This window comes from Eptatretus burgeri, chromosome 2 (assembly GCF_056783735.1).
Source record: "Eptatretus burgeri isolate ZD-2024b chromosome 2, Ebu_testis_v1, whole genome shotgun sequence".
NCBI lineage: Eukaryota > Metazoa > Chordata > Myxini > Myxiniformes > Myxinidae > Eptatretus > Eptatretus burgeri.
Genome location: NC_140962.1, coordinates 38813888 through 38933887, shown reverse-complemented (window position 1 = coordinate 38933887; position 120000 = coordinate 38813888). Strand labels below are relative to the sequence as shown.

The 120000-nt window shown below is 42.5% G+C and overlaps 2 protein-coding genes and 1 pseudogene across 9 annotated transcripts in view; 1 reads left to right on the top strand and 2 right to left on the bottom strand.

Moving 5' to 3' along the window:
- Positions 1–19614: 19614 nt before the first annotated feature.
- Positions 19615–92591, bottom strand: TMEM237 (transmembrane protein 237). 8 transcript variants are annotated; one of them, XM_085853262.1, is made up of 12 exons: positions 92296–92428; positions 92078–92109; positions 86849–86862; positions 80755–80817; positions 73687–73798; positions 71663–71802; positions 68312–68432; positions 47651–47842; positions 41047–41120; positions 36980–37088; positions 23810–23919; positions 19615–20445 (listed from the first exon to the last, which is right to left on the bottom strand). In XM_085853262.1, the coding sequence occupies exons 1-12, from the start codon at positions 92299–92301 to the stop codon at positions 20432–20434; spliced, it is 987 nt and encodes a 328-aa protein (XP_085709388.1). In that variant the 5' UTR covers positions 92302–92428; the 3' UTR covers positions 19615–20431. The 8 variants fall into 8 exon arrangements, with proteins under 8 accessions (XP_085709388.1, XP_085709379.1, XP_085709397.1 ...); XM_085853253.1 differs by lacking the exon at positions 86849–86862 and having other exon boundaries at positions 92296–92457; XM_085853271.1 differs by lacking the exon at positions 92078–92109 and having other exon boundaries at positions 92296–92456.
- LOC147031847 (uncharacterized) lies at positions 55525–63494 on the top strand (annotated as a pseudogene).
- A 6395-nt stretch (positions 92592–98986) lies between the features above and the next one.
- Positions 98987–120000, bottom strand: part of LOC147031845 (peroxisomal ATPase PEX1-like) — a 105733-nt gene continuing 84719 nt past the window's right edge. The window contains 10 exon segments of the mRNA XM_085853438.1: positions 98987–99228; positions 102829–102950; positions 103861–104025; positions 104831–105016; positions 105762–105865; positions 106466–106608; positions 106714–106778; positions 110075–110209; positions 110808–110974; positions 118603–118792. Coding sequence (XP_085709564.1) covers positions 99150–99228; positions 102829–102950; positions 103861–104025; positions 104831–105016; positions 105762–105865; positions 106466–106608; positions 106714–106778; positions 110075–110209; positions 110808–110974; positions 118603–118792 — 1356 coding nt within the window. The 3' untranslated portion in view covers positions 98987–99149.

Sequence of the window (120000 nt, the reverse complement as noted above, 5' to 3'; positions counted from 1 at the left end):
TGGGATTAAACACAGTCAGAAGTCCATAAACAATGTATATATTGTGATTATCTTCTAATTAATGAAAATAAAAAATATTTTAAAAAAACCACAACTTTCAAAATTACATCAAAAATGAATTACTTCACAAGATTAACAAGGGAAATGAATGTTAAGTACAAGGGTGAAAATACACCTTTTCTTACAAGAGAAGAGACCGAACAAATGATGGTAATGTTTCATGGATTGATGATTTATATTTTTAACAATTGTCATTTTCAGGGAAATATTGTCGTGGGCTGGGGTTCGGTGGCGATAAACGACGAGGTGGAGCAGTAGAGTAGTTTCCACCGAACACCCCGGAATTTAGGTCGTGACTCTCGGATAACTCCGAAAGGTCACGGGTCCCTTCGCGGAACGTGGTCGACAATATTTTGATGGCGTGGGGATCGAGGGCCGTTCGCAAAATGCAGAACGGGCCTTGCCCGCGTTATCGAAGTAGCTCCACTACTTGGCTCACTACTCATGTCTCCCGTCTGGATCGGTCTGAGTACCAATTCCATGCACGCACACCATGTTACTCACACCACTCGCAAAAAAAGGGGGGGTGTCTTACGCCACCCCAGCCACTCCTAATACCCCTTCTGGGTTTGGCTGCGGGGAAAGATATTGCACGGGGGTTTCGTCCTGGGCCATTGGTTCCTCTAAACCCACCTGCTCCAGCTCATTTTGGCCCACCATGGTGTATAGTCAGAATAATTTAAAATGCTCATAATTTGGAGGGAACGTGGGGGGGGGGATGGGTTTGCTCCGTACACCCCTGATCTGATTTCCGTGAATTTCTCTGGGTGCGGAGGGGTTCGATCCCACTATTGACACAAAACTGTCGTGGGCTGGGGTTCGGTGGCGATAAACGACCACCAGGTGGAGCAGTAGAATCGTTTCCACCGAATACCCCGGAATTTAGATCGTGACTCTCGGATAAGTCCGAAAGGTCACGGGTCCCTTAGCGGACCGTGGTCGCCAACATTGACAGCGTGTGGCAGGGTTAATTGCCTAATTTCAATGTTCCTAAGTACCCGCGTCATCCAACTACCGGGGAAAACCACACCCTCGACCGACTTTGTCCGAACCGAGTCGCTATAACTGACTCGGAACCGGCGTAACTGAGCGGAAGCTACCAAAGCCACGCCGGACCAAATAAACAATTTACGGCACGAACGGCTTTCCTACTTCTCAATATCACCATGCCAGGCCAATGAAAGAAAACGAGCTGGTACATTTAACAGGGGTTTATTTATAAGGGAGGGGGGAGGGGGGAGGGGACAGAGAGCAGAGTTAAACCAACTGGAAGCAATGCAGGTATGTACAAGGCACTTAAGCAATTCTACTTAACAGACTGGCGCCACACACACACACACACACACACACACACACACACACACACACACACACACACACACACACACACACACACACACACACACACACACACGGCCGGCCTTTATTGAGGCCTGCAGCTTGGAAGGAAAGGTGAGCCGAAGGCCAGGGTCTGGCATGCACCTGTCCGCCTTGTGCGGTGTAAGACGATCTGGTCGCATGGCAGGACTCGAACCCACAGCTTCATGCAGTGCCAAGCACCAGGGACCACGCTCTCCAACCAGCCACGCACCAATCAACGAAGACTAAGGAGAAGATCAGACAACGATGACCCAGGACCCGACAAACCGGCCAGTACCAAGACCCGTGACCCCCAAGACGACCAACCTCCCCAGCCTGGCGTTCCTTTATATCTTTCTTGTCCGGGGTGAGAAAATTGCCATCTGACACGTTCTCCACCCTCATTGGCCAGGGTGTCGTGGGAAAGTCGCTCTCTGTGGCCATCTCAACCCTCATTGGCCAGGGTGTTGTGGGAAAGTCGCCCTCTGTGGCCATCTCAATCCTCATTGGCCGGGGTGTCGTGAGAAAGTCGCCCTCTGTGCGTGATTGGACAAGGGGTGGAGTCGGAGCTGAGGCGATGAAAATCTCCACCCACGTAGGTGGTTGAGCACACGTGGGCAACGGCATCGGTGTGCGAAGTGAAGTGAAGGAGATTTGTTGGAAAAAAACTAACTATAAAGAAACTTCGCGGTGCACACATGTAATTCCCGTTAGACACAGGGAGGGGACCCAAACTATAAACACGTACTTATTGAGATAACTAAACTTGGGGACTGCTGTCTGTGTGCACAAGGCTTCCAAATTCGTAACAATATCAACACAAGATATTGTTGAAATAAAATAATGGATTATCTTGAAATTAAACCTGAACTTAGGATAAAACATGGAGTTTCTGAAAAAGCCAATAAAAAATTAAATAACCTGTTTTCCAAATATATAAATGAATGATTTTTTTTTTACCCATTTGGGAAAACAAGATAAAATTTAACAACCATAAAAATCTTCCAAATTCATTAAGATGTCTCAGTTGGCTCAAGTGGATGTGGAAAAAACCTGCCTGCTTTTAAAGATTCTCCTTACTCCCAACTTTTTAGATTATGACAAGTCTGAAGATGACGATGGTTCAAAAACGGTATTTGACAATGATGAGACAATGTGATAATGTTTGACCAAGTTATAAAAATGATCAACATAATGTGGTATGAGTGACAGGTTATTAGCTGCAAAATGTCGAAAACCCGGTTTCGTTCAATAACTTTCAAAATTTGACCTTTGCATAACCTTAAAAGGTCACAAAACAATGTTGTGGACATTAAAATAAGGAAACAGGATACGTGCTATAGCTTATTGGAGTTAGTTCGTCGAAGGTTGAAAACCCGGTTCGATCACCAAACCTTTGAAAATTTGACCTTTGTGAACTTTAAAGGTCAAAGATTATGACCTGTGGTGCAAAACTTCCTCTGGAACATTCCAGGAACAATATAACGTCATTTAGGCTATACGGCATTTCGCACTCCTCGGATTATCCATACTTTGATGAAATCAGCGTAAAAACAAACTTGAAGGGGACGCCATGGGCAAGGTGTTCGAGATAGAGCAAAATGGTTTCAAGACTTTAGGTGGGGAATGACCTCAAGATTATGCATAAAAAAGTCATCCCAGCTCTCAAAGTTTGGGCGGTCGTATGATTGTCAAAATTTTCTAAGTTCGTGACCTTGTGACAAAAATGAAAAATCGAGCTCCGTGGAGCTATTCAGGTGCCATTGGGCTAACCAAATACTGAAACCGCTGCCAGATTCGACAAACCCCTTGGAGAAGATGGATTTTTATGTCAAAATTCGCGACCTTGTGACCTTGACCTTGGGACGAAAATGAAAAAAAAAATCGAGCTCCGTGGGGCGATGCAGGTGCCATTGGGCTAACCAAATACCGAAACCCCTGTCAGATTCGACAAACCTCCTTGGAGAAGATGCAAATTGAAATTGGCTACCCCCCTAAAAACACTTTTTTGGGCGTGGCTCCACCCATAATGGGCACACCATGCCCATTCTCAGGAAAACACAACTCGATCATGATATAAACCTCCCACCAAAATTTTATCAGGATCGGATCAAAACCCACGGAGCTATTCTCGGGACAGACAGACAGACACATACAGACAGACAACAATAACGAATATCATGGTCACTTTTTTTTTGTGAAATTTTTTTTTAGTGAACCAATAATTTAATAATTTTCACAAAGTCAAGTTTTCAATCTGAGTATCAACTACTCAGATTGAAAACTATCAACTACTCAGATCAAAAAGAAGATATAATCGGTTCATTTAAACTTCAAAACGAACTCAATGATTACAACATTGAATATATAATACAACTATTTTGTGATGCACAGAAATATAAAAAGAAATCAAAACCTATAACTTGCATTCTTAGTGATAATACGGATGATATACCTTCACCCCAAGATTTGGATAAATCAAAAAAGAACCTCGTTATCTTTGATTGTGTTGATGAGAGAAACCAAACGGTAATGGACAGCTACTACACAAGAGGGAGACATTCTTCTTGTAATTGTATTTATATTAATCAACCATACTTTCAACTCCCTCGTCGCTCAAAAAGAAACAATGCTAATACTTTTGTTTTATTCAAGTTAAATTCAATAGATATAAGCAATTTTTGGAGAGACAATTGTTCTACGTAGTGTTGTAAAAAAGAATTTGGGGATGATGTGAAGCACATGACTGAAAAATATAAATACATTGTTGTGAAACAAGATGAGATACTGAGGGATAAATATTTTATTTTATAAACAGTCATACATAAATTATAGTTGTTATTATCAATCTTATGGGTAAATCTGCTTCTGGAAAAAAAACTTTCATCAAACAAGGTTCTTGAATAGTAAAAATGAAAATATTGTAAGTTTTTTTTTTTTTAAACACCATGTGATTCGTATTGTATTTACAACAACCAGAGCAATGCGACCAGAAGTAGAAGGTGAAGATTACAACTCCATTTCAGTCGAGGAACATATGCGATTGAGGAATGAAGATCAAATATTTGAGGAGATATCTATCTCTCTCTCTATCTCTCTATCTCTATCTCTCTCTCTCTATCTCTCTCTCTCCTGGTACAACAAAATATTCACGTTGCAAGAGTGAGTTAAAGAAACTAAAATCTGGTGGTCTTGGGATATTAGAAAGTAATCCAGAAGGAATGAGGCAAATTATGAAACATCTGAGTAGAAATGGAGTCAAGATTTTATCATTCGGTTTTGATGTTGAAGAAGAAACTCAACGCAAACGTATGAAAAGCAGATACATAAGTATTAGTGAAAAAGAAATTACAACTCGTATTAATGTGAATAAAGAATTTGATGAAATATTTAAAGAGAAGGATTTATTTGAAAGCATCTACTTTAATGATGAAGAAAAGGAAAATTTCCCTGTTGACCTTTGCAATTCAGTATATGATATTTTCCAATAGATAAATGGATGTGAAAGAAAAAGCAAGAAGATTTAAGGAACACCAAGAGTTGGTTTCAAAAGTTATAAAACAACAGGAAGACATAAAGAAGAAACACAGACAGAAACTAATGGGTAAAGAAGCATTTGAAAGAAAACAAGAAATTTTTGAAACCACTTTTAAAAACTTCCCAACAAAAAATTATAGATGCATCCACAGTTCCCACAATAGAATATACTCCGAAAAAATTCAAATGTTAAAAGATTTCAGTCAAATGACAGAGGAAGAATTAGAGAATAGAACAGAATTAGAATATGATGATGATGAAGGATTATTTCAACTAGAAGAGATGAATCAACCACCTGATTATATTGTGAAGGCTCTTCAAAACGAATATTCAGAGGATTTAAAAACCAAAGCAGGACTCATTCCAACAGAACAACCAGCAATATTCCATCTTGTTCAAGAAAAGGGATTGATATTTAATGATGAATTAAGGTTCTTGAGTTCTGCTCAACCCCCTGTTAAACTAACTCCAAGATTAATGTTTCTTCTAACAAAAGATGGAAGACAAGGTTCAACTGTGAGGGATGAATCAAAGTATTTTGACAAACCATTGGGCATGAAAAATAAGGATGACAGAGTATATATTGATTTGCTGGACTCTCTTAATTATAGGGTCAATATATCTGGTAAAAGTAGGAAGAATGAGAAGGAGAAACACATTAATCAGGCTTTAAGTAGGCTTGGTTCAGGTGTTAGTTTTCTTCCAAACGACCCATCACAACTAGCTAATAGACTTATTGCTGTAAGGTAGTAAGGCCTTAGTTATTTTATAACTTGGTTTACACAGTTCTTCAGCTAAAATGTAGGTTCGGTAGGTCGAAATATAAATATAAATATGATTTCAATTTTTAGAAATTATATATTTTTATGATTTTTTTTTTTGGATGTTCTATGGAAAAGACAAGGGTAGGTGGGGGGGGGGAAATAAATATAAATCCCAGACCAGGAGGATCTAAGAAAACATTGAAGATGGAAGACCATTCAAATGCAGGATGCCCATGTTCACTGTATCATCTGATGTGAAAAATAATAAAGAAGGATTAAAACTTGTTTTTACAATATAGTCTGGCATGTTTTCTTATAGAAACCTGTTGGATCATCAAATGGACACAATGCTGAGAAAATTACTGTCCAAGTCATAGATTTGTGCGTGCACACCAGTGCATAGTGCTGGATATGATTTTAAAAAGGTGTCTACTCAGAGTCAACACGCTCAAAACGGTCAATCAGAGCCATAACCAGCTCTTACTTTTCAGCGGGCATCTGATCGTACCATCTCCCCATCCCCATGAGCACATCAAAGGCTGATTTCTGGTCCGTTGAAGGCTGTATATCAGCATCTCGCAGGGAAACTTCGACGTACTTGGCACCGAAATCTTTCAATATGAACAACGGTGTACAACTTTTGACGGAAACAAAATCGGCATGATCAAGAGTAGCCTGCGAATCATCCCTCCTGCTGCACTGAACTGATGCAAAAGTTCAGTCAGAATATTCATCAAGATGTTGCGTGATTAAATCACCAATACAGTCACTCAAATTTATACCATTCACATACTTCTTAACAATCACTTTCGCCCCAGAAACCACAGTCAATCTGAACCACGCTGCCCACTGCTCAGACGCCATGACCGAAGACTACTGCGCAGTTTGGTTAAAGGGGACTCGGCATTTTGGTGCGCGTGCACAAAATTATATTTTGAAAATAAATGCCAACGTTTACATTTCGGGTTTTGAAACTTTTTCACCTTCGGTGGAAAATGTATAAGTTATAAAAGGCTAAAAATGTGTTTTATATTTATATTTCATTTCGGCAAATATACCGTCGGCGGATCTGTAAACCAAGTTATAAAATAACTAAGGCTGAAGAAGGTTGGAAATAACAATTGTTTTAATGAAGCATCAGCCATTTTAGACCAGTTGATGGACATGAAAATAATTACTAAATGTCAATACAAAGATATTTTATTCCATATTAAATAAGATGAAAACCACAATTCTTAGTTTTAATTTCACAAGCAACCTCACATTTTCATTTCCATACCCACTACAACTAGATGCAACAAAAGAATACGAGGCATCTTTATTGTCTATGGAGTCTTATAATACCTTGTTTAATATCACAGAGAAAAATGATGTTTTGTTATAATCTGGGAAGTGGATACAAAACGATAACAATTTCACCGGAGCATATGAGATTTCTCAAATATCTTCCGAAATTGCTCACCTTATGAAAGAACAGGGTGAAGAACCAAAAATATTGTTATAGATATTCAAAAACATACTTCAAAATCAACTATTAAACTTAAATCATAACTACAAGGTTGATTTCACAATTGATAGTTAATTTAGAGAGTTATTGGGTTTCTCCTCAAAAAAGATTGAAACTAATGGGACATTTTACAGTGATAATGTCATTCAAATATCCTCAGGCATAAATTCGGTATTAATTCAGATTTGATTGATGGTGCTTATAATGATGGAATAAGAACAAATACAATATTTTCATTCAGTGCATACTCAACCCCAATTGGTTATAAATTCAATATGGAACCAAAATATCTGGTTTATCTTCCTGTGTCTGGAAAAAACATATACAGAGTAAATTTTAGGATCACCGACCAAGATAATCACATGATTTCTTTTAATGGAGAAATTGTATCCATCAGAATTCACCTACTTGAAGTTTTCCAATAAATGAATACGATGGTTATTGTGAGGAAACATGAGTTGGGAAAATATAAAATAATAACAGGGGATGGGATGTTCCTTTCCCCATACTACCAGGGTGAAGGTATTTATCTTGGTACAGGATACTGCAAACCAAAAAGGCAACGGGGTGTAGGACATCAATTTAGAAATAAAGGAGATGGGACAATTCATACTCTAATGGGTATAGGTTCAACTATTCTTCAACATAAAGACCTAAAAGGTTCAACCAATTCTGCCGTGGGAAATGTAGCGAGTGCTATAAAGAGTATAGAAGATGCCCAAAAGGAATCCCATAAATTGCAAGCAATAAAAGAAATTAAGAAAGGCAAAACTCAGTTGTCTCCCCAAGAACGACAGAAAATAATTCAAATACTTGGGTCAGGGTTTCAAAAGTTTTAACATCTTTTTTCCGAAATAAATACAAGTATGGAAGCAATTGATAGTATCTATGATTTGGATGATACCATTGTGATCTCAAACTATACTAAAAAAAAGAAGACTACTTCAAGGTAAATGCCATAACTGGAACAGACTGGAATACAAATGGAACAAAAAGTTTTGAAATAAACTGGTCCAACACGTGGAACATGTCTTTCAATCCAGACAAATCTCACACTCTCACTATGTCTCTTCGAAAGGACCGTTTACAAAACCCCCCCATCCACTTTTCAACAATCCTCTGGAAGAAGTCTTTTCTTTCAAGCTTCTGGGTCTCACTATCTGCCATGACCTTTCCTGGGAAAGTCACATTTCCAACCTTGCCTCAAAAGCCAGTCACCGACTGGGAATCCTCCGTCGTGCAAAGTCCTTCCTCGGCCCTCTTGAGCTCCTGACCACTTACAAAGCTTTTGTCCGTAGCCTGATGGAGTACTGCTCTCCCCTCTGGGCTGGTGCTCCTGCCTCCCACCTTTCTCGACTTCACGCTGTCGAAACCAGGGCATTTAAGATCATTGGCATCTCCCGCAATGAAGCTGAGTCTTTGGGCCTCTCACTCAATCACCGCAGGTTAGTCGGTGGTCTTTCTGTCTTCTCCCGACTCCTCTCCAGCCTTGCCCCCCCTGCTCTCTCTGCGATTTGTCCCAACCACATTTCCACAGGGCGCTCAAGGTCCGCCAACAACCCCCTTCTGGTAAAACTACCAAAATCACGAATCACTGCTCATCTTCACTCTTTCATTCCTCTTTTTTCCCGCCTTTGGAATAAACTTCCTCACTCTATTCTTTCCCATTCTTCCCTCCAGGCTTTCAAAACAGCTGTTCACCACCTCCTCTTATCTTCCCCCATCCAAATCCTCGATCTTTTCTACCCCCGATAATCCACCCAAGCCCACAGTTCACCTGTGTCTGTTCCCCAATGTTTTGTCCCTTCCACTCCCGCCCCTCTTGTCTCATGCCTCCTTGCTGTGAGTTGTGTGTTCGCTCTCATACGAGCCTCGACCAAGGTATACAAAAAAAAAAAAAAAAAAAAAAAAAAAAAAAATCAACAAACTTATTTGGATCTCGCCAAAACTTTCTTGTTGTGTAAATTTACATTCACTAAGGCTGCGGATAACACAAACGCTACACTCGTAAATGATTTTTTTTCTGGAAAATGTTTGATAGTGTTCATTTGTATATTGGAACACAAGAAGTTGAAGCAGTTGATTATGTCTCTGCTACATGTGAAATTATGAAATTTACACCATATTCATTTCGTTATAGAATGGGAAATGGAGCTGTCGAAGGTTTTATTCCTGATATGGCAAAGGGAACAAACACAGACCCTGGATTTTGTCAAAGAAAAGAAATGTATAATGATGATACAAAAGCAGGAAATAGTTTTACTGTGGCAGTTCCTCTTAAAGGTATATTTGGATTTTGTGATCATGATAAAGTTCTGTATGGACTTAAAATTAGATTTCAACTGCAAAAGGAATGATGATGAAAATAGTTTGCTTTTTGGTGCTGCTCATGCTTTTGGTGCTCAGAATAAGTTTGTTATTGATGAAATTAGTTGGTATATTAGTGAATATACTCCTAATCTTAAAACAGAAGAGATATTGAATAGAAGACTTAACTCAAAGAAACCACTCAATGTATCATACCTTAAAAGAAGATGTCAACACGTTAAAGTTAAACTGAACCAAACCACTTACACGTGGAATTTGGGTCTTCTGGAAGGAAAGCCACGATACCTGTGGCTCATTTTTAAGAAGCCAGATGGAGATACTGCTATTGATAAGAATAATGAGTTGAGTGATGCTGAGGTGAAACAACTTTGCGTTTCTCCAGATGGAACATTTTATCCACGAGATAGATTGGAAATTGATTGGGAAAAAAATGATTATGCTGAAGCATACAAGTCTTACCAAAAGGTGTGTGAAAGCAATGGAAATAAAGAACCTATTTTGGATATGACAGCATTTAAAAGTCTGTATACAATTAATGCAATTGACCTGAGTGCTCAAAAGGAAACTATAAAGTCTAATCGAGTGGATACTTCCCTATTCATTGAAAGAGGAGAGAGTGAAGAAGTTGACACATATTGTTTGCTTTTGGAAGAAACAGAATTACAGATGAATACAGATAATGGTGTTATGATTAGTCTCACATAATTTTTTGATAAATAAATTGGTAAAAAGTGCCAACTTGGGTATATGTTAATCAAATCAATCTTAATAAACCGCTATCATCTTGCATTCAAAATCAAAAGCCTTGTATGATTAACGTTAATACAATTCAGAGGAAAGGAGCAGTAAGAATTGATGTTTTGCTCACAAGAGAACAGGTGAAAATTTTGAATGAAACTGGCTTACTGAAAATTAAAATGTCAAAACCAATGTTGAAGAAATATTCAATAAGAGAGACGAGTGGAGGATTTCTCCCATTTCTAATTCCTTTATTTGCTGGTTTCAGTGCGGCTGGAGCATTGACGGGTGGTATTTCAGCAGCGGTGAAAACTGTCAACGAAAGGAAAGCTCAACTCCAGGCTCAAAAAGAGTTGGAAAGACATAAAGAGTTGGAGAAACAAATTATTGAAAGTGGTGTAATTGTAGAGTTTGCTAGAAAACTTGAAAGCCTACCTAATAAAGCAAGATTGTTAGTTGGAGATATGCTTTCTTCCATCGCACAAGCAGGTATAAAATTAACTGAAAGGGGTAATGGATTACATCTTTCTCATAAATAAATTAGCATTGATGAGTGGTTTAAAGAATTTGGAAAGAATACATCAAATTTAGAACTTGTCAAATATTGTAAGAAATTAAAAATTCATAATGTGGTTATATGTATGAGAGATGAGTTAACAAACTTGTCTAAATATACAAAGAATATTATTATGAATTTAGAAGATAATAATGGAAACTGTTCTCATTGGGTTTGTATTTATAATAAGGTTAAATATTATTTTGATAGTTATGGTCTTCCAGCACCTGTTGAAGTCAGAAATTCTTACAGAATGGTGTTTATCAAACATTTCAAGTCCAATAATTAAATTCCAAGTGTTGTGGTCAATTATGTCTCTATGTGTTATTTCAACTCAACAAAAATAAAAACATTTATGATATTTTTATTCTAATATAAATGACATGTTGGAAAAGATGGTTCTTCCTTTGGTGTATCCCAAGAACTAGATATTGATTTATCAAATTATTACACAAATGCACAGACTGAACGACAGAAATATAGTATAGCAAAAAATATTAATATGAAAAATGCTTATAAATTAATAAATTATCCAAGTCCGACTGACACGAATGACTTATCACAATATATATCCTTACATAAAACGGCTGTGTATTCCAAAGCTACAGAAGTGTTGATTTTATCTCCGGGTCATACAGAATTCAAAGTTTCAATTAAAATATAAAATTTTATAAAGAAGAGCGTATTGTTTGTATGAGAATAGAACAATGGGGATATAATATGAATGATTTAGGGTATAATTGGTCACTTAAAATTAACCTAGAAGACCTGGAACAATTAAATCAGTCTCTTCAGGAAGAATATTATCCAATTGGTGCCGAGAATGAGTTTTGTGGAAGCACGATTTGCAAACACCAAATAAAAGAAATTAATAAGGGTAAAATCAATAATGGTTTTGCCTAGTTTATATCATGAAAACACAAAGAACAGGATTATATATAATAAGGAAGGGAATACAAACTCATTTAACAATGGGAAGATGGGGAGGTATTTCCTGTCATATTAATGTCATATATTTCTGATACATAAATGACAGCAAGAAGGCTTCAAGAAAATTATCATTTCTGTGTCCATGCATACCTTCAAGAAAAGGGTATTCGGTATTTTAATAAATATGTTCTACAACATAAGAATGAGGTATTTTCAATAAAAGATTGGCTTTATACTGATGTTAATAAACCAACAACTTTGGATTTAACTAAAATGCTAAATAATGAAAGAATTTTAAAGTTGAGAAAACACAAGGCTCTTTTAGAAATTTTATTGGTTTCCTGTTGTAAAAAAATTATTTTGGAGGCAGGAATATCAAGAAATCCAGATGAATATATGTGTCATATTCTATGGGGTGAAAGTAGTTCAAGGATAGCAAGGGATGAGGAAGGAGTTGAAGAAACTGAGACAAGAGAAGAGGAGAGGGAAAAGAGGAGGAAAGAGAGAGAATGAATAAATATGGAAACCAGTGAGATCATAAAAAGATCGAAGGTATTACAGAAAATAAATCGATCTCAACGCACTGAGGAGGAAAACAAAGAATTGACACGTCTATTAGAAATATATACGTCAAGAGTATTAACATCGAGTTCAACAAGAAGATATTAACGAGAAAGTGGAGCTAAAGAAGAGAAAAAAGGGAAATTATATTATTTATGATCTTGGTGTAATTGTCTTTGATTAAAGTTTTACATTTTTTTTCTTAAATGGAGGAGAGAGTGAATACATTTCTAAGGATTCTTCTTTTAAAAATTAAGATTCAAATGTACATGTTGGCAACTGAAAAGGTTTTCGCACTCGAGGAATTTTTCACATAAATAAATGAGTTATTGTCTCAAATGTAAAAAGAAAACCAAGATTAAAAAATATCTCGTATGTTAAAAGTAAAAATAATAGGGTTATACAAAAAGGCACATGTTCAGTGTGTGGCTCTAAAAAGAGTAAATTTGTCACCAAACACAAACGAGGGGGAGATATACAAAAGTTTTTTATGAGGAAGTAAATTTACAACAACTGGAATACCAGGGGAATTACATCTACCAGGGTATTCTTTCTGTGGTCCAGGAACAAACTTGGATAAAAGATTAGATGAGGCTGACAATCCTAAACCGTGGAGCAAACTTATCAAAAGGGTTGATGAAGTGTGCATGAGACACGATATTGGTTATGGAAATCACACGACACTGGAAGAAAAACACGAAGCGGATCGAGAAATGTTGTATAATTTATCTTTAATACAAAATCTAACCTTGAGAGAAAAACATAGGTTCATCGTGAAAATTATGATCAGTGTGAAATTGAAACTTGGGCTTGGAAATTCAAAAAACTTATAGGCTCTAATGATATCATTAAGATTGAAGAGCAATCAGCTGATGAATTACATAAACCAATAATCACAAAGTTTAATGGAAGGAAGATTTATTCAAAGGAAATTGATTATATCTGGTCCGCTGATTTGATTGAACTCAATCATGATAAGAGGTACAAGTCTGCTTTAACCGTTATTTATTCGAGGAGTAGATATGCATGGGTTGTCCCTTTGAAAAACAAGACAGGTAATACTCTTATGTGAGCCTTTCAACAGATATTTAATAAAAGCAAGAGAAAATCTTAAAAATTATGGACTGATGAGGGTACAGAGTTCTACAACAAAACATTTATGAATTTTCTTTAAAATAACAGTATTACATTATACAGCACCTTTAATGAAGGAAAAGCGGTTGTTATTGAGCGTTTCAATCGCACTTTAAAAGAGAGACTATATAAAAAAATTCACTCAACTCGGTTCTCAACTATGATTTTCTTTAATTCAGGACATTGTAGATAAGTACAATGATACGATTCATACCTCAACGAAGACTAAGCCATCAGAAACATTTACAAAATTAGGATATGAAAGAGATTAATGTCATAAAGCCTAAGTTCAAAGTTGGTGATATAGTAAAAATATACTGGTGGAAATCTCATTTTGAAAAAGGTTATACAAGCGATGGACAAATGAACTTTTCAAAATTGTTGATGAAATCGGTACAGTTCCTTGGACTTACAAATTATGTGATTTAGAGGGAGAAGAGATTTTAGGTTCATTTTATTCACAAGAATTACAAAAGACAAAGATAATAAATTGGGGAAAAAAATTCAAAAAATTGACTCCACCCCTTTTTGACTCCACCCCTTTTGACTCTACCCACACAAACCACACCCATACAAGCCACACCCACATCCATCATATCCACATGATTCGTTTATTAGTTCCCCACACACATGTTTATTTAATTAAATTGCTCCACCCCTTCTTTGTTTACACCCACACAAGCCCCACCCATTCATCCCACCTCTCCCCTTCCCCTTTGTGCGCCCCCACCTTTGACCCACCACACCCCCTCATCCCACCCCCCACCGTTTCCCACACACACGGGGTGGGATGAGGGTGAGTGGTGGGTCGTTGGGGGAGCGCACCTACCTCCCCCCAACCCTCCCCTTTATTCTCCTTTTGTAATTAAGAATTTAATAATTGTAAGCAAAGCATATATAATTACACAAGATTGAAAACATTGAACAAAATCTTCTTTCACAGTCTGATGGTTTGTGATTTTGAAACTCAATCACCATATTATATTCAAAACAGGGAAAAACCATTAGGGTATATAAAGATGATTATATAATGATATTAATAAAGTAATAAATAAAACATTTACCTCCAGAAGATTGAGTTTTGTGCCAGGTTCATCCAGACAGGCGCTTAAGCTGGAAAAAAAAAATTAAAAATGAGTCAACACTCCGTGGTTCAAAATGGAGGAGAGAGAGAGAGAGGAGAGAGAGCGACAGAGAGCGACAGAGAGCGACAGAGAGCGACAGAGAGCGACAGAGACAGAGACAGAGACAGAGACAGAGACAGAGACAGAGAGAGAATTTTTCAGACAGGTGAAAGGTCTTCCAACCACCGAGAGATGATTGAAGATGTATAAGGATTTCATTCATATTCTGCCATTCTTCATGATATTCGTTGGCTTCATTTTCAACATCGATTAATGATGTTATCGGGGACAACCTATCAGAAAATAAAATACAATAATTATTTGTCGTATTGTGATTTAATTCTGTATAAAACAACAAATAATGAATCGGTTTAAGGATCTCACCTCTCCTCTTGTGAAAAAGATTGATCTGCAAGGTCGGAGTACTCCTCTGAATACTCCATTCTCTGCATGAAACAAGCCAAAACTCACGTTTGGCAATAAATAGGACAAGTTGATGACATCACAGAAATGAGAAAACAATGGGTTTTTTCAGGTGTGTCCCTCAAAGGAAATGAGTCGCATTTTTGCTTCGGGTGAGGAGCTTGGTTCATACTTTCAAAATATCAACTTGGTTCAAAATAAATATCATACTTTCATGAAATCATAAATAATGTTAAATTTGGAAAGACTATGAAAAATATAAGGAATCGACAAAATGATATGTGGCTCAGGAGGTGGTCAAACAAGAGCATTAAGAGAAGTTTATCATTTCATCTCTGCTTAACAAAGATACTTAAACCAAGAACCAAGTTCCAAGTTATTCTTTGTGAATATACTCGATGGAAATGAATGTTATAAGAAAATTAAGTTATTCCCTAAAGTAGAACATGAACAAATATTTGTTGGTTGGCTCTGAGGATAATGAAAATATGAAAGGACTGTGATTATGTTGGGTGGAAGTGCTTTAATCAGTAAATCTCAATTTTTCATTTGCTTATATGGGAGGGAAGGGGATAGGTGGGGAGGAAGTGAGTCTCCCATTTTGAGCTTTTGGGGCTTGGTCGGATAGTTTTCCCCTTTTTCACATTTATTTGAATGGGCGTCCCAGAAGCAACATTTTACATCTACTAACACATGTCGTGTTGCTAATGCCAGCGCAGGTGGTCAATCCATCAGTGACAATCAACAACTTGTCCAACTTCAGGTAACATTATTGTGCAATGTGACTGAAGGACAGTCATGAGCTTTTATGAAAGCAGCAGATAATTAGTTGGTCCAAGACGCACGGTTCTGTGAAGGCCAGCCAGCACAGTCATCCAAGGGGGAGTACAAGGCAGCCATGTTCCTTAAAATGCACCAATGAAGGTTTGAAGTCCCTTCATAGTGGTCGGTGGATAGCAGGAGCTTAGAGTGGTGACTTGGTGAGGACTCTCACTCAAATGATTTGGAGACTGTACCCATCCTGGGATAGTGGATTCTTGGCAGCTGAGAATCCAAGATCACATTTATCCAGGATATGAAGCATCCTGTATCAAACTTTAATTAGTTCCTCAAGTGAATGTGCGTATCAGAACGAGTCGTCCACACTTTTGCTGAAAGAGCATTACTGACAGAGCCAGCCTCAAGAAAATCTCTGAGAACATGACACACCAGCTCCTCTCACGCAGTCTTGTAGTCTGGCATGCTTATGGCAGACCAGGCATAACACCTCGTTCATTCATCAGAGTTAAATCGAGCATGGGGACGAATGAAATACATGGCTCGTCACATGTCACCCGTCTCTCTACACCTCCATCTCGCAGGTTTATTTCATATCACAGAACAATCCCGTACCTTCCAGCAAATGCGGTTCTCGTCCGAACTGGAAGTTGTCTGAGAACGTTCCAGCATCTTCACAAATCTCATCAGGAAGTTTACAGTACAATACTGCCATCTAGTCGAATTAGCTCAAGATCAAGAAGTTGATATTACAATTTACTGATCCATGCTAAACAAAACATAACATGAAACCATCAATTTTACTCGTTTATTTTTGGCATTTTTTTGTATACCTTGTCGAGGCTCGTATGAGAGCTAACACACAACGCACAGCAAGGGGGCATGAGACAAGAGGGGCGGGAGTGGGAGGGACAAAACAGTGGGGAACAGACACATTAGGAGATCTGTGGAAGGGAGAGGAATGGGACGGGGAACATGGGGAAGAGAACATGGACATTACAGGGACTTTCAGGAAGGAAAGCAGGGGAATTTAAGGAAGTGGCCTTGGGTGGATTATCGGGGGTAGAAAAGATCGAGGATTTGGATGGGGAATGATAAGAGGTGGTGGTGAACAGCTGTTTTGAAAGCCTGGAGGGAAGAATGGGAAAGAATAGAGTGAGGGAGTTTATTCCAAAGGCGGGGAAAAAGAGGAATGAAAGAGTGAAGGTGAGCAGTGATTCGTGATTTTGGTAGTTTTACCAGAAGGGGGTTGTTGGCAGACCTTGAGCCCTGTGGAAATGTGGTGGGGACAAATTGCAGAGAGAGCAGGGGGGGGCAAGGCTGGAGAGGAGACGGAAGAAGACAGAAAGACCGCAGACCAACCTGCGGTGATCTGAGTAAGCATTTACTAATGCTTACTCAGATACATCTATGTTTTAATTGACAAATATGCCCCACCTTGAGAAAAATATATTATTGCAAATACATTGTTCTTAAAAAATTTTTTTAAAGTCAATTAAATTAGAGGGTGCATAATAAACCAAAAAGAAACAATCACAGTCGGCTCCCAGATTCTCGGATCTCTTAATGGCTTCAATACAGAACCAATAGATCTGTAGGAACATCACCCACCGCATTATCATCGCACTGTCAATCTTACACTTCTGAATGTACGACACGGGCTGATGATCAGTCTGTATGATGAACTCTTGTCCATAGATGTAGTTCTGGAATTTAACAGCAAACACAATAGGGAGACGTTCATGTTCTATTGCCGAGTAGTTCCTTTCTCAGGGCAGAAGTTTCTTGCTGGCATACATTACAGGAAAGACTCCATCCTCGTACTCCTGCAATAACGCTCCAATTCCAACATCAGATGCATCTGCTTGCACGACGAATGGTCTGGCAAAGTCAGACATCCATAGTACAGGGACCTTGCAAAGAAGGTTCTTGATCCTTTCAAATGCCCTCTGTTGGGGTGCCTCCCACGGAATGTGGTTGGACTGACCCTTTTTGTTGAGGGGCACAACTTCATCTGCATAGTTCGGTGTGAACCCCCAAAGCCCAGGAATGATCTAACCTGTCTTTTGGTTGTCCGTACTGGGGGATTTCTGACGCAGGTGAGTTTGTCTTCCTCCATCTGTACCTGACCCTTTCCCACTCGGTGTCTCACAAACTCCAGTGTGTGAAATCCATTGTAACACTTGGAAGGCCGAAGAGTCAAACCGCCTTCCCTGATCTGCTCAAAAAAGTTGCTGCAGTGTTTTGACATGGTCTTTCCCTATGACTGTGTGCGTCAGGATGTCATCCACGTCGTGGCCGATGTTACGTAACTTGTGCAGCATCTTCCTCATCATTCGATTGAAGGTTGCCGCTGAGTTTACAAAGCCAAATGGCATCTTCTTAAATTGGTAGCAGCCATTGCTGTCTTTTCATTTTAGACTTCCTCCATAGGAATCTGCCAGTAACTCTCGCTCAGGTTGATCTTGCTAAAATACTGATCTTGCTCCAGCCTTGCCTTGATAGCTTCAGGGTTCCCGATGGGTTCAGTGTCAAACTGTGATCAAGTTCAATGTCCAAAAGTCAATGCAGAAACGGTTGGATCCATCCTTCTTCTTCACAATCACCACCAGTGAGTTGTCAGCTGCTTTTGATGGTTTGATGATATCTGCTTCTAACATAGTTTCCACTACCTCCTTGATCACAGCTTGCAAAGCAGACAGCATTTTGTGCTGCTCAACTTTGGCTCATTCGTGGTGGTCTCAATCTTATCCTCCTCCAAGTTGGTAGTACCTGGAATTATGGTGAAGACGTCCGCAAACTCCTGGACTTCCTCCCTCTGCCTTGCTGACATCCTCACTGATGTTGACATCCTCGTGTGTCTCATCATCAGCCACGATCTCAATTCCAGCAAGTCTTCATTTGCCAAGACACATTCTTCATCACCATCTGGCTCTGGGTCGATGATCGCCATACCAGCCACATCTGGGTGCAACGTAATATTAGCTGCATTGTCAGCTCTCTCATGATGCAACTTCAAAAGGTTGGCATGGTAAATTTTGGTCTTGCCTTTGACACATCGTGTCGTCCATCTGGTTGACTACTTCCTGGACTTCATGTGGTCCTTGCCACTAGAGCGTCAGCTTGTTGTGCTCCATTGGTAGTAGCAATAATACTGTCTCCAGCGTTGAACTTTGTGTCTGTTTTTTTTTTATCATAGAAATGTTTTGACTGCTTTGTGCTGCGTGTGGACTCTCGTGCCAGTCGGCAAATGTCCTCCAGTCGATTACGCAAGTCAGACATATTGGTAGGTATTATGAACCTCTGACATGTTCTCTCCAGTCCACAGTTCCTTCAATAACTGTATGGGCCCTCTTACAGTTCATCCGGAGAGTAACTCAAATGGTGAGAACCCAGTACTTGCTCGAGGCACTTCTCTGTAAGCGAATAGCACCACCTGCAGGTACCTGTCCCAATCAATGAGGCTGATGCCCCGTTCAGTGCTATGAAGACTCGATGCAAGACGTTCTGACCTATTGTACTACAACCCTGAAGCAGCTCCTACGGTTTCCAGCAGTTAGCTTGTAGGGTCAGTTAGTTTGACTTGGTCGTTTCACGATCCTGTGTGTGCGCTCGCGCTGAGATGATCACATAGATTAACTCTCCAACTTGAATAGCAGGTTTGTCTCAATGCATACATTCATCAAGCATGACAAATTACCAAAGAACACAATTTTAGAGAAAAGTTGGTTTTGCTGGAGCAAACCTCCCTGCAGATGTGGAGGTGATTACAAAGCCCACAGTCCGACACTCAACAGAGCAGTCACGTGACCAATGCACAAGCTAAGTTTATGTTTTAATGGGGGGGGGGGGACATAGGGTAAATGTAAAGATACAATAACTTGTCCCTCATTCAAATTACAAGGTTTCATATCCAAGTCCAACATAAAAGGAAGGAGTTAAATCTGCAATGAACGAATGCTGTAACATCAATGATAAGTTTGCTGCTGTTCATGCTTCAGAAACTATCCATTGTTATTTATTTTCTAAATCCAAACATGAAAATTTCATATCCAAGTCCAACATTTCATATCCAAAAGGAAGGAGTTAAATCTTCAATGAACGAATGCTGCAACATCAATGATAAGTTTGCTGCTGTTCACTCTTCAGAAACTATCCATTGTTATTTATTATCTCAATTCAAACATGAAAATACCAGTAATGGACAAGTGGTAATCATCAACTTTTACTTTCACTTGATATTTATTTTTAAATAATAACAAACTACTGAAATAAAACCATAAGATGTACATTTTAATTGAGGATTACTGGTAATGGCCTTTTAATGTGAAAACAAGACTGTGTTCATGTAGAAATACAATAAAATTAATTAAGTAATTTTCAACTTGTACACAAATGTTGCTATTGCTTGGAGAAAATGTGATGGGGGAAGTCATTAGAGGTCAAAGTGCACCAGGCAAGAAGGTAGTGGTTGAAAACAAATTAACTAGAGTGCAATGTTGATTTGCCATGGCTGAATGTTATCACTGGCACAAGTACAAGAAAGTGTGAGTACAATGTTTGTGTGGCAGTTCCTAACCCCAGATCCTGGGGGAGCCTTTGCAGGGAGAATCCATCGATAACCTTCCTCAAATCAGAAAAGCGTCTCTGGAATGAAAGCAACAAGGTGTGGGGACAATTTGCACCATTTGTATGTCTAATATATAGATGACCCTGTACAACAGGAAGAGGTGTGTGTGTGTTGGGGGAGGGGGGGTTGGGGGAGCTGTTTTATATCCCATTTTATGATCTAACAGGATACCGAAAGCATGCTTGGCATATGTGGGTTACATCAAAAAAAAGGGGGGAGGGGGAGTAAGCTACCTGAAGAATACCAGGAAGGGAAATGAGTTTTGGAGGATATTATAGCAAAGGGAGTGAGTGGAAGGTGTGGAGGATGGTGAAAAATTCAAGCATCTTCACACAGTTAAATATACTAGACCTGCCCTGCAGGCAATCTTGTTCAAAGCGTGCAATACCTTTACGTGCATCCCTTTATTTACGCGGTGTACTGTATACACAACAGACCGCTGCCTCAATCGCTCACAAAAATAGAAACAAGAAAGAGGCATCGTGCAGAGCACGATACTTGCAAAATCCACCCCTCTCCAAAGTTGACAATCTTAATCAAAGCTCAGGTCAATCAGATGAAAACTTTATTTTTCAGATGGAAATTGATGATTTTAGAAGTTTGACCTTTTGACCTCAAAACAGTTGGTTTCCAAATTCAGTGCAATTGCTGCTTCATTTTCATGTTAATCGGATGAAAATTGATTGTTTTTCAGATTGAAATTGATGATTTTATAAGTTTGACCTTTTGTCCTCAGTTTTCCCAATGCAGTGATGGACTATGCAATTGCTGTTTAATTATCAAGTTAATAGGATGTAAATTGATTATTTTTCAATTGAAAATTGATTTTATATGTTTGCCCTTGAGTTGACCTTTGACCTTTTCATCTCAAATCGTTGGTTTCTCAATCCAGTGATGCAATATACAAATCCTGTTCAACTTTCAAGTCAATCGGATGAAAAATGATTTTAGAAATTTGACCTCAAGATGACCTTTGACCTCAGAATCAATATGCTTCTCAATTGAGACTACCTCTACATCTTGGTAAAGTTTCATGATGATCAGTTTAGAATTGTGACTTGTAGGCGAGTGACAGACAGAATAACAAAATCGACTGACCAATATACTTGAAAAAGCCTCGATTTTGCAAGTCATAACACAGCTTACATACATGAAGCAAAAAACATGCCCACCACTTAAATGTGTATCTGTAATAATGGATGTCAGTCAGTGTGTGTGTGTGTGTGTGTGTGTGTGTGTGTGTGTGTGTGTGTGTGTGTGTGTGTGTGTGTGTGTGTGTGTGTGTGTGTGTGTGTGTGTGTCCTCCAAAACCATGAAACCTGGCATGCATACCAAGGGAATTCCAAGGAAGTATGTGAATGAAAACGGTGTGTGGGTTAATTTAAACACCCCTTTCGAAGATAATCAAGGCTCATCCTTGTCCACCTCACTGTCCCTTGCTGGGGTCTTGATTCACCTTTATTATTATTTTGTTGGCCTGCTGAACAATGCCTTGAATTGGAACAGGCCACCGGTTTCTTAATGATAAAGTTTTGTTTTTCACTCATATTATCGAATACCTGATAATCATACCTATGAATTGTTGGATACATTGCAATGCTTCCAATAAACACCCAGAGATGCCAGCGTTCGTGGCTATATTTCATTTCTGCACATGCCATAACCTCAAGAATCTCTTAACCTGAGCCGAATTTCAAAATTTAAATTTATTTCTTCATTTCAGCAGCAGTTCCGAATGCTAAAAAATAAAATAAATAAATAAAAAGTGTTCACATGTCCAATTCAGACAACGCTCGACATTCCAGGCGTCTCTGGGTGCATGGTGTTTATATGACCTAACGGTGATCGCTAATCGCTTGCCAAGCCAGCTGTTCCTTATCAACCATTTTGTTGGAGTGCTTGCTTGAGTGCTGAAGCAACTTGGTGAGCACTCTACAATATTTGCACAGTCACTGAATGTAACAATAGACTTGAACAAAGTTTAGCGCCCATTCACCTGCATTTGGCCGTGTGGTGCTTCGGGCAGTAATTCGCTTGCTGAAAATGTGCAATTTTATTTTAAATCACCTTTCCCCTATCTTTCATTATACGACCCGTCACTTCGGCATAGGTAGATACATATAAAACAAAAATTAAACGTTTCATTTTTAAAACTTTCTTCAACAGTTTTGTTAGAGTGCTTGCTTGAGTGGTTAAGCCACTCAGGCGAGCTCTCTTCAAGCTTCAATGGCAATACCGTGGCTCGGTTCTCCGTGGGGACATTTCCAGAATTAGGAAGGCAAAATAAATTAGATGATTGCAATGAGTAAAAAAATGTTTTCAGTTGTTACAGAGCAATGAATCGCCAGCTTCATAGCAGGATAGCCGAGAGGTACGCACGCTCGCTCTAAGCTGCCAGCTTGGGTTCAAATCTCGACCCAGCTCTAAACTGTCATCCGGTGTTTCAGAGGCAGGGTGATGCATCAATGTGTGTGCCGTATCTTGGATGAACATTAAGCTGGACGTCGCATCTGCCAGACTCCCCCCCCCCTTTCTTCACATTCCCTTCCTTTCCCTTCTTCATGCTGCCTTCCCTCCTCTTCCCCTCATGTTTACCTCTTCCCAAATCCTTTTTCCTCTCCACCCCCCATGGACATCTTTGGGCGGTCTCCGCATGCTGTATTAATGTGCTGTTTTAATGTACCCCATTTCATTCAATCCTCGACTACTCCCCCCCCCCACCCTTTCTCCACAAGTCCCACTACCAAACGCAAGTTGAGAATCCCTCTCCTCACGTTTGCCTCCACCCAAACCCCCTTCCCCCTCTGCCGGAGTGTATAGGACCATTTGATGAGGTGTCACTCTCCCCACCCACCCCTTCCTCACCTCTTGCTCCCCTCCCTCCCCAAGCCCTCCATCTCCCATAATATTCTCGTCAGCAAAGCGACGGGTTGCATTTGCTTGTGTACAATACATTGTGGTAAAATAGCTCGGATAATTGGACTGGCCCACAGGCTGAAACCTGACACCTGAGGCCGAAGGAGGCCCATATGTCCTGTCGCCTTCACAAGGCCTATGATGCCTTTTGATATTTGATGATCCTTTTAAGTCGCTTAGGTTGTTTTACAATGAATGGAAAACATAAGGAGGGCATGGCGATTGTGAAGGTGACACTTCTGAAGAGGCTCACCAAAGCACCAAAACGAACGATTTTACTTCAGGTTACAATTGTGGGTGGCTTCAGGCCAGCTATCCAATCAATGGCTATCGAGTGGACATACATACATATGCTCCATTATATAGATGGTATATTATTATTCAGGTGTACTTACAATGTACTCATCGCCTGAATTACAATACAAGCAACTAGCTGTTACGTTTTTTTTAAAAAATGGAACATACCAAAAGTGCAGTCGGGGACAGGAGACCATGCAAGTTCTAGCCAGGCTAGAGCACACAAGATACAGATGGTGATGCGGGCTGCCAGCCAGGACTTCAACCATTCCATCTCCCTGAAAGCATGACATCATCACTGATCGAGAACAACAACACAGCAAATTGATCAACCCAATGAATCCTTGCAGCAACATAGACAAAGAGTGAATGCACATCAGCAATCTCACTTCTCTCAGAAATAGGTTTGTACCCCAAACTTGGTATTTCTTTGTAAAAAATTTTTTATAGACACTGTGGGTTACAATAAATACTCATATCCTCTCATCATCATTTATATGGTATCTGAGATCAAAGTATCAATAAAATAAAAAAACATGGTCTGCAAAAAGTGTCAAATTTTTGGCCCATGTCCAAGCAGATTAGAACAACTCTCCAAAGTACAGTGTGGAGAGACCCTGACTGTCACATCACATACTTTCCCTTTTATCGTAGGTTTCGTCATCTCTGCATCACTTGGTGTCATTTATCATTATTATTACTGGCAAAGTACTCGCCTGATGGGCGAACTTGTTCCAAGCAGGTAACACGTTCATCTGACACATACCTTTATTTGGGCGGTGTATCGGCAACTGACAGCTCTATACATGCAAAATAAATAAATAAAAACAACCACCCCATCCCCCAGGTTTCGTGCATGAAGCAAAAACATACCAACTGCTTACAATTCAAAACATCTCACGGGACAAGAATACTGTACTGTAAATGGTAGAGACTTGTAATACCGTCCCCCACCTGGAGGTGGCGCTACACAAAATGCATTGACATAGAAAATTTGCATCCCTCCAATCACACCCCCCCCTCCAAGCCCACATGCAACGATAAAAATCCCTATACATTAAATGGGGTCATGCCGTTCTTTTGTAGCAAGTCTGGATGTAATTGGCTCAGAATTGTAGGAGGAGTAGCGCAACAAACAAGCACCGTTCCACGAATTATAGTAAGGACAAGTCTGGAGACGGCGATGGTTCACGAGCAATGTACATGGTTCGCCTTTTTTATTTTTTGACCTTCGAGGGGACGCCACAGGCAAACTGGCGGGAATCGGGAAAAACGTAAATGATGAAAGTTGTAGTACTAGAAGAGCACTACAAATCGACCACGAATTGCGAAATCCGAAATGTAGTTCGCCTTTTTTATTTTTTTATGGCGGGAATCGGGAAAAACGTAAATGATGAAAGTTGTAGTACTCGAAGAGCACTACTTGCATACCAACTTTCATTCGAAACAGGCCACGGGCAAACTGGCGGGAATCGGGAAAAATGTAAATGATGAAAGTTGTAGTACTCGAAGAGCACTACTTGCATACCAACTTTCATTCGAAACAGGCCACGGGCAAACTGGCGGGAATCAGGAAAAATGTAAATGATGAAAGTTGTAGTACTCGAAGAGCACTACTTGCATACCAACTTTCATTCGAAACCGTTGAAAACCCGAGGAGCTCGATGCCCAATTTATTGATTTTTTTGACATTTTCTATATTCGTGACCTTGACCTTGGGACGAAAATGAAAAAAAAACAAAAAAAAAAACAAGCTCCGTGGGACGATGCAGGTGCCATTGGGCTAACCAAATACCGAAAACCCCTGCCAGATTCGACAAACCCCTCGGAGAAGATGTAACTTGAAACCGGCTACCCCTAAAAACACGTTTTTTGGGCGTGGCTCCGCCCATAATGGGCGCAGCAAGCCCATTCTCAGGAAAACACAACTAGATCATGATATAAACCTCCCACCCAAATTTTATCAGGATCGAATCAAAACCCACGGAGCTATGCTCGGGACAGACAGACAGACAGACAGACAGACAGAGACAGACACACCCAAAACGAATATAGTGGTCACTTACTGACTCGTGAACAAATTATCATCTTCATCATCATCAATCCATTGGGATAATACTGGGCATTTATTGTGAGAGCTTGTTGCCACGATTTTATGCTGCGATGCCTCATTCATCATACTTTGATGCACGACTATCTTTACATTGTGACGTAAGCACCAACGAGACTGCAAGACCTTTGTTTTGTCAAATTATACATGTCCTCGGCTGCAAAACCAAGGGCAACCTCGAAGGCCAGCAGAAATGCATGGAACCAGCCAATGAGAAAATTGATGAAACAAAAGTGATCGATGGCGATCAAAGTTCATGACTACAGCCTACTTTGACTCGGACGTTCACTAACAAAGGACAGTGATGAAGGTAATATGGAGGTGAAAGTAATATGGATAATAATTCTGAAATCTATCTATCCGGGTTCTTCCCAATATCTTTGTTCTTTGTTCATTTTATACTTTTTTTCTAATTGTACAATTCTCTTTATTCGTTCTAATTCTTGCTTTTTCTTCTCTTTCATTTCAATTACTCTATTTCTCTCTTTCATTATCTAACTCTCTAAGGAGAAGTGAATTCTTGCAGAAAGTTCTCTCACTTGGCTGTATGCCTGGTGTTGGCTTAATGGTTAGGGTGGCAGGCTTGGGATCCTCGGGGCCTGAGTTCAAATCCCGCTTTGCCATTTCATTAATACCAGGTGGGGTTGACTCTGCCTGTCATCCTTCTGAGGTCGGCAAAATGAGTACCAGCTTGCTGGGATGATTGAGCCATTCGAGTATCCTGCGTCAGAGTGGCGACCCATCCAGGATTGTGCCCAATAGCCAAGGAGACTGCTTCAGCAGCACCGATGCTCTGTACAGAGTATGGTCCCAATGGATTTGGATTGGCTGTGTCTGGATCAGTCGGGGACAGGAGACCATGCAAGGGTAGTGGAGGCTTGTGGAGTAGCAGCTTAAACCTGAATCCTATTCAGCTTCCCCCTGACGACTCCATCTTTGCTCTTTACTTCTTTGGGTTCCTTCTTGGTCTTCCGTTTGATTATGTTTTTACCATATCCTGATGCTGTGTGTACTGTGCTTCCCTGCTGATGGACCTCTGGCAGCTTGTACATGTTGCTGCGTTTGAGCCTGGGGAGTAGCTGCTGAAATATATGTTTGGATTTGAGATTCTGCAGCAGTAGAGCACTTCACTTCCCCTTGCTTACTTCTCGCAACTGTACAAGCCTCCACATTTGGAAATGGGGTTGGTTGTACAAAATTGCTGGAAATGCAATTCAAGCAATACTGAGTTAAAGAGTTGAAATCATAATTAGCCTTTCTACAATTGCCGCTCTCTTCTACTTCTGAATAGCGAATGTAAAAAATGCGGAAGGTTTCAAAAATCCAGTTTACCTTTCCATTGATAGCCGCAGAAACACCAAGACTCCTCATCATGCAAAGCACGATCCAGTGTACCATAATTAATAGGGTTTTCCTGTGTTTTAGCCCATTCTGTGTCTCATCCCAAATTTGTTTTGTCTCATCCCTTCCTGCCAAGCTGTGTTTTAGGTAATGACCATGATAGGCCACACGTGTTAGGGTTTCCCAAAGGTGATAGGGTGATAGGCCACATGTTAGCCATTCCCAAAGGCCATCATGTAACATGAAAAGTGCTTTGGTGGAAGAGTCGAGTTGTCCTTCAAACACCTTCTACCGAGAAAAGAGCAAAAAGTGTGTTTATATGCAGGAAACATTTCATTTTGACACATTGATTGGGAAACCCGTGAAAGATGATGGGGAAACATGTTTAACATGGCTTTTAGTGATCAGCTCTTCAACCATTTAAGTGAGCATCTACTTTATATTGTACACATCTCTGTTAGCTGGAAATGAACACAATGATAAATTCAGGAGCAGTTTATCCACTTCACCATGGTTAAATGTGGAAACACCAATTATAATCTGTCCACGTGCCATGAAAAACACACATTAGTGTCTCTTAAATCCTCACTCCCCATATTCCACTCTCAATTCCCATTCAAACCCAACCACCAGTCAGTGGCTCGGTTCAAGCAACGGCGAGTTTGAACCAGCTGTGAGAACCTGAAATGCAAATGAATGTTGAAATCTCCAGCCTGGGTCCCGATTCAGGTCAGGTCAGGTATGGGAGCATGTGCCAGAACAGCGCGTCGCTGCGTCCACTTTCCACCGGTACTCCAAGGGCCTCCGTCTGGCCATCCCCCAGGCAGATGCCAGGCCCATCCCCATCTCCTTGATATGCTGGTCAACCTGCTGCAACCATGAGGCACGTGGTCGGCCCATTGGCCTCCTCCACTCACGAGACTCCTCAAATCTCATCTGAGTCTCTCTCAGCAACCGCTAGTTGGACACAAAATCCGACCAGCGATAGCCAAGGATTCTCCGAAGAGACCTGGTACCAAAGGAATTAAGTCTCCGTCTCAGATCCTTGGTCAGAGTCCAAGTCTCGCAGCCATGAGATGTATGGTAAGGTTGTTGGAATGTATGGTAAGGGAAAAGTCAATTACTAATGACAACTTACAAAATAATACAACACCTGCTGGCCACCTAAAACTCACCCTCCATGGCTCAATAATGTTATAAAATACTTACATTTGTAATAGAATTCTTACGAAAACAATAAATGTCATTTTGCAAACTGTATTTATGAAAATCACCATTTTGAAAAAAACGACATTTGTGGTCAGGTGAACGTCGTGTAATCACAAAATCTTTATGGCAGAAGATACATTGAGCATATTGTTGCGGATCTAGTCTTTGTACCTGAGATCAAAGTGGAATCTCAGATAAAGAGATGACATTCTGTCGGTACCGTTTCGCAGCATCTCAAGGTATTCGCAGCATTCAATATTTGATCGATTGATTCACCGATTCTGATGTGCCATAACTCTGTTACAGAGCGTCAATGCTGCCAAAGCAGGTGATTGGCAAGGGTTATACTGGGTGGTTTGCCATTCCTTCCATCCAGAATCAACCCGGAGAAGATGCAAAACTCAAGGAATCCTTGCTCGCGCATCCTTTTATTAAGGAATTTTTATTGCCAGCAGTAGTTGGGGCAGAAATTTAGAATTTGTGCATGGTTCCGGTGATAGCTTGCCACCTCTTTGCAAAGGCCACCATGGAATCCTTAACAGCTACTAACTAATTTCGGCAAATAGGATGCCCAGTTTAACGTCCATCCGAGGGACACAGACGAATCACCCTGCCTGTGGATGACAGTTTATAGCTGGGTTGGGATTCAAACCCAGGCTAAACGGCTTCGAGGTGTGTATATCTCCAAGCCAATTTGCCAACACGATCAATTGACATATATATATATATATATACATATATATATATATATATATATATATATATATATATATATATATATATATATACATATATACATTGTTACGAATTCTGGCCCGCCCGACGTGCGATCGGCCGCGTAACTCTAATAGCAACCGCGTCGCCTGCCAGACGGACAATTCAGTCGTGACCCTCTCGGAACAACGCCAGGAGCTAGTCACGGGTGGGTCTTTCGACCTCACCACAATCGTGCCAATCGGCCACCCGCGCAGGATTGGGTTGTTCGCCAAACTCGACCTACCTAAATACCTGCGCGGGTAGTTAACTGGGCGATCGTACCTCGCCACAGGTCAGCCGAGGACACGAACCGCTTAAGCGGTCCGTTCCGTGCTTCAGTGATAACCGAGCGGTGTTATCGCTGACCTCGACGGACGTGATTATTTACCGGGTATTCAAACCCCTCCACTAATTATTCCACGAGGTAAGGTGGCACTTTCAACGAAGGAAAGGACGCAACGACGGGATACAGTTCAACACGCACGTTTATTACACCACACAAATATTTACAACAATCATGCGCGTGTGTACAGGCAAATAGAAGCAAAAGTAATACGACCGACTAAAGCAATGTACAAGCACTTAGTCAGTTTTACTTGTCGGACTGGCGCCACAAACACACATACAAAAGCCCAAAGAAAAGAAGAACCTCCCTTGTTGCGGCCGGTGAACCGTCTCCGGCACTCTCCGTGTCCGCTCTCACAGGTCCACCTCAGGCCACCTGCGGCGCCCTCCGTCCGAGTCTCCCACCAATAGGCCTCGCCGGGCCACGAGCGTGGGAACGAATGAGGAGGAAGAGAATGAGAGTTGGTTTGCGGATCAACCGCCATGAAGAGACAGCATACGGGAGGACCAAAGAGATATCCAAGAGGAAGGAACGCATTCACCAAGGGGCGAAGAAGAGAAGAGAAGAGAGGAGAAGAGGGCGCGCCCCGCCCGTGTCCGTCCTTTATGGAGCAGGGCTCCGCCCTTCGCTCCGCCCCTTTTCGGGCTCCACACCTCTTCTGGGAGCCTCCCAAAAAGGAGCGTTCCTCACCCCTGATCACGTCACACCACGCATCCACCAATCGGGAGCGAGCTGCCCCACCCCTCCCCTTCACACCAAGCGCGGGGAAAAATGGCGGGAAAAAACCCCACAGGCTTCACAAGTGGTTTTGTTCTGCCAATCCTTTTCGGACGGTTTCCGTGGTGCGGAAACCGTCTTACCGTGGTCCGCGGAGGATGGCGTTCGTAAGCGGGCATAGTGGCGAAGATGGTGGTGATTGTTGTGGGGGTGGTGTGAGCGTGGTGGGCGTTGTGGTGTAGTTGGTGGCAGTTGTTGTTTGCGTGGAGGTTTGTGGTAATGGTGGCTCAAAATAACGATAGATAAAGAAAAACGGCTCACTAAAGCGTCGCAGCCCGAATGAATCACACATATTCCCTCTAAACAACGGGTGTGGGCTAACTACACATGAACTTATCGATATATCTCACCTGAGGACCCTTTATGGTGTATTGCGAATTTCCACAGCCGTAACACAACCCCCTCCCTTTTTTAGACTCGTCCTGAGTCGTCGAATTTTCGTGTGCCATCATGTGTAGTTCTCCCCAAGTACGTTTTACCTTCGGATCTCTGAGTGCGACATTCAGTGTATTTGTGTCCCCAAAATAAATAACCTGAGGGCTGAGTAACTAACAAACCCACTCATTCAGACGACTTAAATAAAATTGCCGGCGCTAGACTGACATGCCGGGGGCGCACTCATTTGTACAGTACATCTTAACACCTTACAAATTTTACACTAAACCATGGCCCAGGATCAATGGACTCTGCAAGAAAAACAACAGTCACCAGCAGGGGGCCAGGCTGCTTAAGCACAGTCCAAGGCCTCCCCCTTTTTAAAATGAATGCAGTGAACAACAAACGGTGCACGGGCCGCCGGTGCAGTCCCGTGTTGTAGCTGCCAACAGGGCAGTCCTGGCAACTTTGCGCGTCGATCCTGGCGCACATGGAAATGAACAACAGGCGGGGGCAAATCAAAACAGAACGGGGGCTGGTAAACGTGGGCAGTAGGCATGGCATGGCAAAGGTGGTCAGGCAAACACAGCCTGCAGAACAAGGCTGCTGCAGGCAAACACAGCCAGCAGACGATCCGACCGGCACAGGCCTTGAAGTAACAGCCAGCCGATGACGTTGGCCAGCCTCTTGCCTTGAAATGGAGGTCAGTGGAGGGAGTGCGGTGGTGCTGGCCACTCGGAAGGCGGGCTCGGACCCACCTACCGTCTCCCTCCCAACCTATCGCCTTTGCCTGTCTCCCTCCCAACCTATCGCCTTTGCCTGTCTCTGTCCAAACCAATTTAGCCCCAATTAATTTTTTTTGTTTTATTTTCTTTTTATTTCCCCACTATAAATCGTCCCCTAACCCCCTTTATCATCTTTGTTCGGCTAACCTATCGTGTCACCTAGCCTACTCCCAACCTCTACGTTCCCTTCGTGGAGGGGAATAAAGGAGCGCAAGCGTCCTGTGCCGAGGCCCAACTCAAGCCTCAGGATGGCCTCCTTGGAGTTCAGCGATCTTTACCCAAAGTGGGTCCAGCGGCCCACCACAAGAGCGAAGGGATGGATGGTGCGGAGGGGTACACTTCCTAATCTACCCTATCCATTAACCTTTAAACTACCCCGGGGCTTTCAACAAGCGCCTCTCGCTTAAACTATTGGTTCAAACACCCCAGATTCCCGTCGCCTGTGTCGGTGTCCTCACAATTTCGTGCCATGACCCCCAATTTTCCTCCCGTGCCCTCGTACCGGTTTCGTGGCTGGGACGCGTGGCTCCCTTGGCAGGAACTACCCTCTGCCGATTCCCCAACGATGGCACCCCCAGGCACTACACTGTCTCCGAGCCTACCAGCTCCCTAAACACCGGGGAGTGCCCTCCATGGCGACTCCCCTGAAACGCTCACGTGGCAGGCTGGCTTCCCAGGCCCCTTTCCGATGCGGTCACCCGTGCCCACGACACTGCCCACGCGGCCAATGGCGCCCCGGGCCCCCGCATCATGCGGCGCACCCGTGCCCACTGCGCTATCCCGGCCCCCCATGGGCCCTTGGCCTAACATGGCCGACTAGCCCGGTGCACCCACTCAGCGATACTCACCTTTCACAGCCACGCTCCCAACCCGTCAACAGGGCTCCTGCACCCCTCCAAATGGGTATCGAGCCTACTTCCCCACCAACAGCGAAACGACCTCCATTTTCCAATTTGTCTAACCCAGCTAACTCACTCTACACTGACCCCGGGGTCCCTTTGGGCGGGAATCACTCCTCCCCCCAATCACTCATCGCACCATGCATTCCACAATCACTCCATACACACAGACCCACTGGCGTCACTCACTCAACATGTACCTTTTCCACTCTTCAACTCTCATCGCTGAACTCAGCCATCCTTCTCACTACATTCCCAAACGAACTCGTGCTCCCACGTCATCCCTTAAAATACAGCACGTTCCTTTTAACCTACGTAGCTAAGCTACGTCCCCACTACACATCCACAGTCTGTCAGTGTCCTCAAAATCCAAAAATCAATTTCCCATCCTAAATCTGGCTACAATCCCTCGAACTATTCCAATCCACGGGCTCCATGAGGACTTACCCCTGCCCCATGAAGCCGGTCTGGCTAAGCTAACCCTTCCCCCTAACTAGTTGTCATCCTGTGCCCAGGCTAGGGGGTCTTCCACCCCTTGCCTGGGAATCCTGTTCACCCGAAGCGAGACTTGCTTCTTTTTTTTTTTGTCATTGCGCAGCACCAGCTCGGCAACTCACAACCTGCGCTCTTTGCCCGTGACGTCATGCAGCTGCTCACGTACCTCGTCATTCCTGGACGGCACCATCCGGCAGGGATTCACCCTCCTGCTGGATTCCAACCCCACGTGCACCCATGAAGTCACCCTGCGCATTAAAAAAATAAAAAACAAGCCTCGCGTTTCGAGGGGTTCCCCACGCAAACACATGTGCTCTGCCCGTTAGAGCTTCACACACGCTCGCGTGGAGAAACCATCCGGTCCAAATCCGTTGTCCAGCCTAACCTTTGGCCGTCCGCAGGATCGACAACATCCACCGCTGGCGTTTCCGGACCGGGTTTCACTCCCGCAAGCGCGCACGTGGCGGTCTCATGCGAAGCACGGCCCGAACCTCGCACTTGCCACCATGCAAACCCGGCGCGGGCCCCAATGCAACTACGGCCGCTACTCGGCCTTTGTCCATCTGTCGCCGTCGTCTCCGTCGCACTCTCGCGTTCAAGCTCCATTCCACCCACGCACACCTGCGTGTTACGACGCTCACACACCATTCCATGACACTCACACTCAGAGACACAGCTGCGTGCTCCCACATGCCGACCGTCATCTCCCTTGCATACCGCTCTCTCACACACACGGTCTCTCTTGCACTTGGCCGTTCACGCACGCATGCCATTTCCCTCGCACACGTGGTTCCACTCACACACGGTGTGCTGGGAGGCACGCACTCCGGCACACTCGTGACCACACCACTCACACACGGGGGCGCACTCACACATCGGGACAACCACGCTGGGGATTCGCGCCACCACTAGGGGTCCCAGGGCCTCCATACCCCCCAAGCTCCTCATGCACCCGTCCGCAGCACTCGCCCCCTCAAACTCGCTTGACACGACCGAACCCACCTGGTCACGACTCGCTTCAAGGGAGAATAGCGTCTCCCTCTGTTCCCGAAGGAGGCTATCCAGCTGCTCGCACCAGGTCCCTAAACAGTCCGCCAGCTCCCCCTCATGGTCCTCCACTACCTTAATGTGTGTGTGCTCGTTTTTCACCCCGTCTTTATCGTGTAGTTTCTCCTCTATTTTTTCTATCTCCCGCGTCTCCATACATTTTCTCTCCTTTTTCCTTATTTGTTTCTTCCTGGTTCCATTTTCCTTCCCATTTGAGTCGTTCCTCCTCTCGGAGCCCCATTAGCCGTTCGTTATCCTTCCGGAGTTTTTCCATCTCCGTGGACGCCAATTTTGCTTTCTCCTTGAGTTCATTAATTTCAACCTCATTTTGTTTTTGTTTTCTATCCCACAGTCTCTCACGTTCTTTACTCTCCAATTTCATTGTTTCTTTCAATTGGCTCATCTCCTTTTGCTGTTTCGTTCGTTGTTCTTCCATTATCTCTGCGTACCTCAACCTTGCTTTCTCCTTAAGTCGTTCTTGTCCTTCTTTTTGTTTCATTCCTTGTTCTTTCATGATCTCCGCGTACTTCAACCTTGCTTTTTGTTTTAGTTGTTCTTTTCTTTCTTTCTTAATTCCTTTCACCTCGTGCCATATATCCCTCGTACATGTCTCCGTCACCCCAATTAATTTTTCCCTCTCAGTCACCGTCACTGTTGCTTCCTCCATCACCCTTACGCTTCTCGCCCAACACGTCCCCCGAATTACTTCGTCCTCACCCACCTCCATTGCGGGCCTGACAGCCGTTGCATTCCCCCTCAGCTCGTTCGCCCCAGCACGTGGCGCCGCCATTATGCCCGCGTTTCACTGCACACTATTGCCTTCATGCCCGCCTGCAGGCTTCGGCCCATTTGCTGCATCTCACCCCGCATTTCCTTCATTTCTTCTTTCATTCCGTTCTTCACCTGTTGAATATTCACATTCATGTGATTATTCATTCTGCACGCATTCGTTTTCATTTCGTTTGTGTTTGCATCCATTTTATTTTCCAATGCTTGTTGCATATTCGCCAACCAACCCATTAATAGCTGGCCCATGTTAGGTGGATCTGTGGCAGCCGCTTTGCCCTCATCAGGCGTGGATTCGCCGGGGGCTGGGGAGGGAATTTGACAGAGGTGGGGAGGGGGGGTCATACACCGCGGCGCTCTGCCGCTGCCGCGCCCATTTGGCTCTGGGTTCGATTGGGGGGGAAATTGTTCCTGCTCATTCAGCATTTCCTGCTCGGGGCTTTAGTCCTGGACCATGGATTTTACATTCAAACACATACCTAATACCCCCGGCTCCCGCTCGCCTTGAAATGCCATCTTATCCCGTATAAGAAATAAATTTGAATCGCTCGTGTTTTGTGGGAATCGGGGTCGCTCCACTCACCCCTGAACCGATTCCTGTGAATTTAATTGGAGACCGAGGTGGATTTGAATCGCACACTCCTGTACACCAGTGTTACAAATTTCGCCCACCGGAACGGACAATTCAGTCGTGACCCTCCTGGAACTACTGCCAGGAGCCAGTCACGGGTGGGGGTTTAACCTCACCACAACCCAGTCCGCGTTCTACCCGCGCGAAATAGGGTGACTCGCCGAATGTCGATATACCTAAGTACCCGCGCGGTAGCGTACCGAGGAGTTGTACCACGCCGCAGGTCGACTTCAGACACGAACCGCTGAAGTGGCTCGTTCCGTGCTGCAGGGATAACAGAGCGGATTTATCGTCGACCTCGACAGTTCAGATTATTTATTGGGCGTCTGCACCCACTACCAATCCCTTACGTGATGCAAGATGGAAATGTCAACCAGAGGAAAGGACGCAACGAAACGGGAAACAGTTTGACAAGCACTTTTAATTCACACACACACACAAGGCAAGCACGTATTTACAGCCATACAAAAGCAAAAGTAATACGACCGACTAAAGCAATGTACAAGCACTTAATCAGTTTTTCTTGTTGGACTGGCGCCACAAACACACATACAAAAGCCCAAAGAAAAGAAGAACCTCCCTTGTTGCGGCCGGTGAACCGTCTCCGGCACTCTCCGTGTCCGCTCTCGCAGGTCCACCTAAGGCCGCCTGCGGCGCCCTCCGTCCGCGTTTCCCACCAATAGGCCTCGCCGGGCCATGAGCGCGGGAACGAACGAGGAGGAAGGGAACGCAAGTTGGTTTGCGGATCAACCGTCACGAGGAGAGAGCATACGGGAGGACCAAAGAGATATCCAAGAGGAAGGAACGCATTCACCAAGGGGCGAAGAAGAGAAGAGAAGAGAAGAGAGAGGAGAAGAGGGCGCGCCCCGCCCGTGTCCGTCCTTTATGGAGCGGGGCTCTGTCCTCGCTACGCCAAGTTTCGGGCTCCACCCCCCCTTCTGGGAGCTTGCCAAAAAGGGGCGTTCCTCACCCCTGATCGCGTCACACTGCGCATCCACCAATCGGGAGCGAGCTGCCCCACCCCTCCCTTTCACACCAAGCATGGGGAAAAATGGCGGGAAGAAAACCCCACAGGCTTCACAAGTGGTTTTGTTCTGCCAATCCTTTTTGGACGGTTTCCGTGGTGCGGAAACCGTCTTACCGTGGTCCGCGGAGGATGGCGTTCGTAAGCGGGCGTAGTGGCGAAGATGGTGATGATTGTTGTGGGGGTGGTGTGAGCGTGGTGGGCGTTGTGGCGTAGTTGGTGGCGGTTGTTGTTTGCGTGGAGGTTTGTGGCAATGGTGGCTCAAAATAACGATAGATAAAGAAAAACGGCTCACTAAAGCGTCGCAGCCCGAATGAATCACACATATTCCCTCTAAACAACGGGTGTGGGCTAACTACACATGTACTTATCGATATATCAAACCTGAGGACCCTTTATGGTGTATTGCGAATTTCCACAGCCGTAACAATATATTTACTTAAATTTCCCTCATTTGCAGTATTATATGTGACAAAGCTGTCGAGGAAACAGGCATGCAAAATATGTAACAAATAAAGGGAAAGGCTTCTCTAAATGCTCAGAGCACTGTTACTTCATGAATTAGACAATCCGTGTGCGTGTGTGTATACACGCTGCACATGGACAATAGCACCTAAATGACAGATTGACACTTAGAAACTGGTCAATGGAGACAATGTTCTGGCAATAATCCCCACTATTACTCATCCTTTGACTGTTTTTCTGTGAAATAATTTTAGAAAGTGCTTTCTTGAGATTCCATGAGGAATTGACTTACGAGAGAGAATGTGATGGGTCGATTCCTTGTGAAGTGGAGATCAAATGCAGGGCAATCTTATCCGAAGTCATTGTAAGGCCAAGGGACACAATCAAAGCAGAGAGGTATGCTGTGGGTTATTGTAGAGAAATAACAGCTATTAGAATGACAACAAGACAGAATGCACCAGTTGGCAGCTCCACGAGTTAGGGAGGTGGACCAATTTCCTTGCGTAGTGAATGGTGGTGTTGTGGTGTTTTGACATCAAAGTAATCATCCCTGATACAGGATTGCAAATGCTTGTTCAGTCCAAGCTTTTGCAGTTCGTGATTTGGGAGGGGGCCGTGGGGAGATGGCAAGATTAACGCACACATACCTAGAAAGGTGACCATAAACTTAGGTGCCACACCAGCACTTACTGCAAGGGTTCTGACCAACAGGGGGTATCTGGCACACATCCACCCTGTTTAGGTATACATTACACAGTTAACGAGATTCCTGTGTTGTAACTGGGAAGAAAGATATCAAAATAAAATGAGAAACACAGCTCAGTTACTCCCTCAAACTCAACTCCAGGGGGAAATAATCTGTACTGATTTGCGAACGAACGTGGACACCGAGCTCAATGTGGGACTTGGCAGAGGCAGCGTGAGGGCCATGCAACCCTTACAATTGCATGGGGCCACCAGATAACATTGGGCCCCACACTACCGATCGTGGTTCACAATCTTTCGAAACGGGGCACTCGAGGGTGGGATCTCACTTTGCTGACAAAACGTATCAACTTGTGAGTGATGATAAACAGTGCAAAGGGAATGCTCCATCCCAAACAAAGAAAGCACTTTGATGTAATGATTCTATTTAAAAAGAAATGTTTTCCTTGATGTTTAACTGGATAGGACCATTACAAAATTAGGTTAGGTTAGTAGAGAAAGCAAGTGGAATAATATCTACGTTCAATGTACATAAATACAACAATAATCACAATAACATTTGTATAATTCCTAATGTTAATACATATCAATATTGTTTAGCAAATCCATACTACAATTGATTGTACGATCTCAACACAACCCCTCATTATTAAATGGACTAACCCAAACTTATGGCCATGGCGGAACGTTGCATTTTTTTTTAAATCAGAGCACCTTTCCCGAGGATGAAACAAAACGACCCCAGCGGTGTTAAAAAGCAAAAATATCTCAACACTGGCGAAAAGGGTGAAAAATCGCGCGAAATCAAGTTGGTTTTTGTTGCACAAGCGGCAGAACAAGAAAAGGGTCCTCGGTATCGTATATGTACTGAGGTGTGTTCAATACCAAAGAGCTTGCTATTGCTTGCCAAGCCAGCCATTCATCATCAATGATTTTGTTGCACTGTTTTACTTGAGTGCTTAACCCACTTGGTGAACACTCCACAAGAAACTTTTTAGCTCTTCCACAAGCCTCATCTATCGACAGACAAAAAAAAAAAAAATACAAAAAAATAGGGGCAATACCCCTGGGCACTCACCGAGTAGTGGCTGGATAAGAAAACCAGGGAACCATTGGTAGGCTTGGATGACCCACAAAATATTTAATGGAGAAGTAAGTAAATACCTATAGATTTTTTTTTTTTAATGCCGTGAACAAAATTTGGTACATCACATGTAATGAAGGTTGTGGTCAAGTTTCATCAAAATTGTGTGTGCAATTTGCTTGATTTCCGATCATCAATTTAGTTTCAGACCAGGTCACTCTACCCTTGATATGCTGCTTCTGCTCTCCCAACAATGGATGGAGGTACTCAATGCCAGACATGAAATCAGAGCCATATCCCTAGACATATCGCATGCTTTTGACACGGTCTGGCACCCTGCCCTGCTCACCAAACTCTCTTCTATTGGTGTCCAAGGCCATCTCCACTCATGGCTTGCAGACTTCCTCTCCTGTAACAGCCAACGTGTGGCCCTAAATTAAGTTCTTTCATCCCCTCTTCCTGTCCAGGCTGGAGTTCCTCAAGGCAGAGTTCTGGGCCCTGTTCTTTTCCTGGTTTTCATCAATGATCTCTCCGGAAAATCCTCTTGATCTCTTTGCTATTGACTCCACCCTCTGTTGTACCATCTGTCACCCCTCAGACCGGCAAGCAGCAGCTTCTTCGCTCACTGCAGATCTGGGTAAAATCACAAACTGGTCCAACACGTGGAACATGTCTTTCAACCTGACAAATCTCACACTCTCACTTTGTCTCTCCGAAAAGACTGTTTGGACCCCCCCCATGTACTTTCTCAATAATCCTCTGGATGAAGTCCTTTCATTCAAGCTTCTGGGTCTCACCATCTGCCATGATCTTTCCTGGGAAAGCCAAATTTCCAACCTGGCCTCCAAAGCAGATCATTGGCATCTCCCGTAATGAGGCTGTCTTTGGGCCTCTCACTCTCTCACCACAGGCAGGTCGGTGGTCTTTCTGTCTTCTCCCGTCTCCTCTCCGGTTTTGCCACCCCCCCCACCCCCCTGCTCTGTCTGCGATTTGTCCCCACCATATTTCCGTAGGGCGCTCAAGGTCCACCAACAACCCCCTTCTGGTAAAACTACCAAAATCATGAATCACTGCTCACCTTCACTCTTTCATAACTCTTTTTTTTCCCACCTTTGGAATAAGCTCCTCACTCTCTTCAATCCCATTCTTCCGTCTCAGCCTTCAAAACAGTTGTACACCACCACCTCTTCTCCCATCCAAAACCTATTTCTTTTCCACCCCATAAATCCATCCCAAACCCACCTTCTTCAAATTCCCTGCTTTCCTTCCTGAAAGTCCCTGTAATGTCCATCTTGTATTCCCCGTGTTGCGCACCCCATCCCTCTCCCTTCCACAGATCTAATGTCTCTATTCCCCACTGTTTTGTCCTTCCCACGCCCCTCTTGTCTCATGCCCCCCTTGCTGGGTGTTGTTAGCTCTCATATGAGCCTCGACAAGGTATACAAAAAATAAATTCTGATAAGAGAGCAAATACCTATTTTGGGGTGGAAAATTCCAATTCCAGAGAAGCTAAAAAATAAGAAAATAAAAACTTGGTAACTGAACACACCCCTGCAGCTGCTAGGGTGTGTTCCATTACCAATCGGCTTGTAGATTGCTCACCAAGTGGCTTAAGCACTCAAGTAAAGCAGTGCAACGAAACCATTGATGAGGAACGGCTGGCTTGGCAAGTGATAGCAAGCCGATTGGTAATGGAACACCTTAACATGGAATATTTTTTCCAAAGGGGGTGGGAGGAGGCAATAAAACATTGGAATTCCTCAGGATTTTTTGCAGTCGAGTCCAAAGCAACATCGGCTAAGCGAATGTGAAAAAAACAGTCCATTTTTTTGGCAAAAATAACACTGTCTGCTTTTTGGGCCTAAATATTTTTCTGCACAAACCACAAAAAAAAAAAATTTCATCCACCTCTGCTGTGGATCAATTCCTTTTCGCAGTGGCGTAGGCAGGCAATTTGCTGACAAAAAAGGTTTTAATTGATCTGGACGAGACTAACTGATGCAGTGTAACAGCTGACTGCTTTTATTTGCAATGGGCAGTTCTGTCTTTTGCAGATTCATGAGTTCAAAGCCAGAAGTACCTTTTTCATTCCCTATGTTCATGTGGCAATCTTTGATGGTTCTTTGATGGCCAGACAACTGCCAATGGCAAACCGATGTTTGGTTTCTTAGCTAAGATTTCGTTACATGCAACTACATTGATCATTATACAATACAACTTTAGCAAGGTTCTCATCGATATCTATTGCTGCTGGTTATTTGTTAAACAATTATTTCATTTGTCTGCGTGGTGTTGGCTTAATGGTTAGGGTGGTGGGCTGGGGATCCAAAGATCCAGAGTTCAAATCGGCTGTTGAATTAATACCAGGTGGGGTTGACACTGCCTGTCATCCTTCCGAGGTCGGCAAAATGAGCGCCAGCTTACTGGTATCCTGTGTCAGAGTGGCAACCCATCCAGGATTGTGCCCAATAGCCAAGGAGACTGCTTAAGCAGCACCAATGTTCTGCACAGAGTATGGTCCCAATGGATGGATTTAATTTATAACCATCTTTTCAAACGTTTACACTCACCTAAGGAGGCCCATGAGCTCGGGTCGAAGGTGAGCAGGTGACGGAGGAAAGGTAATGGACGAGCCAAGTTTGCCCTGCAAAAGCATTTAATTACATTGTTGCTACAAAATGAGTCTACTGATCTGATGGTTACATAGGTGCGTCACAAATGAAACACGATCTGGAACAGAGCCATCGGACATTTGTTAATTAATACAAAACATTTTACCCAAAATATGTCACAACACACATCACACAAGTGAGTCTTTCATTCTGTGCCTTCAGGAAGTATTCACACCCCTTGACTTTTTCACATTTTGTTGTGTTACAGCCTGAATTTAAAATGGATTGATATAAAAAAAATTGTCACCGATCTACAAAAAATACCCCATGACAAAGTGAAAACATGTTTTTTAGAATTTTTTACAAAGTAATTAAAAATGAAAATCTGAAATGTATTCAACCCCTTTACAAAAATTCCAGATGAATACTTGCATCAATAAGTATTCAACCCCTTTGCTATGACACTCCAAATTGAGCTCAGGTGCATCCAATTTCCTTTGATCATCCTTGAGATGTCTCTATTAGAGTCCAACTGTGGCCAATTCAATTGATTGGACATGATTTAGAAAGAAACACACCTTTCTATAGAAGGTCTCATGGTTGACAGTGCATGTGAGAGCAGAAACTCTACCATGAAGTCTAAGGAACTGTCCATAGAACTTCGAGATAGAATCGTGAGGAGGCAAAGATCTGGGGAAGGGTATAAAATAATTTCTAGAGTGTTGAAAGTTCCCAAGAGCACAGAGAGCTCCATCATTAGGAAATGGAAAGAATACGGAACTACCCAGACTCTTTCTTGAGCTGGCTGTCCGACCAAACTGAGCAATGGGGCAAGAACAATCTTGGTCAGGGAGGTGACCAAGAACCCAATAACCACTCTGACAGACTAGAGTTCCTTGGCTGAGATGTGAGAACCTGCTGGAAGGACAACAATCTCTGCAGCACTTCACAAAGCGAGGCTTTTGGGAGAGTGGCCAGACAGAAGCCACTCCTGCGAAAAAGGCACCTGACAGCACTCCTGGAGTTTGCAAAAAGGCACGTGAAAGACTGCGAGCATGGCGCAAAATATTCTGTGGCCTGATGAGACGAAAATTGAAATCCTTGGCCTGAAAGCAAAGTGGTACATCTGGCCCAGAATTACCTGTATTTCCTGGATTCTGTAGAATCTAAAGCTCTCAGCATTAATGGTATGTCTCCTTATGACAACAAAACACAAGGTATGTTCTTGCATCGCAGACAGGTTTATGACCATCGTTTTTTTTTTGCTTTTTTTAGCTACCTCTCCTTTTGTCCCCCCCCCACCCCCCCCCCCATGCGACCCTCCCAAAGCTCAAGGATGTATATGTTCTTCCAATAACCGCCGCCTGGTTAAGCTTCCAAAATTCACACTTTCCACCCACCTCCATTCCTACGGTCATTTCTTTCTCCCGTAAGTGAAACTGCCTTTCAAAGATAGATCAACCGCAATCTCCCCCTCCCCCCAACCCCCAGAACTTCGAGCAGGCAGTGCACCTTTGCATGTCACCACACCCACCTGCCTCCTCTGCATTACTACCCACAAATATTTTCTACCTCATTAACCCTACCCCACTCAATCCTCTTGCTTACAGGTGACTGTCTCATTGTCTCTTCCTCCTTCCTCCTCCCCATTTCCTGTTCATCAATTCTCTTGCTCTTTTTGTCAAAATGTTGACCCACGACTCCACTGTCAGTATGTTGCCTTTTTACCATCTATCACTTTGCTCTTCCATGAGCTCGATCTTCTCGAAGGGAAAATTGGAAATTGTTGAAATTAAAGTTTTTGACATGTGCACTGATTCACTGGGCAAGAGACACACTATCTAGTGTTTTTCAGGATGAAAGAACAATAGTTTTATCAAAGCACATCAGTCAACGTTAAGTCTATAAACCTGAAACACAAATAAAGTGTTCATTCTTCATTGGTTTCATAAAAGCTCAAAGGGCGGAGGAGCTCCTTGTGGCCATCCATATCTAGTGTCCAACTGTGTCTGCGGACGTCCTCCTGCAGTTGGGTAACTTTTTTATTAGGAGGTTGGTGGCAGGATTTGCACTCCGGCCAACGTGAAACCCTTCATTCAGCAAAACACAAAAACGCAAAAAAATCTGAAAACCCGCTCCGTGGGAGTACCTCCTGTGCAGCTTCCCTTTGCAGGGCAGCTCACCGGATGACGGGATTGGGGCAAAGCCTTCGGGACCCCCAATCTTTGATGATAGGAGGGAAACCACGGGGTAACATCCCTGGGTCAGATTGCGGGAGAGTGTGTCGGAGTGGTGCTGAGGTGTCGTCCACCAGACGGCGGTCTCCTTGGGTTAACCTGAGGCGGTCCCTTCGGGTGGGTGCCTGGAATGTCCTATCCCTAAGAGAGGATGATCACCTGTCTCTGTTATCATCTGAGCTCAAGCGTTTGGACATCGGGATTGCAGCTCTCTCTGAGGTTCGGAGACCGGATTGCGGCGAGATAATGGTGGGTGGTTACACCTACTATTGGTCTGGTCGCTCTGATGGTTACCATACCCAAGGAGTTGCTGAAGCTGTGTCCAATAAGCTGACCCCAATGATAATTGAGGTAACACCGGTCAACGAGCGTATTATGAGATTAAGGATTAGTCACTCCTTAGGTGTCATTTCCCTGGTCTCTGTTTATGCTCTGACTGAGGCGAGTGATCTCACCGTGAAAGATGCATTCTACGCCACGCTTGAGTCTGTGGTTGATCAGTGCCCCAGACGAGATACACTTCTAGTCTTGGGGGATTTCAATGCATCGACTGGAACTGATGGGAATGGTTATGAGATGTGTGTTGGTCCCCATGGGTCAGGAACTATGAACCAGAATAGCACTAAGTTCCTTGACTTTGCAAGAAGTCATGGACTTAGTGGGGCTGGTTCATGGTTTCGGCACCCACAAGCTCATCGCTGGACTTTGTATTCTAACGCTGGCGGTGCGCAAAGGAGATTGACCATGTTCCTCATTGATGGTCGCTTGAGGATGATCCAGAACTGCAGGGTCTACCGGAGTGCTCAGTTCCTCAATACTGACCATAGGCTTGTTGTAGCAACTCTAAAGCTGCACCTTAAATCCTGGAGAATGGTACCATCCCAGCCGAGGCTGGATGTTAGCTACTCTCTCATCCCTGAGCTTGCCAAGGAGTTTACGAACAGGCTGAGTGGACACTTGGGGGGGTCCTGAAGAGTTGTGGAGTGCCTTCAAGACCACCGTCCTTGATGTTGCTGGTGGATGTCTTGGAACTCACCGCAGGGCAAAGAAGAATTTTGTCTCTCAAGGGACACTGGATACCATTGACCAGAGTCACAGGGCCAGGCTGAATGGCAGAGCTGAGCTGTTCAGGGAGCTGAGGCGTAAAACTGTACGTGCACTGAGGGTGGACAAGGAGGCCTATGTGCGAAGAATCTGTGAGGGGGTAGAGCATCACCTGTGGACAGGTGATTCTCGTCCCGCTTGCAGGGGAATTCGCGCATTGCGTTCATCCAAGCCCATCCCTCGGAGCACTGCAGTTAGAGCAGAGAGTGGTAGGCTCTTGACAGAGGAGTCTGAAGTGAAGGCCCGCTGGGCCGGTTACTTTGAGCGGTTGTACCAGGCTGATCCCCCAGCTGTCGAGTTGGACGTCAAGGGTGTTACAATCCCTGTTGCTGACCCTCGAATCAACTGTGGTCCACCTTCGCTTGTGGAAACACGGGCTGTGGTGAACCGGTTGAAACGGGGCAAAGCTCCAGGGATCTGTGGCATCCATGCTGAACTTCTCAAGGCTGGTGGAAATGCTGCACTCGTGTCGTTGCATGCAATTTTGTGTTCTGCCTGGAACACAGGCATCATCCCAACTGATTGGAAGAGGGGCCTTCTTGTTCCTCTCTGGAAAGGGAAGGGTGATCGCCAAGACTGCAACAACTACCGAGGGGTGACGCTGCTCTCAGTGCCGGGCAAGGTCTTTGCTCGGATAATTCTTGATAGGGTTCGCCACCATCTGCTTGAGCACCAGCGTCCAGAGCAGTCAGGCTTTACACCAAAGAGGTCAACGATTGACCGTATCCTTGCTCTTCAGATCCTCACTGAACGCAGACGAGTTTCGGCAGGGACTGCTTGCAGCCTATGTTGATCTCTGTAAAGCGTTCAATTCAGTGAATCTGGATGCCCTCTGGAGGATTCTTGGTCTTCGTGGGGTGCCACCAAAACTGATCGATCTGATGTCTGAACTCTATTCTGGGACTGAGAGTGCTGTGAAGTGTGGTGGTACCATCTCTGACTTATTTCCAGTTGTTACTGGAGTTCGTCAGGGGTGTGTACTGGCCCCCACACTTTTCAGCACTTGTATGGACTGGATTTTAGGGAGGATGTGGGAGAGATCAAGCTGCGGTGCATCGTTTGGGAATGTCAAGATCTCGGACCTTGATTTTGCAGATGATGCAGTCATCTTTGTGGAGACTTGAGATATCCTTTTGCGGGCCCTCGAGGTGCTGAATGAGGAGTCGGAGCCACTGGGATTACGGGTTTCTTGGGTCAAAACTAAGATCCAGGCTTTCGGTGACATCTTGGATGCTGCTGTCCTGTCTGTATCTGTTTGTGCTGAGGATGTTGTGGTCGTGGAGAGATTCACTTACCTTGGCAGTGATATTCATGTCTCTGCTGGCTGTGAGTCAGAGGTCAATAGACGTCTGGGTCAGGCCTGGGGAATCATGGATTCACTGGATCATGGGGTGTGGCGCTGCCGGTACCTGTGCGGGAGGACGAAAGTCCAAGTCTTCAGGTCCTTGGTACTTCTAGTCTTGCTCTATGGATGCGAGACTTGGACTCTGACCAAGGATCTGAGACGGAGACTTAATTCCTTTGGTACCAGGTCTCTTCGGAGAATCCTTGGCTATCGCTGGTCGGATTTTGTGTCCAACGAGCGGTTGCTGAGAGAGACTCGGATGAGATTTGTTACCTGCATAGTCCGCGAGCGTCAGTTGAGGCTGTATGGACATGTGGCTCGTTTTCCTGACGCTGATCCTGCTCACCAGATTCTCTCAGCGGGGGAGTCTCGTGAGTGGAGGAGGCCAGTGGGCCGACCACGTGCCTCTTGGTTGCAGCAGGTTGACCATCATCTCAAGGAGATGGGGATGGGCCTGGCATTTGCCTGGGGGATGGCCAGACAGAGGCCCCTGGAGTACCGGCGGAAAGTGGACGCAGCGACGCGCTGTTCTGGCACATGCTCCCATACCTGACCTTCATAAAAGTTTGCCCAGTTGATTAGGCATATATAGCAAAGCAAACAGTACTGTTGGAATTTCTAAATCTGAAGCTGAAAACAGCCAAGCTAGTAAATACTCGTAAAATGGGTCACAGCTCATCTCAGTATGTAGCATTCTCCCCAATGAGCCATCTTGTCTGCGTTCAATCCAGGAAGCGGTTTGATGACTTATCACCATTCAGCTGTAATGTCAGGAACAGGCTAGATAGGTGGGGCTGCATCCGAGAGCAATGCTCTTTCAATTGGGAATGTAAGCCTGGCTGTCCCACATATATGTAAGGTTGTGGGCATTTAAATATCTCATTCCATCTTTTGAAAAAAAAGCAAGAGAAGATGTTTCAATACCCTGTCCAAATTCACTGTTCAAGGTTAATGTTGTCATGAGGCTTACTTGCAGCAGTTTGGGAGTCCACAAATGTGGATATGCAACAGGCATTACGGCCAAATTATCTCCTTTGTCGAAAATATAATTATAAGAGTAAATAACACGATAAGAAAGAAACGACCTATGCTAGAAAATAAACTTGAGCTCAGGAAACACGACAGTTTTATAAAAATAACTCGTGTAAAATCACATCAAAAATGACTGGTTGGAATTATTTTATTTGAAATGTTCAAGGAGATTGGAAGATATGATATTTGGTAGCAAGAAGAAAGAAAAAAAAACTATTTTAAAACGTATGTACAAATGTGATCTTATTTTCTTTATCTTCTGAGACGTTTAATTTCGACAGTACAGCCTCATTGACATGCCAAAGTCTGAAGCCTTGGCCTAGTGTCAGGTGTGCTTTTATCTTATTCATTTATGAGACATCCTATGGATGTAAATGAACACTCGTTTTACTCTGCGCGCATTACACATCACACCGCCCTTAATGCTCAGTTTGCGAGTCACCGTCTACAATTCTAATAGAAGAGACATAATTACTTTTTTATGAAAAATGTTTTTCGAGTTTTTTTTTTTTTTAAATCCTGAAAAACAGACCAGTGAACACACAGTCATGTTAAAAGATTGGCCATGAAAACCCTACTAAAATCAACCTTATGAAAGGGGACAGACAAATACACAGTGTATTATATATAGGTAGATGTATATTTTAATATCTAATACATAAATTCAAAAAAAAATTCAACACTATAATGTAAATACATACAATATGCTATACAATATATTTGATGAAGAACAGCTCTCTACAACACAAGTTATGTAGAAACAACAGAGCAGGAGATCTCTGAGTACAGCATGAGGAAGTAATGGTAGTAAGAGTACTTTACTCGTATTTTGGCTTGGCAGTACCTGTCAAATGCAGACACGGTGCACACAGCGAGGAGTATGGAGAACAAGGCTTGGCTTGGTGCAGCCAGTAGCTGGTACAGGGAATACAGGCGACCGAGGTTTGAGAGACGAGGCCCAGCCGTGACGCAAAGCAGCACCACATCCCACAATGCCACACCAGCAAGAAGGCCACCACAGAACAGGCCCAAAGAACTAACACACATCCGTGAATTTGTATAAGTACAACCAGTCAGATAAACAAATTATGTATACTCAGTTATTAATCAATTGGTGATGCCAGTTGTACCAGAAATTGAAAAAAAAAAGTTTTCTTTTGTCATTCACTGAGGTGAGGTCAATAGCTATCATTTGCATATCAGCAGTCAAGTTCCCACAGAGCCTATTGCTTTTCACATACACAACAATGTGTGAGGGAGAAAGTTAACAGTTTGAGATCTTCATTTGTCTTGCAATGCTGTAGTTTAATGTGGGGTTTGTTGCAACCCATTTGCAGTTCAGCCTTCAGTTATGGCACCCAACTCCGCGTGACAATCACTACCGTGAAAACTGCTTCATTTGACGCCAACATTTGGATTTCCATTGCCATTGTGATTCCCTGGTTTGTCTTATTTACTTCTTCAGAAGTAACTTTCTGCTAGAAGAGCTGCAAATATTGCTACGTATCATGCCGAATGAGTATTCATGATAGTTATGACCTCCATAGGGAGTTATCAAGAGGTAGAACAAGATCCTCCCAGGGCCCAAGGTATCAAGCTTCATTTTTTTGGTTTACATTTTGAAGACCAAGCTGCAATATTTAAAAGCTGAAGCACAGGAACATTTTCAGGTATTCCATATCATAGTATCTTTATTCCAAGAGCTCTTTTAAGGGTTGTCTATGCAGCTTGCATAGCTTCCCGTTGCAATATTTCCCAGTATCTAGCGACGGCAAAGTGACTTTCAGCCTACCCTGTACAACGATAATCAAGCTGCAGTTTCACTACCCTGTGATAGTTTCACCAAGTTAGTTATCACTTCCCTCGATAACTGTGAAGAAAAATTTACAGAGTCCGAGCTACAATGTTCACATTCCATGCTTATTTACTTACTGAAGGATTAATCCTGCATTCCTGGTATTGCTTAGATATTTAACAAGTTGATTTACAATTTAGTGGCTTGCCATATCATTTTTGAAAGCATTTAATAGTCACTGAAGTGTTGACTGGTATTACTTGTATAGAAACTAGAGAGCTCATAGAACACTACCCCACACAGTGTTGAAGTATATACTACAATATTAATAAAATAATGATTTTAAATGTCATAAAAACATTTTTTTTTAATCAAAAAAATCATGAAGTTAGCGCAATTGAAAGAGTCTTACACATCACCCATATACACCACCCTATTGAACATGTGCAAGAATGTACTGTACTGCAAAACCAGATGTTCCTGGAAGTATTTAAAAGACTATTTGTGTTCTACAGTGTTCAAGTATACAGTTCAAGTATACAGTTCAAATAAAAATAAAATAAAGATTGTAAAAGTCGTATAAATAAATAAATTCTGGGTTTTACCACCATTGACGCAATGTCTATTACACCACCCCACCAAACAAGTTACATTAGTTATTAACCTCCACCATCGAAGATCGGAGGTTACTGTTTTCACCCCTTTCTGTTTGTTTGTTTGTTGGATTCGCTATATACGAGATATCCCTTATTGTCGGGTTTTCCGGCTGTCTATCTGTGTGTGTATGTGTGTCTGCAACGCGAGGCTCCAAAGCACGAACCAGCGAACCAATTTCGATGAAACTTTGCCAACAGTTGCCATATGGTCTGGGAATGTGCGCATTTGAATTTCGTTGCCTAGCAACCATCCGTTGCTGTACAGCGGCCGAAAAACCGCGTACAGTATTTTCAATACTTGTGCTTCAGTTTTGAATGTAGAGAAACGAGACTTCGGAATTAAACACTTCGAGATATTTAGAAAATTTTACTTGAGCCGATTTTTGATTGAGGTTTTATTTTTCAAATGGTAGTCCTTCAAAAATCGGGTGTCTATTTGCCATCATTTAAGGTGTGTATACAGTGTTTGTAAGGAACTACACCGTCGTTCCACCTTCGATCTCTCTATCCAAAAGTTATTGACCAAAGTGAAAAGGATCCAAAATAAATGGAATCACCAGCATTTCTGTCTTTGTGGATTTCTAATAATATAATATGTTTATTTATTACTTGAAAACGATTCCACGACCCACACACCACCTTCAATTATTTATTTATTTACCAAAAACAATTCCACGACCCACACACCACCTTCAATTATTTATCGAAAACAATTCCACGATCCACACACCACCTTCAATTATTTATTTATTTACTGAAAACGATTCCACGACCCACTCACCACCTTGAATTATTTATTTATTTACGGAAAACAATTCCACGATCCACACACCACCTCCAATTATTTATCCATTCACCGAAAAAGATTCCACGACTCACACACCACCTTCAATTATTTATTTATTTACAGAAAACGATTCCACGATCCACACACCACCTTCAATTATTTATTTACCAAAAACATTTCCACGACCCACACACCACCTTCAATTATTTATTTATTTACCGAAAACAATTCCACAACCCACACACCACCTTCAATTATTTATCGAAAACAATTCCACGATCCACACACCACCTTCAATTATTTATTTATTTACTGAAAACGATTCCACGACCCACTCACCACCTTGAATTATTTATTTATTTATTTACGGAAAACAATTCCACGATCCACACACCACCTCCAATTATTTATCCATTTACCGAAAACGATTCCACGACCCACAAACCACCTTCAATTATTTATTTATTTACCGAAAACAATTCCACGATCCACACACCACCTTCAATTATTTATTTATTTACTGAAAACGATTCCATGATCCACACACCACCTCGAATTATTTATTTATTTACCGAAAACAATTCCACGATCCACACACCACCTTCAATTACTTATTTATTTAATGAAAACGATTCCACGATCCACACTCCACCTCCAATTATTTATTTATTTTCCGTAAACGATTCCACGATCCACACACCACCTTCAATTATTTATTTATTTACTGAAAACGATTTCACGATCCACACACCACCTTCAATTATTTATTTATTTACTGAAAACGATTCCACGATCCACACACCACCTCCAATTATTTATTTATTCACCGAAAACGATTCCACGACCCACACACCACCTTCAATTATTTATTTATTTACTTACCGAAAACAATTCCACGATCCACACACCACCTTCAATTATTTATTTGTTTACTGAAAACGATTCCACGATCCACACACCACCTCCAATTATTTATTTATTTACCAAAAACGATTCCACGATCCACACACCACCTTCAATTATTTATTTATTTACTGAAAACGATTCCACGATCCACACTCCACCTCCAATTATTTATTTATTTTCCGTAAACGATTCCACGATCCACACACCACCTTCAATTATTTATTTATTTACTGAAAACGATTTCACGATCCACACACCACCTTCAATTATTTATTTATTTACTGAAAACGATTCCACGATCCACACTCCACCTCCAATTATTTATTTCTTTCCCGTAAACGATTCCACGATCCACACACCACCTTCAATTATTTATTTATTTACCGAAAACGATTCCACGATCCACACACCACCTCCAATTATTTATTTATTTCCCGAAAACGATTCCCCACCCACACACCACCTCCAATTATTTATTATTTAAAGTGGGAGTGGTGTAGGAAAGTGGGCGTGGCTTATGAAAAATATTGTGTGGCTCAGGAGGTGTGGTCAAACAAGATCATTGAGAGAAGTTTATTGGGTTTTCCGTGTGTGTGTGTGTGTGTGTGTGTGTGTGTGTGTGTGTGTGTGTGTGTGTGTGTGTGTGTGTGTGTGTGTGTGTGTGTGTGTCTGCAACGCGAGGCTCCACAGCACAAACCAGCAAACCAATTATTTTTCAAATGGTCGTCCTTCAAAAATAGGGTGTCTATTTACCGTCATTTTTTATGAGGAGTGCCAGTTGGCAAAATACGCAATAGGAAAAATCTTGCCAGGCAGAGGAACAATTGTATGTGAACCAATATGTCTTGGCAATGAATCTTCGTCGGTGGATCGGTCAGAATGAAAAGCATCGTATCCAGCGCTTCAATCCTAGCGAATCCCCGTCGCCTACCGGCTTGTTTGTTTGTTTGTTTGTGAACAGTATTACGGAAAAACTCCTCGCCGAATTTCGACGAAACTTAGTGGGGGGATTAGGTATGGTCCAAGGATCATGCCATTAGATTTTGGACTTGGTCCAAAACCCAATATGGCCGCTATAGCGGCTATTTTGAAAAAATATTTGAATTTTTTTTTTTGCATTTCTACATGTTTTAAGTGATTTCCAACCCCCCCCCCCCCCGCAAAAAAAAATTGTTAGAGGAAAAAATATTTTTGCAACTTTTTTTTTTTTTCAACAAAATTTCGATTTTTATTTTTTTTGCATTTCTGCATGTTATAAGTGATTTCCAACAAAAAATCATGCCAAAATTATAATTGCGGCTAATTTTGGAACTTCAGGTGGATATACCCACGTAAAATCAATTTCTGTCTCAAGGAATCTAGTTATGACGAATGAATTGAGTATGTAAAAGTTGAAAGTAAAAGGGAAAGTTGCAAACTATAACTCTGTGAGCACTGTTGACGTCAAATTGAATGAATAGGATATCAGGTTCACTTGAAAGACACAGACAGACAGACATCAACCAATTGCTTAACCCTGCTTTTTGCTTCGCGTGAACGGGGTACAGTATATAAGACTCGTAAGAGTAAAGCATCACACAGTGATAGCGATTTAGAAAATGTGAGCAAAACGATCCAGATTTCTTGAATGGAGATTTTGCAATGGGGAGTTCCCTCCACCACAGAAGGTGAGAATTTATTTTTTAATATCGTTACATTTGAAAGGCGTGGGGGGGGGGGGTATGTATTCACAGGGTAGCTAAAATGCGTAGTTAGGAAGTACTGTTTGTTCGAGCCGGTAGCATCTCGATGTATTAAGTAAGGATGTAGATGTGCTAATTTGTCGAGTAAACGAGCATTTCTGAAAAAGGAGAAATGTGTAATCGTCAAGTAAATTGCGAGGAAAAGGGATTGGGGAAGTTGTCTTTCGTGTTTCCCTTTGATATAACAGTGACAGGCTATGGGAGAGTTGTGTGCAGTGTCCGGAGAGGGAGGGACAAGCCCACACAACTCCGTGAATAACAGAAAGGCTGAGAGATAACCAATGGGAGAGCCTGAAAGTTTCAAGAAAGCCAGAAAGGCTGAGAGATAGGCAATGGGGGAGCCTGGAGGCTAAGGAGAAGAAGAAGACGGGTTCCACGGGCAGCTGACTCAGACCAGAGGGACGTTCGATATTCGGTTGAGTTCTCGACCATTCCCATGTTAACCCTGTGCTCGGGAGCAGGAAGAAAGAAAGAAGAGAGAGAGGGAGAAAGTTGGTGGATTATTATTTGTCGGTTGTGGTTGGGAGTCGGAGGCATGGTTGGGAGTCGGAGGCGTGATTTTCTTTTGTCGAGGGAGTCGAGGCGTGGTTGGACGTCGAGGCGTGGTTGGACGGCGAGGCGTGGTTGGATGGGTGGAGCTACGTGCGACATCTTTGCTGTGTTAAAACAGCCAGTGGAGCATGAGCCGAGAGGGTCGATCTTGAGCTGGGTTCATCTGCCGCCGTCATCCTTCACCTACCTCCTCGACCAAACGGTGCCGGACACCAAACGGTGTCAGTCAAGACGGGAGAAAGAGAAAGGATTCGTGTGTGTGTGTGTGTGTGTGTATGTGTGTGTGCCATAGGAAGAGGGGTTTGTATTTGCTATACTTTATTTATCATTTATATTTATTTCGTCTGACCAATTTATCATGAACTGCTTCGTGGCTCCTTTGCTCCAGAGGAAGTCTCCCATCCCCCACGATCTCCTCCTCTTGCCGCGTTTTCCTTTCTTGTTCAGAAAAGTTATTGATTATTTGAAAAACAAATGCATCATCTTCCTCATCCTGTTTGCCATCAAGTAATTTGGACAGCTGGGATTGGCCTGGTAAGTAACGTCTTCAAAGGAGAATATAACCGTTCGGCATCTACAGGCAAGACCCGACGTTTACAGGGTCCCGTTTGTGGCCTCCGTGAACGCGACAATATTCAAGTGATTCTTCATCATTGAGAGATGGGGCCAAAAATGATATACAGTATTAATCTGTGAGCTGGATGTGCTAACTGTGCACCCCCCCCCGACTACAACCCCTCCCCCCTACTGCACCCCCACCCCCTCTGCACCCCCGACCCCCACTGCAGTATGAGATGGATATTTTTTTTTGTTCATTAAGATGTCCTTGTGGAGATAAAGGACATTGACAGGAAAAATATAGGGATGAACACATACATTAGACCGAATCTTGATAGGTACCCCGATGACGATTTTGCATGCTTTTCATGTCCTAAAATTTAGGGGTACGGTTGATTCAGCGGCTGCCACTTCCATTTCAATACACCAATCAACGAATGCTTCATATAATTTGAAAACGGATTGGATCGGCTCTCCATTGATATATCAATTATGTATTTATGATAAATATTTACTTTTGCAATGTATTTAAATCATAAATGACATCGGTCGTTTGACGGAAATCTCAATTTTATCCCTTCATCTACAAATGATAACACTCTAAATCCATTTTTCTATTTATGGTATTTGGATTTCCTATTATCCTTCTCCTGCATGAATGTCACCATATCATAACACATCTTGGTGGGTTTTGCATTTCTAAACATCATACAAGTTAGAATTGAGAAAATCCAAGATGGCTGCCATAAAATAGTGAAAAACTACTGATTCTCATATCTCCGTCATTTAACAACACATCAGTTTGAATTAAATGACATTTTACATGTTTTCAAACTCAATAAATCAATTACTGCTATCAGGTGTGGGAAAACCAATAAAAAGTAAGAACATTTGATTCATTTTCAGATCTCGTGACCCAATGATGTAATTAAGACCATGACTAAATATTTTTTGTCGATCGATTAACTTGTGGACCGAGTGGTTCTCAAGGACAATGTGAATGTTGTTGCTATTATGTTACATGTGATGTTACAACTGTTGTTATATCGTGTCATTTTAGATGTTGAGATGAAGTGAACCTATACACCATGAAGTAGGCTGAGACGAGACACAAACATGACGAAGTTGAAGTTGAAGTTCCAGAAGGACAAAGAGATACAACAGAATTTTGTATCATACACTATGCAATCTCACTCAAAACATTTCACGAAGCTCAGTGTAGAGACTTTGTAAACTGCAGGACGTTGCCCAAAGGAGACAAATACCCCCTGCTATTTCCCCATACTGAATGGCTGACATATGTGCGAAGATTCCACAGGTGCTTTCTCATCAGCATGGCTACAACCGGGATTATCAATATTTCATCTTGAATCTGAGTCGCTTGTGGAGCTGTCAAGATGAATCATCGACGAAACCAAGTACATCTCAACCATCTCGAAGATCATCTGCTGACAGTGACAAGGCCATATTCAAACCAGATTGCATCTTTTGTAACAAGATTGGAGGAAAGAAGGTGAAGGTTCATGGTAGTTTGGATGACTCAAGGTACCTGCAAGTTTGAGTTTGGTGGTAGCAAAAGCGTGATTCGATCAGCAGAAGCGAAGAGAGATTACAGCTTGTTGTGAAGAATTGGGGGCTTTGACCTCTTTGAATGTGAAGCTCAATATCATTGATGGTGTCGATCAAAATACACCTCAGAGTCATCCAGATGGAAAAGCGACAATGCAAACACCAAACATGGTGGAAGTTACCCACAGGAAAGCATTCACAATTGTGTGTGCGATCTTCGATGAACAAGTAGTCCACAAGAAAGGTGTTGTGAAGTTGGACTATTTGAGGCACATCTACATATCCATCCTAAAGAACACTCAGTTCACCATTCCAAATTACAAAGGGGAAAATTTGAAAGCCAAAATATCAGAGAGTTATGCCAATGAAATGTCATTTGTATTGCTGAACAACGCAAGTGGTCAGTTTGGAACTTACCCTGATATACAGTGCCGGGATGCTGCAGGTGATGGATGCCATGAGACTGTCATTATATGCTTGGTACAGCTGACAAGGCAAAGGAAGTGGCACTACCTATTGGAGAAGATTTACTTACTGCATTTCATAAATCTAAGCAACTTTGATGGCCACCTATTGCAAGACATATTGAGAGCTTAGAGGACATCATCCCACTTGGACTTGAGAAGTTTCTGACCTTCTTTACCACTGGAAAACATACTGATCATGCATCTGACAGTCATTCGTCTTGTTCAATTCACACGAGCCATGGAATTATGCTGCAAGAAACAGGATCTCTCTTAGAACAAGAGATCTCAGAAAGTCCACAAGTAGGCATTCTGGAACGTAACAGAGAATGGTCCTTGAATTTGCAGGATTCACCAAACCTTCCAGAGTTTGGAATGGCTACCAGAAACAAAGCCCAGCATACCATATCAGCAGATGGACATGCGTGGAGGGAGAAATGTGTGTGGACAAACAGAACTTACTCTTGGTTATTTTACAAATGCAGAGTGTCAATTCAGGTCAAGATGTTCCAGGATGGGCAGGCTTCATTTTCCGAAACTGGAGATAAACCAGGCAAGATAACAACAATCGATTTATTATCCAGTCATCAACTGTCCAATAACAGATTACAAAGCTGTACCGACACAGCTTTCTCAGATTCTCTGGAGAAGCTTCCAAAGAAGTAGGTCAAAAGTATGTCATAACTACTTTTGATCTTGGAGTTTGTATGAGGACATATCCACCAATTTGGAAGAACCCCAAAAAGTACAAAAATCACATCATCATGATCAGTGCCTTCCATGTGATATGTGCCCACTTCAAGATGATTGGGAAGAAAATGGGTGGAACTGGACTCTCCAATATACGAACAGAAGCAAGTCTCAAAACCTCTGGATCACTAAACGGTGTATTATCAGGAAAGCTTTACAGCCGAGCCATGACCTGTCATAAAACGTTGCTGGAAGCATTGGAAAGAATGTTGCTCCAAACATTTGTATTGACAACATAAGAGGACCAGCTCATGTTAAATTTACCAGCAGAGTAGAAGCTACTCCGAAAGGACTTCCACGATTCCCTTGGAAAACAAACTCTCAGTTCTGTATTGGAAGACAAATCCATAACCTCTGCCATACAGATATATTCCAAATTCAGGTGTGATGTTGCCGCAGGAAAGCTCGGGCAAACAGCAAAACTATGGCTGTCATATATGAACCACGTCTGGCTGGTACTTGATCTGGTTCGGGCAGTGAAAATGAAGTCAAGACTTCCCATTGTATAATCACTGCCTCTTTCTGATGGCGGTCCTGTTCGACAGCTTTGATGGACACAGTTATACACAATAGCTAAGCTTGTTCTCTGTATTGCAAGCAAATATTGAATATACTCATCCTGATGCAATTAAGCTGATGAAAGGAGGAGTGCTCAGCGTGACAAGATCACTTGTGCAAGGCAACCGATGTGCAGTGGCCAAAACCATTGAAGAAACGTTTATGAAACATGCCAAGTCTCACGGTGGAACAGGAAGATGTGGAGCCAGGCTGACTGGACTGCTCACTAACTTCAATGATTATAATTATCAGTGTTTGGTGAAAACGACACATGAGCATGCTCAGTTTGTTAACGCTACATTGTCCATGGCAGACATGTTGGCTGAATCACACGGGGGAAGGAAATAAAGATCTCAGGCCAGCCGCAATTCAAAAAAGTGAACAAATGGTCACCAGAACAATGGAGGCAGTGCACAGCTTTCTGTATCCATTTGATGTCCCAGACCAATCTAAGATAGATCATTTCTTCGAACCAGTGAAAAAATTGAAATTGAACACACTCGAGTGCATGAACAAGTCTGTCAAACTCAGCCAACACAAAACAAAGTCATTGCGAGCAATCAGCAAATAAAAGCAGCGTGGCCATTCAACTGTCGGTCAGGTCAGAGCCAAATGGTGCTATAGATGTCGAAGAATTCATGAAATACCCACTTACTCCAGTTCCATACAGCATCGGGACTGGGGATGGCTACCTCGTGAAAACAAACAAAGCAAAGGGTCTTCTATATATATTTTGAATGACATGGAAGATGCTCAACTCCCCCCGCCCCCCAAGATGAAACAACACTGGTTGTTCAGGATAGGCATGCATTGTTCCACACACTGCAGGAAATCCCAGGCAACTTCAAACAGATCACTCATAGGATTTTTGATGCTCTGCCAACGAAGCCAGACATCATATTCAGTACAGATACACTACACGCCCAAAAGTAAGTGGACACCTGCTCGACCAACATCTCATTCCAAAACAATGGGCATTAATATGGAGTTGGTCCCCCTTTGCAGCTAGAACAGCCTCCACTCTTCTGGGGCGGCTTTGCACGAGATGTTAGACCATTGCTGTGGGAATTTGCTTCCATTCAGCCACAAGAGCATTCATGAAGTCGGGCACTGATGTTGGGTGATTATGTCAGGCTCGCAGTGGGCATTCCAATTCATCGCAAAGGTGTTCGATGGGGTTGAGTTCAGGGCTCTGTGCGGTCCAGTCAAGTTCTTCCACACCGATCTCGACAAACCATTTCTGTATGGACCTCACTTTGTACACGGGGGCATTGTCATGCTGAAACAGGAAAGGCCTTCGCAAAACTGTTGCCACAACGTTGGAAGGACAGAATCATCTCGAATGTCTTTGTATGCTGTAGCGTTAAGATTTCCCTTCACTGGAACTCAGGGGCATCACCTGAATCATGAAAAACAGCCCCAGACCATTATTCAAACTCTACAGTTGGCACTATGCATTTGGGCAGGTGGCATTCTCCTCGCATCCGCCAAACCCAGATTCGTCCGTCAAACTGTCAGATGGTGAAGAACGTCATCACTCCAGGGATTCATCACTCCAGAGAATGTGTTTCCACTGCTCCAGAGTCCAATGGCGGTGAGTTTTACACCACTCCAGCCAACGCTTAGTATTGTGCATGGCGATCTTAGGCTTGTGTGCGGCTGCTTGGCCATGGAAACCCATTTCATGAAGCTCTCGACGAACAGTGCTTGTGCTGACATTGCTTCCAGAGTCAGTTTGGAACTCGGTAGTGAGTGCTGCAACAAACGACAGATGATTTTTCCATGCTGGGCGCTTCAGCACTCTGCGGTCCCATTCTGTGAGCTTGTGTGGCCTACCACTTTGTGGCTGAGCTGTTGCTCCTAGACATTTCCACTTCACAACGGGACTTACAGTTGATTGGGGCAGCTCTAGCAGGGCAAAAATTTGATGAACCGACTTGTTGGAAAGGTGGTGTCCTATGACGGTGCCACGTTGAACGTCACTGAGCTCTTCAGTATGGCCCATTCTACTGCCAATGTTTGTCTATGGAGATCGCACGGCTGTGTGCTTCATTTTATACACCCGTTAGCAATAGGTGTGGCTGAAATAGCTGAATCCACTTATTAGAAAGGGTGTCCACATACGTTTGGCTATGTAGTTTATGTACATGACTTAATCGTTGAAGGGAATGGAGCATGAAAGGCGTGGAAGTGGTGAAAAGTTGATCGTCATGGGGCCGATGACAAAGAAGCCTGTCAATTGGAGGATGTTTCTGATGAACAATGACAATAAATCACAGCTTAGTCAAGTGCTTTGTGATGTCTGGAGTGATAATGACTTTGCATCAAAGCTATCGCACAGAAAAGCGGTTGCTGTCGTTGAGAGGCATGCATATTTGCTGACAGCAGAGGATGGCAAGACATCACAAGTTGAAATACAGTCTCCACTCCACACAGGAAGACACGGATACACGCAACATTCTTTACTGTTTGTATGCCCAAGAGCTGGGATATGATGCTGTGAGAATCTGAAGCCCAGATCGTGATGTGTTCTTCATTGCTCTCTATCATACCTTACATGTTGACATAACTCTGCTGTTTGACACTGGCACAGGCAACCAAAAGAGATTGGTGAACATCACAGAACTGGCCCATGGTTATGGGCAAGAGTACTGTACTGCTCTGATGTGTCTGCATGCCTTCACACAATGTGACACCACCAGTGCATTCAAAGGCATTGTAAAAGTATGACCAATCAAGGTGCTCCAAAAGATGCCAGCATTCCAAACAATTCTAGCAAGCCTCGGAAACTCGTGAACAGTGTCAGGAAGAATACACCTGTGCCTTGTATGGCAAACCATGTTACAAGAGTCTTAATGACTTGCATTACTTGTTATTAAAGGAAAAGTGTGATGGACCCGATGGCATTGTCAACCTAGCCCGGACTATTGACCCAAGTCTGCTGCCACCCTGTACGAAAGTATTAACTCAACACATCAGATGATATAACTACCAGCTTGCCATCTGGAAGCCAGCCAAAATTGCCCAACCCAATATCCCGAATCCAACACAAGGTCATGGCTGGTGGATTAATGGCAGCAAACTTGAAGCCTTCTGGTTCGAAGGATAAATCCTACCACAAGGCAACGCTGAAATGGAACTCGACCGTGACAGACAGCAACAATTCAGATTCGAATGATGCACATGATGAGGCAATACCAGCAGATGACAGTTTCTCTCTGGATGACGTACATAGTGATGATGATGATTCGACAGCACGTTATGTCTCCGATGATGAGGCAACACAAGATGGCAGTTTCTTTTATGGATGACGTGATTTAATAATTTCTGTTGAACACCATATTGAACATTCTGTTGGAAATGTCTTTGAACATTAATTTCTAATTTGCAAAATACATATTTGTCATGTGTTATTGACCAAACAAAGATACAAGAAGGAATATTTGTGTTGAATTACCAGCATCATCAGACAAAATGTTAATGTTACACATCTATGAGCAATTTTCATTTCTGATGCTGTTTCAGCCATTTGTTTGCTATAAGGAACTGCCATCTTGCTTTGTTGGAGTTGCTTTTTATTGGTTTTCCCACACCTGATAGCGGTAATTGATTTCTTGAGTTTGAAGACATGTAAGATGTCATTTAATTCAAACTGAAGTGTTGTTAAATGACGGAGATATGAGAATCAGTAGTTTTTCACTATTTTATGGCAGCCATCTTGGATTTTCTCAATTCTAACTTGTATGATGTTTCGAAATGCAAAACCCACCAAGATGTGTTATGATATGGTGACATGCATGCAGTGGAAGGATAATCTAGGAAATCCAAATATCATAAATAGAAAAATGGACTTGGAGTGTTATCATTTGTTGATGAAGGGATAAAATTGAGATTTCCATCAAACGACCGATGTCATTTATAATTAAAATACATTGCAAAAGTAAATATTTATCATAAATGCATAATTGATATATCAATGGAGAGCCGATCCAATCGGTTTTCAAATGATATGAAACATTCGTTGATTGGTGTGTTGAAATGGAAGTGGCAGCCGGTGAATCAAGCGTACCCCTAAGTTTTAGGACGTGAAAAGCATGCAAAATCGTCATCGGGGTACCTATCGAGATTGGGTCTAACGTATGTGTTCATCCCTATATTTTTCCTGTTAACGTCTTTTATCTCCACAAGGACATCCTAATGAACAAAAAAAAAAAACCTATCTCATACTGTATTGGGAGGGGGGAGGTGCACGGTTAGCATATCCAACTCACAGACTGTATAGCATTGATATTTCAAAACGTTGTGGATGGATTAAAACAAAACTTGTTTCACTCCTGTTTGTTACTTGCAAAATTGAAGATTCGCAAGTATATTGGTTGGTCTGGTCTGGTATTGTCTGTTGGGTCGCCAAAATAGGTGACCCTTATCGTCAGTAATTCTGTCTGTTTGTTTGGATGTTTGTTCGTTTGTCATCAGCATAATTGGTAGTAAACGTCGGTGGATTTTAACCAAACTCTGGTGGTAGGTACGTACATCTTATGACCTAGTGCTTTGGAAATTGTGATGGTTGCTAGGGACACTTTGGTTCCCTAGCAACAACCGAAAAACCTTCAAAATCGGTACCGTTCACGCGAAATCAATTATCTCACGTAGGGTTATGAAATTTGGGACGAATAATCTACAGGTGATGCTCTATCAAATATATTCCGGTTTTTGTGATATATGGAATACTTTACCCGCAGCGCCCCCTATAATTAGGGTATGCACAAAAATTGGCGAAAATTGAAGGCCCCCTAGCGACCAGGTGAGCGCATCGATACGAATGAAACTTTGCAGGTTCATGGTACTCAATAAGTACTACAACTTTGTGTAAGGACATATTGACCGATTTCGCTTAGGTCAGGGGTCAAAGGGCAATTAGTGCAAAAATCGATAATATGCAAGAGCTGGAGGTGCCTTCGCGCCAAATGCTACTCCTCCTATGGTTATGGTCGGATTGTCATGAAAAGTCACACTAATCGTCTGGAATACATTGTGCACAAACGATCGAGCCGGATTTTCGATTTAGATCTTTGTTCACCCACAGCACCTGCTCGAACTTTGGGGACTTCAGATTTCAAACCGCATTTTCGGTACTTTTCATCCAAATGGATACCAGGTAGTTATCAGGAAATGGAACTGGATGAGATTTGATATGCATAATCTTAAGGTGATTCCCTGTCCGCTATATGACATCCATTTTGCTCTATATCTTATAGTTTCCATGCTCGGCGACCCATCGCCGCCTACCGGTTTGTCTGTTTATCTGTGTGTCAATCCACCTGCAGGACACATTTTAACTCCGATCTTCACAAAACTTCACCACCTGGTAGAGGTCATGACAACCTGGAAGCCTATTGCTTTTGAAGTCAATTGGTCAAAAGATCAAAGGTCACATAAATCGCCAATTTTGATCAGCTTCCCTTGATATCCATGTATACACCGACTATAAAATCGAAAAAGATGGGTTGACAGTAAACCCTCGTCGAGGTGAAGCCTTGGTCGACTTATGCGAGTATATCTATTAATTACATACTGCTTGAACGTGACTTGAACTGAAGTACGTCTATTAATAACTTACCATTGAACCTTGACTCGGTCTATTAATTACAGATTTTGGAACATACCTTTTAGACATGTAGACCTTGAGAGAGCCCCAAGACCTTTTAAACCCCTTTAGGCCATTTTAAGATCCTCAATACCCCCCTTCGACTCCTGAAGACCTTTACATCCTTCAGACCCCTTGAGCCTGAGATGTTCTCAACCCCTTAGACCCTTTAGACCTGTAACTGCTGTTGAAATATTACCTTTACACCTTTATCAAGTCAGAGAAGATCAAGTTGAAGTGTAGTATGAACATGACTTGCTCCTCCAATTCATGCCTGGAAGTATCTTCATCAGAAAAGAAGTGACTTTCAGCTTCCAGACGACATTCTTTGGCAATGGAAACACAACCAGTTCTATAAAAAGCCTGATATCCCACTGTACAAGAAGATAAGATCATGTGTGTTGGTGGATGTAAAGCCAGTGTCTGGCTGCGAACTGACTATATGCAACTACAAGATTCCCATTGGGCCAGATGAAAAGGGTTGCACTGAGGAATGTCTCAACAGGATGATCTTTGCCGAGTGCTTGGCAAGTATGTTCCCAGGTGTCGACTGCTACAGCAATCAGCACATCCAACAGCATGAGTGGGTGCAGTGTCTTGAGAGATTCCGATACGAACGCAGGGCAAAGGCTGGGAAATCCGCACCAAAGAGACACCGTGTGAGGGACAGTTCATCAGAGTACCTTGGGGGAGGTGGTCAGTGAGAATGAGTTCAGGAACCGTGTGATCGAGTAGTACCAGAATCACAACCACTACTGCCTAAACTTGGACAGTGGCATGGTCATTGACAGCTACTGCATGGGCAATGAGGCACAGTTTGTGAATCACCACTACCAGCCGAACTGCGAGATGCAAAAATGGTCAGTTAATGGCATGTACAGGATTGGGCTGTTTGCCTTGCAGGACATCCTGGCTGGTGTGGAGCTCACGTGCGACTATAACTTCCATGCCTTCAATGTGGAAAACAGCAAACTTGCCTCTGTGGGTCTGAAAACTGTCGTCGGATCATTGATGGCCGTAGTCAAGTCAAGGCCGCAGTGATTCTTCACCATGGAGAGATAGGGCCAAAAACTTTATATAGGACAACATCTAAAAAAGTTGTGGACGAATTCAGATGAAAATTGGTGGACATGTTGGGTGTGTGGCGAGGACCAATTGATTAGATTTTGGTAAAGATCTGAATCTGGATCTGGATACGAGTGTTATTTAATTTTTAAAGTGATTCTTCAGCATTGAGCGATTGGGCCAAAAACGAAATAATCCTGCATAGAATGAAATTTCAAAAATGAATTGGGCCCGATATGTTCTCGTGGATCGTGGAGGTAAGAGCTCTACTGAGTGCCCTTCTAGTTTGACTTTGTATCTGTTTATTATAAATACAAGTTTCAAAAATAGCACTGCAAAACGCGTAACCCCTCAGCCCCTTGACGCAAAGCAATTTCAAGATGGTGGCCATATTGAAAATCGCAGCACACCCATTTTCGAAAGGAACCTTCCTCGACTCAACCCCAACACACCCAGCAAAAATGGATTTCATCGGACAAGGCGTTCTCCTCAAAATTGACGGAAACCAATTTCAAGATGGCTGCCGTGGCGGCCATAGTGAAAATCGCAGCATGCCCATTTTGAAAAGGAACCTTCCTCTACTCAACCCCATTATACCTCGTTAGAATAAAATCAATGTGTGAAGCAGTTCTCAAGTTATTGTCCAGAAACCAAATTCAAGATGGCTGCTCTAGCCGCCATATTGGATATTGGATTGTGCTGAATATCGAAAGGAACCTTCCTCTAAACACCCCCATTATATCACACAAAAATGAAATCAATAATTTAAGCCGTTCTCAAGTTATTGTCTGGAAACCAAATTCAAGATGGCTGCCCCAGCCGCCATATTGGATATCGCATCGCACTGATTATTATCGAAAGGAACCTTCCTCTACCCAGCCCCAACACACTGCAAAAATGGATTTAATCGGACAAGACGCTCTCCTCGAAATCGACGGAAACCAATTTCAAGATGGCTGCCATGGAGGCCACATTGAAAATCGCAGCATGCCCATTTTCGAAAGGAACCTTCCTCTACTCAACCCCAACATACCCTGCAAAAATGGATTTAATCGGATAAGGCGTTCTCCTCGAAATTGACGGAAACCAAAAGTTGACAGACGCCCGGATGGACGCCCGCCGGACAACGCCTACGACGACAATACCCCGTAGCCAGTTCGGGCTGAGGGGTAAAAACGTAAAGCTGTTGATGTGGTAACTGTAACGTCACTCAGAAGTCACAGACCCCAACTAACAAAAATCCATTTGATTGGGAGCTGACCTGTACAATCATTCATACTGGAGAAGTGCAAACCTTGGAATGGAGTCGTTAGAGAACGAGCTGGGTACGGCACCAATAACAATATACGTACACTAAAAGACAAGGAAACCTCAAGGTGTATTCCCTGACAATATAAAAAAAATACATATATTGTTGTGGTTTTATAAGCTACATGTCGAAGTTGAAACACACACAGCTTGTAGCCTCTTAGAACAGTTATTTCCGTCATGTACGTTAAGAATCGTGCCTTCCCTGCAGGAGTTATTATGTAATTAAATACGTTGGTTTGGGTAGCTAGCGCCCCCTCTCAAGCCGTTGGGATAATAACATCAGTGCGTGATGACGTGTGCAATGACTGCCGTCATCATGTTGGGCATGCGTTGTTTTACTGCCATGGCTGCTCAGCATGTGTGAATAACACCAGCGTTCTGGAGGCTTCACCGAAGACATGGCTTTCGAAGTGCATGCCGAATTCCCATTTATTGTTGAAAGCCCCACAAAATCCTTGTTTGTCTGTTCATCTGTATGGACATCTAACCTGTACTGCAAGTTATTGCCATGTACCCCTGTACTGTATTTTGTTTCTCAAATCTGTTCATTCCCCTCCATCTGAACATGACCGGTGAACGGACAAGGACACGACACGACATGACATGACACAGCCAGGGAATGGGGCAATCATTGCAGGGAAGCTTTGTGCCGTCGACATTTTTGGACATGTGGGGCTCGTCCCGGGTGCATGGAGGTGGAAGGGATTTCCTCAAGTTGGGTGCGGAGCTCCGCTCCTGGCGACAGTAGGAAGGACAAACTGAGTGCACATCCAGGTGAGCAGCAGAATGGGCATCCCACTGGCTGGCATGGGGGCAGCTCGTAACATCTGACGTGGCCCAATCACTGGCCCCAGGCCACCTCAAAAGATCTGAAATGCGGCTCTTTGGCCATGCCTTCCCCAAGGGTGAAAAAGCTGTGCTCAACGCTCTGGTTCTATATCTATATTTCCATATCTGGCATATATATATATATATATATATATATATATATATATATATATATATATATATATATATATATATATATATATATACACACATATATATTGTTACGAATTTGGAATTCGATTGCACACAACATAGAGGTTCCTTTAGTCAGCTATGTCGATAAGTGCTTGTTCCCTAGATAGCTCACCTTCCATTGTTTAAATGTTTAGAAATCGATCAGATGCGCTGTGGATCGATTTAATAGTTAGGGAACGAAACAATGGAGACGTCCCTCCCCCTCTTCTGCGAAGAGGAAGAAGAGCCCTTCCGTCCCGTGATTCATGACATCAACAACTCCCTCCCACCCGTGGTTGAGCGGGGGATGGATCACGAGGGCATGAGTCACGCCGGGCATGGGGGAAGGGGGCGGAGAAGGATAAAGAGGAGATCCTTTCTTTTGTTCGAGTTCGGAATTGAGGGCTGTGTCGTTCAGCAGACCTTCAGGTCCTGTTTGGCTTGGGTTCGGGTTGAGGCTTTCGGAAGCTTTTTGCTTCTGCAGAGGAGTTGTTCAGTAGAGCTTCGGGTCCTGCTTGACTCGGTAGGCTTTTTGGATAGCTGCTTTGTTTTGGAAGAAAGTTGAGCCGGTTGCTCGGCACGAGCTGCGAATGGTGGCTTCTTCTTCTTCTTGGTTCGTGGAGCTCTTTGTTCTCCGTTTGGTTCCCGGCTTGGTGCGACTCATCGACCTCTTCTTGGAGGTGGTTCCTCGGGGAAGTGGCACATTGACGGGAAGGATCGGCGCCTCGTCTCACTCGCACGTGTTGAGAAGCGCGGGAGGATTCACTGGAGCTCGGGAAGGATCGCAGCTCACGGCGATTGGGTCCAGCTCGCTCTCGCTGGAGCCCGGGTCCGAACAACTTGAAGACCACACGAGGTGGAGAGGTTCGAGATAGGCTCTGGGTTTCAGCTCACCTGTCCTCCGAGCTGGAGCTCATTATTAAAGGCCTCAGCCACCATTTATTGGGTGTGTGGGTGCGTACGTGTGTCCGTGGGCCCGTTTAATAAGTAGAAAATTGTTAAGTGCTTTATGTGCTGTAAATGTTTGCATTGCATTTCGTATAGTCGGAATAGTTCTGCTCTTACGTGCTTCCCTAGTTCCCCATTATTATTAATAAATACCACAATTGTTAAATGTTTTCAGCTCGTCACGTCGATTCTTTCATTGACTGAGCATTTCATGTGTTGGGAGTTAGAAAGCCATTGGTTTGCCGTAAAAGGGGGACATTTGGACCAACGGTTCTCGGTGATTAAGCCGCTCGGAATCGCGCACGGGACAGGCTCGCCTCGGCGGTTTGTTCCGTACGAGTTCTGTCGAGGGTGGAATACCCTGTAGTTGGATCACGTGGGTATTTAGGTACATTGAAGATTGGCAATCGATCCTACCCCACGTGATCTGCCCATTGGCGCATTTCGGTTCTTGTACAAGGACCCGTTGACTCGGACTTATCCGGGCGGCGATCTATATTCCGGGCGATCGGTCGGGCCGACTCAACTTGCGGCTCCGTCAGAGCGGGCGGTTGGCAGATGACCCCGGCACCGTAACAATATATATATATCGAAACATGTGGAGTATGACAAGCACTCCCCTGATCTCCATTGGACATAATCCTACACCAAAGCATCACCTCCAACACAGAGACCTCGGCCTGGTGACTCTGTCAAACAGACAAAGATTACATGCCTGGTCAACATCAGTTAAACATACAACGGAGCCGTCTATCGGGATTTCAGGATAGGCCTCATGAGGACGAGATACCGATAAATATCTGACCAATGATGACCACAATCATCATTTATACATCAGACTCTGTCCAATGGGGATCGGGAGAGTGCTCGTCACACTCCACACGTTTCGATTTACCCGCCGATCACATCACGTGACTTCTGGTTGAAGGGTTTGCATTAGTGGGAAAAATCGTCTGGGCGGCAGATGAATGTATATACAGTTCACATATATATATATATATATATACACATATAGTCGAACGTCATGCTTGAATTGCAATTATCTTAGGTTTTGACATTTCTATTGAAACTCTGACGCCTCAATTGTTTCGTCTTCTCTGATTGGTTTTTTTAAACTCCCGCCTCAAATTCAAGTCCAGAAAAACAGGAAATCGAGTACCACATCATTAATACAAATGCATAACATAGAGATTACCAGAAGGCTTCCTGTGCCCGCCTGGCTACATCCTGTGTGGTACTCTGCATGACTTGCTCTTCCACCGGCTCGAGCCCCTTCTGGCAGTATTCCCAGGGCTTTTTAGACACACGAAACCCTCCTGCATTCCACAAAAGGTATGCCATTCAGTACCACACATACCCCATAAAACAAAAATTGAAAAGACAGACATTATGGAAGCTGGTGTTCTTCAAGGCAGCATCCTTCGATCAATGGTAATCAATGGCCACTGCATGGAATGTTCATACAAGTTTGCAGATTTTTGAGAAAGGGATGATGTTCCTTGCTTATCTCACACCTCCTTCAGCAATATCACCACCCTTCTTCCCCACCCCACAAAAGTTTCACAATTAACACATAATAAACTAGAAGGGCACTCGGTCGAGCGCATACCTCCGTCATGCAATGCCTGATCCATGAGAACATATCGGGCCCAATACATTTTTGAAATATCATGCTATACAGTACTAATATCGTTTTTGGCCCGATCTCTCAATGGTGAAGAATCACTTTAATGCTCAAATGAGCTAAGATCCTAGTCCTCTTAATGACGACGTCATAAAAACGAATACGACGTTATTGTGATGTATCAGGTTTGCGATAAATTATCTGTGCTCATACCCGGCTTGATCTCCGCAAACAAAATTCAAACAGCTTGCCGAGTTTAGGAGATAATGGTATAGGCGAGGAGATTTCCATTAGTGGCGATATTATGACATTAACTTTTTGTCTAGGAAGAATTTCCAAAATCGGAGATGGTTACTGCCTGCGCGTGGGCTTTCTGCATATACATGGCAAGTTTCACGAAGATCCGATGAAAACTCTGGGTTGTGAAACAAAAAGTCCAAAAATAGGAATGACGTCATAAAAATTGATATGACGTCATAGTGATGCATCATATGTGCGGTAATTCATCTCTGCTAATGCCCTATTCTATTCCCACAAACATAATTTAAAAAGCTTGCCTAGTTTCAGAAATAATTTGACATCATAACTTTTTTTCTAGGAGGAATTTTCAAAATCGGAGATGGTTACTGTCTGCACAGGGTATTTTTACATATACACGCCAAGTTTCAGGAAGTTAGAATGAAAACTGTAGGCTGTGAAACAAAAAAGTCCACAAGAACAACAACGTGAGTAAGACTTAGAGATCCTCCATGAGGATCTAAAAATTAAATAATTCTCGTATCCAGATCTTCACCAAAACTGAATCAATTCTTCCTTGTCACACACCGAACGTGTTCACCAAGTTTCATCCGAATCCGTACAAACTTTTTGAGATATCGTGCTCTATATCATTTTTGGCACTATCTCTCAATGGTGAAGAATCACTTTAAAAATTATAGTCGTCGGGTCCGGATCTTCACCAAAATCGAATCAGTTCGTCCTCGTCACCCCCCCCCCCCCAACCACCCCATGAGGGGACAATTTCATGTCTGCTATTTATCACCACAGGGGGTGTAGTAATATCATTATAAATGAACAGGATAGAACAAACATTTTAAATATATGTGGAAAAATTTCATTACAGGCCTCTCGTGCACAGGCCCTCGCTGCTCCTATGGTTGGCAGCGAGTGCCCCGGAAAGGGCAGCGTGTGTACGTGGGCCCATCTAATAAGTAGGAAATTGTTAAGTGCTTTGTGTGCTGTAAATGTTTGCATTGCATTTCGTAATGCCGCAATGGCATTTGGATGGATAACCATCTAGTGAGGGAAAGCAGAAGCAGCGGTGGGGGGAAACGAGAGTGGCATTTCTATATGTGGAGGAATTGCGTTGCTCAGCCAGTGGGTCGCCCAGATAGCTCAGATGGCAGAACACTGGTACGGTTTGCCAGATGACCTGGGTTCAATTTCCGGTCTGGGGCTGTAATTTTTCAAAATATATTAAAAAAATTAACACATTGAACATATTGTTCAGCAAACTAGATATACTTGTTGTTTTCTCAAACGTACAATAAATACCAGCTTTAAGCAACATACTGCTCTCGAAATCTCTCCAAATGACTATTTAGGTCCTGCCATGTTTTAGTATCATTTCAGGGTGAGAGCTACAATCAAGATCAATCTAATGGTATTCAATCGGAAGAATGAAACATATGATATTACCACTAAGATAATTATTTATATACCATCAGAAATGGTCAACTGATAATCATCAATATGAAAATTTATGTGGGTGGGGCAGGAGAGGAGGGGGAGGGGTTGGACATTTAATTAAATAAAAAACAGCTGCTTTGTCCTATTGTGAAAATCGAAAACAATGGAAAGACAAATTGGACTCGGGCAATTCAAAAAAGTGTTAATAGAGGAACTAGTATTTCACAATACTTACACTGCTTCTCAACATAATCATCAGCTTTAGAAACAGACTTCGACCAATCAACTAAGTCACGTCAGTTTTCGAATCAGGTCAGTCTTTTGGGACTGCCACTGGTAATATGTAACAGTGCTACCTGCTGCATGGCCGGGTTGTCAGTGACTAAACCGACACCCCTCACTGGCTTTGCTTCTGGGGAGGTTGACTGTGACACCTTGCCAGGATGAAAAACAACACCTGACAAAGGATGGATGAGCTCCCTTCGGGAGCCAATGGCCATCCAGTGTGAAGATGGTGTCTCCTAAAAACACCCAATGGGGGTAGGAAAAATTAATTTTTTTGCCTGGCCTAGTTACCCCATCCTGCACAGTGGTCCTGTGAAGAGGTTTCCTTGTTTCAGGATGAAGTGAAGGTTTTGATAGTTTTTCCTCTTCTATTTCGTTCTTAGCCCCTTATAAAGAGTGGCTTTATGCCTTGGTTGGGGCGATTACCATTAAAAAAACAAGAACCTGCATGCCTGTAGTGAAGACAAAGCTGTAATGTCACACCAATAACCTACACCAAGAATTTGTAATTGAGATTCTGGTTTGGCTTGATTATAAAAATTCACCCTTTGTGGTCAGGCAGTTCAGAAGTAGTGCACTCCCTGTTAAGCTATCTATTCTGGGTTTGATTCTCAACCCAACTTGAATTGATGGCATTTTGGTGTTTTACAAGCAGGGCGACTGCACCCTTGGATTGAACGTTAAGCTGGGGATCCCACGGTGTCTTTCCCAAGAATCGGTCAATGTGTGCCAGAACCCTGGTCAAGTTCCAAGTTCTTGCTATAACCAGATGTATGGATCAGTGAACAACCCCCACCCCTCTGAGGCACTCCCACATATCAAAGCACCAGAACCTTACCAGAATAGGAAATTTCATTGCACACAGCAGTCCAGCCACATCTCTTTTCTGCAGTTAAACAGTCCGGCTGACCTGGAATTATTATACACAGACAGGGACACACACCTCACCCTTGCTCTCCACAAAAAACACGCCACTGGGCTGGCTGCAGACCGGTGCTCGATTTTCAACGCCAGAGGCTTCAACCAAAGGTGGTGTAGATAAAACATCCTCCTCCTCCACCGATAGATCATCAGGAAGAGGTGAGTGTCTGGACCACAACACACATCTTACAGTGAGTGACAATAGCAATCAAAGAACAATGACACAACAAACACCAACTTATTGTAAATCAACAATTGGCAGAATCTGTTCCAAGTTTCTCTTAATCTCAATCAGCTAAATTTCCAAAAGCACTGAAACGCATACATATTTTGCATGACAAAGTTCAATATAATTATTTTGGTGTCTAAAGAAAAACATGTACAAATCAAAATTCACTGGTTGCAAAAGTATTCAAGCCACTTCGGTCAGTACTTTGTGGAAGAACCTTTTACAGCAAAGCCTGCTGTGAGTCTTTTTGGGGTCGGTCTCGACCAGCTTTGCACAGTGACATGGTGAAATCTTTGTCCATTCTTCACGTAAAAATCACTCAAGTTCTGTCAAGGTTGATGGGGATCATCGATGGACTGCGATCTTCAAGTCTCACAATAAATGTTCAATTGGGTTCAAGTCAGGACTTTCAGTGGGCCACACCACAACATATACTTTCTTCTTATTCAGCCACACCAGTGTAGCTTTAGTTTTGTGCTTCAGATCATTATCCTGCTGAAATGTGAATGTCCCACACAGTTTCAGATTCATGGCTGACTCGAGCAGGTTTTCATCAAGGATTCTCCTGTACTTTGCACCATCCATTGTCCCTTCTATCCTGCCAAGCTTGCCAGTCCTTGCTGATGAAAAGCAGCCCCATAACATGATGCTGACACCACCACCAGTACCACCACCATGTTTAACAGGTGGGATGGTGTTGAGTGGGTGTTGTGCATGCGGTGTTGGGTTTGCTCCATACTGTATGTAACACTTTTAATTTAGACCAAAAAGTTCAATTTTCATCTAATCTGACCACAAATCTATTCAACACATGCCTGCAGTATCATTAAGATGCTTTTTCACAAACTCCATACAAGCTTTCGGATGCATCTTTTTCAGTAATGGCTTCTTTCTTGCCACCTGTCCATTGAGGCCAGCTTTGTGAAGGGAACGGGATATTGTTGATTGATGAGCACTAACCCCCATCTTGGACATAAAGCCTTACAGATCTTTCAGTCGTTATTGGATTGACAGTGACATCACAAACTAGTTTCCTCCTTGCCCGGCTTCTGAGTTTGGATGAGTGATCTGATCAGGGTAGAATCTGGGTGGTATGATATGTCGTCCACTTCTTAATGATGTATTTCTCCATACTCAAAGAGATAACAAGTGACATTGAAATGTTCTTATAACCCTCTCCTGAACAGTGCTTCTCCAACACTTTGTCTGAATTCTTTGGAAAGCTCTTTGGTCTTCATGCTTGCCTTGTTGGTTGGCCAAGTGAGTTTCACCTTAAAACTCCGTCGATAAGTGTTGGAGCTTAATTTTTAAGTTAAACCACTGATTACATACTGGTTAAACCCATTACATGTATTTTGTAACCTTTCAAACAAATAATTTGCTCCTGAAGAGATTTAGGGTTAATTAGGCAATGGGTTTGAATACTTATTATACCGAGAATCACCTGATTCTCTCTGTGAATCTAACCGAGTCACATTTTAACTGAAATATTTTTAGCTCATCACTTAGGAGTAGTTTGTGGAGACTCCACATATTAAGTTTAATTTGAAAGCATCATGAAATAAGCTCAGATAGCATCAAAATGTGAAAACTTTTGGGGGGGGAGGGGTGGTGAATACTTTTGGAGGCCACTGTAATAGCAAGATCACTTCTCAACACAAGGAAATAGCATGAAAAACTGTTTACCTTTACTGAACTTCATGAAACTTCACAACATTCCACTTTGAACTACCATCTTCCGAATCACAAACTCATAGCACGCAACTCTTTGCCCTCCTGCTACGCTTTATCAGGCACAAAGAGATAATTGCTACCCTCATACTTGGGTTTGTTCTTCTTCTTCTGGGTGCGTTTTTTTCTGCTTGTGTGTTTGTCTGGCAAATAATCACCATCGTTGTCCAATTGTGCATCTGGCAACTCATCTGTACCTGACCCTGGCAAAGAGAACCATCAGACAAAGCAATGCATTAATAGTTGCTGCAGCCTACCCATCTTCTGTCCATGAGTCTCCTTCATAAAAAACCTATCTCTTTCATTCTTGAGAAAAATGCCAGGGGCATAGAAAAGGCCCCTTTATATGGTATGTGCAATGTGGCAAGCTATAGAAAAGAAGGGACATTACAAGGCTTGTAGAAAATGCCAAATTATAGAAAAGAAGGGACATTCAAAAAATCTGATGTGCATGCTGTACTACCCCTTGTGTTCTTCGGAGGAACCAAATAATGCTCTAGAAAAGTTCATATAAAGGGGTGCCCAACATATACAGGTTAAAGCCCGTCAGTACGTAAAGTTTCTTTGTGTACCTTGAAAACGAAAATACATAAGATAACCTGCATATGTGTGATCAATTTGTTAAAAAAAATTGGCGCCCCTTTCAAAAATTTCTAAAATTGTCAATTTTCATCCGACTGACTTGAAACTTGAACAGGATTTTTATATCAGCTCGCTGAATTCAACCACCAATTGTTTTTGAGGTCAGCATAGGCCAAAAGGTCAACATTGGCCAAATTTCTAAAATTGTCAATTTTCATCCGATTGACTTAAAATTTGAACAGGATTTTCATACGAGGTCACTGAATTTAACCACCAACTATTTTTGAGGTCAACATAGGCCAAAAGGTCAAAGGCCAAATTTCTAAAATTGTATCAGCTGTGGGCCTAGCCTTTGTCTAAATAGACATACCCTACAAGGCAGCATGGGGAATTGCGATCAGAGTTTCCTTCTCCGAGGTGGACTGCCTACCAAGGCAAAAGAGCTGCCCTAATAGGGTTAGTGAGTGCAAAAGCATGTCCTCACACCAGAAGACCATGCACACTACACCTCCACCTGCCCTAATAGGGTTAGTGAGTGCAAAAGCATGTCCACACACCAGAAGACGATGCACACTACACCTCGAGGGTACCAACTTACTCCAAGATCCGAGACATTTAGCCAGTGCCTTCAAGAGCATTGTTACCTTGGTGTACCACGAGGAGGTAGTCTGGAAGTCTTGGCGAGGGCAGAGGCTATGCACCAGAAGGAAGGACTTACAGACTCGGCTGGCCGCCTTTTCTCTGACAGAGCTATCCGGCTACCGTAGCTAAAAGCAAGGAATGATAAACCACAGCTCACCTTACCACAGCAAGAGATGCACACACCTGTCCTGTGGGAAACCACCCCAAATCTGATGATGATGATGATGATGATGATGATGATGATGATGATGATGATGATGAATCATGCTCTTCCACAAGCCGAGACCATTAAAAAAAATGCCCTGACATTCACGGATGCCAACATTCGCGACATTTTTCAGGAACGTATCCCCCACGAATGTCGGAGTCCGACAGTATATTGTCGTAGTAAACCTACGTAAATCAACAATTAGCATTTTGTTGTAACACACAAACCGCGCTGGCAATTTTACAGTCAACCTGAGGAATTGACACTATATTTCACTCAAGTAGGGTGCAGGTATTACCAGTTAGAATAAATCACCCAATAATACAATGGCAGTCATCAAACAAATTGATCAGTTTGTTAGATGACTGTCATTGAAATGGACAGTCGAAAAAAAAGTTAAAGCAAGTTTCTGCCAGGTGCCGACATAACAAGACACATGACAGCGAGTTGGATCATGTAGGTTGGGTTTCAATTTTGCAATAAATCATATCTCCATCAGTCAGACGGTTTGGATTAACAATAGAGGAAAGTGGGTGATCTAAGAATGATATGAACAAACATTAATCTTTATAAACAGCTATAGTCTGGGAACCAACTGCCATTTTTTTCCGTTAACCTTTCATTGTTGTATTAAGTTTTTTTTTACTGTTGATTTTGGTAGCCAAGGGTCTCTATTTTCAGAAACTGCTTGATGACATGTTGTCACCCTTGAGCAATTTGAGAAATTCAAGATGGCATCCAAGATGGCCACCATTACCTATAAATGACGATAACTCCCTAACTATTCACCCGAGGAAGGTGATTTTTGTCTCTATACCTAGGTTTTAGGGGTCAAGCCATCCATTAGAACTAAGTATTATGTTAATATCATATTGTAATCGACGGGCACTAATACTTCACTATTGCCTTTTCAGGTGCTGCCCGTATGACGAGTAAAAAATGAATGAAGGACAGTGCTTTTTCATGTCCAAATTTGGATGCGAGAATAAGACCGAACCGTTGAAAGACACTGGCCCTGTCAGAATTCAAAACTTTATCAAGCATAGCAAAATCTACGGGGACAGGTATCATGAACTTCTTTAAGAAAAAGTTAGTGAAAATCCTGAATGCACAGTTAAATGTCACAGAAACTGTGCTTCAACATACACTTCAAGCGTCCAGGTTGAAAGGCACAAAAGGAAGAATTCAGAAAGTGCTTCGTCTTACATTCCACCAAAGACCAGGAGACGTTCATCACTACCAGGATTTATCTTCAAAGAACATTGTTTGTTTTGTGGTGAAGCTTGTGCGTTTGAAAAAGATCCGAAAGACCCAAAACGTTGGCGACCAGCATATTCATGTCGGGAAATAGGTGGCGCAGGTGGCAAGAAGTCACTCAAGCAAACTATTCTTGAAGCCTGCAAACGGCGTCAAGATGTGTTATCAGACATTGTGCGGCAAAGGGTAGATCGCGCTTTAAGTGACCTTCACGCAGTTGATGCAAGGTATCATGTGGATTGCCGAAACAGCTTCTTGTCAGAAAAAAATGTGGCTTCAGCTGCAACCAAGTCTGATAGCCAAGTTAACATTGATCGTGCCTTTGAATCACTTGTTGTAATGATCAATGACTCGTCCGGCTTCCCGAATTCAGTTGAGTTGCATGAAGCATACAAAGAATTTGGGGGTGATAGGCTGACACGTCGTTTAATTGTCCCAAACCTATGCGAACGCTTCGGAGATGAGTTGGTGGTTTTAAAGTCTCCAGGGTTAGCAGACATTGTTAGCTTGCGATCCATAGCTGCAAAATGTATGTGATTGGTTCAAGACGAGGACGATGACATTGATGTAACAATCAACAAACTGTGCAAAGTCATCAGGCATGAGGTCAAACTAATATAATAACATTAGATAAAGATTGTTATGATACTCGGGTTAACCGACAGGAATGTAGAGAGACTGTGAGTGACACTTTGATGAAACTTTTAGGGAAGCTGTCTCCTAACCTAGATAGGGCACTACCTGCACTTCTCATTGGTTCAATGGTAACTGGGGGGGATGAAAAACCAGCCCACTAGTTTGCAAATTACTCTTAGCATCAAGATGAGGAGATCAAAAAAAAAACTTATCAATGTGTTACAAGAGTATGGTGTTACATGTACCTACGATGAAGTACGGCGTTTTCAACATTCAGCTGCCAAAGCCACAACCATGGAACCTTCACTACCAGGCCTATCAACTTCAAGTTCAAGCTTGGTTCGTGTTATTGTAGACAATTTTGATACTGACATATCGTCTCCAAACGGAAAGTCATCCACCCATTCCCATGCCATGCTGCTCACACAACCAGATAGTAACAGTAGTGAAACAGTCCAAGAAGACACCATTAGGCGTGTGAAAAAGGAAGACATGGTTGAGCCACTCGAGTATGACGTCGAGATAGAGAGATATAATGGTCCCAAGAAGCCTCCGATGCCACAGAACACCCCCAAACGATCAGTTCAGCCCCTGGGTATGCTGGCACAACAAGTAATTTCAAAGGGAAGAGCCAGTGAGATGGACCTCGCGTTCTTCAAGACATTAACAACACACTAGATTGTCCTGAGTACAATGGGTACAACACTGGGGCTACATGTCGACAGGGTCATTCAGCACAACCAAAGACGAAGGCTGTTTACCTTCCCTTAATAAACATGATCCTGTCACACCCAGATACCATGATGACATCAATGGCCGTTGCACAGGTCAACACACGCAATATCGGGCAACAGTTCGTCGTTTTTAAAGAACATTTGTTTTCATATAACACCTGTGGTCATTTACCTTTTCATATTTTCCCCAAGATTGAATAGTATAGAAGATATAGCAGTGCTTGTAAACTGGCAGCCATCTTGGGTTTCTAGATGACATCATCAGTATATGAACTTTGATCTGATACAGATAGATGCGTCTCCAAAATACCCAGTGATAGACACCTTCACGACTAATTTGGATTAAATAGTTAAGGATATGCCAGTTTTAGTGTTACGGCGGCCATCTTGGCAGCCATCTTGGAAATTACCATTATGTAATACGATATTAACATAATACTTAGTTATAATGGATAGCTTGACCCCTAAAACCTAGGTATAGAGACAAAAATCACCTTCCTTCGGGTGAATAGTTAGGAAGTTATGGTCATTTATAGGTAATGGTGGCCATCTTGGATGCCATCTTGAATTTCTCAAATTGATCAAGGGTGACAACACGTCATCAAGCAGTTTCTGAAAATAGAGACCCTTGGCTACCAAAATCAACAGTAAAAAAAAAAAACTTAATACAACAATGCAGGGTTAACCCTCTCTGCTCCCGGAATACTACATGACGGGTGGGAAAAAAAAGTCTCGGAAATTTAGAAAATACGTTAAACAGCAAATGGCTCGGAAATCGGGTGTTATTTCACAACTAGCTCAGGATGACGGACAACGAACCACTCGCTCAGGATGACATGGCGCAGTAAAAGCGTGCGCAGTAAGTGAACGACTCGCTCAAAATGACATAGCGTGGTACCCCTATCGACTTTATGGCGCTCGACAAGTGGCTTAAGCACTCAAGCAAACACTCCAATTAAATGGTTGATAAGGAACGGCTGGCTGTGCTGTGGCTGCATAACAGATTGGATCACTTTAACTTTAAAGCCCGTCTTCACCGCGCACGCAGCAGTTAATTAAATAAAATGAATTCGTTCAAAGAATAACTTTATCCACAAAAGAGTTCATGTTTAATGTAGAACAACCCTGGAGACATCGCAAAGTTTAATCGCCCGTGAAATAAACTTTGCAGATAATCCGCAACGTTGCTTGCTCGACTGTGCACACAACATGTGGTACATCGGTTCGGGGTACATGCAAATGTTATAACGCCATTTTAAAATGTCCGTTTTTCACCATATTTGCTTTGATTCCTTGTAGGGCACCTCGCAAAACCTCCGAAAATATAGACACAGATCTGGCAGACGCTATGGATAAGCAGTCCCTCTGGGGGACAGGGTGCTAGGTCAAGCAATGAATGCATTAAATCATATAGCTCAATGAAGCTCGTTCATTTTGTCACGTTCCTAAATTTTTTGTTCACAATACAATTCTCCAAACAGTAGAATAATACAAGTTTAATGCTTTGAAAATTTCACATTTTCTTGTGTATATATTGAGGACGGAGCATAGCCTTGCTGGCTGAAAGTAAATAGGTATATCGGCTTAGTTATACAAGACTCGTTATTTCTTTAAATTATCAGTTTTCACTCCAGATTGACACTTTAGTCCGGATGGTATACGATCCTCAAAATCGAAATAATATTTTGATGATATACTATAATGAGTCCATGAGGGTAGATCATGGAAAATCATATCATATAATGCATGAAATCATTCTAAGCTCCAAATTTGAAAACTACAGCACTTGCAAAAGCGACGTACACAACGATTCATAGCTATGATAAACAGGCATTCAATAATATGAGTGAAGAAAGAGGGGGAAAAAAAAAAAAACTTAAGAAATCGTTGCGCCTGTTCCAAGTCATGGCATGCTTGAGCAGGCCAAAAAAAACATGGCGGCTTCAACCCCAGCGAGGTTACCCAGGAGATGCCTTCAGACCCCAAAGAGCGAGGTGGCCGGAGATCACCTGATAAAGGATATAATTAAATGAAGCCATTACTTATCTTCAAAAGGGATGTTTTTGATCAACCCAAATATTCAATTTTCACTCTTGCCATTCCTTGGAGTTTTCTTAGTATGCATGCAAAGTTTCAGGCTGCGAGGTTTTATGGTTTTCGAATTATGGAAGAGAGACACACACACGCACACACAGCCATTTATTGGTATAGATTATACATACTTGTACCAAGTTTGATTTAGATCCCTTCAGCTGTTCTTAAGTTATCGCAGTAACGAAAACCTATCACGGACTCTGACTTTTGACCTTTTATTGCCGCCATCAAATCAGTTCATCTTTGCATCATACCATAGACATATTTCCAAAGTTTTGTCAAAATCTCATCACTGGTTCACAAGTTAGCACAATAACATAATATTTACCTTACATGCCCTTTGACTTTTGCCTTTTTGACCCCAAAATCGAATCAGTTCATCTTTACATCGTTATACTTACTTGTACCAAGTTTGATTTAGATCCTTTCAGCGGTTCTTAATTAACTGCGGTAACGAAAACCTATCATGGAAGGATGGATGGACAACCTGAAAACAATGCCTCAGGCGACTGTCAAAGGAGGCATTAAATCAATAAATAAATAAAACACGGCTGGGCCGATCTCCGACAATTTTTTTCATACGTACTAGGGGTAATCCAGGGACCCCCTCCCACCTCCCCCATGAGGTTGTGGTTCACTCTGTAAGCAGGTCACCATAACTGGAGGAGCGGGTGTTTCTAACTATATTAAAATAAGGGATATAATTGTTAAGTGTGTATCTGTGTACGTCGTATCATTACAGAATCAAAAACGGCTGGGAAAATCCAGGAAGATGACTTGCCATTTTTGCCCGTACATGTGAAATGGTGCAAGTAGTTTAAGCACCAATCCCTGCCGAAGGAAGGGGGGCATCGACACAATATTTCGCTCCCGCAGGGAGTGGGTACGACGAGTTAGAATAAATGACCCAATAATACAAGTGTGCCTGTATGTGTGTCCATCAAGGATAAATATGGTGGGTGATCACTGCAAAACATGGTAAAGTCCAAAAGTACAAATCCCATACCAGAGGTTTGTTTTCTGGTTACACCCCTGTGTTTCTTTCTCATGACGGAGAGTGAAACGTCCTCTGTTACAACACAAAAAAAGAAGGAATGATCAAGGTTAACGACAAGATTGCACATTCACATAATCAAGGCACCATGGATAAAAAGAGGCAATTGATTGTTTGTAATTCTGAGATGAAGATTCGTAAAAATAAAAGGTGAAAAGCTCTGCCTAAAATAAAATAAAAGCACAGACCACGCAGGCAAGGGAAAGAAATACAGGCAAGAAAGACGTCATGTTGCAAAAATTAAATATAACTAAACCAATGTCACCCTCAGTGTGACCCGTATCTTGCCAAAAGGTGACCACGTGTGACTTCTTTAAGGTCACACTGAGGTGAAGAGCTGCTATCATCCACCAGGAGCAACTCCTTGAGGAATATCTGCCTACGAGAGATTCTGATGAGAATCGTTCTACAGAGTAACCATGAAAAATATGCGTTTGCCTCATAACGTCACCAAATGACGTCATAATGTCTCAAGCTTGACATATCTAGAAAGCACTCATCGAGGTGTTCAATTTGAGGTACTACACGATATGGTTCCTAAAACTTGAAAATTTGACCTTGGGGTCAAATATGTTTGACCTTAGGCGCTAACCATGAAGGTCAAGGCCAATCGCCACCAAAAATTAATCAGCTGAGCGCCAGACCATGAACTATATTCCCATGAAGTTTGAAGACGATCCGATCAAAATTACTCAAAAAATAAGGGTTTCGTCGACTCCCCTGATTTGCGACAAAGTGACCTTGACCTTCAAAATTTTATGCGCTGAAAGGGACCTAAATAGGCCTCTGATATGCGAAGTTACAAAAATTTCCAATGATAACTGTGCTCTGCAGAATTTTTTATACGTGATTACAGACAAACAAAAAAATAAAATTTTCATGAAAAATCCGTTTTTTCGTCATGACGTCATCAAATGACGTCATAGCGTCAAACTTTTGACAGATCTGGAAAGCACTTATCAAGCGCTTTCATATGAGGTATTACTCGATATGGTATCTAAGATTTCAAAATTTGACCTCGGGGTCAAATATGTTTGACCTTAGGCGCTAACCATGAAGGTCAAGGCCAATCGCCACCAAAAATTAATCAGCTGAGCGCCAGACCATGAACTATATTCCCATGAAGTTTGAAGACGATCCGATCAAAATTACTCAAAAAATAAGGGTTTCGTCGACTCCCCTGATTTGCGACAAAGTGACCTTGACCTTTGACCTTGACCTTCAAAATTTTGTGCACTGATAGGGACCTCTATAGGCCTCTGATATGCGAAGTTACAAAAATTTCCAATGATAACTGTGCTCTGCAGAATTTTTTATACGTGATTACAGACAAACAAACAAACAAACAAAAACAAAAAAAAACATACAAGCTGACTAACATATCTTGCAAAAACTTGGTTTTGGCAAGATAAAAATGCATAATTAAAAAAAATCCACAAGAACATTTTGAAGGATGGATGACCCCTACATTTTTCCTTCCCTTGCCTCTTCAACATTAGAAGCACCCGCTCCCTATGGGAGTGGCCAAAAGGATTATGTTATTATCCTTATTCAAACATGTAATTCAAAATACCTCTCACTGTACAATTCAAAACACCTCACGACTTGAAAACGTGAGGACACAAATACTGCACTGAAAAGGGTGGGGACTTGTAATACCCTCTCCCACCAGACTACAGCTAACAGTAATAATTAACAGTTCCTGCTGTGCCTGGCTTCACACTGAAATTCAAAATGAAGAGAGGAGAGGAGGGGGAATCTCTCTTGTATTTTCATGAAAGATCACTGCTAAACTCCTTCCAAGGCATTGTTACACCATCTTACATACGAAGCATCCTAAAGCAGAAGTTTGAGAGAAGCTTATGAACAAACAAGATGTGATCATAACAAGGATACTTGACGAGACCAACCCTAGAATCCAAAAGGGGATTATTCAGGGCTTCAAAACTGCGCTTTTGATGCTTTAAACGTAGCATTGCTCATGATATGGAGCATCTACATATTATGTGTACAAAAAGGCAAAAAACAAGATCAAGACTCATGGAAGAGTGAAATGACAGAGGGGGGAAAGGCAATGAACTACCAAAAGGTAGTGGGACCATATTTGGACTCGGGAAGTAGAGCATGGAACAGGAAAGATAAAGGAGGGGAGAAATTCATTTACACCGTTTCCAGTCAATTTTGATTCAAGGGCACTAGATTCAGCAAGAATAGTAGTAGTAATACAAGTTCATCACACAATAGATAATGTTACCGGATCAGAAATGTACCCCGGGGAGAGCATCCATGCACACGATGGATTCCCCAGAATGAGTTATTTCTTAGTTTTGTAGATTGATCCTTGTCCTATGCCTGGGGGTTTAGAGGGGAAATGGGTTGTGAGGATAGTCTGTGTATTCCCAGTGTGATGTCTCCCCATTTGCTGTTTTTAATCTCATCAATCCACCAACCTCAATCAAAACCCTTACGGACGAACAAATCCTTCACCGTCAGAAACAATTAATCCTCTGGACTGGTACTGAATTTCCTTCCCCCATTTTTCCTGCCCAACGCCCCTACATTCGTCAAGTGGGATAACGCTTCTCAAACACACACATGGTACAAAGGAGCATCTGCGCGCGAGGGAGGGAGCAGATGTGCTCCCTTGCTGCTGCACACGCGAGGGACGGGGGAGGGCTCACGTCACCATCTGAACATCACGACACAGGAATTTTCCACAGCCCCAGACACGCACCAATGGGAAAGATGCTTGTGTGAAGTTTGCTCCCTCGAAGCCACACCCAACGTGGCACGTACAAGGTCAGGACTTGGCCGAGTTTGTGGCAGTTTGTTGATGCACTCAGGGCCGCTATTGTCGATACACCTTGGGTGTGAGTACATCTCAGACTGCTTGTTGAGAGATCGTCTGCCGGAGAGCGGGTCGTGCTGGACCCATCTGCGCCGGGGTACGAGGCGCAGGGGTGAATCGTGCGGAGGCCGGGGGAAGCGGCACACGAGCCAAGAAGGGGGGGGGTGATGAAGTCCCTGCGTTGTCTCGCAGCTCCATATACACTCACATCACACACTTTCTACACAACACTAACACTCCAACACCCAACCCCTCATGCCCCTATCCCCCGCAACCCCTCACAATATTTGGCCTGATGCAACCTCGCTTGGTTGCGTGACAAATCGAACCAATGCTTTGAACTGCCTCTTTCTGGTCCTCATAGCTCCTTCCTGGAATGAATGATGGCACCACATATTGTATGTGTAAGTAAGTCTGCTTTAAGGGATATATGTGCTTAGGGAATAAGGTCTGCTATTCAGTGTCTTTACCTGCCTGCAATAGTCAAGTATCGACGGAGGGTATCCATGCTCCCCCCCACCCCCCAGGACTCTACCAAACCAAATTTTTTAGCTTTCTTTTATGGTCCTTTTTCACATTTGAGATGTTAACAGAAATAATTTCTCGGCACTCTGGCGATATTCAAGATGGCGTCCAAAATGGGTAAAAATCATAGAATACGGTATATATAACATCTCAAAAATGTGGAAAATTGAAAAAATAATCATTGGGATTTGGTTCCTGATCATTAGTTACTAGTTTCTGATAATTGGGCTTTGTTTCCATTTTTTAAAATCCAAGATGGCCACCAAAATATGCAAAATCATAGAAAATTAAATATAACAGCCAAAAACTGTGACAAAATTGTAAATTATTCATTGGAATAATGTGTTTCTCATCATTAGTAATTGAATTTTGTTACAATGCTTAAATTCCAAGATGGCATCCAAAATGGCCACCACAAGAGGCAAAATCATAGAAAATTGTATACAACAGCCTGAAACTAAGAATAATATGATACAGTGAATTAATATTTGGATTCATTGTAATATATGTTCCTGATTATTAGAAACTAATAGGCCTATGTGGTGATTTATGTTTTGGTGCCAACCATAAAATCCAAGATGGAGTTCAAAATGGTTTTAAAAATGGTAAAATCATAGTAAATATCAAATGTTAGCTTCAAATAATAATTAATGCAATAATAATAGAGGGGCAGAACCATGGAATATTCGTCTTGTAACTTATCAAGGATGTTTATTGTTGTTATCATACTTGGAATTGAAGAAGGCGGATAATTTGAAAGCCAGAAAACACACACCCACACACACCCCTATACACACCCTGATGCACTTTGAATATTTACATACTCAAGTATTATGTGTAGTAATCTTTTTATGTGTATTTTTTTCCCCTCTTTCCAGGTTAGATTAGTTAGGTAAGCAAGACCATAGCTAGTCAAGATCAAGATCACAAGTCAGGATGTCAGACAAGCAAGAAATAGTTTAATGTAATTGTCAAAAGAAAGTTGTTGAAATGGAAAGAAAATGCAAACGGGAACATTGTGTCATTCGAATGCGTCTGGAATAAAGCGTGGATCGTTTACATATTTTTCAGACTTGACAAATCCAAATGATAGATTGGCACTTCTCAAAAATATACGGGATCGTCGCTTAGCTGAACCACCAGGTTCTTCATATCGAATGACAGATATCCATCAGGGCATTCTTGATGAGATCCAGGAGAACGAGGACTATCACCGAGGATGTTACCAAAGATTTACCCTGAACCTACATAGGTTAACAGCGAGTAAACCATCTCATGATCCTGAAGCTCCTGGACCATCTACCAGCCAAGAAGGAAGGGTAAAGTGCAAGAAAGCATCAGAAAATATCATTTTTGAACCTGATTGTATTTTCTGCAATACTGAAGGCCGAATCCATGTGAAAAAGGCAGGCATCGACACAAAGGAAGGCACCTCTTCATTTGAACGTGATGGATGGCAGAAAGTGCTGTTGGTTTGGTAGGGTCCTGGGGGGGGGCGGGGGTAGGTGCACGGATACCCTCTGTAGATACTCCCCTATAAATACCTACTTTGCTGACTTGCTTGTACATACATGCTTTGATGATTGCCTTGCTTTGTGAATAAAGAATTACTGTTGGTGTTTGATAAACATCTTTCAAATTTGCCACGGTTGTCCTTTATTTCATTGGTCTGGCATAAGCCTGGTGTTGGCTTAGTGGTTAGGGTGGTGGCTTGGGATCCTAGGGTCCTGAGTTCAAGCCCTGTTGGCCGCTGAATTAAAAATACACCAGGAGGTTGACTCAGCCTGTCATCCTTCTGAGGTCGGCAAAATGAGCATCAGTGTACTGGTAAGGGGGACACTGCATCAGCGGCATAGCCGTGTCCCAACCAATGATGCAACCAGCAACCACGGGCTGCACTCGATAGATAGAGAGAGAGAGGTCTGGCATAGCATGTATGTGATAGATAGACAGGAAGTTTTTCCCCCACCGATTGGCTCCGCAATTAGCCAGCATTCATCCAAGATTCGTTCGGCCATAGTAAGTGGAAGCCAGATAAACGCTGAGAGCATGGAACCAAGCTCAGCGAACGCGGCCGGAGACGCGAGGACCCTGTTCGGTGCAATTGCTTCTTCCAGCATCCGCAGTTGGTTGACAAACTTCGGGACGTGGAAATATCCATGGTCTGGGGGCCTCAGGGTTGGAAGTGGCGGCGGGTCAGAGTATGCACCTCGTGAGCATGGCACGTGTGCCAAACGCATGACAATTTGTTTGCTGATTTACTTATATGCACTCCTGATCAACTGGACAGAATTAGTTGAAACCTGCTGGTTTGTACATACTCGGAGTGTGCTTGAGAAGGTTTTGGCGGTAAAAAAATATTCTCAGCTGGGGAGTTCAGGGTGGGGGTAAGCTGGTAGGACCCCCAATTCTCTTTAGGTAAATGTATATGACATAGCACCACTCTTGGTGAGAGGGGGTGTTACAAGTCATACTTAAATACTGCACACCAATTCTGAAGAAATTAACTGACCTGTAATTCTGGGAGAGTTAACCCACTTTGGAAACAGAAGTTCCTTGCTTGTGTAAAACAAACTGTGATTTCAAAATCATAGTTATGCTACCATGTAAAGTTAGATTTTCATTCTCAAAAATGTTTCTTTTTTTTTTTTCCTCATACAATAGGCTACTTACCAAAAGTCTCCTTCCTGCGTTGACAGAAACAAAAAAAGATACAAGGCATTATTTAACATCAAGCAAGTTAAGCAATTATACTCACTAAGTCATATGACCTATGACCATTTTTACCCCCAAAATATAATCATTTAATCTTTGTACATCATTGTACATAATTGAACCAAGTTTGGATGGAATCCCTTCAGCGGTTCACAGGTTAACGCCGTCATGAAAATACATTAGCAACGCCTGCACGCATGCATGGACAGACAGACAGGAGACAGACAAGCCAAAAACAATGCCACCGGCACCTTCGACTGTGTGGGCATATAAATACAATACACAGGATAATCTTCAAAGTTAATCTCGGCTCTGACAAACCCCTTTGAGGTATTTGCTTACATTTGTTTCATGACACACAATATCAAATGTTTTTGTTCAAGATTTCTTTCACCAAAATAAATAAATAATTTTTTTGAAAGGTTAACAAAAAAAAAGTTGAAATGCTTAAAAACAATACAAAAATAGATTATTGAAATGCTTTGAAACTACACTGTTGAGGAAAAAGTGCTGCTGCAGGTGGTTCCACGTAAGGCCCCAATGGCACATTGATGATTGTTGAAACGGCATGGGTGTTTAACAAGGACTATCCGCTGCGAGCAAGAATGGTTGTGGACAGTAGCTGGGGCAGACATAGCAAGGCTCTGCTGACGCTGTTGCATACCCAGGGCATAACCAATGGTGAGCGGAACTAGGGATGCATACATCGAGCTTCACACGGCACACAATGGGAGGTTCACTCATCGAGAACAGCGAGATAACAATTGTGCTGAATTCTCGGGGCATGGCCATTGTCTCCTGACGTCCAAAATCCCACAGCGAACAATTGGAAAGTCAGTGTGACATTAACTGCGGTATGCATATGTAGCACCGACACTGCAATCTGTGAATACGTTTCCTGGTTCTATCTAGTGCCATGTCATGATTATAGTACTACTGTATTTGGAGGCATTATTCTTTCAAATATCATGCAAGAAAACATGGACACACCCTAACAGCAACAGTTCCACTTCAGCTCAATATCAAAATGGAATTTTCACGCATTTTAGGCCCAAACATGAATAACTATATGGGAAATGGGAAATTATCATGAAGGAGGGGTGGCGGGGTTGGGGGATGATGATGCATTTTGACGTATTTTGCCCAAAAAAGAAAAAAACAGAATAAATATTGTGATGGAACGCCATCGCAAACCCCGTTTCGCACCTAAAACAAAGTTGAAAGATGGCAAACAATTCCACCAGGAACTAGAACAGGCACTCAGAAGAGCGCATACCTTCGCCAACGCTACATTTTGCCCCCCCCCCCCAGAAACCATTGATTGTGAGGGTATTTAATCCCATACCACATCTGCCATCTCATATGTGTTATGATGGCTTAAAAACATTAAATTTCCTGCTGTTTGACACTGATTCACGTACATTGTACAATTTCTGTATGAACTCCCTGACCTTTTTGGGTGTCGGTGTCAAGTCAATCTGATGACAACTGGTCACATTATAAGAAATCAAATATTACATATCACAGGATAGGGAATTGAATTCTAAACATTTTGAATCTACTTGCATGCAAATTGTATAAGAATTGACCGCGTTATGATCATAAAGGTCGTTGACCCCCCTGACCTTTGACCCAAACCGCTAACAAAGGTAATGACGTCATTGTGTCATATCACATAATCACAAGATTGGGCATTGAATTCACAACATTTTGGCATTGGTTGCATGCAAATTGGATAAAAATCGACCGCACTATGGCAAAATGACGATTTTGACCTTTTCATGACCTCGACCTTGACCTTTGTACTCTTAATTTTGTAATTGGTATTAGAGTGTGGGGAACAGAACAGTCAACATTTTGGTGTTGGTTTCATGCAAATCGGATAAGAATTGACCGTGCTATGACTAAAACCGCACATTTTGCAATGTCGTGACCCCCCACCGCTAATAAGGGTTATTACATCATTGTGTCATGTCACATATCACAAGATGGGCCATTGAATTCTGAACATTTTGGCATTAGTTGCATGCAAATTGGATACAAATTGACTGCGCTATGGTAAAAAGACGATTTTGACCTTTTCATGACCTTGACCTTTGACCTGATCGCTCCCAAAATCTAATCAAATGGTCCTCGGATAATAACCAACCATCCCACCAAATTTGCTGCGATTCAGTTCAATACTTTTGGAGTTATGCGAATAACAAACAAACAAACACACATATTCACAAATAAATGAATAAATACACAGCGATCAAAACATAACCTTCGCAACAAAGTTTGCAAAGGTAATGACCAAATGCAGAATTTTGAGCGAAAAAAAACATGTATTTCACGTTTTGACTCTCCCATGACCGTAATTCCCCACTCACTGGGGGCATGAACCAGAGGTCAAATCTAGAAATACAGTAGTTACATATATCACGAGTCTACCAATGCTGATTGCATATGCAAAGTTTCATTTTAAAATGTTTAAATCATGTGATCGTAACTGTAAAACAAAATTGGTGTTTCACCTTTTGTCCACATTCCAGCAATGTGGACGATCCTGCTCTTCCACCTTCTTGCTAATGCGGTGATCATAACTACCAAGTTTGATGAATTTCTGTACAACCGTTTAGGAGGAGATAGCGTGACGGACGGACAGAAAGACAAACGGAGCAGAACGAATAAAGAGAAATGTGAAAAATCTGAAAGAAGTGTGAAAGGAACAACAATCAAAGATATCAGGAAGATCCTACAGTTACTCCCAAGGCACAAACAAAGCAACAGGTACAAGCTTCCAGAGGTCAGCAGGGAAACATGGTCAACACAGCATCAGGATATGGTACAAACACAATCAAATGAAAGAGGAAAACTGCATTGGAGTGATCAGAAGGAACCTGAAGAAGCAGTGTTGGGTTGCGATAGGTAAAGCCGATTGGGTTTTTGGTTAAATTCGTAGAGGAATAAATTATGAATCGAGGGATGAAAGTTTAACACTGCACAGGAAGTTAGTGAGGCCCCATCTGGAATATCATGTCTACGGTAGTTTTGGTCACCACATCTGAGAAGGGATATCGCTGCCATCGAGATGGTTCAGCGTTGAGCTACGAGATCGATTCCAGCTAGACTCAGCTATGAGGAACATTCGAAAGAGACAGGACTATATACATGAGAAAGAAAGCGCCTATGACTTACGAGGGCATTGGATAGAGATGTTTAACTGTTTGGGTACGGTTGGCCACAACCGCGGCCTTGGGGGAACGTGCTCATGGCCACGACCGTGACCCACATCGTTGTTCAACAATCTGTGTTGTTTGTTGCTATTTGTTGGGCATGTGGACACGCTCAGCATGGCCTTAAATGACTGAATTTGAAATCATTACAATTCGAATCTTCAATGCTTGGATTTGAATGTACCATGTTTTCGTATCGAATCCTGGAAAAAAAAATGAAGCACTCAAACAGTTAAACAGGACAGTTTGTTTTATGACTGGGGGGCAGTGACAGCACCAAAGGGAATAGTTGGAGAGTGGAAGCAAAAAGGGCATCTTACACACAGTTGTTAACCTATGGAATGGTTTTGTGGAGAAGGTGGTAGCAGCAGGACAATTCATCGAGTTCAACTGGAGCTGGATGACTACTTGGAAACAATGGGGATAAGAAGGATATAAGCACATTGGCAGGAATGTCAAGTTGCTCAATATTAGCCAGCCAAGTACGATTGAGATGTCCGATTGTTTTGTACGTGCATCGTATCAAGTGGGAATGTTTAGTTTTTGGTTCACGAGTGCCAGCCAGAGTGACCACTATATTCGTTATGTCTGTGTGTCTGTCTGTCCAGAGCATAACTCCGTGGACATTGATCCGATCTTGAAGAAACTTGGTTATGTGTTCGATATCAATGTCTAGTTGTGTTTTCCTGGATGAGGGCGTGCTACGCCCATTGTGGGCGGAGCCACACCCCCAAAAATGGATTTTTAACCCGACCACCCCCTAAAAATGGTTATCTTCTCCTCGGGAATTGACTGAATGGAATGGGTTCTTCGGTATTTGAAAAGCAAAATGAATTATCTCAAACTTGTCGTTGTCTTTTTCATTTTCGTCCCAAGGTCAAGGTCACAAGGTCAAAACTTAGAAAATTGCGAATTTTGACGTAAAAATCGTACGACCGCCCAAACTTTGAGAGCTAGGATGACAATATTTTTATGCATAATCTTGAGGTCATTCCCCACCTAAAGTCCTGAAACCATTTTTCTCTATCTCGAACACCTTGCCCGTGGCGCCCCCTTCTAGTTTGTTTTTACGCTGATTTCATCAAAGTATGGATAATCCGAGGAGTGCGAAATGCCATATAGCCTATATGACGTTATATTGTTCCTGGAATGTTCTGGAGGAACTTTTGCACCAAAGGTCATAATCCTTGACCTTTAAAGGCCACAAAGGTCAAATTTTCAAAGTTGTGGGAATCGAATCGGGTTTTTGACCTTCTTCGCCGAACTAACTCCAATAAGCTACAGCACTTATCCTGTTTCCTTATTTTAATGTCCACAACATTGTTTTGTGACCTTTAAAGGTTATGCAAAGGTCAAATTTTGAAAGTTGTTGAATGAAACCGGGTTTTCGACATTTTGCAGCTAATAACCTGTCACCCGTACCACATCATGTTGATCATTTTTATAACTTGGTCAAACATCATCACATTGTCTCATCCTTGACTTCTGAAACAATCTACACCCTCAAATACCGCTCGTGAACCATCGTCGTCTTCAGACTTGTTATTTCTCCATAGTTCGAATTAAAAATAAGAATAATAAAAATAAGTTTGGTACAACACAGGGAATAGCATTAACTGGCTCTTTGGGTCTTCAAGAAGGTGGATATGACACGGACGTGATGGACCGCGTGGCCTCTTCCCGTCTGGGATTCTCGCGCATCTTCGCGTATTATTTAATTTTGTCACCAGGCTCGAATCACGCAGTCTGCGCATGCGCAATGCAAGTCGCCGAAACTGCTGCAAGTTGTACGGCGAACGGTTCCCTGTTCCCTTTCCCAACATAACGAGTCCGGAATCACCTCATCAATACCGTCTTTGACGTCGGAATACACAAGCAACGGGTCCCGATACAAGCCACATTCGAGACGAGTACCGTGGAATGAACAATACGTGGCAAACTCGGCGGATTCAACGATCGGGAGACGTACCCTGGTAACGATGGCAACGCTCTGGGAAAAGGCTGCAAAGCAAAGAACACACGACGGGTGTTTTGGAGAATCACACGCATTTCTCTCAACGGTTTACCTCATACATCGTGGTTTCAGCGCAGTATGCACAAACGCAGTTATTTACGGGTTTACAAAATTGCAGAAAACGCGGGCCCGCTCCAAGACCAAGACCAAGACCAAGCCAACCGACTCCTCACCTCCATGTTGCTGAGATCGTCAACATGTCCATGATGAACGTCTCATATCGACTTTATCTTCCATCAATGTTCTTCAAATAAAGACTTGGAGGAAACAACATTTACCTTGTACCCCTTTTGGAGGCAACGAAAATAATTTATGACTAATACAAAAAAACCTATCAAAGCAACTATTCCAACTATACACCGCCCAAAACACTGACGTGCTCTTTTAGCAGCGTCTCGCGTAGGGAACGTCGCTCATGGAGAGCTCGGCGTTGTTGTTGTTCTTCCTCCTCTTCTTGTTCTTGTTAAGACAAAACCTTAATCTCGAGGACTCGGCTGTTGTTTTTACGAGATCCGGATCTCCTTAAATACTGAGCACATGTACACATCCTCACATAGACGGTGCCTTTTGAGAGCGTCTATCATGAACTTTTAAATATATTCGGACATTTGCTTTAAACTTTCGAAAAGTTCACGTTGCTATTTAAAGATTATTCCATTTATCGTATTGTAATTTTGTAAATACATTATTTATTTCGTAAATAGACGATATATCGTAAATACGAAAAGACATTATGACGCGTTTCGCTATTGGCTTAATCAAGGCACGTGACGAAATATCGGAAGTTGTTGTTTTTTAAAAAATAAATATTTTTTAATTATTATTATTATTATTATTATTATTATTTTTTTTTTTTTTTAGCCGACAAAATATTTAGAACGCTGCTCGTGGACACATTTGTCCTTGTTTTACACAAGAACAGTCACAGGAGAATTGCCATTAGCTGAGAGTATCTATCGAGGAGGTGAGGAAGGGTTTTTTTTTTTTTACAGAAGATCCAGGTTGGAGTGGAGGAAGTAAAGAAATAGCTCGGTAATCGCAGAGAAGTTATAGCTCCAGGGTATTGATGGAAGTGGTTGAGCAGGTAAACGAGATATTAACGGGTATTTTCAATAGTTCACCTGGAGTCAGGACAGGTACCGGAGGATTGGAGAGCAGCAAATGTAACACCATTATTTAATTAAGAAAGGATCCAGAGAAGAATTGGGAAACTTTAGACCTGCTAGTTTGACTTCAGTTGTGGGGGAAGGTGTTGGAGACATTAATTAAGGACCAGATGAGGAACCATTTAAAGTTTAAACAAATACAGACTAATTAAAGGTAGTCAGCATTGGTTTACCAAAGGTAGTTCCTGTTTAACAAATCTTTTAGAGTTCGATGAAGCAGTGTCTGATTGGGTGGATGAGGGAAAGGCAATGGACATGGTATATCTCGACTTTAAGAAGGCATTTCATGAGGTACCACATCATTACTCACGATCAAAGCTGCATCACCAGCATCTCTCACTACGGATGCCAAGACAAGAGCACCCTGCTCTATAACCGCCACAACTGCCCCCATGGTCGTCAAATCAAGGCATTTCGGATCATTGGTATCTCCCAGGATGAGGCCGAGTCTTTGGGTCCCTCACTCTCACCGCAGGCAGTTCGGTGGTCTGTCTTCTACCATCTCCTCTCTGGCCTCGCCCCCCTCCCCTGCTCTGTCTGAGATATGTCCTGTCCCCTCCCCCCCCCATATTTCCTCAGGGCACTCGAGGTTCGCCAGCAACTACCAAAAAAAAAAAACTACCAAAATCAAGAATCCCTGCTCACCTTCACTCTTTCATTCCTCTTTTTTTCTCGCCTCTGGAATAAACTCCCACACTTTCTTCAATCCCACTTTTCCCTCCAGGTCTTCGAAACACTTGTTCACCATCATCTCTTATCTTCCCCCATCCAAAAACATGATCTTTTCTCACCCCGTTAATCCACCCCAAACCCACCTCCTTCAAATTCCCTGCTTTCCTTCCTGAAAGTCCCTGTCGTGTAAGGACCTGAAAGTCCCTGTAGTGTCCATCTTGCTTACCCTGTGTACCCCTACCCCATCCCTTTCCCTCTCCCTTTCCACAGATCTCATGCCTTTGTTCCCCACTGCTTTTACCTTCCCTCTCACACCCCCTTGTCTCCTGTTCTCCTTGTACATTCTGTGTGTTGGTCCTCATATGTGCCTCGATAGTGTATACAAAAAACCCCCCAAAAAACAAGAAGAGTATCTCGCTTGGGTCACTGATCAACCACAGACTTGAGCATGGCATAGAATGCGTCCTTCATAGTGAGAAACTCGAAGTGGACGATGCCCTTGATGTCAAAAAATGCGATGAGCATCACCTTGACCTTCGACTTCGACATCCTTGCTTTCTTTGGTCTTGGTGATGCCGGACTTTTTCACTGACGACTCTGCCGTTTGGTCTCGGGATCGTATTCGAATATCCACGATTCATCGCCAGTAACGACTCTCCCGAACAGGTCTGGATCGTCCTCGAGGCGCTCGATAATGTCTTGACAGACAGTGACTCTTTGCTGTTTCTGGTCCTCGGACAACAGCTTTGGGACCATCTTTGCGCACACCTTGCGTATTTCGAGATTTTCAGTGATGATGCTCCAGACAGTATCCTTGTTGATGGAAAGTTCCCCAGCAATCATCCGCACCGCAAGTCGACGATCTGCGTGCACCATCCTGCTTCACATGCTCAATGTTGTCAGCCGCTCTGCTCGTTGAAGGTCTTCCAGACCGTGGATTGTCTTCAACCTCCTCCCGTCCCTCTTGTGCCATTCAAATGCACGTGTACATGACATCGTTTCTTCCCCCGTAGACTTGCTGCAGCATTGCGAAGGATTCGGAAGGCGTTTTGCCAAGCTTGGCAAGAAACCTCAGATTGGCTCTCTGTTCATGACTCGTAGACTGACGACTCAGACTCGACAACGTGTAAAGCACGACCTGTAAAAAATCACACTATGAGCGCAGTCAACCATCACCAATCATATATTTTGCTAGAATGTTGTGAAAGACTGTGACACAACCAGTTCATTCAAGTTGTGTAAGTGGAGCACACAGCAGGCTCAGTCCCGTTACTTTTCGACAGACCTCGTACATACAGTATTGTTGCGGTTCTGTAAAACCGCATGCCTCCAAGGCAATGGCAGACAGTTATTCCAATAGTATATATCTTACTTAATCCTTTCATTATGTCTTGTGGGTAAAAGGGGAAAGATGCGTTGCGTGGGACTCTTGCAGTTAGGTCTTTTATATCTCCTATGTCTTCACTTTAACCTTTGACCTTTTCCCTTTCGTTGCACGAATCATGCAAGCAAGCACGCATGCCACGCAAATAATAATGAGCAACACACTACGGGCATCTCCAACATGCTCACGCTGTGAGCTCTCCCTGCCGACAATGCACAGTATATCGTTCCTTTGTTGTGTGCGTGCCGCCACCTCACATCAGACTTCACCAGGCTCATGAAACCTTACCACGTTCACCACAACCGCTTCATACAACTGGGAAAAATACCCTCACAGCAACCCACGCCAACTCGTGACTTATGTACCGATTTCACTTTGAGCGCCGCACAGCACTCGGCCTTCACCATGGATGCCACATGGCGATCACTACTTGCTATCAATGCCGTATCGCCACCATCTCTCACTGTGGATGCTAAGACGAGAGCGCCTTGCTCTATAACCGCCACAACTGCCCATTGGTCGTCAAATTTGCACCAAAGCATCAAAGGACCCAGAGAGGATGTGGTCGAGCTGTTTCAAGGCATAACATGAGGTGTGAAAATACGCTGCGGCTTTTGAAGGGAACTACGGGTAGCGGAAGGATTTCGCTACAATTCCATCATGGAATGAAGGGCAGCACACGTTCGGGACCAGAGCACGCGTCCGAAGACCACGGCCCATGTGAAGCTCGGAGCTTCGACCCGAGTCAAGGTCAGTGAGTAAATGATCCATTTTCCGGCTCCGAGGTGGGGCATGGCTGCAGCAGCTGTGGCCCAGTAGAGTGGGATTTTCCCTGCAGCTCATCTTGATCCAGTTCTCAGCCCCTCCCTTCGTCCGGATCCATCAAAAGGGCAGAGCAGAGTTAGTTCGCCCTCTCTTGGGTCAGTCGCTCTTTCAGTCAGCCTCTTTTGGGTCAGTCACTCTTTCAGTCAGCCTCTTTTGGGTCAGTTGCTCTTTCAGTCAGCCTCCTTTGGGTCAGTTGCTCTTTCAGTCAGCCTCTTTTGGGTCAGTCGCTCTTTCAGTCAGCCTGCTCATCTGCTCGAGTTCAACTGGTTTGCCATGCTCACTGTCACTGCTGATGCTCACCTTCGTGTTCGGGGTTGTCGGTGATGCCGCCAAGGGAACGCGTAGCCAGATGGGATCGGCAAGCAGGCAGTCAGCGAGTTGGTTGACGCAAATCGAGCAGGAGGGGTTGGGGGAGGGGGGTGGGTGGGAAGTGATCGCACACTACTGCCACTCTGTTTAAGCGATCCTAAATAGGTACAGACATTTACACTTACAGATATGTAAACAGATAGGATAGGGACTTTCTCCTTACACATCTTTTTCCATCATCTTACTTTCTCTCCACCTCATCTACCGTGGACACATAAAAGAGCATTAACATGGGCTAAGCCAGACTGTTCTTTTACAGGCAGAACCCGAAAGAGCGAACAAACTGACTCGCATTCACATTTTCCTCTTGCACGACGCTGCACCCCAACGTTGCGCTCCACCGCACCTCACACTCCCACACTCTAGACACACCAGTATTCCTCCCACCTACCTCTCCCTAAGCGTTTTGGGTTGCATTGGTCTACCGACCGACCATACCAGGTATTGAGAGGTTGTTTACCCTAACCTGCTTTCTTTCTCTCTGGGCTATCAATTCTTCCTCAGGTGTGTGTGTGTGTGTGTGTGTGTGTGTGTGTGTGTGTGTGTGTGTGTGTGTGTGTGTGTGTGTGTGTGTGTGTGTGTGTGTTGGTACCTGTTCTAGCATAAATTAAGATTGTGTAAGATATAAGGGGATCACTCTGCTCTGTCTACTTTTGTAAGATTGCTCGTCTTTTGCCGCACCTGACAAATTCGTTGCTTCCCCTGCTGTGCATACCAATAAATCCCATTCACTGAGCTACATACCTTTCCTCGCATTCTGGTTGTAAACAAATGCACTGTGTAGAAATGTTCCCAGCTCGTTTTCATGTTTTCCTTCATTGGTCCAGCATGGCCCACACCCTAGCTTAGCCGGGACATTATTCTCCAAAGATTCGCTTTGTACTTCCGCTCGGCTGCTCCTGATCCGGTAAGTAATCTGGTTAACACAAGTACGTACCGAAGGCGCGTTCCCTGATAAGGAGGTTATGTGACCCATAAGTAAATGGTTTGTTAGACGGAGGACCCTTAGTCACGTGGTCGTTACTGGCGTTCGCGGTCGATTAGCAACCGCTGCATCACAAAGTTATTCTTGCGCGATGGCCTGTGGTTCTGGTGAGGCCGGTGAGTAATCAAAGGCAGTCCATCCCTCATGGTTCCCCCGTGATGCTGGGCCACCACAATATTTTGTGGGGAAACCCTGCCGTACACCCCCTTCGACCCCAATTTTTTTTTTTAATGGTGTGAAAAAAACTTTGGTACATCATGGGTAATGAAGGTTGTGGTCAAGTTTCATCAGAATTGCATGTGTAGTTTCTGAGAAGAAAGCAAATAACTATTTTGGGGGGCAACCTCCATAAACCCCCTTCGGGTCCGATTTTTTTTTATGCCATGAACAAACACTGGTGATGAAGGTTGTCATTAAGTTTCACTGACATTGTATATATAGTTTCAGGGTGTAAGATCGTATAAGAAGTTGCAAGTATTTGTGAATGGATGGACAGACTGATGAGCCATCCCATAGGAGGAAATTGGGACCATACTCTGTGCAGAGCGTTGGTGCTACTTAAGCAGTCTTCTTGGCTATTGGGCACAATCCTGGACGGGTCGCCACTCCGACACAGTATACCAGCATGCTGGCACTCATTTTGCCAACCTCGGAAGGATGACAGGCCGAGTTAACCTGGTATTAATTCAACAGCTGAGCGGGATTTGAACTCAGAACCCTTGAATCCAAAGCCTGCCGCCACCCTAACCATTAAGCCAACACCAGGCAACACCATCCCATAAACTCCCCGGAACTAGGTTCCACGTGAGCTAAAAATTATCTCACTCCTTTGTGGATGCACAATCTGGATGAATTCCATACCTTTTGCCAAAACAATGTCAGAGCCAAAGTCCTCCTCAACTGCAGGTTTGTGTTCCGATTTGTGTTCGCACTCATTTTGCCAACCTCGGAAGGATGACAGGCAGAGTCAACCCACCGGGTATTAATTCAACAGCTGAGTGGGATTTGAACTCAGGATCCTAGCCTCCCAAGCCCAACACCCAAACCATTAAGCCAACACCAGGCATAATCAAATAATAGTTTAGTGAAAATTAGTAAATAAATCAATAAAAGCACTGAATCTGATTGGTAAAACAAAACTCCAAAGATAAATAAAAAAGTTAACATTATCACATATTAGTTAATCCCAGTACTAATCTTAACTACATAATATTAATGACAACAACAACAAAAAATAACGTACCTAAAGTTCAACAGAATTGGCAAGAATGTTCTGAATAGGACTCCCTTCAAATTAGCGGGTATTGAATTCGTATTGTCATAGTTAATTTTATTTTTCTACGAAATCCTCAAGCAGGTGGGAAAAATTATTTCATGTCCTTGCAGCACTGCCTCAGAAATTGGAAACATCAAGATTACATTTGAAGAATACGCATGCATGAAATGATGGTGCTCCCACAACACATGATTCACAAATCTTTATTGTAAGGAAAATATACATTGCATTGAAAACTATATTTTAAATTATCACTTGTATTGCCTGTAATTACAGAATGCTGGATGCCAGAATGCAACTTGCCTTGCCTTTTGCCAGAATGTTCAAATAAACCATGTATTTAGGAACCATCAGGCCAGTGTGACTTTTTGATCTTGTTTTGGTGTCCACGCTTTTCCCATGCCTTTGGTGTGTCTAAAATTTTCACACCTGAAAAAAATATGAAATAAGAAATAAGAAAAGAGAAACACAACAATCCTGTTAGAATTACTATCCACAAATTGCATAAATTTAAATTATGGTCGACTATACAGTTGGACCCAAGACTGAAAAGCTGCAGGTGTGTTTCTGATGTTTCTTCCTTTCCCCCTTAATGAGATCAAAATAGATCCACAGAGAACATACCATACAGATCCACAAATATGGTTAAATTTCCATCCGTATGTGTTTACCCAACAGTCAAGGTACATCAATAACTTTGTAGAACATAAATGTGTGACTGTTGGGAGTGCCTCCTGGTGGGAGTACCTCCTGTGGACACAGCAGGCTTGGTGATTTATTTAATGGACATCTACAATTGGAAACATGATGCTGTGCGTCATTACCAAGTCATGATTACCGGCTCTCACCGTCCATGTCTTTCACAATATTCTAATATCAGGTCTACCTGGTCTAATATTAATTAATTATTTCAACCGAATTTGATTATATTTCTCCACAATGTCATTTAGCTCCCATGATAGCCAACAGAATTATATAATTTGTAATTATTGTCTGATGTGTGTGTGTGTGTGTGTGTGTGTGTGTGTGTGTGTGTGTGTGTGTGTGTGTGTGTGTGTGTGTGTGTGTGTGTGTGTGTGTGTGTGTGTGTGTGTGTGTGTGTGTGTGTGTGTGTGTGTGTGTGTATATATATATATATATATATATATATATATATATATATATATATATATATATATATATATATATATATATATATATATATATATATATATATCTTGTATCATATAGTTTCAGTTCATGTACAGTATGCCAATAATTATTTGTGTGCAATCAAATCCATGTTACTCATTTTCTTCTGTCGTGCCATAAGGCTCTAAACGAAACCGTCCGAGAAGTGAAGAGTAGGGGCTTCTGCTTCAACCAAATGACCTTCTGAGCTTGCATCTTAACGAGCTCGTTCCAAGGGGTGTTCCAAACTGCCACCCAGAGGAGATTTACAATATACATAAAGAAACTCATTAACGGGAGGCCATTCAGTCCGTTGTGTCTAAATATCCAGTCCAAACAAGAGACAAGGTACGTTCATAACTTTTTAAGGGGAGGCTATCCGGACCCTTGGAACTCAATTGAAACAAGATAACAGTGCTGGTGGGAAGAAGAAATGGTAGGAGTGAAGTGGGAGGTGAGAGAGGAGAGGGTGGAAATAGAAAGGGACAAGAGGAGTGATGGGATTCTAAGGGGAAGGGGAGGGGGAGGAGGGGAAGGGTGGAGGATATAAAAAAGACAAGAGACCACCCCTCATAACATCTATAGTTTTACAATACTTGACAGGGGTGAAGCTTGGACTGCACATGTGCATTTGCCCCAAATTTGCTCTGCAAAATAATTTTCACATGAGGATGGTCACCGTCAAATTTTCAATTCTTCATAAAATTCATCTAAAAAAGATGAAATAAGGTCACTTTCGGCGAGCTGAGCAAGTATCATACGTATGATGCACACATCACAGAGAACAGAACAGTCCTGATGTAACAAGCCATCCCAAATGGGAACACAGACAGGCCAACACATTTACCGGTGATGTATGAACAAGGTTAAATTCATCTTAGTGAGCTTCCAAGTAGTCTGTACAACTTTAAAGACATGTGCATCTACAATATATCTAATGTGTACACACTAATACAATAGCTCTCCATGAACAATGACCCTTGTATATTAAAAAAAAAAAAAATAAATGAAGACTCGCCCAAAATACTTTTCCCCAACAATTAAGGAATGGTTCTGAGCAAGTACACAGCTATTAATCTTTTTGTGGTCATTTACAGCCAGTCACACATTATCTCATCCTTTGATAGGTGTTTTATGATTCCATTGGAATATAACTCGTCTTTTTGGCTTTGAAACTTTTAAAAATAAAGAAACCTCTTGAACGCCCCCCCCTTACATATACATGTATGCCCATGCACATGCATGCGCGCGCGCACGCACGCACGCACGCACGCACGCACGCACGCACGCACGCACGCACGCACGCACGCACGCACACACACACACACACACACACACACACACACGAATTTTAATAGCGAAGAAGAGGTCAGCTCAATTTGGACGGAGAACGAATCATTATAAATGCCCAAGACCAAGGGCACTATCCCAACGCCTTTTAGAAGATGGCGGGACCGAGTCAATCGGACAAGTGTAGATTATGCAAGGTAGAAACAGAAAGAAACAAAGTTTGGGTCACCTCCTATCGGAATGTAAAAAACTCATGTCAGAACAGCTGTACACACAAAGGCACAACAAGGTATGTAGAGTAATCTACTGGCACATCTGCAGAAATTTCAATGTGCCAGTACCACAAAACTCATGGAAACATGAATCAAAATCAGTCATTGTAAACAAGGACACAATGATCACGTACGACCTGATACTTCCAATGAGCGTGAACATAGAAAACAAAGCACTGAGACCAGACGTAGTACTCAGATACAAAAAAGAAAAAGGAGGAATTGTTAATTGAGGTTTCAGTACCCAATGATTTTGATCTAAATAACGCAGAAATCAAGAAAATGGCCAAATATCAAGATGTCAAGAATGAAGTGAAAATATCTTGGGAACTGAAGAGTGCTGAAATGGTACGAGTGATAATTGGAGCCACAGGAATGATACAGAAGAACCTCACAAAGATCCTACAAACCATCCCTGGGGAATATTACCGCAAACACACTGCAGCTGGAGGCTGTCCAGCGCTCAATGACGATCATAAAAAGAGCCCTCGTAACAAAACTCTGAGAACAAGAAAACTTCACAACTCAGCCAATGAATCACAATCTTTCAGACACGAAGGTGGATACTTTGAGTCCTGGGTGGACTCCGTTCCACCTTCTGAAACCCGAATGAACAACTAACACACACACACACACACACACACACACACACACACACACACACACACACACACACACACACACACACACACACACACACACACACACACACACACACACGAGGATACCTTGAGACCTGGAAGGTCTCCGTTCCATATCCTGAAACCCATCCATGTGTGGAGGTAGCAGCCAACAACAGCAACTTGCACGCACGCGCACACACGAAGGTGGAACTTTGAGACCTGTGAGGGCTCCGTTCCACCTTCTGAAACCCGCATATGGAGATAACAACCAATAACACACACACACACACACACACACACACACACACACACACACACACACACACACACACACACACACACACACACACACACACACACACACACACACACACACACACACACACACACAACTGCATACCATATATTCCCCATTTCCTCATGATCATGCCTAGTAAGTATTTTTTTGGTTTTGTTTGGCCATGCTGTATTAAATTTTGAATGCATTTTGTCAGTTAACTCTCCAATCCATTCACCTGTTACACTTTCCAATGCTGTTAGTTTAATTTGTGCAGTTTTCTGCCTTTCTTGTTCAATACATCCATTTTCCCATTTCATCTCTGTATTGTAATAATTACATGATTAGTTTTTTAACTGTTAACCCTCTACGTTTATCAACCATTTGAAATACTTACACGGTAGTCCAGCTTCTTACACCATTGTCGGTGATGGAGGGCTGCGTGTTACAAAGAGCATCAAGCAGGTGTTCTTGTGAGATATCCAGGTGGAGATCTTCCCCATTCACATCTTCAACATTCTGCAGCAAGATCAAAGGTCCAAGTCAAACATGGTCAAGCAAAGAAGGGCAGAAACCACAAGGATTCAAACCGCCAGATTGAAACACAAGGAGCATCATGTTCGCCTGAAAGGTATTACAAAATTCCTCCACTATCTGTGTGTGGAACAAATACATTTTTACAACGTACAACATTTCAAGTCAAATATACATGTTTAATAAGTAAATTAAGGACAAAGACTCGGATTTAAAGTATTTAAACCTTCAGTTGATGTGGGAAGAAACTGAGAGCTGTTTCCATCTGAGCAAATGTTACAGAATGAACCAAGACGGCCCTGTCCCTGTTTACGAGGGACTCTCAAAACATTCTCAGACTGAGATTCACGAAAGTCAAAGCATTTTATTTTCCAATTTAAAAGTATTTTTATTTCTAATTATCGACACACATATCGATGAATAAAAAAAAAAACATTCATTTTTTTCACTTAACGTATGGTCTCATCTGTACAGGAGGTATAGGCATATTTACCTCATTGAGCAATTAATTGTGACACACAATTACCCTCTGAGACACGTACCTCAGATCTTTTGAACCCAAAATAATATCAGTTCATCTTTATGTTACAGTGCATACTTGTGCCAAGTTTGGTTGAAATGTCTTCAGTGGTTCACAAGTTATCATGGTAACAAAAAAACGGAAACGGATGGCCACACGGACATGTAGCCTGAAGGACAACCTGAAAACATAATGCCTCTGTGGCCTTCGGCTGCGGAGGTATGAAAACCTAACTTTCTGGGTACCTTCGAGATCCTTAATCTTTACTTTCTGCAATTGTAAACTAATTACACATACAGGATTTCATGGCAAGATAAATTTCAAGAATACAACCAAATAAAATTATGTTTTCGAAAGTCACACATCTTGGTCTACCAAGTCAAGCGAAGCATCAACTCCGAGTCTGCACAATTCCATGTTCAGCTCCTGCATCCTATCAGCAGACGGTGAAGAAAACCCAGCTTGTAGAGAGGGCATGTGCAAAAACTGAGTGGCAGGCTGGTGCGGCAAGTTCATCACAGGTCGTTCATCAACACAGTCCTGCGTCACAAAAACAAGGAGGTATTGGAACTGATGGCTAATAAAAACTAATAATTTTGTCATTTATAAAATTAGTCATACTGATAATATAAATAATCAAGTATAAAATGAAAACAAATGCACTATGGTGAATTAAATTATTTTAAACGTTCAGCTGAGCTGGCCACAGCCTAAGGTAGCTTGTGGGATTGGAACTCATGCAGGTTAACGTGGTCAACCCAAATCTAAAGCCGGCCCACACATTGGAGTGTTTCATCCATTAGAATCCCAGGTGGTTATTCAAGAAGAACTAAAACATTTTCATGATGTACTTTGATGATAGAAGCATGAACCCCAAAAATTTTACAGGCAAAATTTCAAACATTTTGCTGCATATTTAATATTCCAACAAACTGTCTGACATTTGTTACATCGACGATTCGCTCAAAAAGAAGAGCATTCCCCATCCACCATTTATCGCTGATCACAGGGAAATTATTTGGCAAAAGAAGTTTTCAGTGATTCATAGGTGACATCCCAGTTGCATGGACATGAATTGCCCGGCATCACAAAGACAAACAGCTCCAGTGCATGGCCAACGTAAAAGTTATCCAGATTAATGATACCAATATCGTATGCTTTACAAAACACATCACCATGTCACATTCATTCACACGTACATGCAGACCAAGACAAGCAGGGTGTAATAAGCAATAAAAAAAACATTTGTTTATAATTATTTTTAAACACAGGTAAATTAAAACCTACGAAATTGCTCTCATTCAGCTATCCTGACCCATAAGAAAAGCATCTCCACAAAATGAACCTTGCTTTCGTTGCTTCTCCAACTGCTGTGTAATCTCTGCCAGGCAATGAGTTGAGCATTGTAGAGCAAGGCCTTGAGATCTGCTCCTGTGAACCCATCAGTTCGCTCTGCCAGATCCTCAAGCTTCACGTCCTTCGACAGTGTCAGTGACCGAATCAGTATGCGCAGGATCTCCAGCCTCTCTACCTGGCAGGGACACAAAGAGAAAAAAAACGACATTGTCGGACAAAAGGTTTTTTGTTTCATCAATTCCTTTTGATAAATATTAATAGAACTGAACACTTTTTACAAGCAAAATAAATACTTTATCACCAATCCAATGAAATGAATAACGAGAATTGTAGAAATTTACAAGCACATATAATAGGTCTCCCCCCGACCCTCCCCAATCCACTTTTACCCCTGTAAAATCAAAAGGAAGTAACTCGTATGAAACCTTTATACGTGTGCCTATAGGAGCTGTTTGAGAGCACCTTTGGGCCAAATTTAGTTTCTATTGACTCAAATACAAACAAATGGAGAAGCAAAATGTATGATCTTTGTATTTCACCTTTGACCGCTTAAAGTTGGAATGGGGGCCTAAATCGATGTTTTAAAGGTCCCTGGGTCTACTGGACCAAGCTCCCAAATATGAGGAGGACTGACTCAGAAATGAAGTAATGGTGTGTGATTGTAACTTTTGGAAAGAAAGAAAGAAACACAGGAAAACAATAAATCTCCCTGACTGAAGGAGGGGAGACAATTACTCAAGAGAACAGCATATAATGTCATTCATGCAACTGACAAAACATTATTTATTAGACAAAAAAATGGATGGAATTTTGAAACAAATAAAAAAAGGATAAAATATTGTGCTTGCATTGAAAATTCATTCACAATAGCATCAAATATAATTAGAAATTCAGGTTGATCAAACAATGGTTGTGCTCACTTTATTAGGGATAGGGCAGTATAAGGCCTGGTCAAAACGACCAGGACGAAGCAATGCAGGATCAATCAGGTCCGGTCGACTTGTGGCTGCCAGTACAAATACACCTGTTTGCAAACACACACCGAGATGTAAACATGCATGTGTTTATCATTTAAAAATAAAATAAATAAAAATGGTTAAGCCACCGATCGAGTCAAGTTAATAAATGTACACACTATTGTATCGATAAGAAGTCATGACATTGTCACACTTGAAAATACAAGTACCAACTTAGCTCAATGACCCAGGACAGCCAGACAGGTCTTAAAAAGTTGTCAAAATGGGGTTGCTAATTCCAGCACAAAACTAGCGGTCTATGTTGGTGGGACAAGATAATAAGAAATAATAATTAAAAGGTTAGAGTTATCGACCACAAGAGATCCCCAGGTGCTGATTTTTTGGGATATACCTTTGGTCGGACCTGCTCCGATGAATGGTAAAGCCCGAAATATCAGCACCTTGTGATTCTTCATGGCGGACAACTCCAACCTTTTTATTCTCATGTGAAAAAGTTTGCCAAGTTAAAGATTATTGGGATAATTGCCAAATTGTCAAGAAAGTTTCTTGGTTGCATTTCTCGAGTTCTCGAAAGGTGGATTTTCAGAAATGCGTCGATAATGTAAGGATTACCAAATTATTGCTCCATCTCACAGTGATGGGTTTACCTTCCAGGGCCTCAACCCCATCAAGCTGAGTAAGAAGCTGATTGACAACACGATCGGTCACGCCAGTGTTGTCATGGCCCCGCCGAGGTGCCAGGGCATCAAACTCATCAAACAGCAACAGACACGGACGTGCAGCCTGTGCTCTAGGAAAGGCCAGATCAGTGTGAAACATCTTTCCATGACAAACAGCATGCTCATCCTGAAAAAAAGCTCCAACACAGATATCAGTCATCAGTTATCACACTCACCTTGAAAACACATCCCGCACAGCTTGCTCACTTGCACCAATGTATTTTTTCAGAAGCTCTGGTCCCTTTGAAAAAGAAATAGGTATGATACCAGAGTTGGTGTCAAAGCCACCCAATGCTCGCCTGTTTATACATTTATCGTTTTTAAAAGACTCGTCTAATAATTAATATTTTTTATAAAGCATTGCAGTGAAGTCTGATCCAAATAATTTTAGAGCAATATATGTATTTGTATATTGTAATTAGTAACAAGAGCGCAAGTGAGCACAATATATGCCTGAACAAGAAGGTATATACAGAATTGTGCGACTACATGAAAAACAGCATCCTGGTTGCCATGGCAACCACTTTAGATGACGAACGTATGTCGCGACACAACACCTCCACAGTCTGTACCTATGTACCAGATATGAAACGTGAAAGTTGAAAACTTATGGAGTTAGAGTGCGGACAGGAACGGATGGAAAACAGCATCCTGGTTGCCATGGCAACCACTTTAGATGACGAACGTATGTCACGCCACACCGTCTCCACAGTCTGTACCTTTGTACCAAATATGAAACGTGAAAGTTGAAAACTTTGGGAGTTAGAATGTGGACAGGAACGGATGGAAAACCATCATTTAAAGTGGTTGCCATGGCAACCAGGATGCTGTTTTCCATCCGTTCCTGTCCGCACTCTAACTCCCAAAGTTTTGAACTTTCACCTTTCATATTTGGTACATAGGTACAGACTGTGGAGACGGTGTGTCGCGACATACATTCGTCATCTAAAGTGGTTGCCATGGCAACCGGGATACTAACTATGTCGCGACACACCGTCTCCACAGTCTGTACCTATGTACCAAATATGAAACGTGAAAGTTGAAAAGTTTGGGAGTTAGAGTGCGGACAGAACGGATGGAAAACAGCATCCTGTTTGCCATGACAACTACTTTAGATGACAAACATATGTCGCGACACACCATCTCCACAGTCTGTACCTATGTACCAAATATGAAACGTGAAAGTTGAAAACTTTGGGAGTTGGAGTGCGGACAGGAACGGATGGACGGACGGACGGACGGACGGACAGACGGACGACCGGTATCACATAATACGCCCCAATATATATATATATATATATATATATATATATATATATATATATATATATATATATATATATATATATATATATATATATCGGGTGTATAAAAATAGTGTGGTGTATAAAAACATTAGAAAGGAAAAAAAAACTTGCACCAAAAACTTTAACATTTTCACGCTGACGCTCACACCGGGGGTATGGCTATGGCTCTCTGTTCTTCAAACAGGCGAGCTAAAAATGTAACTATAACGCAATAATTTCATCACTTTTTCAGTGTCAGTGCAGTCTGACACTTTCAGAACTACCAAAATTAGCAATATCACAAGAAAAAACAAAAGCGTAGCGCTCTTCCAAAAGTTCCTATAAAGATTTATGCAACGACATTGTAATTGTACAGGGTGGCCTGGAAGTCACTTTACCTCTACGCAGTAAAACATTCGTTCTTAACCTTTTAATATACAGGTTTTATTGTACAGTACACACAATGATTAACCAGTCATTGTACCTGTATGATAAAGAGCATACAGATACAATGACTGATTCATTATGTCTCAAGAACAATTTCTGAGCATAATTTTATCATCATGTTTATCACCCCACGCACGCGAAGCGAAAAAAAGGGGTTAAGTCATTGCTTCACGTCCGTCCGTCCGATCAGTTTATGACCGAGGAACAATTTATTTTAATTCAATTTTATATTTTGAACACGATTCAGAACATGAATACGAAGACAAGTTTGCCATTTTACCGTACTTTGGCTCTGAATTCATCCCAAATGGACATGCAAATAGAATAATGAGATAATTTTCTTTTTTAGTCTGTCTACCTGTCTGGCATCAAACAAAATAGAAAATCATTCCAAATAAAAAAATTACTGTTTTTAAGTACGTTATAATGGACACAAACAACAGGCATGGAGAATTAATGTAACTTGTTCGATAGGGTGATGTTATAGACACCGGGTAAAACGGGGGTAAAACCCTGAATTAATTTATTTATACGCCTTTAAACCTCTTTAAACCTTTATTTAAATTGAATTATATACTTGAACACTGCATTACACAAATCGCCTTCATAACACTTCCAAGATCAATGCTATATATCGACTCACAGCATGAGAGGGCATGGCATGTGAGAAGGTCAGGGTGAAGGAGATGCCGATTGACGGTGCATTTGATGATAATTAATTAATAAGGCCTCCGTCTCATAAACTGCGACTCAACGACATCTTATCACATTGTATAAAGATTTTTTTTTTTTCGTATACAAAGTCGAGGCTCATGGAATAGCTAGTACTAATACACTGAATGGATCAGGACACAACAGGCCAAAAGGAACAGTTGAGAGAGGGGGAAACACCAACAGCAGAGTTGAAGGCTAAGATAGAAGTAGACTTGGACAAACAATGGATGTAGGGAGGAATGGGGGGCAGGAGAGGATGTATGGAGTGGACAAGATGGATTCAGAAGGATGCTTGGGGTGGACAAGATGGACATTGAAGGAAACTATCAACAGAGAAAACTGGAAATTTGGAAGGAGGAGGGATTGTGGTGGGAGCTAACAAGGGTAGAAAAGCAATGTATAGAAGACTGCTTCAGTTGCACTAAACATGGATTTTTAAAAACGATCTTAAAAATCATTATTTCATTATAATTGAAGAATTATACTTAAAATAATTATACATCATGTTCTATGAACTCTATAGTTTGTAGAGGTGACAAGTGACCGACTAAAGCATCTGATGGTGCGAATGATGTCTAGGGGACAAAGGGAATGTATTTGTGCCTTGTAAATGTGCTTGTAAATTTCCTCCTTGTAAATATGTGCTTTACTTGAATATATCTTAGAAAGAATCTGTGTCCTGACTCCTCCTGTCCATTCTGATGGGGAAGTAAGGCAACTTGGGGTTAATTGACCAGACAAATTGGATTATAGATCGGAGCAAGCAGTGTGCATCCTTGGTTCTGCTTGGCCAATTAATTAAGATTGGTTACGTAACTGCTGGCTCGACTCCCCAATCTAAGCGTTAACCTCACTGGTGACGGTAACATGACTTTGGACTTGGTAGCCGGCTCAAGGTTCATGTTACGGGCGGTGATCATGGTCTCTTGAAGACTCGCCGTCCTTTGGAGTTATCCAGAGGCAACGACCATCACGATATTATTATAAATAGCTCCACCTCAAAACATGACAAGTAAAGTATCATCAATTATATACACAAATCTTCAGAGTGAACAAAAAAACATCTTTCAGCAGAGTTGGAGCAGCTCACCTTGATAATGATGCAATGCAAGCCACTCTCTGTTGCAGTCGCCTGGGCCAATAGGGTCTTCCCGGTTCCAGGAGGTCCATAAAGCAAGACCCCAGCCGGCTGTCGAACTGGGAGCCGTGCGCTCAGAACTGGAAACTTTGATAGAATTTTGGCAAGATAAACCACACTTTGAACGTGCTCCTCATCATATAGGTGCTACACATGTGCAATTGCATGCCATTACCGCAGCACTGATGATGTCACACATTGATTAATTTAACAATCAGTGGTGTGAAGAGATTTTGAGAATTAGTGCTTCCCTATATTGGCATGTGACTCCAGGTACGTGGCTTGTGTTACGTCGGCAACTAATCTGTGCTCCAAAGGGAATCCTTGGTTCTTCATTCAACCAAGAACCAATTCAAATAATTAAAATGTGTACGGCATTCCCTATCTTCAAAACAAAGTTTCCTCATAATGGTTCAAAGATTCGAATGAAAAGAAAGATAAAATAGTGAAACAGCTCAAACGATAAAAAATATAATTCTCCCGTTTTCTCATTTTATCAGCTAACATCAAAATAAAAGTAAGAATTCTCACAACTGACAGAAAATTGCAATAGAATGTAAGTTACTTAAGAAAAATTTATATTATATCCATCTCCATAAACACTGATCCATAAAGACTGGTATGTGACAATAGCAGTTAGCTGATAGACCAGAAGTGGTTACAACATGAAATGTTCAAATTGTACCTTTGCAGGAAGTAAAATAATGTTTGAGAGAGCATCTTTTACAAGTCCCAGACCTCCAACGTAATCCCAACCAAGACTTCGCGGCTTGATAAGATGTGTATCGTGCAAGTAGGATGGAGTAAAAGAACGTAGAGCCTTCAGCAGGTCTTTGGCTTTCAGTGAGAAATCTGCAAAAGAACTGAACCGTGAATAAGTGACTTACACAAAGAATATCTGATCAAACAAAGTCAGAACTTTAAGCAAACAACAAGACATGGTAGCGGGACTGAGAAAAAAGAAAGTGGAATATAAAAGTTTTTAAATTTCAAATTAGGTAAGTAGACATAGATAGATAGATAGATAGATAGATAGATAGAGAGATAGATAGATAGATAGATAGATAGATAGATAGATGAATTAATGTACAAAAAGCCACAGTTCATCTATTCATGGTATTGATGGAGAAAATTTTGAGATAAAATATTGGTTGATTTAAAGGCAAAGGAGCAGAAATCCACATTTCCTTGAAATAAAGAAGTCTCAACTCATGGGGGAACAAACATAGTTAATAGAAACAAGTTTACAGATTAAAAAGGGGGCAAAGGAAGACAAATATGCACAGACACTGCAATCGAGTAAAGGAATGGAAGGAGAAGTCGAAATTAAAAAAAAAAATTAAAGGGTGGAAGGCATCAATGAGAGAGAGAGGATATCAGGCGTGTGTTGAAAGACTTGAAGGAAGAGCAGTAACACACACACACACACACACACACACACACACACACACACACACACACACACACACACACACACACACACACACACACACACACACACACACACACACACACACACACACACAGTTGGTTTCACAGAGGTGAGAATAGATGGATGAAGGAATATAAGTGAATATGCAGCTTATTATTGGGGAGGAAAACCAGGTGGGGGTTTCTGGAGAAATGAAGCAAAATAAAGCTGAGTCCATCATCCTGCCTGCGTTGGGTAAGAAACACACCATGTGATGTCGCCTCCTGCTAAGAGATTCCAATAATATGAAAAGCCTTGGACTCGACTGCCTCCAAGCGATCAAGATGGAAAGCAGCTCCACCAGCACAGAGTGGAGAACTATACTCCAAGACCTTGGATGAAAGCCTTGTACTGTACACCATGATGAACTTTGCGTGGCTCAGAATGGACTTGACTTTGCAGAGAATACTCTACATTGACCAGCCTTTAAGGACAGTTAGGCAGTTTCTCCACAGAAACCACTACAGGTACAACATTACATCGGTCTTTTCCGATTTTTTTTTTTCAGCTAAACTCGTCGATGATTTTTGAGAAGACACGTTCTTTTAGTATTTCACTCTCGATGCTCATGCCTGAAAAACTATTAAGCCGATCTTGTCCCATTCGGTTCCTGATCTTATGTTTGATGAGTTTTAGTTTCAAGAAGGACCGCTCACCCTCACCACTGTGATCTGACACCATCATCGAAATATATCCGAAGAGCCAGTTCAATGTTGGGAAATGTTTGGGTGATGGCGTGCGTCTGAAGTAATTGATACATTCTCAGTTATGCTAACTTAGTTTGTTTGTGTGAGGTTTGAAGGTCTGTTGAAGATGCCAGCAAGGTAGAAAACTGGATAAATGCACTTTCATTCATGGGTTACAGATCATAAGGAGGAGGGGGGACAGGGGAGATTTTATGTGGCCTGCTTGATCTCACGAGTTGAGAGAAAGGCTAGCTTGGACAGGAATCCAAACTTATTGTTTATTTCCTTGTATGTTTCAAGGCACTGATTAACCGATCAATGATGACAAGGAATACCTCAGTCTTGAATTTCTTCTTGGGTGACAGCATAGTATCTTCATCATCTCCATCATCAAAGCAATGATTGTGCATCAGATTGCGCCTCTGGGCTGGATTGTACTTGTTATGGCCACACAGTTTAATCCCTCGGTCTTCGATGTCCTCAGACTCCATCCACTGGGACTTGACAAAATCATCAATAAATCCCAGTAAGGACACCGTAACATTCAGATTTAAGCTGGTCTTTTGAAGCGAGAGACTGAACGGTGAAAGCGCTCTAACACTGTTCCAAATAACAAGTATAGCCAAATCCAGTTTGCCCAGTTTGTCAAGGATCGACTGAGATCTATTGTTCGATGATCTAGTATCGAGAGGGTTGGAGTGGGAGTCGAGGGTCCCCTCTTATTTGCAAATATTTTCACATGCTAAAGACTGATAAAGATGCCAGAATACAGCTGCCAGCAAAAGTATTCAACGCTCTCCAAAGTTTTCACGTTTTGATGCCACCTGAGCTTATTTCATGTTTTCAAATCAAACTTCATACATAGTCTTCACAAACTACTCCAAAGTGATAAAGCTATAAAATGCTGATAAAATGTGAACAAGTTAGATTAACAGAGAAAATCTGGTGATTCTCAGTTCCATAAGTATTCAAACCCGTTTCCTAATTAACCTGAAATCACTTCAGATGGTAATTATTTGTTTGAAAGGTGGCAAAATAAGTGTAATAGGTTTCACCTGTATGTGATCAGTGGTTTAACTGAAAAATTAAGCTCCTCCACTTATCGAAGGAGTTTTAAGGTGAAACTCACTTGGTCAACAAACAAGGCAAACATGAAGATCAAGGAGCTTTCTAAGGACGTTAGACATAAAGTGGTGGGGAAGCACCATTCAGGAGAGGGTTGTATGAACATTTCAAAGTCACTCGTTATCCCTTTGAGTGTGGAGAAACACATCATTGAGAAGTGGAGGACGTATCATACCACCCAGACTCTACCCAGATCAGATCACCCATCCAAACTCAGCTGCTGGGCAAGCAGGAAACTGGTTTGGGATATCACTGTAAATCCAACAATGACTGAAAGATCTGCAAGGCTATCCTGTTCCCTTCACAAAAAGGGAACAATATCCCGTTACCTTCACAAAGCTGGCCTCCATGGACAGGTGGCAAGAAAGAAGCCATGACTGAAAAAAAACGCATCTGAAAACTCATATGGAGTTTGCCAAAAAGTATCTTAATGATACTGCAGCATGTGGAGAAAAGATTTGTGGTCAGACAAGACAAAAATGAACATTTTGGTCGAAATCTAAAGTGTTACATCTGACAAGCCTAATACTGCACATCACTCAAAGAATACCATCCCAACTGCCAAGCATGGTGGTGGCAGCATCACGTTATGAGGCTATTTTTCATCAAGAAAGCCTGGAAAGTTTGTTAAGAGAGAAGGGCCAATGGATGATACAAAGTACAGGGGCATCCTTGATGAAAACCTGCTTGAATCAGATATGAATCTGAAACATTTCACATTTGTGTAAGAGATTCACATTTCAGCAGGACAATGATCTGAAGCACAAAGATAAAGCCACACTGGATTAGCTGAATAAGAAGAAAATAAATGTTCTGAGTGGCCCAAAGTCCTGACTTGAACTTTCATGATGAGACTTGCAGATCGCAGTCCATCGACGATCCCCATCAAACATGGCAGAACTTGAGCAATTTTTACGTGAAGAATGGGCAAAGATTTCACCACCTCACTGTGCAAAGCAAGGAGAGACCGACCCCAAAAGGACTCGTAGCAGTCATTGCTGCAAAAGGTGCTTCCACCAAATACTGACCTCAGGGGGTTGAATACTTTTACAACCAGTGAATTTTGATTTGACATGTTTTTTGCAGGTATTCCTGACATGTAACCTCCTTCAACTGTTACAGTGTTTAGTTTGATCTCTTCAGTTATGAATAAAAAAAAGTTCATTTGGAGAAATTTTTTCTTCATAATTCATAATTCATCTAAATATGGCATTATTGGGAGAGGGTGAATACCATAACAGTACATTGGGAAAGTATCAAATAGAGAGATGGCTAAACTGTCAACCGCACTTCTTTCTTTTGTTAAGGCCCAGTCACACCTTGACGTTTTTGCCAGCTTCTGCAGATTTTTGGAAAATTTATCTAAAACGCTGATACACGTCGAATACGTTATGGGTAAGTTTTGATAACATTGAGAGCACGCTGAAAAACACTACCATACGTCGTTGTACGCTGGCTTTAAACGTTGTACTTTTCGGTTGTCCTCAAATTTTCCATGCTTGAAATTTTAAGACTTATGCCAGCGTATGACTCACACGTTCCGCATAACGCTGGCCATTAGTTGTAGGCACGTCACGCGATCATTGACACACGTCGACACACGTTACTTGTGAGTTACTCATAAGTTGAAACACGTCGAGGTAATGTTTAGCGTACCCGAAACTTATTTCTAACCTACGAGTAATGTGTTGTACTCACGTAACGCGATCGGTGACACACATCGACACACGCTACTTGTAAGGTGCTCATAAGTCGAAACACATCAAGGTAATGGTTAGCGTCAGTGTTCCAGACTTCCTGGTTTTTTTTTTTAGGTTTTTTTTTTCTTCCTTCCTTCGGTATGATGGTGATTTTGACACTTCGATTTCTAGTGCGGTTATAATAAAATATTATTAATAGGCTGCCGCTCAACGATTTAAATCATAACTGCACTGTACAATGAACACCGTCATACCGAAGAAAAAAAAAAACCGGGAGTCTGGAACACTGACGCTAACCATTACCTTGATGTGTTTCGACTTATGAGCACCTTACAAGTAACGTGTGTCGATGTGTGTCAATGATTGCATATCGTGCGTACAACTTATTCCCATCGCATGCGGAGCATGTGTCATACGGCAAGTACGTCGTAAAATTTTCAACATGTTTAAAATTACAAGACGTACTCCATTTAATACGACGTATGATAGCGTACTTTAGCGTTCCAATCACGAATACCAAACTTACCCATACCGTATTCGACGTGCGCCAGCGTTTTAGATGCATTTTTCAGAGGTCGGCATACGCTGGCAAGATCGCCAAGGTGTGACTGCGATGTTGACACTTCCATTTCTGCGGCGGTTATGATTTGAATCGTTTTGCGGCTGCCTTTTCATAACCTACGCCACGTGATCGTCGGCAATGCGTGCAGCGCGCTATGCCTAAGTTAGACTATCGTTGGGCATAGATTGTGAAGGCCGACAACAGGTTCAGCATTCGTGGGTATAAGTTATCTATAACACAACGAAACATTCTGTGTCCGTTACTAATACGTTATGCATAAGACCAAGTCATTATGAATACGTCCGAATCTTAAAAAAAAAAAAAACATCAAAAGTTCAACGTAAGCCAGCGTTTTACATACATTTTAATACGTTGCCATTGCTGGCTAAAACGTTAAGGTGTGACTGGGCCTTTAGCCAGGTGAGCACAATGATGGGCTGACGCGATTGCAATTATTCTTAATTACAATGATAATTACACACACACACACACACACACACACACACACACACACACACACACACACACACACACACACACACACACACACACACACACACACACACACACACACACACACACACACACACACACCAAGCTATGTGGATGAAATGGTAGAAACAATTACTGTCACAACACACGTGAGGAATTAGAAAGTATCTTAACCATAGTGATGATTCGATTAACTCGTTTTGGTTTGTGGTTTATATCCTTGTCAGGAGGTAGTACAACTAATGGAAAAGTACAAGTTAAAATCTCGTTTCCCAATTGAAGCTACATATTTTGTCGTAAAGTTCTTGTTATCCATGTGATGTATGAGCTCCAACTATATTGTCAAAATTCAAAAAGGTCAACTATATTCATTATTTCATTAATTCAAAATAGTGTTACGAATATCCGCCTGCCCAGCGTGCGAACGACCGCTTTTCACTAATAGCAGCCGCACGTCCACCGAACGGACAATTCAGTCGCGACTTCCCGGAACAACGCCGAGAACCAGTCACGGGTGTGCCTTCAACGCACACCACGGCCCAGTCCGTATTCTACCCGCGCGAAATAGGGTCAATCGCCGAATATCGATATACCTAAGTACTCGCGCGGGTAACCTACCGAGAAACCGTACCTCGGCAGAGGCCTGCTTGGACACGAACCGTTTAAGCGGTACGTTCCGTTCTGGGATAACCGAGCGGGTATTATCGCCAGACCTCGCCGGACCCGATTCTATTTATCGGTTATTTAAAAACCAACGAATATTCCGCAATACAAGATGGCACTTCAATAGGGGAAAGAGGACACGACGAAAGGGTTTACATTTAAACAAGCACATTTATTTCTACACACATACACAGGAAAGCAACAATAAATGCAATCGATTGATGAAACACGCATGCAGTCATGCAACCAAATAAGCAATGCGCGGGACGGGCACAAAATACGAGCAAGGACAAAGCACTACAACCGACTATTGTTATTATTCACAGGCACTTAACAGTTCGACTTGTCGGGACTCGGCGCAACATCATTCACACAAAGAAACAAAGAAAAGACCACCCTCATAGACAAGGGGGTCAGGCTGGGCCCGTAGGCCTTTATGGCGCGGGACTTGGCAGACCGAACGAGCCCCAAGATACCGTGCAGGTTACCTGCACCCTCATGGTGCCTTGATGGGGCGAGTCGCGACGTGCCGTCTCCACGGCAGCTATTCGCGCTTCACGCACCTTCCCCGTGGCGGGCGAGCTCTCCCACACAAAACATGCAGGCTTGCGCGACACAGCAGGCAGGGTTGTGCCTCCAGCCCGCGTCTCCGTCGCGACGCCCGGACCTCCCCCGACTGACTGCTCCAAGCTCCCGAGTCTGACACGAGCCCAGACCTCCACGCAGCTCCTTGGTTCTCCGAACCCCGACAGACACTCTCTTCCACCCGGCCGACCCACCCTTGGCGCTCTGCGTGCCCTTTTATTCCCCCGGTGCCCCGCCCCTCCTTTCGCGGCGTGCGGGGGGGGGGGAACATTCCAAGAGAGATCGGCTGGATTAGTTGTTGTTTCCCAACCGTCAATCTTGTTTACCAGAGAAATCGGGGCGGCAGTTGTTGTTGTTCCCCTTTGGTGTTCGTGGAGATGTCGGCGGTTGTGGAGAAGTTGGTTGTGGTTGTTGTGGCTGGTAGTTGGTCCAAAATAACAATAGTCAAGAAAAACGGCTACCTGAAGATTCACAGCCCTGTACATACGAATAATTCCCATTAAACAACGGTGGGGAAATCTAACTGAACACGGACTTAGCGATATAACTGATCTTGGGGATATCCTTTATGGTGCTCTGCGAATTTCCACAACCGTAACAATATTCTTCATGGGGCCACATGAACATGTGGAAGAAAAATAATTATATTCATGTACTTTCAATTATAATGGTTGCTGATGCTTTATAAATTTAATTTTTATGCTATAAGTCGAATTGGCTGTCAGCTATGCTTCCCTTTACCAGAGTCTTTTGACCTAAATGTTGATAAAAGGAATGTCTTGCGATGGAACAAAGTGACCTGGTTGATAACACTGCAACTTTTGCCATGATTCTTTCACCTAGTGGACACGCATTGCAGTTGGAGTTCTTTTGCCTAAATATGCTTATCAGTGCCCTCCACTCCCTCAAAAACATAAATGTAATCAAAAAGCATAAATGCCAGGAAATGTAATCTTAGCTGAGTGCATATCATTGTGGATGTATACCATCTCAGTGGTTTGGACTCCGTGGTACCATGTTAAAATAAAGGTTCTCTGATGAAATGTACTCTCATTGTGGACAGTGTATTAATTGAAGTTTTATTTTTGAGTAACAGGATTTACATCGAGTCAGTTAACAACAAAATTCCACAACAAACGTAACTTCAAAGAATCAAAATAATCATTCGGGAAAGGAATAACGCTTCAGAAGCTTACCTTCTGAAGACCTATCTGCTGCTTTAACTGCCTGAGCGTGCACGGCTCGTTCCACAAGCTGCACAAAGTCTTGGGCTACAAAGCCATCAGTGGCACGTGCAATTTCCTGTCGCTCAGAATGATCCCACGATGTCATGCTGCCCCTGCCCTGGCCCTGCAGCATTGCTGCCAGCATGCCCAGCCTCTCCGCCTAGCATGCATATTAACAAACAAACATGTACACACCTTAAGATTTAAACAAATGCAAATTGTAATTCCTAACAGTTAAACCAGAAAAATCACATTTCAAAAATAATGCAATCAGTCAATACCGCAGTCCACCTAGTATTTCATTCTTACTGCTGACTACAACATCCATCCTTTCTCAAACTCTTCAAATATCAACGCACCAATTCAGCTTATATCTTGGCCACTTCCTACATAACATGCTTCTCCTATTTCTGCAATGAATGGATGCCGTGAAACTCAAAACAATTGATCAGAGGTTATCTCAATGGCATCTTCTGAGCTTTTGGCATTGTGTGACACACAATCTTTCCCAACAGGCTGTTTGCTAAAAGTGTCGAGTGCCCTCTCTTCGACTGTTTGGCCAACTTCCTTTGTGCACACATGCAGCGTATTGCTTGGATGGTTTCATGTCCTCCACTCTTCCATTGAAAGCTAGTGCTTCCAACACAAAATCTTCGGTCCTACTCTGTTTATAATACACATCAATGACCTCTATTCATCCTCATCTCTTGTTTCTGGTTTGTTGCAGTCGTTTAAGGAAGTCTCATTGTTGTGCGTGCATCATGCCAATTAACTACTGCTGTATTGTTTCCTATTAATTTGCTTATCTATCTTTTATTTATTTATTTTTCATTTGTTCTCTTTTTTGCCCCACTTGATTATTTCCTCTAAGGTGCCTTGAGATATCTCCTGGTTAAAGGTGCTATATAAATAAAATGACTATCATGATTATTATATTATTATTTCTTGCAGATCATTCTACCCTGAGGCAGACAGTACCCCATCTCATTGAAAGACACTTTACAGCTGTATCCCTGTGTCATGGCATGAGAGAGAGGAGATTGGGACCATACTCTGTGCAGAGCATCATCAAACTGGAATCTGTCATTACATGCTGGCGAAGCCCTTATCCTCACTCTGTCCTTCTGTTTTGGCAACCATCCTCTAGCTGGAGTGCAGTATTTTTTCTTTGCATACATATTCGAGGCTCACGGAGGAGCAAGTACTAGTATAATGAATAAATCAGGACACAATCGGACAAAGGTAACAGTACAGTGGAGAGAGCGGGGGTGGGGGGGGGAGGGGAGGAGTGAGGATAAAGCACAGAAAGAGCAAAAGGTGCCAGACCAGAAAGGTGGTGGAAAATAGAGAGACCACTGACCTGATAGT

Excerpts from the sequence above, each read along its gene's own strand:
- TMEM237 (XM_085853242.1), bottom strand. The coding sequence starts at position 92,157 with ATGCGTGTGATTCTCCAAAACACCCGTCGTGTGTTCTTTGCTTTGCAG. Across the intron at positions 71,803-73,686 it reads AAGAAGAAGAACAAACCCAA|ACACTCACCTCTTCCTGATG; the intron begins GTATGAGGGTAG and ends GTTGTGGTCCAG. Across the intron at positions 23,920-36,979 it reads GACCCATCACATTCTCTCTC|GGAGATGGAATGGTTGAAGT; the intron begins GTAAGTCAATTC and ends TCATGCTTTCAG.